We start from the raw sequence: 144,179 nt of genomic DNA, 5'->3' as shown, positions 1-144,179 counted from the left end.
ATATAGAGAGCAGCTCCTCCCACAATTGCCTGCAGCATGGATCTTGCCCCTCCTGGGGCTCTAGTGGGGACCAGAGATGCCTACAACACACTGAACTCAAGCCTTCAGCTGCCCTTGCCTCAGAAAATCCAAACTCCCCACCTGTCACATGCCCCATGATGTAGACAATCCTGCTCTTTGCCAACTAGAGCCTGACTATACTTCTGAAGGATTTGTTTGTTTTTTTAACCAGTCCTCTGGGACAAGGGCAACTTGAGGTTTCATGTCACGACGACAAGCTTGTCCTCTTCAGAGAAGGTACAGGAAAAAATAGCTTGTTTTTGAGGCTTAGGCCTATAGGAAAATAAGCTGGTTAATTTCTTAGTTATATATTTTTTAAATATTTTATTTATTTATTCATGAGAGACACAGAGAGAGAGAGAGAGGGAGAGACATAGGCAAAGGGAAAAGCAGGCTCCCTGCGAGGAGCCCCATGCAGGACTCAATCTCAGGATCATGACCTGAGCTGAAGGCAGACTCTCAACCACTGAGTCACCCAGGTGTGCGCTCTTAGTTATATTTTCTAATTTTCTTGCTAAGAAAGAAGGTTCAACTATTGAGGACTCAGAAGGAAAGCAAGTTTGAAGACAGTTGATCAGAAAGGGCTCTTGGAGGCCCAGTGTGTTCTGAGACAAAATTTCCTTGCCATCTCCCACTATCCTGAAGCAAGTCTAGAGCTTATGGCCAGGACAGTGAGCTGTGAGAATGTTTTCCATCTGCCAGGACTTCTGGACCTTGAAGCCATCTCTTGGAGAGCAGGAGAGTTGTCTAAAAGCCTGTCAGAGCTCCTGATCATATGTGACACGCTTCCTTCCTAAGTACCCCAAGCTGCAGAGGTTCAAAGATATCTGAATTGGATGTGGTTCTAGCCCAGCTGACTGGATACCCCTGCCCTGCACTCCCCAGGGTAGCCCCAGGCAGACCTCAGAGAGTGGCTGGAGTTTCTTCTCAGCCGTCACATCCTAGCCTCCTACTCTGATTTCTAGGCCTGCCCGTGGCCCCTAAGTGTCCAACAGCTACCCTTCCCAACATCTCTGCATAGCCTGCTCTCCAAGATGGTAACGCAGCTCTGGAAGTCCCCGAATACAACAACCCACCTACAGGTTTTCAGAAGTCTAGAGACCACCAATGTGCCAGTCACTGTGCTGAGGGTCAGAAGTAGACATTTCTGTACATACATCTGAGGCCTTCAAGGTGCTCACCCTCTGGAGCATTGAGCATTGGTTTTGACCCTTACGTGCATCACCCAGAGAATTTTAAGGATCCCTGATGCCCGAGTCCTATCCCCAAAGAGTAATTTAACTGACCTGAGTTGAGGCCAGGGCACTATAGGACCTTCAGAGAGATTGCAGGTAATTCTAAGCAGAAAAGTGAGTCCTCCTGACCTACCTCCTGACCTGCTCAGATGAATGGGCAGTTACAATAGAATGTGAGAGAGCACTATTCCAGGGGCATTGCAGAGGGCCTTCCCTCTGCCAGGGGGAAGGAGTAAATCAAAGGCAAGGGATGCTTCTTGGAGGAGGCAGCCTCTGGGCTGTTTTAAAGGATGAGTCAAGTAAGCCAGAGCAGAAATGGGCAGGGAAAGATGGGGGTGGAAATCACACTGAAATCAGAGTTGAGAGGTTTTGAGTGCTGAGCTAAGGAGGTGAGTGAAGGCAAAAGCCTGGAAGACAGTGTAGGATTTTAATATGGAGGCAACAGGGAGCACTCAAGAATTGTCAGGTGTGATGGAGCAGGTGAGATATGCATTCAGGAGACATCTCTCGGGAGGATGGATTCCCAGCGTGACTCAGAGACAGGGCAACGGAAGAGCGACTCTTGTATTTCTTAATAGATCCTTCAGGGGTCTCATCTCCTCCACCAACACCCAGAAAGGAGAACAGATACCAAGACCCTGCCTGGGACCCCTACAGAGCTAAGTGCTTTACATGCGCGGTCCTTAAAAAAAAAATCCTCACTTCATCCTGTGCGGTCATTGTCATCCCCATTTTACAGATGAACAACCCAAGTTAAATAACTCACCTGAGGGTCACACAGCTAGTGAAATGGCTGAGTCAAGACTCCAACTCAGCAGAAGCAGTGAAGTGTTTGCCTCTCCCCCTCGCGTAGCCGCTGACTGCATCCTGGGGGCCGCTAGCATCACTAATCACTCAGCTAATGTTTGCATTTTAATGGGGGCCTTCTGTTTCCTTAAAGGAAAGCAATCACTTTTCCTAATTGATCCAGATGTCTGATGCCCCAGTGGCACAGTCTAAGGGTATAAAGCCAACTTGCCCTCTGTAAATCATTCTGACTTGCACAGCAAATTCAAGGGCTTTTTTTTAAAAAGTTAACTTTGAAACTCAAAGCAGACCACCAGGAGAAGATGGAAGGCCTGGAGCTGGTTTCCTGCAACTCCTGGCCACAGGGGAGAGGGCTTATTAAAAATGCAAATCCCCCAGGCTCAGCCAGACCTCCTGAATCAGGCTCTTGAGGTGTGCCGTCTGGAATCCACAACTGTATAAGCCTCCTCTAACACCAGCCTGGAGCAGGCTGCTGGCCCAGGCCCTGTCTCGTCAGGAGGGGTTTTCCTGAAGTAATTGCTGCTTCCACTTCTTTCTGCACATCCCCTGAAAGCTGAAGGATCCTGTGTGCACAGGTTTGAAGTGTGAGGTCTCCTTTAACTGCCTGCAAGGCTGCAGCTCTTGGCATGGAGCCTTCCTGTCTCCCTTGTCTGCTACTGCTCAGCAGATCCAGTAACCTTAAGCCCAGGTAGAAGAAATGTGAATTGCAAAGCTATGGATGAAGAAGTCAGGGCAGGGGTGGGGGTAACAGCCACACTGGCTCTTAGCTGATGGGTGGTCCTTTCTCCCCCCACCAAAAATGTCCTCTGCAGCTTGAGTCCTGCCTGAGCTCCTTGTTTGAGTACCTACATGCAACACTCTGTACCAGTGTACCAGGTGGACCTTGGGTGGTAATTGTGCGGTGGGATAACTGTGTGGCCAGAGAGGGCTCTGAGGGTCAGTTAGGTTTTAACAGCCGAGTCCCTGAAGAGTTTGCTTTGAAAACTAGAGTAATACAAATCACCTGCCTCGGTGGAAAACGCATTCATGTGGAAGTGATCATGGAAAACAATGCCTGGAACAGACTCACCAAATACCCAGTCGGATGCCCCTGGTGACGGTCTTTAAGGAGCGAGGTACTTTGATCCTCAGCCAACTAACGCTGCTCTAAATCTCAATGGAGTTTTCCTGGCCAGCTCTTCATTTAGGATTATAATTTAGTACAGTGAGGCTGAAATCATATCTGGAAACTCACCGAGAGACTCTGAATTCCCAAGAATCAAGGCAGAGATGCAGCTGTGCCCCAGAGACAGGCGGTGGCCTGCTCGCAGTCCCAGCCACTTAGCTATAGATCCAAGCCTGGACATCCCATCCTGCCAACCTGTTGCCTTTCCAACTGGCAAGGTTCCACAACCTGCCTCTTTCTGGGAGAGGCCCAAGGAATGTGGTTAATGGACGTTTTTTTGATCTTAAACTCCAAAAAGCTAATCAAATGTTCAAAGACTAAAACATGTGTAATTACAAGTGTGATCTAAGGGGAGACTCAGAAAACGGGACAGACTCCCAAGGGTATGTATTAGGAGAGATTTCTTTTGAGTGAATGAGGGGAGGCAGCTCCCATGGGGGAGGGGGGTGCAATAAAGACTTGTCTTTTTGGTCCTGTGGGCAGCCATCCTGTCCTGGAGGAAAAATACATAGGTAGAATGTGGAGTTTGGTGTCCATCTGATTGTTGGGCCTATCGGTACAGCCACATGTAGGTGTACAAATCACTTCCTAAGTGTCCATGGCAACGTAGCCTCACTGGTGGGTTCCAACTAACCAGTCCAGAGTCCAGATGAGCTTTCCTGCCACCAGGTGGAGACTGACTCAAGTCTATAAGCTGGGATAGTTCCTTGCATATTCAAGAGGCAGATTATTTGAGTTGGAAAGACCCTCGGAGGTGGGCTATTTCAGTGATTCCCAAACCTCACAGACACCAAAGGGGCATTTAAAATATATAGATGCCTGTTAATCGAAGATGTTAAGGAATTATTGTTTTGCAGACCGTGATAGCATTGTTGGAGATGCGTGGTAATTTGCTCTAGAATATTCAGGTATAAATAGAGAGAGGAGTTGGTGTGTAGCAGGCAGGGCCCCCACAGGAAATAATGGCACCAGCAAAGTAGGTAACTGGGGAGCATTTACTGTTTATAAGGATGTAGCCAAGGTCCAGGGAAGGCAGTAAGCGATGGAGCAAGCAATGGCAAGGAAGCTCTCCGCACTGTGGCAAGGGGAGAGAGTGGATAAGGACCTAGAGATAGGGGTGTAGTGACAGAGAAGTCAGGCTGCCATAAATTGTGGCTAGAGTGGGGGGAACACAGTCACTGCCCATCTGCCAGGGAGATCCGTGGACCAGCCCTGCCTTCCCCCAACTTCCCGATCCCTGCTGGAACCTATTGGGAGCCAGAGGGCTTGGGAGACTGGTGAATGCAGGCATGGAGCCCATCCACCTGAGACTGAGAGGAGGCTGGAGTGCACCTGGAGGAGTAGTTGGAAAATACTTGCATGGAGAGATGAAGCAAATATGACAAAACATTGAAGGTTGTTGAAACTGGTGATGGTACTTGTGTCTATTTGGACATTTTCATTATTATGTTAAAAACAACACAGATTTGGAGGCCTGGCTTTAGACCTATCAAATCAGACTTCTTAGGAATAAAGCCCAGCAACCTGTGTTTCTGAAAAGGTTCCCAGGGTCTAACCTCTCATCTAATCCAAGTTTCTCTTTTTTACAGAGGAAATTAGAAACAAGTTGATTGACTTGTTCAAGATCACAAAGAACCAGTGGTAAAGATTGGACCAGAATCCAAGTCACCAGTCCCAGGTTGGTTCTTAAAAACAGCAATGAGTGGCAGCAGCAAGGACACCAGGACCACTACAACCTCACTCTGAGAGCTCAGTATATGCTAGGCATGGGTCTTTCCATGCGTTGTCTTATGGGGCTGTAGTGGAGATGCAGTGAGTTAACATGTATAATGGGTTTAATACACACCTGACACATAAAAAGCCTCAACAAATAGTAGCTAGTGCTGAGGGTGCTCAGTTCCTTTTAAGTATTATGACAATCTTCTGCAATAACAATTATTATTGCTATTTTCCTTTTTGGGTAGAGAGAAACTGAAGCAGTTTCAGGCTAAGCCCTGCCCCTGGTGATACCCAAGTAAGAGGGATCTGGACATAGGCCTGAATGACTTTGAAGCCCAAACTCTTAACCATCATCCATGTACCTGCAAACCACACTGTCTTCTAAGGTCTGGGTTGTGTGGGCCACTTGATTTTTAGTTTGCTTCTCTAAACCACTCTTTAGGCTTCTGGGTCTGTGGCCTTGACATACCACACATCACTCTTAATATACAACTGGGGCAGCACTGGGGCTTTTCTGAGTTACCTGAGGACAACAGCTAACCTGCATGGAGCTAGCCTCAACATCCTAAGTGTCTGGCACCCAGTTGGCAGTTAATTTATGTTTTTGATGACTAAATGGAGAGAGGAAAAGTCAGCTCTTAGAAATGGATGGTAATAGGGATCCCTGGGTGGCGCAGCGGTTTGGCGCCTGCCTTTGGCCCAGGGCGCGATCCTGGAGACCCAGGATCGAATCCCACGTCAGGCTCCCGGTGCATGGAGCCTGCTTCTCCCTCTGCCTGTGTCTCTGCCTCTCTCTCTCTCTCTCTCTCTGTGTGACTATCATAAATAAATAAAAAATTAAAAAAAAAAAAAAAAGAAATGGATGGTAATACACTACCTGCCATGCCTCTGCCTTCCACCTTGGTAGTCATGGCTGATGGATTACCAAAGTCCTTGTGAATTCTGGAAACAGCTTCAAAATCTGCAGCTGAACATGTCATTCAGCCACAGCCAATGAGCTAGAGTGGGCTCGTAAGATGAAATTTATTGTGCTGGCCCTTGGCAGCAGATACATGTTTTTAAAAGTTTGGCACTCTTTGGCCAAGAATGTTATTGCTTATTGAAAATAAGATCACAGATCTCAGAATCAGAAGAACTTAGTCTGGGCCTTGTGTTGCCTAAATGACCATGGATGAGCCAGCTGCCTCTTCTGAGTCAGGGTTCTTGGGTATAGCCTGGGAATTCCAACCTATCCGTCCATCATAGCTGTTACAGAATTCAAGGAGAAAGTAGTTCTAAAAGCACCTGATACATTCAAAAGCACTATATACACACAAATTATTACTATTAATAACAATAGTATCACTGTTCTTGTGAGAGCAGATGCTGGTTGTTCTCTATGACATTAACTTCATATAATTAACAGATGTGTCCTGGGTAGCTCCAAGTGCTCGTTAGCCCCTCAGCCACAAAGGCAGGAAAACTTATAACCTCTAGGATTCATGGAAACATGGGTTCCCTAGCATTACTGTCCACTGCATCCACAAGACTTTCCTTCCATCCCTTCCTTGCTTATGGGCAGAGATGACAATCTTTTACCTAAAAAGATATATTATGAAATTCAGAATTTTGGGGATATTGGAAATACATAATACCATCTATTATTTAATGCTAGCCACTGAGCTCGTTAATATTTCTGCAGGGCAAAACATAAATATTCACACTAAATGGGCTAAATAGACCATTAATAGCCTCATGCAAGATGAGGTCAAGGTTTTGCCACTCAGCACGCTTAGGTAGAGTTCAGGTCTGGCTGTTAAATGAGTTACCAAAAACAAAGTTCAGCTTTCAGAGACTTCTGAATTTCGAAATGGTAGTTACGGGATTGTAGACCTGAACTTTCGTATTGCACAGAGGAGGAGGAGGAGAGTAGGTACCTGCCAGCTGTGATAATGGGAGTCAGGATCCCAATAGGCAGAAGTTCAAGTGTATGAAAAGGAGCCTCCTCTTTTATCAACCATGTAATTCTATATTCCTGCTTGCTGCTGCCAGCACTGATGCTCTAAAACCTCAGCTGGCATCCGGTCACTCTCCGACCGCCCCTCCATGACTTCCTAATATTCAGCCCCTTATCCTGATACACAAGGCCTTCAGTGAACTTGCCCCTACCCCAACCGTAAGTCTCATCTCCTGGCTTGCCTCCCGGAAGAAGGCCTACTGGCAAAACATCCACACTAGACATTTTGAGCCTTTGTCCCAACTTTGCCTGGAATGCCTGTGGCCTTCCCTTTATCCTGCTGAAGCACTCAGCCCTCAGGAGTCATTTCTGCTGTTAACCCTTTCTGGACACCCACTTTCCTGCACACAGGGTCTGGACAAATGGGCCTGTGACTGCTAATCCAGAACTGCTAATCTGGGCTCCACCAGCAAGGAGATGCCACACCTCTAGATCACCAGTGTCTGGCACCAGGCATTTTGTAGGAGCTCAAAACCCACATATGTGATCAGGCCACCCCAAGCTCTGCTGACAACCCTCTAGTAGCTCAACAGGTCTTATAACAAAGCCCTGAATCCTAGCAAGGCCAGATGTCACTAGGCCTCCACCTTCCTTGCCTCCTAGCACTTGGTCCTCTCATCAGTGGTCCAGCCACACTGGGTTAGTTTAGGGGAGGTGGGTATGTGGCCCATGCTCCCTCCCCTTCACTAGTCAACCCCACCCAATCCTGCATCTCTTTGTTTTATCATAGCCTGTTGTGGCAAGGCAGCTGGCTGCCCAGCCAATATCCATCCTGCCCCTTTTCTTTGATTCAAGAATCTTTACTTTATTCTGGGGTGACAATGAACCCGACTAGATGTATTTCCCAGCCTTTCTTAAAACTAGTATGGACATGCAACTGGGTTCTTTTTTTTTTTTTTTTTTTGCAACTGGGTTCTGATGGAGGATATGTAAACACAGTTTGGTTGGTACTTCCAGGAAAGCTCTCTAAAGGGGTATGTTCTTCTGTGCTTCATCCTGGAATGTGAACCCAATGGCTAGGCTCCTGCAGCCATCTGGGACTATGAAATGATGGGCTAAGAGCTGTGGACCGGAAGGACAGAAGGGTCTCTGGTGACTGTACAGATATCACACCAGGTATCTCTGGATTTTATTTATGATAGAGAAAAATAGCCACTACTGTGTTTAAACCACTGTGTTTTTTTTTAAAGGGGAAAAATCCTGAATATCTAGTCTTACAGATATATTCTTATCTGAATTTATAGTTGAACATTTATTTGAGGGATTATTTGATTAATGTCGCTCTTCTATGCTAGGTTATCATAGCCTACAGGGAAGATGCAATGTGGATTTCCACTTACTGCCACATGACCAATGTGTAGTAGCTATTTGCTAACAACTGGAACAAATACATTCATCTGGTATCAGCTCTGGAAGCTTGCCACCTGGTCCTTCCTTTTACATCTCCAGGCTCATATATACTAGGTATTATACGTAGAAATAATTACACTCAGTTGCACTAAAGAAAGAAAAAGTCCTACAACTAACGATTCTTTGGAAGATCCCTCTTTTTTTCCCCTGTGTCCGCTGTTCAAGAAAAGTCTTAACTTGCATGGTCCCATTTCTCTGTCATCAACCGCCTCTCTTGACATTATTTTCTCATTCTTTATGCTCCAGCCAGGCTGAACTATTGTAATTTCATAAAGATACCCTGTTCGTTCTCATCTTCTGGTCTGTATGTAGCGTTCCTCTATTTGGAACTCATTTTACTCAGCTGAACCCCTGTTCATCCATGGAATCTCAACTCTGATATCATCTTCTCCAGGAAGCCTTTATCATTGCTTCAAGCCCCAGTCAGGCTCATCTCCATGGTGCTGCCAAGGTCTTCCCTTGTCTAATGTACATGTCACATCATCTGGAAGCCCATATTATTTCCTATAACCCATTTGTTATGGGTTGAATTGTGTCCCCCCTGCCTCAAAATCTATGCTGAAGTCCTAACCCCCTCTTCCTATAAATGTAACCTGACTTAGAAATAAGATCTTTGTAGATGTAATCAAATTAAGATGCGATCATACTACATTAAGGGGGGTCCTTAATCCAGTATGACAGGTGTTCCTAGAAGAGGAGAAGACGTAGAGACGGACACACACACACAGAGGAGAAGCCATGTGGACACACAGATGCAGAGGGAAGATGGCCAAGGAAGGCAGAGACCAGAGTCAGCAGCTGCAAGCCAAGGATTGCTCAACAAGCAGGCGTTAGTTCAGAGAGCCTGGCCTGCAGATATCATGACTTTGGACTCCTTGTCTTCAGCGCTGTGAGAGAATACATTTCTGTTCTTTTAAGTCACCCAGTACATGGAATGTTGTTCTGGAAGCCCTAGGAGAGGGCGGGGCCGTGTATACAAATGGGCAATGACCAGACTCCATACAAACATGGACCTACCAGTGGAAGCAAGCAGCCCAGGAAACCAAATAGTCACCTCTGGGACTGTCAGCCCTAAAAGGCCAGGACTTGATTACTCATACGTTCCCTCTGTTTTGCCTCTACTTCCAACTTAGAACCAACAGAGAAAGCCAAACATGTGCCCCCAACCAATTCCATAGAACGCTCCTGTCCTCGTTAGCCTTCCAGAAACCTATATTGCTTCTCTCTACCAAGAGCCTCTAATCGGGGCACGCCTGAAGGCTTCTCTATTTTTCCATTGCAAAGCCCTCCTTCTCTTTGAGTCTGTCAAATGCAAGTGACGGGGGCTGATTGCCTTGCTGTAGCAAGCTCTCATTTGAGCAGAAACTAATACACCCCTCATCTCTGAATAAAGGCTTATGCCAACAGTGCTCCGGTTCCTTCTTTTTCACATCCTTCTCTGACATCATTTCAGGTACTTTTAGAGAGGTGAGTCTATTTTTAACGTATTTTCTGACTAATTAAAACATCTCATTCACCATAATACGCCAACACCTAGCTCAAAGCCTGGCATGTCATAAGTGCTCAATTAGCAACATGCTTCATGGGAACGCTGGTTCTCTCTTACCTGCCAGGTTACACGTCATCTGGCCAGAATGTTGTACTTCACAGGGAAGAGCTGTCGTATGGAACGGCTTTGTGGTTATTTAGTACCCTAGTAAAGGAGCTCTCCCACTAGATAATGTGACGTGAGTGGACAGTTTAATCACAGCTGGTCAACAGTTACGAGGCCAGAGACCCAGCTGTGCTGTATGACTTTTTACAAGCTGATTCTGGAGCCCACAAGCCTCCTGGTGAGCTCCACCTGTTACCAGGTACCTGCAGGAGCAAAAGGCAAACAGGAAGGAACCAGTCCTCATCCCAGTCCTCCAAACCACCATTCAGGGGCCTCCTGCTGTCTTTTCCGAAGCTGGAATAATTTCCTCTTCAGTAAGAAGTTGGTTTAGCTTTCCTTCACTGCAAACCTGAGCACTCCCTCCACCAATCCGCCTCCCCATCCCCCAGGTCACAGTCAAAACAGAAAAATACATGGAGGGGGGGCACTGGATAACCTGAATCATCCTGGTTTTGCATCCTGGATGTGCATCTGAATCAACCTTGGTTTCTCTGCTCTTTAAAATGACAGGTAGGGCAGCCCCGGTGGCACAGTTTAGCGCCGCCTGCAGCCTAGGGCCTGATCCTGGAGACCCGGGATTGAGTCGCACGTCGGGCTTCCTGCATTGAGCCTGCTTCTTCCTCTGCCTTTGTCTCTGCACCCCCCTCTCTCTCTGAATAAATAAATAAATCTTTAAAAAAATTAAAATAAAATGACAGGTAGCAGAGCCTCACCCAGCGCTTGAGACAAAGCCTTGTGAGTGGGGCTGGGCCTTGGGGCTTTTACTATGCTCCCTGCTTGTCTGGGTTTTGTGGTGCCTGAAACCAATCTGCAGACTAGCCCTGAGAACCTCCCTTCCTAGGGGCAGTGGAATCAAAAGCAAAGCAGTGCGTGGGTATGGACATCCTCAGCACTGGCGGAGATGGCATCCAAGAGTGGGGGGAGGGGGCCTAGGTGGCTCAGTGGGTTGGGGATCTGCCTTGGGCTCAGGTTCTGATCCCCGGGTGAGGGTTGAGCCCTGTGTCCGTGTCTGGGGGCTCCCTGCTCAGCGGGGAGTCTGCTTCTCCCTCTGCCCCTCCCCCTGCTCATGCTCTATCTTAAATAAACAAAATCCTAAGAAAGAGGCAGCATGGAATGGTCAAAAAGCATGGGCTCTTGGGTCTGACATTCCTGGCTGTGTGGCTTCAGGCAAGTCACATGCTGTCTCTGAGCCTGTGTCCTTATCAGATGAAGATAACAAAGACAAAGGTTATTTGGAAGAGTTCAATCAGATAACAGAAGAAGAACCCACAGCAAGCACCTACCTGTTCCCGGCACTCTGACAAAAAACGGGGATAAAGTATTGAATAAGACTCAATCCTTACCCATTCAGAGCTTCTGGTTGAGTCAAAGGGGGCAGACCTTAAATCTACAAATGAGCGGGCCATTCTATCTGCAATAAACTCAGCAAGGGGAAAAAAGCAGAGAATCTGACTGGAGGGTGGCATTGAGCATGAGGACTTCACTGAGTATGTGACACAAGAAACCTGAAGATGAAGAAGGAAATCCCGCAAAGACCAAGGTCAAAGGACTTTCCAGGCCCAGGGGCAGAGTGTCCAAAAACCCTAAGGCAGAATGGAGCTGGGCACCATCAGGAAGTGAAATGAAGTTCTAGAAAACTCTTAGCAAATGGTGAAGTACTTCACACACTTTAAACAGAAAAGAAGCCAGGTGTAAATGGGAAAGCCCATGAATTTACTTATTGTTGCAGACAAGTCTTGGGATCCTGGCCAATCCGTTCACATTAGTCTCTGAGAATTGGCTTCCTTCAGCAGGGGGAAGGCCCCCCGCAGCTACCCTGAACCTCCCCAGGCCCGCCCCCTTCACAAGAGCTAACCAGATGGGGAGGGGCGGCGGGGAACACCGGCTGGCCTCTTGCCATTCAAATATTTGAATGAGGTGAACCGAGGTGAGAGAGTTGGAAGTTTATTTTAATGGCAAAACATAAGACTCTCTACACTTTTGTTCCTGAGAGGTGCCTGGTCCCCACCTCCTAAGTCTAGTGGTGGAGGATTTCCTTAAATTGCGCTGAGGGAGCCAGTGTGAGCAGGTCATTTACAACCACACAATTTCGAGATCCCTCTGCCTCCAGCCACGGAGCCCGAAGGGCCTGTGGACTATGAAATGCTTGGCATTCATCCTATTACAGACCCCCCAAATGCTCTGCTTTTCTCCCGATCATTTCCATTTCTGACTCCCTCGCAGAGTGAGTTCCTGAGGGTGGTTTCACTCTCGGTGGCTCCAGGTAATTCACATCAGATGGTGGCTGTCAGGTTTGACAAGGCGCCGGTGAGCGGCTCGCTGGGATCTCTGAAGCTCTGCTCACAGTGTCCTGACCTAACAGAACATGCCCCGGCAAACAACAGGGCCTGACATAACTTCTTTCCACACCTTGGCTGATGTGTAATGCAACATGCGAAGCCAAGCTCTAAATCAGCAGCCTGTCCGCTCTTCCCCTCCAGCAGCCTCCCCAAGGCAGAGACACTCTGCTGACCCGGGGGAGTGGGTGGGATGGGATTTCACATTCACTCAGCAGCCACTCTGCACCAGGCACCGTACTGAGTATCTGCGTTTCGTGACTCTTCCCGTCACCTGGTGAAAGAGATATTTTTACCCATTTTACCGTGAAGAAGCTGAAGCTCTGTGAGGTTTAAGAACATGTCCTTTTGCAAGCGATGTAGCTCGAACTGCAGCCCACGTATGTTCTGCTGCCTCTCAACAGCCCAGTGACTCAGCCTTTTAATCACAACTGCAGGAAGGTAAGGTAAGGTCTTGGCACACTGCAAGGACAGGCGCCATGTCCACAGGATAATGGACTTCTGGGGCCATGATGGGAATGAGGAGAGGAATGTTTTCACCCAGATCCTAGGGGAGGTTCAGAGCAGATTTATGTTGTGGTTTTCCAAAGGGTAATTAGGGAGAGAAAAAAAAAAAAAGGTAGGTACCTTTCTGGGCTCAGGAATCTTCATTTCCTACAGTTCAAGGGTGCACTAGTTTATCTGCATTACTCTGGAAGGGTTGTGGGCTGTGGTGCAAGATCAAGAGCCTCAGACTGTTTCAAGCTTGTGCTTTCCTAGCTGTGTGACCCTGAACAAATTCCTCAGCCTCTCTGATCCTTAACTTTCACCCTTGCAAAATTGTGGTAATAAAGACACCTACTTTATAAGGTTTTGTGTGAAGGTTATTGGTCTCATTTTTCAAATGAAGACGCTGGGGCTTGAAGACATTCATTCATTCTTCCCACAAACCTTTATCGAGAATGACATGACGGGAGGACAAGGAGGAAGTCCATGTAAAACAGACCTTGTAATGATTATTAATGGGCAGTATGCCTTTTAAAAGGGTTGAGAAACACTGTGCTGACGATTAAAGATAAAACGGAACAGAGAAAGGTAGAGTAATGAGTTTCAGCAAACTCAGTGCAAGGTTCTAAGAACGGAGACATACAGATCCTCTCTGGTTCCTGGACTTTCAGAAGTCTTGCGAGAATCTGGGCCAAGCCACCTCATCTCTGGACAACAGGTTGGGATGTATGAGAAAAATGAATGGGGTTATTTAGAGAGTCAAGGTTCTGGCAAGAAAAGAAAAAAAAAAGACACAAAAGGGATGGCTGGGGAGACTTTCTTAAAGGTTCAGTTTATAAATGACGTGTTAGGGAGGCCAGGAAGGAATAAGGAAGCACACCTCAGCTAACAGCAGAGGGTAGCTGCTTCCCCTCACCCATACCCAGGCCTGCTGGAGGAAGTGGAAGGAATGGCTGCAAGTAGCAGGAGAGAGAAGGCCAGTAGGAGCTGTGGCCCTGGAAAAGGCATGTAGCTACTGCTCTTGGCTACGGACCAGGCTTTGGGAGGAGGAAGCATCCCGATCTCTGCTTCCCAGCCTTTCCATTCCTTTACTGGTACTTCCCATTAGCTGAATCCAATTAGAAACTAGAAGGTAAGGAAGGAAGCCCATTGGTGCAATCCATGGAGGTCAGCCTCTCGTGAGGCACAGAGCAGAGTGGGAAAAGTTGAAGAATACCCAGCACAACTACCTACAAAGAAGAAAGGGACAGAAACCCATCTGGAGGGAAGAAAGATACCAAGAGGCCCTGGGTAGTTGAGAGGGAAATGGCTCGACTGACGGGGTCAATCTGGCATTCCCAGAGGACTATACATCAAGGGGAGGTTTTGATTTGGAGGCTCTCTGCAAATTCACCTGTTCAATATCGAAAGGTCAGTACCAAAAGGCAAGACATTAATCAACTCCCCCAATCGATAAAGGGCCAGTGATGGGATTGCCAATTGGTATTCTAAAAGGGGTCAAGACATGGAAGACTAATCTCCTTGAATCTCCTGGAATGTTATTGAGTGGACATGATTATGTGCCACCCATGTCCTCCCTCAGGAATGGAGAATTTATTCCCCCAACTGCTAGTAGTCCAATGCAGAGACTGCCTCTGATGAATACAGCCACCTAACCCAAGGCCATGTTGCTTTCCAGATGTAGCTGTATCCAGTGACTGATCAGTGTGTAGATGTAAACAAACACCTGCTTCCCCAACCCCAACTAAGGCCAAGTCTGAAAGGCCAGCCCAGCTCCACTGTGCCCCTTGGGGTTGGCTTAAATGATCACTGGGATGCATCATGGCCTGCCTTCTCCCTCTGCCCAGTCCTGTTGTCTTCTCTCTTCCTCAGCTGTTGGTACCAAGAGCATTTCCTGGTGCACACCTGGTACGCCCTGCCTCTCAGAGTCTACTTTTTGGTACTCAGCCTGCCACAGTTGTTTGTTAGAAGTTCCCTCTTTATCAATCCTTACAAACAAAACTACAATTGAGAGATTATAAGCAGTAATAACAAGAGACATCTGTGATGCTTTATACTTTACCCAACACACACAGGTTCACTTAATCTTCTCGGCAATCTGGAAAGGTTGGCAGATACTCAAAGAACAATGGCCTTATCTGCTTTATTATCTTGCAAACATAAGATGCCCAGCATGAACAGGTATCAGAAACATCCTCTTGTAGGCAATAATTATAAGATTTAGAATAAGGACTGCCAAGCTGTTTCATGGAACATGAGTGCTCCACCAGATGTTAATAGGTATTCTGTTTTGAAAAGTGGGAGTGATGTGCAGTCATATATTTTTTTAAAATGCTAGGTTAAAACTCTTGACTGCAGGACATATCTGAGCCTTTAATGTGCCAATGTGGATGGTTAATCTTCAAGATGATGTCATATGTGCAGTATTTCCCAAAGAAAATTGGCTATAAAACATCTATTACCATCTCTACAGGCACTGGGGGCCTGTGGAAATGCTAACTTCGATGACAGGTCCACGAGATAGATACCTCTTCCACTATTATTTTCCTTTCTACTTCCTTCTTTCCATTTTTGGGGAAAAGTATTCCTGAGTAGGCTTTAGAAGTAACATTAGGAGACAGGTGTTGGACGGGAAGGCTTCGGACCTGAGCCTCGCTGGCAAGGAGAGGTGCAGGCAGACTGGGGTGGTGTTTGTGAGATGTGAGAATGGTCCTGAGTTAGGGAGGTGAGGCTGGAGCTCAGTGCAGGGAAGCAGGTAGGCAGGAGGATGGGGAGCAGAGGGCTCTGGCGAGAGGAAGATGAAAAGCTTGGGGCTTTCTCCAGAGCCAGGTGGATTTTTTCAGAGCCTGTGGCTTCCTGGTCAACCCCCATGAGGCTGCCAAAGGCACTGATGCTTTCAAAAGAGCAAATGAGAAGGAAAAAAATGAGCCCGGGCAGTTCTGTTCCAGCTGACTGATATGGCAACCGCTCATCGCTGCTCTCCAGGGCTTTGGGCTGCTCCAGCTCACAACCCTCTAAGACAGGAGGATCCCTGGCTGAAACTCAGAGGAACCGGCTCTGCTCTCTGGGCTAATTCCTCCCTTTGGCCCTGAAAACATGAAGCCAAGAGCTCAAGTACAAGCCTGGCTGATGCTAAGGAGAAAAACACAAACATGAATTAAATAACATCCCCCCTGCCTCATATTTACTTAGTGAAATCTCAATGATGTACATGAATGGAGAAATAAAAGATGTGGCTAATCCCAAATGGCAGATAATTTCAAAGTCTTATTAGGTGTTGGGTCTATTTGCATTTGAAAATTGGAATCTCTGATGCTAAGGAGTTGGACTTGTATGAGCTCAGTGGTGTCATGGTTCAGAGAGCTGGCTTGGAAGTCAGTACTGCCACTGCCTAGCTGCCATTGGTTGGGTCCCTCCGCTAGCTAAATCTGAAATAAGTATTTTCTTGCAAGTAGTCAATTCAGGAGGTAATCCCAAGAGTGTTGTTGGAGAGTGGGGAGTAAAGCAGGGAAGGCAAGAGGACTGATAAAGGTGTGTTATTGATCAAATTCCCAGTATGGGCAACTGGGACTTCATCCCATTGAGGAATCTGGGAGACCATGTAAAACACAACTCTACCCAAAGTGATTCTACCCAAAAAGCAAGGAAGGTGGAGTATTCAGTCCTCTAAGTCTTATCCTTTACCAGTTGAGGGCTGCTCCAAGAAACATTAATGCCCGCCCCATGGGGGTGAAGAGAAAACTTTCAGATGGAGAGTTGCAGGTACTTGCAGGAGGACATGGCAAGGACTACAAGGGTGAGTACCAAGGGGACATGGATGGACTGCCAACCCACCTGGTATTTAGCTATGTAGACTTTCTCTGCCTCAGATTTCCTCCTTGTGAAATGACTGCTAACAGTGTCTATCTTGTAGAATAGTGTGATGATTAAATGAAATAATGCTAGAGTGCACAAATCGAACAGGCTAGAGGTCTATCACTATGAGGCAAACCATCCCTAAACTTAATGACTTAAAATGACAATAATCATTTATTGCATCTCATAGAGTACGTGGATAATCCAAATGGAGCACACTTGGGACAGCTTCTCTCTGCTCTGTGATGTGCAGGGCCTCAGTTGGAAGACGTAAGCCTAAGAGCTAGAATCTTTTGAGGGCTGGACCATGGCTGGAGCATCCATTTCTGAGATGGCTTACACACATGCCTTGTTGGTAGAACAAGGGGATTGGTAGAAACAATGTAGGGTTTCCCTGTACATGGGCCTTTCCAGAGAACTGTTTGAGTGTCCTCATGACATGGCTGCTAGCTGCACCCCCAGAGCTAGTTATCCAAGAGGCCAAGATAGAAGCTTCACTGTCTTTCATAGCCTAAACTCAGAAGTCACATACGGACCCTTCTGTTTGACTCTACTGGTCATACAGATCAGTGCTGGTTCATAATACGAAAGGACCACCCCAGGTCGTGGCTACCGAGAAGCAAGGACCTTTGGGAGCCACCTCAGAGCCTGGCCACCAAACAAAGTGACAGGCACATAGTAAGAGCTCAGTAATGTGAGCTACTATTTATATTTATATTCTCAAAATAAAAGAAAAACCCCTCAATTAAGACTTGACTCTGGAGAGGCAGAGGACCAAGAGCCAATTTTCCCACCTGGCGTGGGCCCCGCTCCCCCCCCCAGCCACTTCTCCCTGGGGGTAGACAGTTTATTCTCTGCTTGATGAAAGGTCTCATCTCTAACCTTCCCTGGAGCCAGGCAGGTGGCACTTGGCTTTCAGCAAGCATCTCAGCAGGCAAAATAAACAGAGGGTGTAGAGATATCCATAATGCTGTAATTAAGCAGAGAAAGGTGCTAACTGCAAATCCAGAGCCCCAAATGTCCTCCAAGGGGTAGTTAGGGCTGCGTGGAATCTGTTAACTGGCAATAACTTTGAAAGGAGGGTTTGCCAGAGAGAAGCCAGCATCGGCATAGATCACCTGCAGATAACCGTGGGCCGACTGTACATCCCAGCTCATTTGTTTTCAACTGAAAGCGCTGAGCCAAAGAGTCCAGCCTGAGTCTGAATTAATGATGAGCTTGAATGAGGTTTGGCATCGCTTCCCTCACAGAGAGGCAGGCATTTAATGAATTTTTCATGGCTTGCTCGTGGTGCCATTTTCTGTGCCAGATTCTGAGACCACAAGGCTTCAACAGCAAGGGTTCCTCACCATTGGCATATGTGCTGTGAGAGACGAGCCGGGGTGGAGTGGGACAAGGGCGTTACTCTCCACTTGCTTCGGTGCCACCCACAGTGGACACCTGCCAAGTGTCTGCCCCATTCACAACTGCCCTCAGACACCACCCTTTAGTTCAAAGCCATTTTGTAACACGTGATAACATGCGGCCCCTCCTGTGGCTAATGGTGATTGGTTTGCATGTGCTCTTGACTCACACTGGCCTGTGGGTCCCATCAAAGTCCCTCCCCTCGCACTGTTGAAGTGGAACCCTGGGAGGGAGTCTTTCTCTTGGGGTGCCTGATTTTTACATGCACTCCTGGTAGCTGTGAGTGGGGTATCTTTCACTGACAAGTAGAAGAGAATCTTCTGGCAAGAGAAGGAAAGGATGCAGCAGAAATGTAGGAACAGAGACGAGAGATGGGAAGATGATCCAGATTCTCTAAAGGCCAGTTCTAGTCCCTTCCTGGGGCCCATGTGCATTTTTCACCTCTTAGTTCTTAGAGACAGCCATGTATCCCTACAAGTCTCCATTTTCTGCTAAACTAATATGAGCTGGGTTTACTGTTACTTTCATAATAAACTAACCAGTTTGATAAGTCATTATGTCCTGATTTTGAAAATGTAATTAGACCGATAAAATAATCACACAGACACACAGACAAAACGAGCGGTTTGTCCTCCTTCTCTGAAGGACCGTCCAAGCTCTCAGGTCCTGGAGCACTGTGCTGGAAAGAATGGACAGGCCTTTGCTCTGAAGGCTAAGCTGCAGCTGGTGCACCGGGTGCCTACGAGCAGGCATGTCATGCTCCACAGGAGCAATCAGCCAGGGGTGAGGGCTCTTCTGAAGGGACACCCGGTGCCCAGCTCTGCATGATTTTTGGCATCAGGGTGGGAACACAGGGCTGGATTTTTCTGATTTTTCAGAAGAAGGAAGCTAGAATTTCTGCATAAGATGTACTGATTTGAAAATGTTACAGATAATTTGCAAATTGTTAAAAACACCCTGAGCACCAAACAGAACATATTTATGGGCACTGTCCTGCCAGTAGTTCTCTGGCCTGAGGCCTACGTTCTAGGTCACTAGAGATGATGGAGTTGGACAGTGTGACGTGTCAGGTGGAGGGACTCAGGCCAAGTGGGAGGTGTGGCCTGACCCAAGGAAACTGATGGGATGGAGTGGGGTGGCTTCCCTGAAAGCTGGGGTGGTCCTATGCAGCAACCTGAAAGGGGGGAGCTACTCTGAAGGGGGTGCCAGGAGGTGGGACCCTAAACATGATCGTCTTGAATGTTTTGTCATGGGTCCCCTGTGGCTGAGGCTTTTGTAGGAGGAGAGGACTATTGAGAGTGGGCATTTCTGTGGCTGACCCAGCAAAGCAATCTGATAAGTGATGGAGAACCTGAGCTTGACAGTATGGTCATGAAGCAGAAGGAGTGATGATAACAATAGGGGACTTGGTGGATCAAGGACCAGATTCCCATGTATTTTCTAAAGACAGAGTGAGCCTGAGATTCTTTTTTATTTTTAGCCTGAGATTCTTATACATAGAAAGGAAACAAATCCCAGGGATGTCTGATAAGGGACCTGTAGCCACGCAGGTGGAAGACTGAGCCGGTTTGAAGCCAATTAATTAGGGAAGTATAAAGAAACATGACACCCCTTAACCTGAGAATTGGGGTGCAAATCCTTATTGGTTATGCTTGCAATGAGAGAATCTGATGAAGATGCTGCACTAAAGCCTCCCCACTGGGGCTGAATCAATCAGGGTTCCACTCTACGAATTTTTTAAAAAAACTATTTTTACATATTTGAGAGAGAGAGGGAGCATGTGAGCGAGGATGAGCACAAGTTGGAGGAGAGGCAGGGGGAGAGAGAAACCAAAGCAGACTCCCCAATGAGTGGGGAGCCCAAAGCGGGGCTGGATCTCATGACCCTATGATCACCTGAGCCGAAAACCAAGAGTTGGATGTTTAACTGGCTGAGCCACGAACCCCTCTATTCTAGGTACTTAGAGGCAAGTTAGTAGGAGGACTTGATTCACAGGATGTGGAAGAGGACAAACAGGCAATCAGGGCTTAGTGAGGTAGCCCCATAGAAGACCAGATGCAGAAAGGCACCGCCGCTCTTATGCTAGAGGGACACACAAGGAGAGGTGCTAGTGGGGCCCAGGCACCAGGATCTCTTAGTAGAAGCTGGAATCATGGCAGGTGTGCTGGTGAGGCCTGCAGCCATGGGCAGAGTCAAGAGAGATAGAAGCTGTAGCCTGAGCAGGGTGAAGTAGCTTGCCTTCTCCCTTCCTTCTGCTTCTGCACAGTACCCCACCTGAGCCTTCATATAACTTTTAGGAGAAATAAACTGGAAGGGGGGCCTGGGAAACACAGTCCCTGCACATCAGCCTCGCTGAGATACAGAACAGAGTGCAGGAAGGAGTAGAACTGAGGCAGATAGGGCGAAGACGGGCAGAAGTACCCCAGAAGGTAGAGAACACAGCACATTCCAAAAGCACAGATGTGCAATGCCGGACTCCTGGCATTTCTGGAGCTCCCTCCTCATCCCTAACCGCTCCCCAGTCTTGCCCATCATGTATAGATATGTTCTTAGCCAGAAATGGTCAGATTGCTGTGCTAGTGAATGGAAAGTAAGAAAAGAACAAGCACTATGGTCACTCCAGAATTGTCACTTGTACAACAGCAACTATTTTGGGAGCCTCGCAATGTCTACCTCATTTATTATTATTATTTTTTAAATATTTAAAATTTATTTATTTGAGAGAGAGAGAGAGAGCACAAGCAAGGGGAGAGGCAAAAGTGAACTCCTCGCTGAGCAGGGAGTCTGACACGGGACTCGATCCCCAGACCCTGGGATTATGACCTGAGCTGAAGGCAGATGCCTAACTGACTGAGTCACCCAGGCACCTCTGTCTACCTCATTTAGAATAAGGCTTAGTTTTTCCCTTTTTCACAGACAGGCAAATTGAGGACAATAACGGGTTACATTCAGGCATGCCCTTTGGAGCACCAAACCACAGAAGTTACTCAATGGGAAGATGAGTTCCTTGGCTTTATTGGCAGTTTTCTCTCTTCAGGACCTAATCTGGTCTCCAAATGTATTTTATTTTGGCAGTTAGGGCCCCAATCAATTTATCTGATCTTATCCTGAATATTTATATCATGATAAATATGTACGACAAAGAACAAGTCTGTTAGTATCAAGGGTATAATGTATGGCCAGAGGCTGGTTAGAATTTGCAAAATGAGTCACACAAACAAACACACAGCATACATCCCCTCGCCACCCCCCATGCTCTCCCACAGAGCCTGAAATATTAGATGGATAGTGGTTGACAATTTTAATTACAGGATGTCTTTTATGGATATTGGTCTCTCCAAGTCAGAGCTGAAGAACACTGATGGTTGTTCATGTCATCAGTGTGGTTGGAATCCCTGGGGAACCGTGATATATTGGTTTTGTGGCCTTTGCTTCAAATTCCTCTCTGTAAACAGAGGTCTGGGTTAATTGCATATGGTGGAGCTGGATGTGGGATTGGGATTAATTTCAGCCAATCTTACTTCCAACCACTCCCCCGACACACATCTTCTCTCCTATTTGGGCCAGTCTTACAATTACTTCTAAACCCATCATGCTCGACTTTCTTTCTCACCTTTGTCCAGGCCATTCCTTCAATTTGGGATGCCCTTCCCATTTTTTGCTGAAGATTTCATTCTTCAAGCCTCAATTGGGATCCATATCCTCCATGGAACTTTCTCAAGTTAATCCCATGACACCACAGCACAAATTCTGCTAGCACTTATAGTATATAATCATCCTCATCATTAACAAAGTATCTTTATTGAATGACTAATACATAAAATGCCTAGTGCTAGGCACAGTGGTGTCAAAGTGATATAAACCATAGTCCCTACCTGTCATGTGTTTGCAATCTATTTGAGGAAACAGAACATTCATTCATTCATTCATTCATTCGGTAAGCACTGCGTATCTACTAAGTGTAAACACAGTTACCAGGCAGGCACTCAGAAGACATACCCATAAATATACACATCTAGACATTAAGCATTAAGCAACAACACAAAAACACGCAAATGTTAAGTGAGAAGTTGGTCATGATCCAGCAACACAGTATAGCTGTTGAGAGAAGAGAACTGGGTCTGGATCCCAGCCCTACTGCTCAGAGTTGTGTGACCTTGGGTGACATACCTAATGAGGACTGCCAAGCACATCTGGACAGGATTTGTTGCATCATTTGTGCCTGGCCTGGAAGGCGTGTGGGGGCTGAAATCAGCCCATGTGCTGCTCACCACACTCACTGAGCTGTTTGGCTCTCAGTCTCCATCTGCCTGGAAGAAGGAGCACCTTTTTGTAAGTCATGTGCTGAGTGGGTGCCATTTTGAAGTTTATCCTCCAAGAAGAGGCTCCCTTTCCTGGGATACCTGGGTGGCTCAGTGGTTGAGCATCTGCCTTTGGCTCAGGGTGTGATCCCGGAGTCTTGGGATCCAGTCCCATACTGGGCTCCCTGCAGGGAGCCTGCTTCTCCCTCTGCCTATGTCTCTGCCTCTCTCTGTCTCTCATGAATAAATAAAATCTAAAAAAAAAAAAAAAAAGAGGCTCCCTTTCCTGATTCACTCAAGGTATCCTAAGAGCTAACAGAGCTCTCTGCTCAAACTCCCTGAGCCTCGATTTCCTGATTTACACACCAGGGCTCATAACGCCTACTTTAAGGGAATGAAATGAGATAATGTAAGTGATTCATCATGATTCTGTAGTTGCCAGGGAAAGAAACTCAAACTGTAAAAGAGGTGAGAGAGAGAAAGATGAACTTTTGGTGTATGATGTGGGGAATGGCACAGGAGAAGTCTCAGAGGGGGAAGGAATTGCTGCAGAACCCAGTCTTGGGCTAGAAATGGGGTCTCTAAGTCAGGGTTTGGGGAAGCAGAACCACTCCTGGTATCCGGAGCAGCAAAGAATTGAATGCAGGCACCGAGTGCTTGTACTGGGAGTGGGAGGGCTGGAGGAACAAGGTCGGGGGCATAACTGGACACCAGAGTTCAAGGACGTTACCAAGGGTGTGTCCAGGGTTCAGGGAGCTTCAATAACTGCCACCCCCGCTGCCCCCACAATCCCCATTCATGCCCCATGAAGCTAGAGACTAGACTCAGAACATTCAATCCATAAGTACATACTACACACAACAGCACTGTGTGAGGGCTCTAATGAGGGAAGAGATTGTTAGCATTAGCCTCAGCTCCTGGGCAGATCCATATGAAGATTCCCTCCGGGGGTGGGGGTGGGGGTCTCTCCTCCTAAGGTGATGCCAGAGCAGCCTTCTACAGGCGTCTCAAGGGTAAGGCATTGAAATGGACATTGCACCTGCACACTTACCTGCAGGCCTCTCCAGGGAGTGGAAGAGTGTCATCTTGGCCTCCACTTAGCATGGCCAGTACCCCCTGCACCCCTCTACCATGGAGGTTACCCTAAGCCTGAAGCCACTGAAGCACTATGAGGCTAAAATGAGCCCACATCCCAGGCAAGCAGCAGGAAGCACACCATGTGCCAGCGTGCCTGCCACACAATAAGTTCTCTCTATGTGTTGGAGGTATTCTGAGGTCTCTTGTAGCCCAACTGGCCTACTCTAGAGTAGTGGTGAATGCCAGTACACCTAGACCATGACATGGCCCTCCAACAAGCGCCAGCTCACCGACAGTGATGGTCTGGCCAAGCCCAAACTGGAGGGTCTATCCGGTGAACTGCAGAGGCTAACGCTCCTATTATACCATGAGAGGCAGAGAGAGACAGACAGATGGAGAGGGAAGAAAGAGAGAAAGCCAGAGACAGACAAACAGAGTCAAAGAGAGGGAAAGATAGAGACAAAGTGCAAGAGAAAGACAGACAGACACACAGAAAAATGGACAGAGACAGAGACTGGGCGTGAAACCCAGGGCATCTCTCTCCTACTGGCAGTTACTAGCTAACCTCTTAGGAGCACCTCTCCGACCGTCCGGCTGCTAAATCACCACCACCACAGTAATTGAAACAGAGAATCATGCTCGACAGAACCACCTAGCAACACCACCATTAGCAGCTGTGGGTTTTCATTGCGAACTGGGGAGATACGACGCCTCTTTATGTGTGCACGGACGCAGTCAGATATATATCTTCGCCAATATTTCAGGAGGGACTGGGCCCTCCCCACTCTTCCTTTCACCAGGTGATATGTGGGGCTGCTCATTCAGGAAGCCCAAAAGGAAGAGTCAACTTTTCTCTATTACCGAAGGCTGCCCAGCTCCATGGCTGATGCAAAAGTTTCACCTCCATCTCTCCCCTAGCCCCATCTGCCACTGTTATCCTTGAGCTTGTGTGTACAAGGGAGACAGAAAAGAAACAAAGACTCACACCAATCCGTTAAATCCGTTACTAAAAGCGGCATGAAGTGCTCAAATTGATTAAACTGTGCATGTAGGGAAATCTGATGTCTTTGGAGGGAAAAAAAGAAGGTTGATTCAAAGCAATGTCAAGAATGAGGTGAAGAAGAGCAAGGGAAAGAGAGGAAGAGAACGATGTTCTAGAAAACAGAGTAGCAGGTGCAAAGGCCCTGAGTTGAGCCGCAAGGGAGCTTAGTGTGTAAGCACAGACCTGGAGGAGGCTGGTGTGAGCAGAGCACAGAGCATCGGGGTGGAGGAGCTAGGCTGGAGCTATGGCCCAGGGTGATTCTTACGTCTCCTAAGCAGCTGGGAAATTGTCCTGCACACTGCTGTTAGAATCATCATCATGATGCCCAAGTCTGATTTTGCTGCCTCCTGGCCACCCCGCCCCCGTTGTCTGTTGCTCTCATGATCCACCAGGTGGTTCTCTAGGTGAGGAGATGATGGAAATGCAGAGGATGTGTTTAATGGTCCCAACAACAGAGAAGTGCCCCTGGCATTTGGTGGAGCAGGGGGTGGGCAACAGAGTATCAGACATCCTGTAATGTGTAGATTGTTCCAGTTAATGGATTTTGTGCCACATCCCACACAATTTCTGATTGGGGGCTCACGTAGGTGAAAAACCAGTGTTATCTGAGTCATAGTGGTTGTACTAGATGTCTGAATATTTGTTGTCACGCCTCCCTTCAAAGCATGGAGCCTAATGCCTCTCCCCGAGAATATGGATCAGGCTTGGTGACTCTATGCTGAGGAGAATATGGCAGCAGTGATGCTAATGTGAATTCTGAGGCTGGGTTACGGAACGGATGGCTTCTCTGTCCCTGTGTCTCTTGGATCACTCACTCCGGGCAAAGCTGGCTGCCGTGTTGTGGGGACACTCAGACAGCCCTTCAGGGAACTTTGCACAGCAAGCAACTGAGGCCTCCCTCCAACGGCCGCCACCAACCCACCAGCCATGTGAGTGATCCACCCAGGAAGTGCATGCCCCAGCCACAGATGATTCTAGCCTTCACCCTTCAGTGTTACAGCTGAAGCCCCAGACGTCATGGAGTCGAGCCAAACTGTCCCTTCTGTGCCTTGTCTGAATCTGGCCTCAGAAACTGTGAAAGAGAATATATGCTTATTTGCATTGTCAGCCACTAAGTTTGGGCGTTAATGCCATGTAACAGTAGATGACTAATATATGAGCAAATAATTTAATTCCACCTACATACCAGCACAGATTTTTTTTTTGCATGGTTTTATTTTTTTATTTTTTTGTAAATTTTTTTTATTGGAGTTCGGTTTTAATATATATGGAGGTTTCTAGAAACCCAAACTACCTTGTAAATCTAGGGGTAGTTGCATTTTGTTTTGTTTGAACCTTTATCAAAAGTTGTTTTCCATGGAAAAATGTCACCCATGGCAAGACCTCTCAAGGTATCTGCATCAGCAGAGCAAACGCCCGTTAAGAGTCTACATTTGCAGATGCTGCATCCACAGTGATTCTTTGTGAATTTGAATATTCAGCTGACTATTGTCTTACATTTCTTATATCCCAACTTTTCTATAAGCCACAAGCTTCTGACTACTTCATTATTTCTCTTAATGAATCCATGTCTGAGCGTTTTTTAAATTAATTAATTATTTATTTATTTATTTATTTTAAATTTATGATAGGCACACAGTGAGAGAGAGAGGCAGAGACACAGGCAGAGGGAGAAGCAGGCTCCATGCACCGGGAGCCCGACGTGGGATTTGATCCCAGGTTCTCCAGGATCGCGCCCTGGGCCAAAGGCAGGCGCTAAACCACTGCGCCACCCAGGGATCCTCATGTCTGAGCGTTTACATATTGAAATGCATATGATATTCTAAATAGCATTTCTTGTATTCCTTTGTATTAGAGCTGGGCCATCATACTTTTTTACAATGATGTAATAAGCAGGTTTTATTTTTAGAAAGAATTTGACTTCAGGGTGGTATGAAGGGGCATTACAGAATATTTTTTAAGGAAAATGATGAAGCTTTTGGACAACGGCTGGAGAACATGTCACTGACTTTACGAAGTGAAGGTCACCTGTTCTCCTGACCCTTGACTACCGGGCAAGCTTCTAGCACTGTTTCCTGCTTGCCTTGTGTCATGAGCGCTCTTCTGTAGTCAAAATGAGTCTTCTTACGAAGTGTTCTCCAAACACACTGCCTTATGCTGCATCCCTCCCCTGAATTCCCTCTCCTCTCCCTCCTGCATTTCAAAATGCTACTCATCCCTGACTTACACATTCATTCAACACACAGAGACGGAGCGCCTCTATGGGCCGATCCTTGCTCCTTGCGTGTGCACGGGGCTCCGGTGACGCATGACCATGGTGTCGGGAGGCTTCCCCTGAGTCTCCGAGGCAGCTGAACGTGGGCATCCACAGGAAAGGGAAGACGGGCGAGGTGGACTGCCCACGTGCACTTGGCACCACGGGGACTTGATGTGGGTGAAAAGCTTGTTTTGAGTTCTCCGAGCTGAAGCAGTTTTAAAATATATTCCAGAGAGCAGAGTGCCCCTCACCTAGTGCTGGAAGGAGCGACTGGCAGGTGGCGATGCCCTGCTGTGCCCAAAGCCTTCCCTCCTCCCAGCCTGATGCGCTCCTTAGTTCTGGATGTCTGTTCGGGTTGCACAGGCCTGCTCCTCACAGACTGGATGGACTGGATGGATGGATGGATGGATGGGCTTCACCCCCGGGCATGCCCCTTGTCCCCCCATCCTCCAAAGCGTCCCTCCTGGAGAGGCATTCTGACCAACTGAGGCAAGCCTAGAAAACTCTCGAACTCAGATGCCTCTTTCTCATGGCTGCTGAGTGCTAAAACTGGTGAGTCAGAGAGAACACAGGGTCTGTGGGATGGGACAGCACCTACCTGAGGGCCTGTGAGTAAGAGCTGCAGGCCAGCCCTCTGCCGCAGCCCGCCTGGTCCTGGGTTTGACAGGGCCTGGCTGCCCTCTGCCTGCACCCGGGCTGACTTACACACACCCCGGTCAACCCAGTGTGGCCTGCAGCCTCTTCTCTCAGGACCTACCTCATTTGCACTCCTGCCCTACCTGACCAGACTTCCAGAATGCCCACGCCCATGGCCACACGCACCCCACAGGGTAAACCTTGCACGGGTGCATTCAAAACCAAGCTCCAGGACAAAGCAGCCTGGAGAAGACGCTGCTAAATTTTCAAAACAACGCTGTGAAGAAGTAGATTTTCCAGAAAACATAGCAAAGAGAAGGTCCCGGGCCCCTCTCCATCCTGGCCACCCACCCACCCCCAGTTCTTTCCAGGGTGGCCTAGAATTTGAAGGGGAGCCAGAGGTAATTGTGCTTTCTTGCCACTTGAGGGCACTCTGGAATCCCAGACGAGGTTGGAGCTGATTTGTTGGGCCTTTTTACCGGAAACGCAAGCCAGTTAGCCATGAGCAGACAATCTGGAAATCCATCCTCCGAAAGGAGCAGTGACAAATGGGTTTTATAATGAGGGCTTGGGGCAAGGCGGGGCAGGGGGCAGAAGGGGACCAAAGGGCTTTAAGTTTTACTGCAGGTGGAAAATGGTGGGCCTGACTTTTGCTGGCCATGGCTCAGATGAAAAACGGGTTGAATTAACCCAGTGGTTCTCAGTGGGGGCGATTTTTGTATCCCTTCCCCCGCGAGTGGAGGGTGGGGGCATTGGGCAAGGTCTGGAGACATATTTGATCGTCACACGGTGGGGCAAGGGTGGCATCGCTTGCAACTAGTGAGGAGAGGCCAGGATGGTGCTAAACATCCTACAATGCACAGAATGTACCTTGCCTCTAGCAAAGGATTATCGAGTCTGAAATTCCCAGGTTGAGAAGCTCTGAGTTAACCCAAGAGGAATTTTAAGGCCTGCCTGTTCAGTGGGCAGGAACACCACGTTCTGCCTTTTTCCATAGCTTCTATTCTATGCAGAATTGAATTGTTCCCCAGGAAGTGGTCTGGTTTTCCAGATGCCATCACAGTCAACAGAGGAAGAAAAATCAGCCCAGGATCTTCACCGCAACCTGTCTTCCCTGTCTTAGGTCAGGTTCCCCCCATAGCAGACCCTAAGACAAGGATCGAAGCACAAGTAGTTGATTTGGAAAGAAGCCCCAGGACACTTTTTTTTTTCAGAGGATTGAGGGAAGACAGGGAAGGGAAGGATGCCCTCAAGTAAGTTACCACGGTGGGAGGAGTGGGAGCATGATCCTGCTGAGGGGTCCAGGAGCCCGTGTAGAGCATGTGCTTCAGAGTCACCCTGTGGAAGGGAGGGAATAGGGGTACATGTGCTCCCAGTCTCATCAGTCACTGGCAGAAAGCTGCCCAGGTGGTTGGGATTCTGGGACATTCCTTCTCTGCTACTGCAGGCTGTCTTGCTGGCAGAGAGCTCTAGCTAGAGATGGATAATGGTGGCCAGTGTGCTACACAGACAGTCAGCTTCTGCCACCATCCCACCCACCCCCTGGTAACCCCAAGTGTCAGAAATCTGATGCAGGGCTGCTCATCATCTATTTGAGGGCCCTAGCTCCCTTGTTTAATGGTGCTGGTATGCATCATGGTGCCTTCATGAAGGACAAGTGGATGCCATCAGTGTCTCAGTAAGAACTCGAGTATCCCGATCCCTTAGACTGGCAAGGGAGCGCTAGCCAGCAGCAAGCATGACCACAGAGCTGGGGGGGAGCAGAGGAGGATCCACCCAGCAGCTAATGGAATGTTCCAGGGCTCCCATGCATGCATGGGCTGTGTGAGGGACTGTCAGTTGATGGGGCACTCTAGGGTTCTGAGTCCCAGCCAAGCCACATGAACCAAACCCCAGGTCCTTGTGAAAAGGCAGATATTGATTGAGTGGGCCTAAGGTGAGGCTTGATGTTCTATGTTCCTTTCTTTTTTGCCTTTTTTTTTAAATTTAATTTTTTAAATAGTAATCTCTGTACCCAACATGGGCTCAAACTCACAAACTCAAGGTCAAGAGTCGTATGCTCTCCACCCACAGAGGCAGCCAGGCGCCCCTGGTTCTGTGTTTCTAGTAGGCTCCCAGGTGATGCCCCTGCTGCTGGTCCACTGAAGCTGAAGCAGAGCAGTGGCCAGGTTGCAACCAGGAAGCCCTCTGTGTAAGTCCTTTGATATAAGCATTCCTAGGGAATTGTCCAACGAGATCTCAGAAGGACATGTTCCTCTCCAAGGCTCTAGCAATGCCACATCATTCTTTTTCATTTATATAAACTTTCCTATCTAGTTTTCTTCAAGTTCCCTCCCCCCAGCCTCCCCTACCAATTTATAAGCCTCAGGTTTGACAAAACTTAGATCTTTCCTGAGAGCATTTCAGAGGTCTAGACTCTTGCTTTGAGAACCTGGGCCTCATACAGCTTGATTTGTACAACAAGAGTTCTGGAACTTTCTGTTTCTATGTCCTGCTCCATGATCTCAGGCAGCTTTCAAAGTCAGAGCCAGAGTGAAACAGAGGAAGAAGGGAGAAACTGAGGAAAGGGCCTACCTTGGTTACATAAGCAGTTTGAAGCCAGGCACTCAAGCCGAAACAAATATGAAAGAATCTGAGTGTTCAGACTATTTCCATTCATTCATTCATTTGGCAGACCTTCAACGAGCATCTATTATACGGCAGGCTCGGGGTTTCTAGGTGCTGGGGGGGCGGGTATGGTTATTGATTGCACAAAAGAAACAAAAATCACTACTTTCAAGGAAGTGATATTCGAGAAAAGGGAGATAGACAATGTAGGGGAGGAAAACTTTTACTCTACCATTGTAGGTGATTTCACTGGGGCCTGCAAATTTAAGTGACAAAAGGCATATGGATGTTTATAATATTACATGCCTGGGGGCTTCACAGAAAAGAAGTGAAAAAACTCAAAGAGGCAGTTATACCTGCGCCCTTATATGTCATTTTAACAAAGGTTGGGACAGTATTGTGGAAATATGACAAACAAAAGACAAGGGGGTTTGGGCTTGGAGAGGGAGGTAAATGTGGGCATATGACTAGGAAGTGCTTGGAGGAAACAATGGTAGATGAGGGCTGTTTATGCACCTTATCCAGGTCCCATCTCTATCGAGAAGAGTGATCTTCCTCTTCCTGGTATGGGGTTGGGGCGGGGAGGGGGGGAGTATCTTTGCAAATGGAAATTTCCTTTACAAAAGGGAAATTTCTGCCCTACTTTCAGGCAGATAGCAGGAGCATGAACTCTTCCTGTGTCTCCTTTCTTAATTGCCTTCAGCTCAAAACAATCCTTATGCCAAAGTGGTATAGCTTGAGGTGACATGTTCTGAGTCCCTTCAAAAATAAGTAAGTCCGAAGTTAGTAGATGACAAAAACTAGAGCTGAGAAGGGTACAAGGTGAATGGGAGTGATGGGTCACCATCTAACAGGAGTCAGGGAAGATCTTACTGAGAAGGCGACAGTGATTCAAGACTTGGAGAAGATGAACGCCTTAGTATGGAGTTTCAATTTCAATTCAACCAATTAATTTAATTTTTAATTTCGTCTGGAAATTTAAATTTTTTGGTTGTTGTTTCTTTTCTTTTTCTTTGTAGCTCTGAAACATGGGATGCAAAGAATTTCACTCTCCATGGAAAGTTTGAAGATGAAGCTGCTCTGGAGAAAAGAAGGAGTTTCTCAGTTACTAATGAATTAGACATCACAGTTTATTGTTACAAGATAAGAGGGGGTGAAGAAGCCAGAGAAAGGAAAGAGGGTGGTATTTTCCCTGGAAATGAAGGACAAGGAGAAGAGTCTGGGAGCAGTCCTAGAGGCAGTGCAATGCCCCTCTGCTAGCTTCTTGCTTCCCCCGTGGGGCACCCACCCCCAAATCTGGATAAGCACAGGGACAATTGGCTGGTAGACTCGCAGAGGAGTGCAATCATAACTGTCAAGAGTGGCTGGGAAAGTCTTTGATACAGGTTAAAAAGAAGGGGGAAAAAAGATCGTTTGATGTTCCTTCAATGGAATACAAGATGCACTTTACCGGGTGGGTTATCGGATTCAGTAGGGGTCTGTCCCTTCCATTGTCTTTAATGAGCTATTTCAAAATCTGTACGACATAGGAAATCAACTATATGGTTAGAATGCAAATAAATTTTGTCCAGTGGAGATGCAATTGATGCCCCCCCAACCTCGCCCTTTCCCCCACATGGAAAAGGATGGTGTTACGTCTATTAGCAAAAACCCATGTCAACATTTCTGACTACCTATATATTGGCCTGCTTTTTTTCACTCTCCTTTGAACTGATTGAAATACTTAACTGTTTTTTTTTTCATTAATTAAGGAGTTAAATAAAGTCTTTGACCTGTACTCATTATTGATGTGCATAAGGGTCGTGATTTTTACTTTTAAAAAGTATGTCCCTTTCACATGGTCCATCTGGGCATACTCTCGCCCCACGTGTCCCATCCTTTCATTGACCACTCTCCACCATTGGGAGTCCTGGGAATTTGGGGAGGGGTAACTGCTTCCACTTTTCCTCTTAGGAGCTGATGCTAGATCTCTAGGAGTACTGGGTCTTCTGCTACGTCCTGAAGACTAAGACTCCCTGCTTCCCTGTATCGAAGAGGCAGTATGACTCAGGGGCAGGCGCACAGGCTTTAGAGCACAAATACCTGGTCTGGGTCCAGTTCTACCACTTTCGAGCCCTGTGACACTGTAGCTTATTCAAGCTCTCTGAGCCCTGTTTTCATCATCTGTGATCTGGGCCATATTAATAGGAACTGTCCTGATAACGTCATAAGGATTAAATCAGCACTAGATTTGGAATTTAATGAGTATCTGTTTGGCCACTATCACTGATATTATATTTTATTGTCACTATGCTGGATATTTTCTATTTTCTGCCCTCAATCCACTGTCCACCAAGTACTTTCCCCTGCTCTGTGCCCCAGGAGGCTTACTTCCTGTCCTCCAACTTCTGGTTGGGTGTCGCTAATTCATCCCCTCTTCCCCTCTCTGGAGTTGTCTTTGGCAGGATTCCCTTAAAGGTCCTTGCTCACACCTGGAAGCCCTTGCCACCTCCAGGTCAGTCAGTGTGACCTCACCTGCTCTCACTGTCCTGGGAGGGTCATAGCTCCCTGTTATTGCTCCAGGAAGGTGTATTATCGATGGTGGAGTCCCTAAACCTGCCCACCACTTTATAAATAGTCCCTTGCCTAACCACTCCTCAAATGATCCACACTGAGAGTGCCATCTGTGTCCGTGTCACAATCCTGACTGACACAGTTATTAGCACCGTTAGAACTCATTCTTCCTTGTTCATCTCTTTTCCTAAGTGGGGGATGCTCCTTTGAGCCGCCCAGAAACCCAGAGCTGGCATCTGTGCTTCTGTTTTGTGTTCGACGTAAGTGCTTGGCAGTGCCAGCAGTGCAGAAAGGGTACACCACCCGAGTCCCTCACCCGAAGGCAACACTCCCGCTCATGGCCCATTGGAAGCATGCACAAAGTCCAGGGGATGGTGCACAATGTGTTGCCCTTCCCTTCTGCCCACCCAGCATGCAGCCTCAGGCATCTGGGAATCCTTCCTCTGTCTGCACTGTCTGGTCCCCCTCAGCTTCTCTCCCTCCCCAGCCCACTGTCCTTGCTCTGGTGTCTAAGCTCAGGTCCCCAGTGTCCCTGCCCCATCTCAGTAGAGGCGGTGGGCTCCCAGTGGCTTGTTTGGGAAAGCTGTAAGTCCTGCACTTTCTTCAGAAAGGAGCACCATCCAGTCTTACAAACCCATCTCTGGCTGCCTGACGCCCATGTGTTACCAGGCAAATGTTACCAGTTTACCGAACGAACAGTCTGGCTTCGATATGGAGACAGACAACTGCGGTCTTTCCTCTAGCTGCCGCCTTCACCTGTGCTGTGTCTGATCTCCCTTCATGAGAGTTCAACACATTGCATCCATTTCTAGGCATTTTCAGGTTTTAAAAGCCCAGTCCAGGCTAGCTTCAAGTTCCCGTTTCATATCCAAGTTAACTCTCACTTCCCAGCCCCTATGGCACCCTTGGCTTTGACCTGGGGATCCTGCGAGGGCCGGGGGGCATGGTTTCTCCTTTGGCTCGTTCCCCTCATCTCTTAGCCTCCCTCCTCTGGTGCGTCAGGGGTTGAGAGGCAGATGGGGGAAGAAGGGACAAACGTCCCCAAACTGGTACTCTCGTTTCTCTTTAAGGCTCTCCCAGCTTCTCTGGCAATGCCTTCTGCTGGGCTGGCAGCCAATACAGGCTTTCTCCTGGGGCAGATAACTAAGTTATACAGTAGGTCCTGGGAGAGCAGCCTCCCCACCCGCATCTCCCTGACCTGAGACATACCTTCTGGCTAGACATCTGCCAAGCGCCTCCAGGGTACATAAGGATGGCTGCAGAATCTTTGCTACAACTTCCGTGGAGAGGAGGGATCTCTTTCCACTCCCCTTAAGCCTGGGCTGATAGAACACAATAGAAAGGACAGGCTGGGACTTCTCAGGCTCAGTCATAAGAAACTTTGCAGCTGCCACTGGGGTCTCTAAGAACATTCTCTGGGAGCCCTGAGCTGCCATGTGAAAAGTGTATTCTGAGATGCCTTGCTGGCCAGGTGCTCAGAGCAACAGTCTGAGTCCAGCCATCTATCTACCTGTGCCACCAAGTCATGAGACCAGCCCATTCACCTACCGCATACCACCAAGGGACCACAGTCAGTGTCACAGGGAGCAGATGACTTCTCAGCAGAGTCCTGCCTGAATTCCTGACCCACAAAATCATGACATAGAATGAAGTGTTTGTCATGTTAAGCCCTAAGTCTTGGGATGGCTTGCTACAGAGCAATAGGTACCAGACCACCATCAGCCCCTTTCCCCCGACTCCTGTCCGTGGTGCTGGAGTAATTCCTTGGGTGGGTTAGAAGCAAAATGGCTCAGATGGAGCTACAATTTCTGACATCTACATGACCCACTACTACAGTGTGGACTTTCTTCTCTTCCCATCTCTCTCTGATTCTTTACCACCTGTCCAATTCTGCGGTGGTCCTTTTGTAACTCCTCTCACTTGGCTTCAGGGAGGAAGCACCACCCTTCCGTCCTCCAGGGGGAGGGGTGGGAGATGCAGCAATGCTAACTTCTAGGTACCCACCAGTAAGGGACACCCCTAAAGGCTTCAGGCTGGTGCGGGAGGCAGGGGTAGGCACAGGAAGGGGACTGCTGCATGGTGGCAGACCAGGTCACCTGCTTCTTAATAAGCCCCAGAGACATGTCTGCTTGGTACCTCTTTGACGCTCTTTTGTCTTCAACTTTGAGCACCAGTTGCTAATTTTGAGATTAAATAAATACAGCCTTTTCTTTTCCACTTTAGGTTGGAAACTGAGTGATGACAAGCATATAAGGCAAGTCAAGATTAAAATACCAGTTTCATTTCTGATAAAGCCAGATCAGAGATGTATTTAGATTTGGTCAAAAGACTCACCAATACTGCATCCTAGAATTTGATGTGTCTACCTAGCCAGTCTCAGGCAACACTGGAAAATCATAGGCCTTTCTCCTTTTCCTCAGAGGCAGGGATTTATTGCTAAGATAACCACCTGGCTGACAGCAGACCTGAATACATACTTTCTGTAGGCAGGCAGGTCCCCAAGGGAGAGAGATAGGGAAGGGGCTGGGCTACCAAGCCTGCTCTGTTGCTGGCTTGCCAGTCAATTAATCCTTCCTCTTCTAATGAATAAATGAAGCTGGGGGAGGAAGCCAGTAACAACAATAACAAACAAAAAGCCAACCAACGAATAAAAACACGAATAGGAGAGTAAGAATTTTCCCCAGCAGTAAGCTCTGAGGAAAGGAGTTAGTTCCATTCTGTATCCTGTTACACACTTCTGGTGTGTCATTCTGTTCTGTTGGGTCTCTTTGTTTGCCACTCCAGATCCAGCTCCATCCCAGAGCTGCATGCCTGGGGAAGGGGGCACCCCTGAGAATGGGGCTCCTCTGCCCTTTGGATTTGGGGTGTGTTTGGCTGATGGCAGCACTGGTAGGAAGGCTCAAAATGGGAAGAGAATGAGGTTGGGCTTTGTCTCTTACCCCGTTTGCCAGGTCACAGGGGCTTGGCCCTGTCCCTCCAGTGAAGGACATGGCTCCTATTGGACAACCATCTCCATGTACCACCTTCTCTGGAGATCTGAAACCATGGTCCTGTTTCCTTTCATATCACAGGAGGTAATAGCTCTGACTTTTGCCGGACTTGAAATTTTCTCTCATCCCTTCCTGATCCACTTAAACCCTATCCTAGCTTTGTAGAGTCCCTTTATTCAACAGCCCACAAACTACCCTATTTGAGTGAGTCATCTGCTTCCTGTCAGAGCTCTGACTGTTGCATCTCTCTTCCTGGAGACGGTTCCTGCTGGGGGAAAGAAAGCACCGTTCCACCTCACCAGCTGTTATGGACTGCATATCTGTGTCTCCTCTGCCCAGTTCGTATGTTGAAATGCCAACTCCCAATGTGTTCGTACTGGGAAGTGAGGCCAGTGGGAGGTGATTAGGTCATGAAGGTGGAACCCTCATGAATGGACTAGTGCCCTTGTAAAAGAAATGCCAGAGGGCTCCCTCACCCCTTCCACCATGTGAGGACACAGTAAGAAGACAGCCACCAATCAGGAAGCAGGCTCTTGCCAGACTCTGCAGGTTCCTTGATCTTGGACTCTCCAGCCTCCGGAATGGTGAGAAATAAATGTTTGTTTTTTATACCATCCAGCCTATGTATTATTGTTTTAGCAGCCTCGAGTCTTTTCCCAAAGACCTCCATCTGTCCTCACCCTTTAACCTGAACCCTATTCCACACTCCCAAGATAGTGGTGGGAAGAACCTTTGGGCAAAATGAGAATTAATTCTTTCCTAGGGGGGCATCTGGGTGGCTCAGATCATGATCCTGGGGTCCCTGGGATGAGTCCCACATCAGGTTCCTTGCAGGGAGCCTGCTTCTCCCTCTGCCTATGTCTCTGCCTCTCTCTCTCTCTGTACCTCTCATGAATAAATAAAATGTTTAATGACAACAACAACTTCTTTGAGGAGGGTATACTTTTATAATAAGAACAGACATAAGTCACCTACAAATTTTGAAGAGTGAATGAGGGAAGGATGGTGTTGTGATGAAAATCTTGAGCTCTGAAGTCATCTTGAGGGCAGCCTTGGCTCAGTGGTTTAGCGCCGCCTTCAGCCCAGTGTGTGATCCTGGAGTCCCAGGATCGAGTCCTATGTCAGGCTTCCTGCATGGAGCCTGTCTCTCCCCCTGCCTGTGTCTGTGCCTCTCTCTCTGTGTGGCTCTCATGAATAAATAAATAAAATCTTAAAAAAAAAGTTTGAAGTCATCTTGAGCTTGATTTCCAACTCCTGTGTAACCTTGGACAAGGCACCTTCCCTGTCTTAATCTCCACTTCCTCTTCCATACAGGTAATGACAGTTGTACAGGTGGTGGAGTGAGGTGATGCTTGGGTGCATCAGATGGTAGAGTGAGGTGGTGCTTCGGTGCTCATTCAACATTAGCAAGGACCAGCATGAGCAATGCTGACACCAGAGTGCCTTGCCAAGGGGATGAATGGAGGTGAAACTGTTGTCCAACCCTACTCACCAAGCCAAGGCCTTCCATACACACCGTACCTAATGTCTGGAAGGAAACTCTCAGAAAATGATGACTGCATGAGATCAAAATTCCTTTTTGAAATGTGACTTTATTTCAAGTTGATACAAGAAGACTTAGAGAGAAAGGGTATTCCTTCTATCACCCACAGCTCTCAGTGTTCTCACCTAAGCTCAACTGTGGCCGAAGATAAGATAGAAGAAAGGCAGTGACAGACAGTGCTACAAGTGATCTTCAGTACCTCTTGCATGGGTGTGTTTGCATGGGAAGAGCCATTTTGATCATTAACGTTCCAATTTAGTGGTCTGTGAGAATGGGGCACCCCAGAAGCCCTGCTGCAAGCATGGGATCAGTTCTGAGACCAAGACTGATGGGCGAGCAACTTTAATTACCCAAGAACTGTGTTAATGGCCCTTGGGGCATCTTATTGCTATTCTGACACTTGGGAACATGGCATTTCCCCATTAAAATGCCAATTATCCTTGAGCACTTGTGCAACTCCATCAGCTGGAGGCTGTGGGATTGTTGAGTGATACAATTTGATGGTTTGAAGCAAAATCAGATCAAGGGCATTTTATCTGGTAGTCCATGACTGCTTAGAGTGCTGTACCACCCCTGACTGCCCCACTTCAAAGACATGCACACACACTCACACACACACACACACACACACACACACACACACAGAATCCACTAAGCGAAATATCAGAATCTTTAGTTCCAAGTAGCTTTGGAAGAGGAAGTGTCCAGGAGCTGAGAATGAGCAAGAAAATCAAGATCTGGTAAAGAGCCAAAAAAATGGAATTTTTCTTCATTTGGATAATTGAAAGCACAAGCTCAATAGAAAACATATCTCATTGGGGAAATCAGTTGATTTACCTCATCCGACTACCAGGAGACAGGGTCTGCTTGCAAAATACCCACCTCCCACATCACTGCTCTGTTGCAGATTAGTTACAGCTGAAAGGTTTGCTAATGCTGGAATTTGGAGCTTCAAGAGCTTTGCTCTTCCAAAACACCCCTACCCCTGCCTTACTCCATGCAGCCTTGGGTTTGACTGATCTAAGTTCTTTCTTCTGGAAGAAGGGCTAATGTCATGGTCATGCTTCAGTGCATGGAGTTTCTTGGGAAGGTAGTCATGTGCCTGTTTGATCCTTGATGTCTTGGAATTATGTTTAAACTCAATTATAAATCTAAATTATTATGTAGCGGAAGCTCAAGTTTGTTTTGCTTTGTTTTGTTCTCACTGGATTCTGTGATAGTACAGCAGTATGATAATGTGGCTAAGAGCATAGGTTAGGGATCCAGATGCTGAACATCCAATTTTAGCTCCACCACTCATCAGTCATGTGAACTTGGATAAGCTATTTAGCCTCTTTGGACCTCAGTTTCCCCATCTGTAAATGAGAATAATAGTGGCAATGACTTTCCATGGTTGGGAGGATTAAATCTGTTAATATCTAAAAAGTTGTTGAAACGGTATACAACCCATTCTAAATGCTTTACTAGGGAGGGTATTATTATTTGAGTGTCTGAATAGAATTTTAAAATGTTCTTTCATTTCAAAAGCTGTTCTATTTTTATAATGGAAGAAGAGTTTGTTGTAGCATGTCATGTAAGGGGAGATGTAGTCTGCAAAGGGCTGGTGGCCATGTCTTTGTGGCAGGTGCTGTTGGTGCTGCTCCCAGGTCCCCATTGGCAGACTGGACCAGCCCTGAAGCCTGGCCCATGGCTGACTGGAGATGCAGATCCAGAGATACCTGAGAGATCAAACACTTTCCACAAGTTCTTGGCCATTCTTCCTATCCAAAGGCAGTCTCCAAATTCCTCTCTCATCTGAAGATGGGCCAGCCTTAATGACTTACTTCTAAGAAGTAGGATGAGGTGGAAGTGATGCTGCATGCCTTCTAGGTTTACTTGTATTCCCTAAAATATATGTCTAAGTCCCAACCCCAGTAGCCCTCAATATGACCTTACTGGGAATTAGGGTCTTTGCAGATGTAATCAAGTTAAGATGAGGTCACACTTGATTAGAGTGAACCTTAAGTCCAATGACTCTTGTCCTTATAAGGAGAGATGTAGAGACTTACACACACACACACACAGGGAGAGTGCCATGAATGATAGAGGTAGAGACTGGTGTGGTGTGTCTACAAATCAAAGAACACTATAGATAGTGGGCAACACCAGAAGCTAGGAAGAGGCTAGAAGGGGTTCTTTCCTAGCACCTTCCCAAGGACTGTGGCCCAAAACCTTGATTCTGGACTTCTAGACTCTAGAATTGCGACAGAACCAATTTCTCATTTTCAGTGACCCAGTTTGTGGTACTTCATTTTGGTATCCCTAGGACATGCACCTTCAACGTTGGATTATAAGAAAAGATGTAGCTTAGGTCTTGCTCTCTGTTTCTGTCTCTGTCTCTGAACATGTGCCACTGTGGTCTTGAAGCATCATGGAAGAGGTCCAGCAACCCTGAAGACACCACACTGGAGAGTCTGTGCCGAGGGACCACAGCCAAGGAGCCTTGGCCCCTCAAGTATTCTCTGGCTAAGAACCAGGCACATGAGGAAAGAAGCTTTGACATTCCCACACCTGTGATCTAGAGACACAGTACCATTAATAAAGGTTCCCTCTTGTTTCAAAACTTACTTTAGTTTTAGTCATGGTAAAGAACACATAAAATTTACCACTTTAACCATTTTTAGGTATACAGTTCAGTAGAATTAAGTGTATCTACTTTGTTATGCAGTAAATCTTCAGGGCTTGTTCACCTTGCAAAACGTAAGACTCCAAACCCATGAAACAATTTCCCATCCTCTCTCCCCCAGCTGTGGCAACCACCATTCTCCTTTCTATCCCTACGAATTCCACTACTCTAGGCAGAACCATGCAGTACTCGTTTTTTGTGTCTGACTTATTCTCCTTAGCATAACATCTTCAAAATTCATCCATGTTGTGATGAACTTCCTTTTTAAGACTGTAAAATATTCCACTGTACATGCAGACCACATTTTGTTTATCCGTTCACCCATCGATGGACACTTGGGTGGCTTCCACCTTCTGGCTGGGGTGAATAATGCTGCTGTAAACATGGGTGTGCATGTAAACATGTAAACATGGGTTACTGTTGATTGAAAACACTATGTCTTGGGTGACTTGTTACACAAGAGGCAAGGATGCCGTATGCCAACCAGGCCTGCGTACCTCCGGGCAGGACAAGTAGGTACGGTTCATGCTCCTGACCTCCCCATGGGATCAGGCATAGGCCAGGCCTCTGAGTACGGCCTGCTCTTTCTCCTGCTTTGTCATCTTCTCTCACATCCCCATGCGATGTCTTTTGAGAGTAACCCCCTTTTTATGCCATTTGCACCAAACTCCCCTCTTAGGCTCTGCTTCTAGGACACTGAACAAAGACAGCTGATGCCACATGGCCGGGGGTGCAAGTCCTCATGGATGGTTGCAGGGATGCCACCATGACCTGGAGGCACTGTACACAATGTGATGGACTTTGGTTACTTAAATACTGTGTGGGGTGAATTAGGTGAGGTTCTCCAGGGAAACAGAATTGGCTCACATCACCACAGAGGCTGAGAAATCCCATGATCTGCCATCTGCATGCTAGGGACACAGGAAAGCCGGTGGTTCTGTTCCAGTGGGAGTCTGATGGTGTTAGTTCCAGTCTGAGGACAGGAAATGATTGATGTCACAACTCAGCAGTCAGGCAGAGAGAGAATTCTCCCCTTTTGTTCTGTTCAGACACTCCACAGATTGATCGAGGGCCACCCACATTGGGGAAGGCCAACTGCCTTACTCAGTTTATCACTTCAGATGCTGATCTTACCCAGAAACACCTCCACAGACACACTGGAGCAATGTTTAACCAGGTTATCTGGGTGCTCGTGATCCAGCCAAACTGACACATAAAATTAACCATTGTAGTAAGTATTAACTCTGTTAAAACATTGAGTAGCAATTGTACAACTAGATTTAGTGAAGCTAAAATATTCTTCTCGTGACCGTTGTACCTTCTGGCGTTGAAATCCCTGAACTCTGGAAGTGGTGGTAACCCGGAGCGAGTCAGCCAAAAGATCCCCAATGGCAGTGCACTTGGCAGTTATGAAACGTCTCCACGTGCATCTCTCCCTGTGTCCTGCTGACATGCTGGGAAGAGTGCAGGAAATTGTCACTTCGTTTTACAGATGAGGAAAGTGAGGTCCAGAGAGCTTATTAAGTGAACCAATCAAATCAGTGGCAGAGCCAGGACAAGAACAGACCTGGGGTTTCAGGGCTCCTGGGGGCTCCTGCTTCTGTGCAAACCCCTCCTCACAGAGTAGACCCCGCAGCACTTCAGAAAAGTCAATCAGACACTTTTCTTCAGACCTCACCATGACTTCTAGTCATTGCACTTAGTATAAAATACAAACTCTGCCTCATGATTGAGAAAGCCCGGCCACAGGTTAGACAGCTCTTCCCTGGGGCTTTCCCTTGAAGCTTTGGCCGCAGTGACCTTCAGGAAGGATCCTGCTCACGTCAAGCTCTTCAGGGCTTCTGGCTGTCACCTCTGCCCAAAACACTCTGTGCTGGTTGAGCTGCTGCCTTTTAAAATATGTCCACAAAGTCTTTGATGCTGCTTTCTGCAAGAGGTGAAGCCTCATTATCCCTCCTTTGAGTGTGTTCTGGTCTCAGTGACCCACTTATGAACGGCAGAAGTGACACAGGACTTCCAAGGCCAGGCCACAGAAGATGCTGCAGGTTTCTCCTCACTCTCTCTCTGGATCACTTGCTCTGGGAGCAGCCAGCTGCCATGACACGAGGATACTCAAGCATCCCTAATGAGAGGCCTCACAGAGAGGGACTGATGCCTCCTGTCAAGACCCCCTCTGACAGTCACAGGAGAGAGTAGGATGGTGTGACAGCTTTGCAATGTGTTAACCTGGCTAAGATGAACTAATGAATTCCCTTTTTTGTATATTTCCAGGTAGGGATTCTTAGAGACTTTGTGTGTGTGGGTGGGTGCCTAGAGGGTGGGCAGCAGCATATATACTTTATTCCTGGTCTTCTGGTTCATCTTGTTGGTGTGAAGCAGGAGGTGGGCCAGCTGTGTGTGTTCCGATCTGTCCTGAAGGGCCCTGGCTACTGTAGGACGCCCTCATCATCAGGAATGAACACAGGTTTCAGCCTGTCCTGTGGGGTCTAGCTTGTGCTCATGAGATTTTATCCTGCTTGTGATCTTCCAATCTGGCTGCTGCTCTTTGGATTTCAAGTCCTAGCATCAGACATCAGGAGAGCCTTGTAGCCAGCTACTGCAAGTCCCTGACATTTCTCTTGGGCCCATCTGATGGACCTGTGTCTGACAGCAGATCCGTCAGCCCCAGTCAAGCCTTTGGATGATCACAGCCCCAGGTGATATCTTAACTAAAACCTCTTGAGAAACTCTGAGCTAGAACCACCCCACTAAGCCATTCCCAAATTCCTGACCCAAGGAAAATATGGGATAATAAATGTTTATTACTTTAAACATTACATTTTGGGATAATTTTTTTATACAGTAATAGATAATGAACTAATATACTCCATCACAGATGGCCTCCTGGGTCACACTCCCATGCCACTGCTTTGTTTTCAATCATGGCACTCTGTTTATTCCTTTTAGAACATTTATTACAACCTGCAAATATTTTATGGATTTATATACTTATTTATTTCTTTTCTGGCTTTCCCACTAGAATGTCAACCTCATGAGGGCAGGTGGCTTCTCTGTTTTGTACACCTGTATCCCTAGCATCTAGCCAGTCTAACTCTACTTCCTACTAGCTATGGGGCCATGGGAAAATTGTTCTTTGTGCCTCAGCTTCTTCAGCTAGCAAATGGGATGATGATAATAGCACCTACCTTATTGGGTTGTTGTAGATCTGAATGAATTAATACTTATAAGGTGTTTCAAACATTTCCCTGGCATGTGGTAAATATTCAGGAAATACAAGCTGCTAGTATTCTTAATATTATGTTATAAACTCAATAAATATCTACTGGGGAACTAAACGAAAGAATGCATTGATCTCTCTGTCCCATAATCCTAAGTATCCAAGACACAAATAAAAAGTCCCAAAGGCCTCTAGACAGCTAAAATGGATGTCCCAAAGACTAGTAGCAAAGTCCATCTAATTAACTTATAGGCAAGCTCTTAGGCCATTACTCAGGACCTAATTACTTAATAGTCTTTGCAGATATTTATTAGTTACCTAACATATGCAAAGCATTGTGCTAGGTACTGGGGGAAGGGGACAGAAAGACACAAAGGTGAATTAAGCTCATTACCTTCCCTCGAAACAGCATGCTGTTTAGAGTGGGGACAATACAAGAGCCACCAATCACACAATTACCAGAGACTGAGCAAGGCAAGTAGGTGAGGAACAGAGCGATGCTGACTATCAAGGTGGCCAGACTCAATTAGTCACAATTATAACATATGTAACAAGCTTAATTATCTGGTTTCCTAGTCCATAATTGATTATAAACAGCATATTAGAAGAGAGAAGGGAAGGTGATTATTGCTAGAGGCAGGTATGTTGGCAATGGCAAAAAAGTGACAGATAACAGGAATTAGGAATATAATTTTTAAAATACTGAAACCAGAAGTTAGATAACTGAAGCCCTTTAGTTTAAGGTCATTTAGCATAGGGGCAGTTGCTACATAAGACGTGAGAGGCGAGATGCCTGGGTGGCTCAGTGGTTGAGCATCTGCCTTCAGCTCAGGGCATGATCCTGGAGTTCCAGGATCGAGTCCCACATCCAGCTCCTTGCAGGGAGCCTGTTTCTCCCTCTGCCTGTGTCTCTGCCTCTCTCTCTCTCTCTGTGTCTCTCATGAATAAATAAATAAAGTCTTAAAAAAAAAAAAAAGACATGAGAGGCAGTATAGCACTGCAGTTAAGATAGGATTCTGGAGCCAGAGTGTTTGGGTTTGAATCGCAGCACTGTCACTTATTGCCACCTGCATACATTGCTCAACCTGCAACTCACTTTTCTCATCTATACAATGAGGATAGTGATGACAGCTACTTCATGCGGTTATTGTAAACATTAAATGAGTTACTGTTGGTAAAGTACTTAAAAAGAATTCTGGCACAAAGCAATTCTGAGAGCCTATATCAGTCAGGGTTGGCTGTGTTTGCTGCAGTAACAAACAGTCCCCCAAATCTTAATGACTTGAAATAATGAAAGTTTATTTTTTACCCATACTCCTGTCTATAATCAATACTCTGAATCAGGACTATCTCACTCTGGGACCCATGGCTCATGAAGCAGCCACCATCTATTATAATATCTGTTGGCACAGCAAAGGGAAAAGAGCACCTTCATGGATAACTCACTGACAACTAACAGTTCATTTTGGAAGTGACATGCTTTTTGGCTTACAGCTCATTGGCCAGCACTGGTCACATGCTTCCAACCTTCAGTGTGCTCAGAAATGGGGATGAGCAGAATGGGTGTCCAACAGCACAAATCACTACCAGAGGGCCTCTCTGTACTAATATGTTGAACTGTCATGGTTAGGTCACAGAATTAAAAAACTGTAATGGACCCAAGGGCTAAACCCATTCATTTTGAGGAAACTAAATCAATATTCACAGGAGTTCCCTGTTTCTCAGGACACGACTGGCATTTGGGGGCTTGAGGGAGGGAGTGGTGTGAAGTGAGACCAGTTCTTCACTTGTGGGGCTGTGTGTACGCTGGAGGTAAACAAGCACCCCTGACTCTTGCTCACTAAATATCAGTAGCGTCTCTTCCCCAAGTCACTGTGACAATGAATACTACTCTATTTTCTAATACTTCTTTGGGGTAGAGGCAAGTGATGCCCTTCTTTGGCTAAGAACTACAAACAAATGTTTAATGTGACAGTATTGTTTGGAGCCAGAGCTGGTACTCAAACCCAGTTCTTCACCTCCTTGATCAGGACACGTCCCTACAGTTTGTTAATTGAGAAACAGCGATCAGTAGTTAAATGGTCCCCAAGAGTATGAGTTGGACCAATGATGGGAGTGTTAATTTACCCGCCTCTTAGGAAACTTTGGACTTTTATTTATTTTTTTTTTTTGCCCTGGATTCCATGAGATGCCCCTGTATCTGTTCCAGAAACCTTCCGCTCTGCTTAAGCCAGCCTGAGTAGGTTTTGGTGACTTACTACCAAATAATTTCTGACTAGGACACGTACGTCCTAGAAACATTTCTTTCAAATATGATTAAAACTTTTAAATGTGTTATTTGCAAGGATAAGCTCCATTTAGTTGAACAATTTACTTTTGGGGAACTCTTCCTTTTTCTACTCAGTCGATCAATGAACTATTGATGTGTGGCTATGCAAAATCACCTACCAAAGCCAGAGAAGAGTGATGTGTATGCTGATAAGGAATACTGTGGAAATAGCCTCAGGAGGGTCTCAAAAGGAGTGGGGCTGAGGGTCAGCTCTGGGATTAGTATTTCCGTGTCCCACACCCAAATGAGCACATAAAACAAACCTGGGGTGAGCATCTCCCAGTGGTGTGACAGGATGAGTCATTTAATGACTTTCCCTTCTGTTAATGGATACCGTTTCTTTCAAGCTCCAGAGAAAAACTGACATGATTCATAAAACAGAAAAATAAGATGGTATTAAACCTAATACAAGCGTTCAAACTAAATTTATAAGACATTTTTAAAGGCAGAGATTTTGCTTAAGTATTATAATAATCTAGTATGAGGATGAGGTCTCCTGCAAAGGTTTATTTTATCCTCATGAATGATTAGCAATTATCTAAACAGCTCTCTCTGTCTCTGTGGTGTGTCAGCTCACTCAATTTGGATTTCACAGAAAGTAGCTGGGGTCACTGCATGCTCAATCACTAATCATTCCAGTACACTGTATTATATGCATGCGTTGTACACTTTGGGGAGGTAAAGGTGGCCAAAATTAAAACTTGAAAGAAGCTAATTGTGTTTCTTTGTGCTAAAAAGTGTACTGTGTTCAGTAAGCACCATTTTAGGTGAAAACACTTCAAAGTTATTTGGTAATAATAATAATAACAACAACAGCAACAACATAATAATAACAACAGAAAATTGAGTGTGTGTCTATGTGGAGCCAGGCATGGAGAGGTATACTTTCAGTGACTTCTTTCAAAATATTTATTCCCATAAAATCCCAGTGAATGCCCACTTGCGTGATACAGATGAACAAACCAAGGCCACAGAGGTGCCCTAGATCACAAGGTTGATAAGGGATGGAGCCCATGTACACTTCTGTATGCTATAATGTTCTTTTGTGTCTGTTAAATGCAACAAGTAAGATAGCAGGGTGTGGAACTAGTCTGCCTGGGTTCAGAGTCAGACTCTGGTAGCTACTAGCTGAGTAGTCTAGACTTAGTTAGTTGGAACTTTTGGTGTTCAGACATCCCTTCTGAAAGATCTTTAACAGATCTTAGTTTTAAATTATTTACCCAGAGTCCATTCTTGCCTGTAGAAATGGATCCTAAGCTAGTGTATCAGGCACCTTGCATGGACTTTGAACTCACCAGGGCGACCACTTCTATATGGTCTGACTACTGCTAAAGAAAAACCTATCCCATTGCTTGTTGAAGGTGCTAAGAAAGACCTGATCCAAGGGTACTGCTACAATGAGGCTTTGCAGTAGGGGAGAGATTAGGCCACCTCCAAATATATCAAGAAAAAGTGGGGATTTAGAGCCAAGGAGCAGAGTATGGCTGGCTATCAGTGAATGGAAGATTACTAAGAGGGCAAGGTAATTCTTTGATAAACTGACCTAATGTGATTCTTGCTGAAAGCAGACCATGGTGATCAGATATCACCTGGAGTGGGGAATGAATGATGGATTCTGGCAAAATTGACTTAGCAGGATTCTTGCTAAAGTTGGACATTTGAGGACAGGCCCAAAGACAGAGCCTGGTCAAAACAATATTCAGAGAATAAGAATCTGGTCAAGAAGAGTCTTCACCACCACTACAGCATGACCTAAGTAAGCTCCTGCCTCAGGCCTACATGGCCTTCTTCTGCCCTCCTGCCCAAGGGCATCCCTACTGCTGCTGAGATGCAAGATGCCTCTGCACCCCCACATGTGCAACCCTTGGAAGTGTGTGTGTCTCCATGGAGCAATCTTTTGACCAGTGGGATACGGGAGGTAAAGGGTAATTCCTCCCTGTCCTTCCCCGAGAGCACATTGACCTGAGATGTTCACATGGCCCTTCAGAGGATGGTGCCTGGAGACACAGCAATTGGTTTCTTGTCTTGCCAGCTAGGTACACACCTTCTCCTATCTGCTGGCATTTGTTCCTTGCCTCATTCCCCTTCTCCCTCACTCTAGCTGTGCTGGGATTGCACATCCCCATAAAAGATTAGCATATAATCATGTGCCTTGGGCTCTGTTTTCTAAAGAGTCTGGGCTAAGACAGCTAGCATCCTGACTCCCAAAGGAGACTGAGATTCCAAGAATAATACGTTTGAAGACCTTCATGCCCAGCAGAAATCTTATGTGATGCAGGATTAATTTAGGATTAGAACCTATATCATGCTTCAGGCTAGCTCTGTTTAGGAAGGCTTTCACACATAGCCCTTCTCTTTGGCTCTTCATATTTACAAAGGTGGGAAGGCACTGTCCCCTTCTTGAACAGTCTGACTTCTAGCAGTGCAAATACACCCAGAGCCGCCACAGGACAATTTAGGCTCTGCCTCCTTGGTAACTGCCAGTCCACTTAGACGGGCAGTCTCAGACGGCCACAGAAGGGTCTCCCCTGTGGGTCCTCTTTCATCTCCTTGGCCTTTTAAATCCTCCGAATAGCTGAATACCTCCTTGCTTTATCTTAACTTGTTGTAGACCCAGACCCAGAAAGGGAAGGGGCTATGCACCACACTCCCTGTGATATCCTGATACATAAAATATATATTATATATATAATATATAATATATATAATAAATATATTATATTTAATTATATATATATTTTGGTATTCATCATTGGCTTCTGGTCATAGCTCCTCAAAAGTTTCTAATTTCCTAGATGATAAAGGTGCTAGGAGCATGCTCTGTCCTAATATTTGGCCTTCAGCTCCAGTTCTGGCCACAGAGCTCTTAAATCCCTTGGAATTTCATAGGTGATAGGAGTGTCTTTTATTCGAATGAGGCAACTCTTGGTAGGTTCTTAGATTAGGAGCTGGTCACCAGAAAGTCCAAGCCATGATTAGAAATGTAGAACTTATAGCTTTATCCCCCATCCTCTAGGGAGAGGAGAGGGGCTAGAGACTGAGTTAATAATTGTTCATGCTTTCATGATGAAGCCTCCAAAAATTTCTGAAGTGGGGAGTTTGGAGAGCTTCCAGGTTGATGAACACATCCACATGCTGGAAGGGTGGTATACCCTCACTCCTTGGGGACAGACGCTCCTGCATTCAGGACCCTTCCGGACCTTGCGCTCTATAACTTTTCATGTAGCTCTTCATCTGTATCCTTACCATATCCTTTATTTATAACAAACTGATAAACGTAGGTAAGCGGTCCCCCGAGTTCTGTGAGCCATTATGGCAAATTATTGAATCTGAGGAGGGGATTACGGAACCTCCAATTCATAGCCCAGCTAGTCAGAAATCTGGGTACCCTGGGGACCCACTACTTGCAATTGGCATCTGAAGTGGGTGACTGTCTTGTGGGACTGACCCCTTAACCTGTGGGGTTTGATGCTAACTATAGGTAGATAATGTCCAGACTGAACTGCAGAACTCCATGCTGGCACTCACCCCCAATCTTAGACCCAAGAATGTAGTGATTCCAGGACTCATTTAAATGACGTACCAACATGTGTGCACAACAGACTGTCTTCTGCCAGGGTTTTCTGGAATTTCCGGGTCCATTCAAACGAGAGCCATAATGTTAATTCTGCGTTAATCTTATGATGGTACAAAGTAGTTCCTGCTCACAGGGGCTTCCCTTGCATCAGACATAGACCAAACATTTCACACAAGGGTTTCATTTTGAATCAACACTTGTGAGGTAGGTATTATTATCCTCAATTCACAAAGGAGGAAAATGAGGTTCAGAGTGATAAGGAACTTCCCAGAATCTCACGGTTAGCTAAACCAGGATTTAGATCCAGGACTTTCTAACTGCAAAGCCCACAGTCATGACTTTGGTGGTGCCTCACCCACATCCTGCTGCCCTTATGACCCCTCTATGTTGTGGTGTCTTCTGCAAGCACCTGTCATCTGCCAGAGGACTTTCCTCCTCAGCACTCATGTGGGGCTCTAAGTGCTGGGAAACAGATCCAGGCAAGAGCAGCCCTCAGCCAATGATGAATGAGAGTAGGAGGATAAATTCCCAGCTTCCTCACCCCCTGGATACAACTTCTGACATCTCTCAGATATCCTACCCAGTTCTCTAAGAGTCCCAGCAGGATTGAGACCCAGTTGTCCATTATGATAGGATGTTCAGCGACACACATAATTGGCTTCCTTCTCCTCCTTGTCTCATTTCTTCAAGAGTATCTCCTGAAGGCAAAACTGTGTTGCACTGTATATGAAAGTGACAGGGAAGAAAAACTTTTACTCTACCTGCATAGGTTAGTGACTGGGAGCTCGCAAATTAAAAATGAAAAACAGATTGGTAAGAGAAAAGAATTAATCATGCATATATGGAAGTTCATAGAAAAATGTGACTCAAAGGTGTGGTTAGAATTCGAGGTTTCAGGGCACCTGTTGAAAAACAAATGACTTTTTGAAATGGTAAGTGGGCTGTTAGAACAGATGGGAGCTATAGTTTTGTGAAAACATCTCTTTGGTGTGATATGGAGACTTCTAATCCCTGGGGAGGAGTCAGTGTTCTCTGGTAACTCCAGAGATTTACAACAATGGAGAAACAGAGAGTTCAAGTGACTTTCCTAAGCACACTTGGCAAGCAAATGGCAGAGGGGATTTACAACAATTGAGTTCTTTTGAGTTCTTTTGGGAGGTTCTTCTTTTAGACAATAAGAAATTTCAGGTACTCAAATGGCTTCTCCTCAAAATAATATTTGTATCACAGTGGTATATTCTGGATTCCTTCAAGAGGTAAGATGTGCCTTGATGGTACAAAGGTAAGGTAGTCACATCTCACTATTCCTGAGTTTTTACTGAAAGATCTCAGATCCTCTCTCTTCTGCCACCACCTGAGAGGGTACAAACAGAATGAAATTGGGGTCTTTAGACTTTTCCTCCCCATGTCTCAGGTTCTTCCAGGGGAATCCTTTTTTTTCCCAAAACACAGGCAGGGCTGACTGCACAAAAGTGAAGTTTTCTGCAGCACGAGAGAGCCTGTGGTCACTGATGTCTTACCGTGGAGTTTATCTTTGAAGTTCCAGCCTTAAGCTTTTCAGTCATTTTAGCAAAGGTTGAAAAGCTCTCAATCACCCAACTACTTATCCAGATAACAGCTTGGGTCTTAAGGCAGGAAACAATATGTTTTGGGAATGATCTGTCATTCCTGTGTGTTCACTCCTTTCTTAAATGAGCTCCAAAAACACCCTTCTGGACTCTCATCAAAACTATATTGATGGCACAGGTTCATGTGATGGAGTCAGGTTTTGCAACCCTCTCCCTTCCCAATTCCACCCCACAATGGGATTATCAACACATAAAAAAAGGGTCTACTGCTTTGGTTATCTAGCAAGCAGTCAACCCCTTCTCCAATTTTTGAGAAAAAAGCAAAAAGAATCATGTAGTAGGTTGAATGGTGGCTTCCTAGAAATATGTCTATCCAGAACATATGAATGGGACCTTGGAGTGTTTTTGGAGAAAGGGCATTTGCAGATGTAATTAGGTTGGGATCTCAAAGTGAGATCATCCTATATTATCTAGGTGAACCCCCAATTGAAAAACAACCCCCCCTCATTATAGATGAAAGAAGACAGAGGAGGAGAAGATTCAGATGAAAAAAACAAACAAATGAACAAACAAACAAAAAACAGACATTGGTGTGATGTGGCCACAACCCAAGGAATGCCAGGATCTACCAGAGGCTGGGAGAGGCAAGGGACAGAATTGCTCAGAGGGAGTGCGGCCCTGCTGACACCTTGATTTCAAGTGTATCACCTCAATTTCTAAATAAATTTCTGTTGTTTTAAGCCACCCAGTCTGTGGCAATTGGTCATGTCACAGGAAACTAATACAAGTTGCTAAATGACTTTCAGCCCTAAAAATGTGGCCCTAGAAATGAGAGCTCTAACCATTTCATTTTATAAGGATACTTGAAGCTAAGGATTAACTTTGTCCCATTTCCTAAGCAAGAAAACTGAGAAACAGAGAGTTCAAGTGACTTTCCTAAGCACACTTGGCAAGCAAATGGCAGATGTTGGCTGCAAATCCAGGCCATCTGATCCTAGAGTCTGCTTCTTTAACAGACTGTTCTGTTAACTGTGTTTTCCAACACAATCTCTGCCTCTCCACGTGGAATTACAAGAAGCAACTCCCTCTCTCCACCCATGGAGCATTAGCTGAAATAGGTTGCTTCCCTTGCTTCCCTCTGCAAGCAGGATGTGTACCCGTGGGACTGGGCTGAGCTCCTTGGATTATCCCTCTGTGGGGAGCAAGGCAAAGCCCCAAGGTGACTGATTCATTCCTGGTGGTGGCACTGGAGGCATCCAGGCAGATGCTTCCTATTACAACCCACTGTGGGTCTTTCTGTGGGTTGATCTGTGGGCACTGCCTTGGTTCCTGCCTGTTTTCTAACATGCAGATCCCAGGATCTTCCAGATTCCTTTTCCAGTGAAGTCATTAAGAGTTAATTTCTATTGTTTAAAATCAAGAATCCAATAGCTTCCAGAGGGGGAGGGGGCAGGCACCTCAGCTTGCTGTGTGGTCACTCTGAGGCCAAACTCCGCGCTTTCACCAATGCCCCTGACCCAAATAAATCCACTTTGAAACATACTGGAGATAACGTAGATGTTGCTAATGACCTTGAAGAAAACAAGAAAGAACATTTATAGCACAGAACAGAGAGAACTTCATGAAACTCCTGGAAAAGCCTCTTTGTCATTCTCTGGGTTTGTCTTAGGGAAATGGCTGCCTCCTCCTCCCAGGATCCCTCCACCCCCACAGACTCCCACCACTCTCTACAATTCCACTCTGGCCCTCAGCTCACAGGTTCCCTACTCAACAGAAAAAACAGCCCTGAATGCAAATCTTTAAAAAACAAAAAACAACAGTTCAATAAACACATGTTAACATCCTTAGTACTTGAAAGGTGTGAGCTCCAGTTTACGGTCCTTCCTCTGTTCACTCAGCTCCACAGTTCTAAGCTTCAATCTTTAGGCAACCCAAGCTAAAACATGTCCCAGGCAAACAGATAGCTTTTGAATGGCTGGACATGAGCTGTACTAGAGAAGATAAAATGTTCCTCTCATGATTCTATCAGTGAAGGACTCACATCCATATGCCAGGCTCTCTTCTTTCAACCCCTGTGGTGGCCCAGTCTCCCCTGGAGGGAAGGCAAAACTTTCTCATGGCTTATGTCACACCTGCTCTGAGGGCCAGGACTGGCCTGCTCCATTGCTTTTCCATTACTTCCAGGTGAAGGAGAAGCAGCCCAGCATGCCTGGGTGGCTCAGCAGGTTAAGTGGGTGTCTTCAGCTCAAGTCATGATCTTGGGGTCCTGAGCTAGAGCCCTGTGGGTGGGGCTTCCTGCTCAGCGGGGAGTCCACTAGTTCCTCTGTCCCTCCCCCTGCTCATGCTCTCTTTTTCTCTCAGATAAATAAATAAAATCTTTAAAAAAAACTTTTTTCTTAAAAAAGGAAAAGCAGCACACTTTCGGCCATGGAATCTGACTTCCTTAGCAGCTGCTTCTGTGGGGGTAACACCACCAATCAGTGCCCCATGGGGCTGACACTGACCAGTCAGAGACTGGGGAGTGAAGGAACCAGCTATTAAATTCCTTGTACCTTGTTCTCCTGCTGGACTCTTCTACATCACCCCTCTGCAGACATACACTCTGCATCATCGACTAGCTGTGCTTCATTTTGCAGCTGTGGCTCACTCAACGATGCAGAGCTGCACTTGCTTTCCTTCCTTCTCTGCTTTGTTTCTTTTCTCTCTCACTCTTGTGACCTGGGATTGCATCCTCCAACAAAGCATTGCCAAATGAACACTGTCTCAGGATCTATTTCCTATGGAACATGGACTAAAATATCCCCCAAGAAAAATAGGCCTTTTTTTTAGCAGGATAGATTTTGCTCTGAATAAAATAATAAGTTTACCACATTACTATACCAGGGAGTGGGCCCAGATCCATATGCCTGAAACCTTGATTGAAGAACTTCTACAAAATGCAATTAATATATGAGAGATGATTCAAGGACTGGCTTGACCTGAGTGCAAAGAAACAATGAACTTGGAAAGAAAGACAAAAAGTTTGCATGAATGAAGTATAACCATGACTACTGACATCATCATTATCATCCTCACCATCCTCACCACAATCACCACCACCACTACTAGCAGCAGCCCCATGGCTAGCACTTTCTCAGAGCTTACCATGTGCTAGGCACTCTCTAAACACCGTGTGTCCAGGCTCATTTAATCTTAATGACATACCTAGGAGGTCAGTACCCTCAGTATGCCCTCTTGACAGATGAAGAAACTGAGATTTGGAGCAATTAAGCAAATGACTCAAAATCATACAAGTCAGGAGTGGCAGTACTGGGACTTGACCCCAGGCAATCTAGCATCAGAGCCCAGCCTGCAAACACTACTACCTTTATCTCACATTCTCTTTTCCCTTCATCTGAGTACCAGTAATTCAGACATGGATAAACAAAGTCTCTGAAAGAAACCATCCTGGGTTCCAATAATTCACAAAGAGAGATTACTCTGTATAAGAAAATAAACAAACAGAGATTACTATTTGTGGCAATGAAAAGAGGACTGATTTGAAGCAATAAGCTAATGTTTTCTTATGAAAGATAAAAAAGTAAACACTAGGTGATTTATCATTAGTGTTTTCAACATGACTCAAAGGGACATTGGATCTGTGAAATGAGAGCAGATAGTCATGAAGAAAAAACATAATCCAATATCTGATAAACACTTGCTGGAGATGAAAGTGATGGATATCACATTCATTCATTCATTCATTCATTCATTCATTCATTTAAAAGATTTTATTTATTTATTTGAGAGAAAGAGTGAGACTACGAGCAGGGGAAGAGTTATAGGAACAAGCTGACTCCCCACTGAGTGAGGATCCCAATGTGGGACTCGATCCCAGACCCTGAGATCATGACCTGAGCCAAAGTCAGATGCTTAACTGGCTGAGCCACCAAGGCAACCCAAAGATGGATGTCACATTTAAAACACACAAGAGATTTTATACATCAAAGATATTTCAACAAAGCTGTTAAACACACACACAGACTAGAAGTGATATCTTTTCTGCAATACTACTGAAAACCAAGATCAGAATTAATATCTGATAGCTTACAAACTAATCATTTTGCAAAAAAGATTAAGGAAGAGAACTAAAAATGGTAAGTCCATAAGATCCAATACACATATAATAGAACCCCTTGATGGAAAGAACAGATCAGACTATCTGGAAGTCAATTTGGGGGCCTGACTTATGCTCTTACCTCTGCACCATGACACCTTTGTAAAAGAATGGACCCTGTCGGCAAGTGCCTTGTGAAGAATTATTCCCTAGGTTGATTCTCTTAAATTGGTCTCTAATCTACCAAAGGGTATCATTGAAGTCAATCCAGCGGTGGGAGTTTGTAAACCTCTCTTGTAAACAATGGATCAATGTATTCCATTGTAGATCAATATACTGATCCTCTGTGAGGTCATCAAGGAAAACGAATACCCTGTTCCTGCTCTCAAAGAGGTCCCAATCTACTGAGGAAGGCAGAAAACTCCTAAGATATCTGAGAACCTGTATAAGAAAAATGGTCATCTCAGACACAGAGGCTCCCCTTTGGATTGCTACCTTGCTTGTCTTCCTGAAAAGTGAATGCTGAAAAGACTCATTTCCCCACATCCAGGGCTCCTTCAATGACATTAGTGCTAAATCACTGTCATATTGCTCTGAACTAGCCAGCTTCCTTTAAATATGGTGATTAAAAAATTATTCGTTTATACTTCATTTATAATTATACCTAGATTTGTAAAGAATGGCCTTGGGATCAGTCAGACCTGGGCTTGAGTCCTGGCTCTGTGTGACTTTTCTTAAGTGACTCAACCTCTCTGAGGGTTGGGTTTCTTTAACTGTATAATGAACATAGTAGTGTAGTAGCAGAGTGGTTCTCAAACCTTTCTTGTGCACAGACTATGATTTAGTACTGGGATGGATCCCAAGAGCCTGCCTTTCTGACAAACGCTGGGTCCTGCCACTGCTGCCCTGGAGAGAGGAGTTGGCAGTCTATGGCTTGCAGCCCAATTTTACTCAGCCCCACAAGCTAAGGATGTTTTTCACATTTTAAAAGCATTGTAAAACAAACAACAAACAAAACAAAGAACATGCAACAGAGCCCACATGTGGCATGCAAAGCCAGCTAGTAAAATATTTACAAGTTGGTCCTTTCCAGAAGTGTCTTGGTTCCTTCTGTGGCACATGCTTTTGCCATTGCTGCCCCATCCCCTGTACTCTTGCCCACCTGAGTTCAGCTGCATCTGTAGGCAAAGGCTCTTTCCAGCCTGCCGACAACTTCTCACCTCACTGACCTGTGTTCTCCCTTCTCTGTCTAAAGTCTTGAGCTTGGGATGCCTGAGTGGCTCAATGGTTGAGTGTCTGTCTTTGGCTCAGGTCATTATCTCAAAGTCCTGGGATTGAGTCCCACATCAGGGTCCCTGCATGGAGCCTGCTTCTCCCTCTGCCTGTGTCTCTGCCTCACTCTGTGTCTCTCATGAATAAATAAACAAAATATTTATTTTAAAAAAATAAAATAGATAATGGCTTGAAGGCTCAACTGGAGATGAAGAGGGTTAAGAATTCAGGGGCAACCACAACAGTAGAGGAGAGAGTCTGATGAACGTCCAGAGTCCCTGTGGATGGATTCCAAGGTGTGCTTCACACTGTTTCACAGAACACAACATTGCAACCTGTGCCCTTGGCCCACAGCAAGAACCTGCTCTCGTATGGCCTCCTTCACTGGATTTCTCCCTTTATCTCACTTTTGATTTGATGGAGCTCCCTTGTATTGGTTTGTGAGAACTGAGGGTACATGTCTCTCCAACTCTGTGTTGAGTGATATTATGATGGCATGTTTATATCATGGAGGTCACTAAGTGCTATACATTGGGTTGTTGTTCTTGGAAAGCCAGTTGATACACATTTACAGCACAGAACTTCCTCACTTATCCCTCCTGGCACCTCTGCTGGAACACATACCTACACCTATGTCCTTGTCTCAGGGCGGCTTTAGGTGGAAGCCAAACTAAGAGAAGTACCTACCTACCTCACAGATTTTGGTGTAAGAGAAAAACACATCAGGTCATAGTTTAGAATTATTATAAGACTTGGGATGAGATAGTCCCTTAAAAATATCTGTTCCTTCCCCTTTCCTCCCTTTTCCTTAGTAAAGGGAAGACTCTCCAGCATTTTCCAGGACACCTGCACTACAGGCTTTCTGCATCAAAGTCAGCTCCAGCTCACTGGGCCATTTGGTCACTTTCCTAGAGGTTCTAGAATGACTTCCTTGGCATGTGTCCACATACAGACCATCCCACACAATGGGCAATAGGAGATGGGCTGAAACTTTAATCAGTGTCAGGAAGGAAGCATATCCATTGCAACCTCATGAAACTGAAACCATGTGGGCAAGGCAAGCACGACAGCACAGTGCGTTCTGTTAGCTCCGGCTCATGCAATGCAGACAATGGCCCTTTGTGTGGAACTGTGGACATAGACCAGGCCTTGGAGGTTGGTGGCTCTTCCAGGTGCTGTGAAATGAGGTTGGAACTCAGGGCCAGACAGGAAAAGATGAGGCCCAGAGAGATACAAAGGAGAGGAAGAAAGAAAATATAGGGAGAGAAAAGGGGTTGGCTTGAAAGAAACTCCTAGGTGCCACCCAATATCCATCTTCCCTTCCTACTTAGTAATAGACCCAATGTTTAATTCAGTGCTCAGCAGAGGACCACATTACCCAACTTCCCTTGCAGTTGGGTGTAGCCCTCACTCTAGTCAGTGAGCTAAAGAGTATAAGTTTAGTGTGGGACTTTCAGGAAGGCCCCTTAAAGGATGCTGACTCATCTGACTCATCATGCTATTTTGTCCTCTCCTGCTTTCTCCTTACACCAGCCTGGAATTTGGTTGTGACAGCGGGAGCTCCAGCAGCCATCTTGGATGATGAGTTGACTTAGAGGATGAAGCCGGTGCTGAGGAGGATGAACACACAGAAAGAAGGGGGTTCCTGATGACGATGTTGCTAGCCTTTGATTGTTACCTCAAGATCTCTCCCACTAAAAGAGAGACAGACTTCTTTCTTGTGTCAGCTACTGATAACTTGTGTTTTCCTGTTACATGCGGCTAACCTAAACCTAACCGATACAGGAGGTAAAAATGAACAAGAGGATGACAGAGATGGAAAAGCAGAAAAAAAGAGGAAGACAAGACCTATGAAGTGAGTGTGTCTCAGACTGCAAACTCAGGTTGTAAGACACATAATCTTCTTTTTACCTGATGAACAACTTAAACATTACGCTAAGCCCCCATCCCACATAGTGGCAGAAACTTAATTTCTGTCACTTCTGAACCCTGTCTCTTCTTGGTACAGAATCTCCTCTAAGTTCCCCAGGTGAGATCTATGGGCAGAATGCAATGCAGTCCTCTCTCCAGCTCCACCCTGGAGTCTGCTGACATGCCTGTTCCATCTGGTTTTTGTTCCGTGTCTAACCACAGAACCTTCTGGAAATGCCAGCCCTCTGTGCTCCAGCTGGGTCCCTTCCCTGAATTAATCATGCCTGGGACACTTGTTGGGTCCTTGGCACATCCCTGTATTCTCCTCAGAATAGGGGTGCAAGCCTGTGTTTTCAGATTACCTATATCAGTGTGGGGGGCCTGCTGTCGCTTCTCCACTAGGACTCAGCTCTCTTGTGGGGTCAGGATGCCCAGAATCTTCTCTTGCCCTCTGGTTCCCCTACTTCCTCACACTTTAGCCCAGGCTTCAGGAACTTTATAAAGGGCAGGGGGGTACAAGGAACAAGATAACCTCTCTCTCTTTCATTTTATATTATTTTAAATTTTTTAAAAAAGGTAAAGTTTGAAACACAAAATCCTCAGAATTATCTGCCTCGTCCTTGATGCAATCTTTCCCTGAGACAGTAAGAGCAGGTGACCCAGCTGTTCAGAGTGAGGGAAGGGCTGGCCATTGTAGAAAATACTGCAGAGCAATAGCATCTGCTTATATCTCAAATTGTCCCACCACCTTGAGAAGGGAAGAGAGACCAGGGGAAGAGCCAAAGAGCATTAATGTCACAGGCATCGGGGCAGTCCAGGTGGCTCAGCAGTTTAGTGCTGCCTTCAGCCCAGGGTGTGATCCTGGAGACCGGGGATCGAGTCCCACGTCAGGCTCCCTGCATGGAGCCTGCTTCTCCCTCTGCCTGCGTCTCTGCCTCTCTGTGTGTGTGTGTCTCTCATGAGTAAATAAATAAAACTTAAAAAAAAAAAAAAACCTTAAAAAGTCACAGGCATCGAAAGTCTGTGTTGGGAATGACAGAGGGGTGTAGGTAAGAGCACAGTGGGAATCACAGTGTTAGTAAAGAACCCCAAGCACAGGGCGTCCTCTAGTTGTGCCCTATTCACCTATCAGTGCCTAAGCCCACAGCAGAGGCCTCACCACTCTGCAAGAGAGGAGGCTGGTCTCAAGCCCCCCTTTCAGGGGTGGGGCACTTCTGAGGATGCCTAGGGACCAGAAGGGGCCTGGGACCCTTGAACAATGGGGTCACAGCTAGGCTCTCTAGACCCTCTAGTCAGGCAGAGGGGCTCGTCTGGAGAACAGGACCTGCTCAGAAGGGTAGCACTCACTTCTTGAAACTTCCTGTTGACAAGATTCAAGGAAGTCAGCATGGGATCCTCATTGAAGTAACTGATGTTTGCTCAGAAACATCAAAAGGAGCTGAGGCTAATGGGTCAAAGTTTGATGAGGAACAGCTATGCACACGGTCTCAGAGACTCTTCCCACTGTATGGATGTTACTCATAAAGAGGGAAAAAGTCACTTGACAGCTGAGAAGCCTGGGAGATTCTCCCTCAGTCAATGTTAGCAAGCTTAGTGTCACCTGTTATGGGGCCAGCAGACCCTGGGTGCCCCCTGATATCACACATTGAGGAAAACACAGCACTTTCTGTGACATCATTGCCAAAAATGTGCAACCTGAATCGAATTATAAGGAAGCATCAGACAAAGCCAAACTGAGTGATGCTCTCCAACATCACTGGCCCATTCTCCTGAAAAATGTCAGCGTCATGAAGGCTATGAGGAACGAATGAGGAGCTGTTCCCAACTGGAAGGAGCTGAGTAGCCTCCATGACCAAAAGCAATGTTTGGCCTTGGGTTTGTTTGAGCCTAGACCGGAGAGGACAGGATATTTATAGAGGACAATATTGAGGCAAGCAGCCCCATTTGAAAAGAGGCCTGGGTTGGATGGTGGTATTTGTCTCAATGTCGATCTTCTGATTTTGGTAACTATTATTTGTATATAAAAAAGACTTGCGGGGGGTTGGGGTGACTGGGTGATGGGCACTGAAGGGGGCACTTGATGGGATGAGCACTGGGTGTTATCCTATATGTTGGCAAATTGAACTCCAATAAAAAGAAATAAAAAAAAAAAAAGACTTGCTCCTAGGAAATAAGCACTAAAATATTTAGTGAGAAAGGAGCATATCCTGTCTCTTTCTCTTTCTCTGTCTCTCTCTCTCTCCCTCCTCTCTTCCCATCCTTCCTCCTACTTCCCTTCCTTCCTCCTGTAAAGCAGAGGTAGTAAAATGTTCATCAATGGGGAATCTGGATGAAGTGCATAGGGGAGTTATGATGGCATTATTCTTCTGAGTTTTCTATAAACCTGAATGTATTTTTTTAAATTTGAATATATGTCAAAATAAAAAGTTACCATCCCAGCCCCTACTCCACAATGATTTGAGAAATGTGCAGACTAGGTAAAGGTAAAGGAGGAGTCCTGAGCGCCTCCGACAGGTCAATGGCTAGACCTGAGGGAGCCTTAATGAGCTTGATGTCTGACCCTCTCCTTTTACTTTCTAGGTCTTAAGACCCTAGAGACGTGCAGCCACTTAGGTCTGCTGGACCCCGAGCCAGTGGCTTAGGCCCCCCTGATGCCCTGCCTCAGAATCCAAGCCTGAATTTACAATGGAGGAAACAGACTGGTGTGACTGTTAGACTGCACCCAGCTTTTGAGAGAAAACACAAGGCAAAGTACTTTTTTTAGGTAAAGGAAAGATATCTCCCATAATAGGAATACTAGATGTAAGATGTGTCCCTGGAGGCTGGGGGAGCAGGGAGGTTCATCAGATGGCTTGATGAGGACACCAAGGATTCAGATTCTTTCCTGCTGGTTGCTCTGCCAGCTTCTGCTCTGCCTTGGGCTGGATCCACTCAGCATTCCCAGGTCACTTGCAGTTTTAGCATCACATCAAACAAAAACAAGACAGAAGGGGCACCTGGGTGGCTCAGTGGTTGAGCGTCTGCCTTCGGCTCAGGTCATGATCCTGGGTTCCTGAGATCCAGTCCCACATCGGGCTCCCTGCTGGGAGCCTGCTTCTCCCTCTGCCTGTGTCTCTGCCTCTCTCTGTGTGTCTTTCATGAATAAATAAATAAAATATTTTAAAAAACCACAAAGACAGAAAAGGATAAGGGAGCTTCTTTTTGCCTCATCTTTAAAGTAAGAAAAAATTCCTAGACTCTCATTAGATGTCCCATTATATCTCCTTGTTCAGAATAAATTCACATGCCCAAGGCTGAATCAAGCATAGAAACACAGAATTAGCATGTATATAATAAGTAGGAGTTACATTTGCTTAAAAGAAATGAAAACTTCATGCCACAGATGAAAGACAGGAGTTGACTTTCCTATCTGGAAGTCTGGTTAGGCTGCCCAGGAGTCTCTCTTCCTCATCTCCTCTAGAGTTCTGTCCCACCCTGCTTCACAACCCAACATGGCTGCTCCAGCTCCAGTGTCTAGTCCTCATTCCAGCATAGAGGAAAGGAAAAAAGGCAGCAAAAAGACAACATCCCTTCCTATGAACAATGCTTCCAGAAAGTATATGCACCATATCTACTTACTCCCACTGGCCATAACATAGTCACCCAGCCTTACTTAGCTGCAACAGAGGCTGAGAAATGTCTTTACTCTTCACAGCTATGGGCCCAGCTAAAATCTGGGATTTCTATTACTACAGAAAATGATGGGGTGGTGAGAAGCATGGATATTGGCCACACCATGACTCCGTCATAGGACTGAGGAGGACCTAGCCTCTCTGAAGCTATGGCTGCCTCATACCTGTATAAAACCAGGGAGCTGCTAACATGGCACGATGGGGAATGGGTGTTGGATAGGAAACAACAGGTTCCTAACACTAGTAAACTCCTATCACTCCTTACTAGGTTACCCATCAATAGAGATGAGCTCAGCTCAGGTTTAAAAAGGAAGGTATTCCTTTTGGCCTTTTCACTGTACAACTTCCTCCCACATTCTCTGCTTGCTCCTCTAGAATAAAGTCTATAAAGCATACAGCAGGCGATTGCCTTACTCATGAGTCAGTCACATGACTTGTGTTCAGTGAGAGCCTGAATCACTCGTAAGACTAGGAGCACAGAACATTGCACCTCTATCAAATCTACTTGGGGGAGGAGGTGCCATTATCCTGAAAGTCATTTGTATTGTACTAATCCACCCTCGTTTGCCAAAATGATTCATTTTTAGTTCTCACAATCCTTCTTCCAAGAATAGCACTGCATATGTGTATGGGGGGAGGGGGGCGGACATCTTTATCTCCCAAAAGCTCAACAATTGTGGATCTGTTGACATTATTTCTAGAGCTTGGAAAGAACAGAATTACTGGGATAATAGAGGCTGTGATTCCATGATGATAAGACCCCTAGAAGGAAAGGCACAATTGACTCGGCTGGGCAGATGTTTTACCTACATATTTAAGTATGGTGTATCATGGGGTTTCATGAAGAATGCTCCAGATTTAAATATCTGGCTATTCCATTTTTCCAGAAGGCATTTATTATTTTTCTCTGGCTAACATCGAATTCCTCCAATTTTTGTGACAGAATTTCCCTTGGCAAACCAGCCCTTGCAGAGGCTCGGTCCACACTGGGCCTAGCGTTGCCTTTGTCTTTAGGGTAGACATGATACTCAGACCGGCAAGTGGATCATTGTACTCTCTTGTCCATCACAGCTGGTTCATAATTGGTGGAACCTGAGTCATCCAGTGTGACCCATTACGTGGTTTGTCTCAGAATGGCAGTAAAGATAGAGGCTCTGTTTTCTGAAGAGACTTGACTTGGGGTTGAGAGGATGCAAGTCTACTGGGTGCCATGATATGAAGAAAGGCTACCTCAAAGCAGGAGGGTTTCCTAGTTTCAGTAACCTGTTGGTTTCAGGTGTAACAACCATCCCCACTGTCATTTTAGCAGAGTAGAGCTAAGCAGTACAGTGTCCTCATGTCATATGTTGAGACAGTAGGTCCACCATTTCTGAAGAGATCCTGTTGAAATGTTTTATTTGATAAGTTAACATTTTTTGCTGAAGCCAGTTATACTTGAGCGCTGTTACTTGCGACCAAAAAAAATACTGATCAATATAGCCATCTCAGCCCTGACATCCTGGTATATTTGACATCGGGATACAGGCTGCCTTTCCTGAATGCTACCTTCTCCTAACCCTGAGTATCCTATGCTGAACCTAACTACCAGCATTCTCCAAGGCTTGGGCTTTGGTCTTCTCATTTAATTTTTCTCCAGTCACCTTTGAATAATTCATCTATTTCTATTACTTCAAATTTCATTTCTAAGCTGATGAGTACCAAATGGTACTTGGTCTAATTTTTTTCAAGTTGTGAGTAGATATCCATTCAACATGACCAATGGATGACAGAAACAATGGATGCCTCAATGTGTGCAATTCAGTGTTGCAATCAAATGAAACTTATGACACGATTAATTTGACATGGATCTGATGAAAGATAAATCACAGCCTTGGATGTGTGCAAGAAAAAATTATTCTGACACTTGTTAAAATGGCAGGAAGACTTCAGACAATTGTGATCGGTGTCAAGACTATTGCAATAAGACATAGAGATTGGCCTTAACTTCACTCTAAATACAGTAATGGTGGCTGGGGATTTATAGCTAAGGGGTGGAGGGGGAGGGGGGCAGTTGGCAGATAGAATATTACTAACAGAAGACATCAAATGTATGTGAATTATTGCTAATCTGATTTAATATGGGTCTTGCTAAAGGCAGGCATCTCCGATCAGGACCCGCCCCACAATGATATGATTCCGGAGCACCAAGTAATGCTCAAGCAGAGCACCTGTCCCAGGTGCCATGTGCATGATTGACATAGTTGGATGATGTGTGGCTCCCTTGGTACACTGTACGCTCTAGAAGGGAAGAGATTGTGCCTGCACCCATATCTGGCCCCACATTAGTCACTTCACATGTGTTTACACAATAAGCTAGAACTTGGGAGGCAGAATGTGCTGCTCTCTATACCCCAACGCTGGCCAGCTTTGAACCCCTCCATTCAGAGAAGGGGGTTGAAGACAGAACTCATGTAACTGAGCTGCTCTAGAAGGGCTTCATGAGGGCTGAGCCCAAATAGAGTGGCCCAGACCCCTGTGACCAAGTGTGGCCCCTGCTGACACAGCCCAGTGATGGTCCAGGCCAGCCACCAGGGGACCTGGAATTGGAACTGGTCTTCGGGCAGCACCGGACCAAGATACTCCCACATGCGGCGGTCATTGGCTGTGGGCTGCACCAAGAAAAGGTATGACCTTGGCATACCTGCCAGCCATCTACTGCCAGCAGATGGGCAGCGAGCCTGTCACCGAATGGGATCTGGAAGGTGGGCATCACAGTGGCCTCCCTTCTGCCTCCAGGTCCCCGAATCTGCCTCCCCGCTTCAGCCTAGTAGTGGTGATGACTGTTTAGCTACCAGCTCAAACTTTCCTTTCTCCTTGCTACCCCTGTGCTGTTCTGTGTGTTGTGGCGTCCCTCCCATCCCTTCTTTTGGACCAGTCCCCTTAGTAAACTCTCCTGCACCTGCTCCTTTGAGCACGCCCTCTGCTTCCTACCTGCAGCCTTGACTGCTGTAACCTTCAGCTCACCTGCAGACAGTGGGGAATACCGTACACGCAGTGTGAGATGGACCCATCTTGATTCAGGACTATTGTGATACATGTCAAGGCCAGTGCAGTAGGGGAGAGAGGTAAGTCTCAGCTCTGCTCCAAATACAGTTAAGACAGCTGGGGCTTTACAGACAAGGAGCAGACTCAATGAGACATTTATGCTGGGGAGGTCCACTTACAAGGGACACCGGCAATGCACATTACCCCGATTTTCCTTGTGCCTGGAAATTTCAGAATCTTGGCATGATGTCCCCCTCGGCTTTACCCAGCAGATGCGCACCCCTCTATAATCCATCCAGGTCCTGCCTTTGGAGACAACTCTGATCATGAATCTCAGTCTAAATGGCTAAACTTACCTTCCTATGAACTCCCATAGGATTTACTGCCTAAACTTCTGGAAACCATTTATCTTATCTTGCTTTGTATTGTAACTTTATTATTTGGCTTTTATTCTTTTTCTGGTTTTTAATGGGTGCACATATCACAGCACCAGTTAGAGTGGTTGTGACAGCACTTCGGTGCATTTACCCTCTCTACCTTTCCCAGCACACAGCACATGGGCATGTTTTGATGAAAAAAATTAATGAATGAAAGAATATACAATTTGGAAGCTAACACATCTATCTAGATAACTGACTGAATTTTCTACCTCTCTATCTTTGGGTTTTATGTTTTTTTAAACTTAGTTATACTTGGAAGCTAGAAACAAATTAGCATTCAGCATTAGTACGTGCCTTGCTCTATCCATGAATTTGTCCTCTGTACAGGAAATGATACATGGTACTTCTCTCCCTCGTTCTAACTCAGGGGGCCTGTAACATGAGCTGGAAATATGAGGCAATTAACCATGTAATTCAGACAAAATCGCCTGGAAATGTACTTCGTGAGTAGGTACACAGGGCAGTAATGGAAGACTTGAAAAATTCATTCATGATAGATATGGAATCATTTATTAGCGGAAGCGTGGGATGTGCCGGCAACATTTCTAATCTGTTAAAGTCAGCATCTTGCAGGGAAGCAGGCTTGATGACACAATCCCCCATGTTGCCACCACGAGAGACAGCATCTGGGACTGAGACGAGGGGACGCTGGTTTCTGCAGGGATGGTTGTGCTTTGTATTTTCTCTGCTTGTTAGGGTTCTGGGGCGGCAAATGACAGAGATTGAAATGCAAAATCAGGCCAAATTAGGGAAAAATAAAGGATTGATGGAAAGCTAAGGCATAGCTAATGAAAAGCTGGAAATGAGGCTTTTGGAAAAAAATAAAACCAAGGAATCTCTCTGGGTAGAGGAACTAACACTTGGGTTATTTTCACATGGAGTCCCAGTGGTACTGCCATCCCCAGCACCCCTACCTCTCCATTTTAGTGGGGCCAATGTCAGGATAAATCTGCTGCAGATGTTTTCTCCCTATGTCACTTACCCTCTGCCAGGTGCCTTAAAGTGAATTACCATTATATACAGACTTGTGTGGCACTTTGGTGAGTCTTTTCAGTACTCATTCATTCATTTAACAAATATTTCTTAAAATTGATATGAACCTTGTTAACAGGTATTATGGAAGACTCAAAAGTACATTCATTATAGATTCTACTCCTAAGGGAGATACAGGGAGTTACGTGTTCAAGTACTTGTAAGATGAGATGAAACACTGCATATCCATCAGGATCTTTTCATTACATAGAACAGAAACCAGTCTCAAACCATCTTCAGAAGGAGAGGAGAAATTGATTCAGATAAAGGAAAGTCCAGGGGTGCAGTGCTAGCTGACACATGCTGGAGGCAGGTGCCAGATGGTGGGGTCAGGACTCTGTCCTCTGCTTGATCTGGGCTGGCTTTGTTCTCAGGGAAGGTCTTTGCAGCAGATCCCATGGGTCCCTGTACACAGTGCTTCCACACTTAGCATTCCCATGTGCACACACATGGCACCCATGTGTAGCTCCTGTGCTTCTCAGCCTGGGGGCTTTCTCTGACAAGGGAGCAGGTTCAGGCTGTGGCAGGCAAGCAAAAGTGCCAGGGAACCAACTGTCCTGGGAGCAGTCCTCAGCCAAAGAAGGGCAGAATTAGTAGATTCAAACATTATTTTGATTTGATTTGATTATTTTGAGATGGGACAACTCTGAGCCATGGTCTATACTTTTCTCTAGATGTCTCTAACAGGATGAAGCCCCACTTCCCTCAGTAGTATCTAGCTCACTAATGCACTTTGCTTGGGCTTATTCCCCTTTTCCTGTCTCACTTCCTTACTCTCCTGCGCATGCCATTTAGGAACATCTGCAAAATAAACCTTTTGCACATAAACCTTTGCCTGAGTCTTCTTCCTGGAGTGCCCAGCCTATGACACTCTTAGCTATAGAGTGACAAAATGCCGCAAACAGCCATAGGTTTGCACACTGCCAGTTTCTGATTAAATACAGAGACAATTTTCTTGCAAACACTTCCATTTAAAATCCTGAGTCAGATTCTCATTGTTTAGAGCTGGCCGCACTTCCATCCCTAGGTTGAAATATACCCCTTTACTGAGTCTTGCCACCTGCTCACCAGGAGTCAAGAAAGCTGGAGCTACTTCTATTCAATTGCCATGGTCTGGGGGAGGAGGAAGGATGGATTCCTTATGAATAATCAGGATGCCTTCACCAGGTCTTTGCTGCAAAAATCATTAGCAGGTCAAATCACCAGGTGTTCACTGTATGTGGGCCCCCAAAAAGGGATAATCACAGTTCAGAGGAACGTGATAGGGGTTCAGCATGGTGGAGAAGAGTCACAGGAGTTGGATGCTGAAATTCCACTTTCTGAGTTTCCCAGACTGGCCCCCCCTTTTAAATCAGCAAGAAGCTCGATCATTTTCTTCCTCATGATAACCCATTGTTTTGTGTTTTGAAATATTGTGTCATTCAAATGAAACAGCATGTAGTTAGAAGTAATTAATTCTTTCTCACACTTTAAAAATTAGTAAGTGGCATTGTTGAGTTCATGTTCATAATAATAGAGAAATATGCCTTTTCCAAAGGTTCTCAGAAATACAAAAAAGAGCTTCCAGTCTCTTCTGTTCTTTTTTTTTTTTTTTTTTTTTTTTTTTGCTTTTAAGATTTTTATTTTTAAGTAACCTCCTCACCCAACATGGGGCTCAAACTTAGAACCCTGAGATCAAGAGTCGTGTGCTCCACCTATTGACAGCCAGGTGCCCCTATTCTTTTTAATCTGTAGGAGCTGGGGGACCCCCTCATTTGGTGGTTGAGGTCCTCCTGTATATATGAAATTTCAAAAGGAGACTGGCTAGCAAATTGGACCATGTCATTTATATTAATAGACTTCATGGCTTGGTAAATTATCCTGCAGGTCACATTTTGTAAGCAAACTCCCAGCTTCATCATCATAGCATTTATATACTAGAAAGGATTCCTCAGAGATTATGTATTTCAACTCCTAGCTAAAAACATCTGACATGAAGCAATGGATCCAGGTCCTCATATCCATCCACAAGCCTAGAATTTTGAGCACCTATCATGTGCAAACCTATACTCCAGGATCTCAAGGAAACAAAGTGAGTAAAATGGAGAAGATCTCTGTGAAGTGGAGAAACAGACAAAACACAATAATAAAAAAAAAAAATCATGGGGTTTCTGGTCCACCATGTAAAGAACAAAAGCTGTCATTTTTACCCTTACTAGAAGAAAAAGGTTAAACAAAATGAAAGTAAGCAAATCTAAGACACCTGGGAGAACTGAGAGCACAGGGAAAAACCACTGCCCCCAAGACCAGAGTGACAGGCAGATGGACAGAGTATCATAGTTTACCAAGAGCAGAAAAGGCCCAGGACTACAGCCAATGGGTAGGAGGACATTTACTTCTAGTTGATGAATTGCTGGGGGCTCCGTGTGGACCAGCTAGAGAATTAGAAATTCCAAAGTGGTCCCATTCTCTTGTGAGTTTTACCTCCAGGGGCCCCACCAGGGTCTCACAGTGAAGGTAGGGGAAAAAAATACCCTCACACTTCTGGCATGGCAAAGAGGGAAAGGAAATCATTTTGAAAAGCTTACAGTGTTAAGCACTATGGAGGTGATAGAGTGACTGTAGAAGAGCCATGAACGAGGATCCTGGTGGAGCAGGCATAGAGTCCCTGGGTGAGGAAGAACTCAGTTTGTCCTGGGGACCGAGAGAGTCCCTATGGCTAAGTGCAGATGAGGGAAGGAGGATGGGATAGAAGTGACTATAGAGGAAGCAGGGTTGGAGGGCTCAAGGCCATGGAAGTAGTCTGGTCCCTGTGCCTTCTCTAAAAACTGTATTCTTTATACACAAGCTTGAATGCAGATGAGCTGGGACATGAGGCCAGGCTGCTCTGCTCCAAGCTCTTGCCTGCTTCCTACAGCCCTGACACATAGATGACTAATTCTGGAATATACGGTCTGGAAAAAAATAGATTCAGAAGCAGGCAAGCTTCTCAGAAGCCTCAAACCACGGAGCCTCCTACAGGTGTAGAGAAGGAGTGAAACAACCATGTACAGCTGTGCAGTCTGAGTACAGACTAACTACAGTCAAATTCTGGCTCTGCCACTGACGGGAGTTGTGGTCTGGAACAAGTCACTTTACTTTTCTGAGTTCCTATTTCCTCTTCTAGGAAGAGGAGATGGTATAAGCACCTCTAGATAGACCTGTTGAGACAATTAAATTAAATGGGATGAAGACTGATTTTCCCTGGAACTGCTCATTCTCAGGTTTTCTGGCTCCACAAAGTGGTGCTATACCTCCCATCCAATGTAGTGGCTCAAGACAAAATGCTTAGTCATCCCTGATTTTTTTCTTTTCCCCACATCCCAAATCTATCAATAAGGTCAGATGATTTTGTTTCTGCAATACATCCCGAGCGTGTGCACTGTGGTACTTCTCCACTGCCCAGATCCTAGACTTAAGACACTACTGTATCTCCCCTGGTCTACTGCAATGGTGTCCTACCTGGTCCCCCGTCTTCCTCTTGCTTCCTACAATCTGCTCCTCACAAAGCAGCCATTTGTAATTGCTCAGCGTAATTATGTGCAGCTCCTTAGCTTATATCCATCCAATGGTTTTGCAGAGCATTCAGAATGAAATCCACAGTCCACCTCTCTATTCTTGCCCCAGCCTGCCTCTCCAGTCCCAACGCCTCTCTGCCATGCCCAGTGAGATAGAGATGGATCTTGCATTCCATTCTTAACGTTCCATGAGAACCCTGCCATGTCTATACATGATAGAGTAGACTTTGTGATCCCTGAACTTGGACATGAGGCTTGGACATGAGATTTGCTTTGGCCAGTAAATGTTAGTGGTTATGGTGTGGGAAGAGCCCTGCAATTAGTGTGTGCCGTTTGGCACAGCCTCTCGTGCTTCTGTGATCTGCCGGGAGAAGAATGTGCCCCAGGTAGCTATTGTCTGAAGGAAGGTGTACAGCAGATTTGAGCCTACCCTGTAGTCTGGAGCAAAGCCTAGATAAGTAGTGCCTGAAGCAGAACCATCCCAAAAGACCCCAGAGCAACAGAAAGAAATGATATGCTTGTAGTTATAAGTCATTGAGTTTTGCGGTAGCATTGTAGCATTATTGCAATGAGAGCTGACGAGTAGACTCACATCCTAGGTTTTCTTTTTGATTCCCGCAACTTCCTTGCTGTTCTCTCTATTTGAAGCTATTCTCTTTATCTAGAACCAAATTTCTCAATCTGACACTACGGACATTTGGGGCTGGATATTGGTTGTGGGGACTGTGCTTTGCACTGTAGGAGGTTAAGCATCATCCTTGGCCTCTACCCACTAGAGACCAGTAACCCTTCCCTGCCCCCAGTTGTGGCAACCAAAAATGTCTCCAGACATGGCAATATGTGCCCTGGGGAGCAGAATCATACCTGATCTGGAACGTGCATTCCCTAGATCTTCCTGGACACAGCTCCTTTTTATCATTTATGTCCCACCTCTGAGATCCATTATCTTGCTTATTTATTTCTTTACTTGTTTTTCTGCCTCTCCTTGTCACTACCACAAAGGAACCTGGCACATGAGACAGGCACCCTATAAACCGATTCTAACAAATGAAGGTTGGAAAGCATCCTGTCAACTGTGTTGACTGTAAAGCATTATGCGAATTAATTATAAAAGTAATAAAAGAAAAGTCATCGGAAACAGATCCACACAGAATCTAGCAGCTGGGAAGTTTCTGATGCTATAATTTCCCCTTCTGCAGCTGCTGTCCTCTGAATGTTGGACAGAACCACCATCAGAATGACTGTTCTGGAGCCTGAGCTGGGTTTGATTGACTAAGAAAGAAAGAACCCTCATTGGTCTTCGGATATCTTTAGAATGGATTTAAACAGCAAAACAGTTCAGTGGACGTGATTTAATTTGTTTCCCCCAAACAGCTGTGCCCCCCACTGATATCTCTGGCTCTGTTTGCATGTGAAACCTTCAAATAGCCACAAGTTAATAGATGGGAGAAGACGTGTCAGAGTAGATGAATAGGGGTGCCAACCTGTTTCTTAATAACTAATTACGCATGGAATTTATCATCACTCTCCACACATCCTCTTCCTTAATAACAGTTTCTTAATGCCAGTTTTCCCACTGGCGTCAGCCCATCGCAGTGACGTTTCTCTTTCTTTCTTTCTTTCTCTATCCACCCCCGCCCCCCAAATGAAGACATCACCTAAATACAGAATCAGCAACATCAAGAGTGTGCTCAGGCTTTTGGTGGTTCAAAGGATGGGAAGGGAAAAAAAGGGGGGTGGTGCTGGCTCTCACAGCCCAAATCACACTTTGATCTGCAAGTTGATGAGATAAGAAATGGCCTATGCTGTTCGGGGCCATGGCAGTGAATGGGATTTGGGGCAGCAGAGAGTGAGTAGAGACAAAGACAGATAAGGTCTTCCTGGAGACCAGCCAGGACAGCCCAGTTTGGATTCCATCTGAGAGAACCTAAGACCCCATGGTAGATTCTCAGAGCCATAAAACTCCTTTACAACTTTCCCCAAAAGCCCAATTTAAATTCCCTGAGTTCCAGTTTAAACCTGTTTCACCTCGATTTTGCTTTTCTGGAAGCTGTGGAAAGTTGCTTCCAACTGATGATACAACTCTCATTGACTCCAGGAAGAGATGCTCCAGCAGGTTTTACCCTGACCCCCTCCCCAGTGGGGGATTTTACAGTTTCCGCTGAGCCCCTGCTCTTTAGGTACCACCCTGTCTGTCACTCTGCCCACCCAGTAGCCATAGTTTGGCTGAGTTATCCTTCCCAGGGACATCTGGCACCGGCTCAGCCAACCCGAAACTATCCCCACAGAACGGAGCCCTACAGAAGGCAGCTGGGTCACATCCCAGCAATGTGCTGAAGAAGGAACGATGAGCAGGGTAGATCCAGCTGGCAGATATTTTATTTGGCCAGCAGTTTTTTTTTAAATTGGAAACGTCACAAAAACCCCCAGATTTTCAGTTTTTCTTAGAAAACTGGGCGATCTGGCTACACTGGGCCTGTGCTCCTATCTCATAGGACGTTTAGTAAGCGCTTCCTTCAGATGAGGCATCTGCTGTCCCACTGCCCACAGTCTCTGCTGCATCATTTTGTTATTGGCCTCCTCATTTATCCTCCCTCCTCGTGCTAGGAAGTGTTTTGGTGGGAGATACCTGCTCTAGAACCAAAGATCTCCAATAGCAGGTGGAGCAGCCTCGTATCTGCTCTGCTGCAATGTCCACAAAAGATCTCGTATTTGTTAAGGGGTGAATCGTGCCTTCCCTGCCCCACCACATTCATATGTTGAAGCCCTGACTCCCAGGACCTCAGGAACAGACTGTATTTAGAGATAGGGTCTTTAAGAGGTAATTAAGGTTGTATCAAGTAATTACAGTAGGCCCTAACCCAATAGGACTGTGTCCTTATAAGAGTAGGAGATAGCAAGGATGCCCGTGTGCAGAGAAAAGGCCATGAGGACACAGTAAGGTGGCCATCCTCCTGCTAAGTAGGGAGACTTCAGAAGAAATCAGCCTTACCGATATCTTAACTTCAGACATCTAGTCTCCAGACCTGTGAGACAGTTAATTTCTGCTGTTCAAGCCACCCGTCTGCCTGCCTCAGTTTTGGTAGCCTGAGCAGACGGATGCTGGCTCCCATCAGCGAAATCCCCTACCCCTGCCAAAAGTAACTCGTCCAGGTACTTGCGAGTCAAAAGTCTCAACTAATGAACTGTGTGTTTCCCCTACAGCATGATTAGGTCGCCTTCATTTTGCCCAGGCCCCTTTCTTGAACTTTTAATTTTATTTTACTACAAGCTCCATATTTGAAGCCTCATAAACTAAGGTGAATGAGTTAAAGTCTTGGGGGAAAAGAAAAAAGAGAAAGAAAGAAGGAAAGAAAGAAAAAGAAAGAAGAAAGAAAGAAAGAAAGAAGAAAGAAAGAAGAAAGAAAGAAAGAAAGAAAGAAAGAAAGAAAGAAAGAAAGAGAAAGAAAGAAAAGGCAAGTCAGAAATGGAGGCAAATATTCATTCTCTCCTCAGGGCTGGGCTGACACATCTGAATACTGTGGCTAGACAAATACTAATATCCACATCCTCGGAAAATATGAAGAATCTGTTTGAAAAAGCTCAAGGTGGCATCTAGATCATGCCTTCCCAACAGGGACCGGATGACAGCCAAGAAGGAGAAAATGGAATCTCTGATGGAAAAACATCTTCCGCTTTCTATGTATAAATCACAGATATACATATAGCACACAGACAAACCTACACCAGTCGTTTTAAAATTTCATGGGAGCTCACCATAAAAAAAAAAAAAAAAAAAAAAAAGCCTCCAAAACCTATTTGGAGAGGATCATAACAAAAAGTGGCTGAGAAACACCAATGTATATGTTTGGCATAGTGTTAATACTCCTTTCCTGGAGGGCATTATGCTCTGGAGACTTTGTTTTTGGGTCCTTTGCATAGTGATGCTAATGTGGACAATTCTAGGGATTCCCAAGTAGAAAGAGGATCTTTCTACTCTCTGTGTAAATCAAAACACAGACAAAACCATTTAGTCTTGCGGACTGAAAGGTAAGGCTAAAAAGGGTAAGGCTAAAAAAGAACTGGTGAGGTTATGACAGACACAGGTGGATGCCTGCCTCACAGTATCCTGTCCACATTTGTTCTGGCAAAGTGGCCTCCCAAGATGGAGGCTGAAAACTGGATACTTGTTTTCTCAGCCTCCTTTGCAAGTGAGCTCAAGCATGTGACCCAGGCCCTAGGGATGGGGGCTTCTGGAAAGAAGCTCCTAACCAATAAAAAGAGTCTCAAGAAAGGAATAGCCCTGTCTCTCCTTCAGCTGATTGCTGTCATGTTCCATGCTTTGCCTGGCACTGCAGCAGCTGTCTTATGGCCATGAGGCTGTGAGGCTCAGGAATCAATAAGCTAAGGACAGTGAAGTGAGAAGAAGCAAGAGCCAGAGTCATTAATGAAATGAATTAGGAAGGTAAAAATGACAAGAGAAAAGAATTATGAGTAAAATCAACATTTCATAGCTAAAATTTACAAACTAAATTTGGAGGAGAAGTGATCAAGTACAATAGACCAAGGAGGTATACTAGAAGAAAAAATCTCCGGGTCTTAGTCTTGATTCTAGGACTAGGCAGATGGGTGACTTTGGGCAAATTGTTTAGCTTCTCTAAACTTTGGAGGGGAATGCTCATCCATCTTTCTTTTTCTTTTTTTTTTTTAAGATTTTATTTATTTATTCATGAGAGACACGGAGAGAGACAGAAATACAGGTAGAGAGAGAAGCAGGCTCCATGCAGGGAGCCTGAGTGGGACTCGATCCTTGGACTCCAGGATCACACCCTGGGCCGATGACAGACGCCCAACCGCTGAGCCACCCAGGCGTCCCTCATCCATCTTTCTTTAGAGGGTTTGCTGGTTTGCACTGTCGGTTTGGCTAAGCTGGAATGACATTTCCTAGAATCCTCTTCCTTGTGTGTGTTTGGGTTGCTGTTCTAGGCTAATTAATTAATTAATTAGTTAATTTTTTAAAAGCATGAATTTGGAAGGGAAAAGTGAAGCAGCAGCCATTACTCTTGGGTCATTGTGCTTGATGCATTAAGACGTAGATGAAGAGGTATCAGTTCCAGCTTGGCTTCACTTTCTCCTGCCCGGCTTCCATCTCTTCTTGGAAGAGAGAGAGAGAGCAAACATGAGCAGGGGAGGGGCGGAGGCAGAAGGAGAAGCATGCTTCCCACTGAGCAGGGAACCCGAGGCAGTGCTCAGTCCCAGGACCCCTGGGTTATGACCTGAGCGGAAAGCAGATGCTTAACCAACTGAGTCAGGAGGTGCCTCCCACCCCTTCTTCCTGACTGCCAGTCCTACGTAACTGGCCCCAGGCCTTCTGCCAGAGTCTGTGATAACAGCCTTCTGTAGACTTCACACCTGGTTCCCCTTTGCTGCACCCATGGTGGCAGTGGGACATGCATTACCTCCTGTATTCCCTAGCAGACTCCTTATTTTCCACCTGTAGCAGCTCTGCAGGGGGACCAGTTAGAGAACTGGCTCCTGTTGACTTTATTCTGATCCTCCAGATTTTATTTATTTTGAAATAAATAAATATTTATTATTTATTTATTTATTCTGAAATATTCACAGATTCCAAAATATTCATGGTGGTTCCTCTTTCTGGATTAAACCCCAAGTGATAACAAAAATCAAATGAAACATTGAATCCAAAGCAATTAACACAGAACCAGGCACATGGCAAGAACTTAGTAAGTTATTATTATAATTATTTCAACAATGTCACTCCTGTTAGTGCCAAAGGACCTGGAGGTCCTGCTTTCTAAATGCCTCATCACGTGGAGGACTAAAGAATGATCCTGCCAGATTAAATGACTTGCCCAGGGTCCTACAGTTCAGCTGTGACCCAGCCAACACCAGAACTCAAGGCTTCTGATTCCTAGTCCTACCACTTTTCACAGATTCAGGCCTGCTGCCCAAATGAGCCTACTGTGCTGGTTATCACACAAAATGATGCCATGGGCTACATATAACAGAATATATGGCCTAAACATAATGGAGGAGTTATTGGCTCATGTCACCAAAAAGTTGAGATAGAGAGTAGACCTCAGACATATTATCATGATGACAACAGGGCTATACTCCAATTTTGCTCTCATCTCTCTCTGCTAGGTTCCTACTGTGACTCCCTGCTTGGAAGTAGCAATAGCTATAGCAATGCCAGGCCTCATACTCCCAAACTACGGTTGTGTTGAGGAAAAGTCTTAGTAAGCCAAAGTATTGGGATTCAATATGATTGGAGGTCATACATCCACCTTCACCAGATCTCTGTGGGGGGTGAGGGGGGCAGGGTTAGCATGCAGTGATCGGCTCATTCTAGGTCATATGCTACAAACCTAGGACTGGCAGGATCAGAGGTGGGTGGGGAGAGTCCATTTCCCCCAAAACCACATGAACCTTTAATAACAGCCAGCGGTGGGAGTAAGAAAACAGGAAATGGCTGCTGGGGGAAACAACACGTCCAGATTATTACATTTCTTGCCTTTGTATCTTTTCCCAGTGATCCTTACTGGATATCTGGATGAAGCCAGATGAGCACCATTTCCAAAAGAAATGCACAGTCATAAGTGATGTCTTTAAAAGTAGTGGTCACATGATTAAGTATTTATGGTCTCTTAGCTGAATGTTAAATACACGTCAACCTGATGCTCACGAGTTATATGGATGGTGGGGGCATTAGGGCTGCATCTGACTCCTAATTAGTCGGTTTAAGAGACAGAGTGCTCTCATCTTCTTGGTGACATCCTACAGAGTGGAAATGTGGAATGAGAAATCTGCCAGGATGTAATAATGCTGTCCTTCTTTTTTTTTTTTTTAAGATTTTATTTATTTATTCATGAGAAACAGATCGAGAGAGAGAAAGAGAGAGAGAGAGGCAGAGTCACAGGCAAAGGGAGAAGCAGGCTCCATGCAGGGAGCCTGATGGGAGACTTGATCCCCAGACTCCAGGATCACGCCCTGGGCCGAAGGCAGGCGCCAAACCGCTGAGCCACCCAGGGATCCCCTAATGCTGTCCTTCTTGAGAGTACAGACCAAAGAGAGAAGGAAGGAATTTGTTCTCAACCTTAAAAAGGGATTCTCTGTTTTTTATTTTTACGGCTTAATATGACCTATAAATAATGTACAAGAAGGTGCATAAATCTTAGGTTTCCAGTGTAATGTTTTGATAATTATATACCCCTGGATAACCACTATCCAAAATAAGATATGGGACATTTTCGTCACACTAGAATGTTTCCTCAATTCCCCTTGCAAGTCAGTCCCTGACCTCCACTCCAAACCACTATCTGATGTCTATCACCGTGCATTAGGCTTTTGTCTCTTCTTGGAGTCTACACAAATGGAACGAGATTGTAGGTGTCTGGCCCTTTTACTTATAACCCTTTCTGACATCCATTCATATTGTTGTGTGTAGCAGTAGTGTGTTCCTCTATGTGGCTCAGAAGTATACCATCTTATGATCACTTGATAATTTTGTTCATCCATTCTCCTACAGACGTATCTTTACATGGTTTCCAATTTGGGGCTATAAATAATGCAACAAACATTCTCATATAATTTGCTTTGTGCAATATTTTCATTGCTCTTGAGCAAATACCTAAGAGTGGACTTGCTGGGTCATTAGGGTGGATGTGTGTCGCATTTATCAGAAACTTGTAAAAGTTCTCTAAAAGTGGTTGTGCCATTTTATACTCCATATGAACAGCATATGAGTCCTGATTTCTGACAGAGGCTTGGTGACATCTTTGTTTCAAAAGGTCCATTTCTTCCCAGATAAGAAGGGGAATGATGCACATGGGAACCCAGCAATGGCAGCTTTGGGGTGACAGAAGTGTGCAGCCCTGGGTCTCTTGCCACCCCCGTCCTCTCCCCATCCATTCTTGCCCACCTCTGCTGTGCTCTGTAATCACAGGAGGCTCCCTGCCTCAACTTGGTTCCTGGTTGGGTGAGGCCACTAGAAGGTACTGGGTTGGATGTGACCACTGGGAAGTCCTGGCTTGGTTGTGGCCACTGGGAGGTGCTGGGTTAGGTGCGGTTACTGAGAGGTGCTGGGTTGGGTATGACCACTGGGAGGAAGCTGTTGTGAGTTTGGAAGGTGGGAGGAAGGGATAAGAAAGAATCTTTTTCCTTCTCATTCTCTGTGTCTCTTGCAGTGACCGTATGTCTTTCTTGGCATCAGCCTCCACCGCACAGACCTGCCCAGCTCCAGCCTCTGCCGGGTGGCTCCAGCCCCTGGACCCAGGTAACACCACCTGCTCCCTTGCCCTCTCCAGCCTGGTAGTAGTAGCGTCTTCCTGCCCGTGCAGATCTCTGGGTGGTCTCTCAGTTCTCTGTCCCTTGCTTCTCAGTCGCTTCCTTCATCTGAGTAAACAGTCTCTTGTATTACATTCCTTTTGTTCAAATACTTAGAGCAGGCTCTGTTTTCCTAGTTGGACCTTGACAGATACACACAGCATCAAGGATTAACAGAGACCATTTTGAGGCCAAATCACATCTGAGGCCTGCCAGGCAGATTTATTGTCAAATCCTAGAGCTGCAAAAATAGGACAACCTTCTTCAGAAACACCATCTGGTCCCGCAATATTCCCCTAATGTCTGGTCTAAGTTCCTGCTGTGACAAAGTTTGCATCTGATAACCAGACAGAACCAAGTCACTTGGCCCCACAAGTGAATGTGAGCGTTGGTGTTCGAGAATTCATGGGCCATGTCTTAGAACGGAGTTACCAACAAACCATAGCTATGTTGGTGGGAGAAGAAAGGGAGAGGCTGAGAGGAGAAGAGGCATTTCTAAGAAGCCACTATAATTGGATGGTTTGACCCAAATTCTAGGTTGTCAGGCCACATACTTGGCTTTCAAGGGAGGCCGTCATTTCTGCCGCTCCTCTGCTTCTTTCTGCAGGACTTCAAACAATGCCTGAGAAGTAGGAGATACTCAGTAAATATTTGCAGAATTGCATTTGCTCATTCATTCATTTGTTGAATACTAAGTACTTGAATGACTTAGGAGTCTTGATTGCAAATGACATAAAGCCAAATCAAATTGATTCAAGCAGAAAAGGCATCACCATAGCCTACTTTTTCGAGTGAAAAGTCTGAGGATATTTTAGCTTCAGGTATGGCCAGATCCAGGTGCTCGAATGATGCATCATTTTGTTGCAGATAAACTCTTTCAAGGGAAGTTAGTGAAAAGGCTTCCCACAGCTCTCAAATGACATCCTATCAGAAGAATAATCATAGGGAAAGGAGAGAACTTGTCTTTTAAAATACTTTTTGTGAAAATCTAGGGCTCATCACTCACCACCTCTGATCGTTCTGGCCTGGGTCTCCTGCCTCTCCTTAGCCAGAGAAGGAGCCAGGGCACTTTGATTCATACTCTCCCCAAGACTGTCTGCAATTGGGGAGGGGTGGTTCCCCAAAGGAAAAATGAGCTGCTATCAGAAGAAGGACAAATGGATGCTAGACAAGCAGAAACAACAAATGGCCACTATGGGGATGTCTGTGTGATGGGTCTGTGAACCAGGGATAACAGTAGGGAACATACCACAGTCTCTCTGTCTTCAAGCTGCTTACACTCTAGCAGGAAGCCTGGTGGGGAGCAAGCACTGAGAATCAAAGACATAAATCTTATCACAGTGGAAGTACAGGTTGCAACCGGAGCAATCTCCCCAAATGTATTTCATGGGTTACCATTCCAGTATCTGGATATCCTCCGATTTGACCAGCCTGGAAGCCAGAAAACTAGTTCTGTGTCAACACTGGACACTAAGAGTTCCAGTGATGTCTTCCAGAAAGCTTTGCTGGAGCTATAGTCTATAACAGACCATGCAGCTTACATGGAATGCCAAGAGTCTCTGGGAGAATGGACTGTAAACAATTTGGTCCCACTGCAGTGGCGGGGGGGGGGGGGGGTGTGAGGGGGCACAGAATGGAATCTGCTGGGCTGAAATGCACTCTGGGAAATCCTCCAACTTTCAACCAGGTTGGAAGACAAAAAAAAAATTCGATTTTTTCCACTTAAACTTTTTTTTTTAATTTTTGGATAATTAGTTTCACATGAAATCGTAGGCAGTGATACAGAGAGATCCCATGTACACAGCTCCCCGGTCTCTCCCAACGGTAACATTTTACAAAACTAGCAGAACACCACAACCAGGTTTTCGACATGGATACCGTCCACATACTTTATTCTGATTGCCCCAGTTTTACCAGGATTCGTTTGAATGTGCATCTGTGTATTGAGTTCTGCGCAATTTTATCACATGTGTAGGTTAGCACATCCACCACCACAGTGGAGATACAGAACAATTCCACTCCCACAGGATTCATCCAGTGGCTTAATTATAATCCCACCCACCTCCCTCCGAGGAACTCATTTTCCTTCTTCCCTAACCCCTGGCAACCACTCATTTGTTCTCCATTTCTGTAATTTTGTTATTTCAAGAATGTTATGCCCCTTTTGCAGTTGGCTTTTTTTTCACTCAGTGTAATTCCCTGGGGATTCATCTAGTTGTTACCTGTATGGGTGGGTTGTTTCCTCTTATGAGTGAGTAGTAGCAAGGGTATTGCTGCACCACCCAGGGAAGGAAGTCAGGCTTCTTTCCAACAAAGCTGTTACGAGCATTTGTGTATAGGTTGTGTGAACGTAAGTCTTCCCTTCTCCAGAATAGATGCCCTGAGGCTGTGGCTCACTTTGTACTGTAGCTCATCCATATCCGTACCTTCATTGGTACAACCCCTTCCCTGTGGAGACCTCATGGATGCTGACCATCTCAGGTGTTCGGAAAGTATTTTTAACCATTCAGAGCAAGGTGACATGGATCACTCATTATATATTTCACAACATTCTCACTGAAGGGTATTGCTTTGTGTTTTCAAGTCTTCTCTTTTTTTCCCTGTAGTCCCACATCACCCTTCTGCTTCCTTTATCTGACTTAAGCATTATCTTCCTTCGGAGCAGGTCTTGCCTCCCTGTCTGAGTGCTGGTCCCTGCCAAGTCTCACCGTATCTTCTCTGCCTTCTGCAGTGCCGTGCACTGGGTTCCAGGATGGCAATTTCCTGATGCCTTTCTGCATGCACTCAACACATGCTTAATTAGCAGCTACTCTGTGCCAAGAGCTTGTGCCAAGAGCGAGGGAGACAGTGGTAATCCAAAGAGATACAAAGGCACAGTCCTGCCTTCCTGGAGCATATAGTCAATGAAGAAAAAGATCAGAGAGCAAAAAAAAAAAAAAAAAACAAACAAATGAAGCGATTATATAAATAAGAGAGATGCATATTATAGTGAAGGCTGTGATGGCAATCACATGGGGGTGTGTTACTCGGTGACATGAGGGAGGTGCGTGGTGCCACGTTAGGGGGTCGGGGAAGGCTACTCTGAGGATGCAGCATCTCATCTAAGACAGCTCTAGATTCAGAACTGATGTGTCACCATCTCCCTTCCAATGCTTGTGACAGATACCCTTAATCCATCTGCATCCAGCTTCAGAATCCTTCTCAACCCTCTCTTCCCTGTGGCCACTTCCTAAAGAACTGCATATAACCCATGAAATGAAACTGTCTTGCCAACTTGACGTAGTATTCCTTCAGTGAACATGGGGGAAGAATGAACACACCGTCCTCTGGGAAGAAAGGACAGATATTATGGGACTCATTGGATCAATAAAGAAATAGATCCAAAGGAAGCCTTGTGCTTGCCTAAAGTCTGAGAGACAGCTAAGACAGAATAATGAACAGAGTGTGGCCACCCTGGGCGCAAGCTTAACTGGCACCATTTTCAAACCTAGGCAGCAACAGAGTTGCATAGCCTGCTGGATGAAATGCAGATTCCTGGGCCTTGCCCCAGAGATTCCGTTTTGCTAGGTCTCGGGTGGGACTTACCTGGTTGTATACGTATATGTGTTTCTGGTGATTCTGATGCACGTGATCCATGGACCAATGTGCTTACGGGCTACCAAGACTGCCTTGTTTCCTTAACTAACAAATGACCCCTTGCCACCCCTGCATCTACTTTACCCACTTATGTCTATCTACAGGCCCAGGGCGCCAAATGACCAGCATCACTGGAAACCCTAGGCAGGGGGAGTGAGATTCTGACCTGGTACTCTCTCCTGCCCCTTCTCTATCCTCAGCAGGTACCATTTGCTCTAGCTTCCTGGCCTCTTTTCAGTCTCTGGGAGGCAACTGGTCCAATGAATGCCTGTGGTTTTCCGTACCTGGGACACCTTTCCTTCTCTCTCCTCACCCAGCGAGTTTCTACCCACTGTCCAGTTCCCTAGACAATGTCACTCACTTGGAGAAGACTCTCCTTCCTTCCCTGGCAAATTTTCACTAGGCCGCAGAATTAATTTTGTGCAATTTAAGATATGGTGACCCTTTCTCAAGACATTTTAGATATCATCTTCCAGAAAACCATCAAAATAAATATTTAAATCAGTGATGAATAGTTCTCCCTAGAGTCGGGCAGTGCACAGCCTACCAGCTTATACACAAGAGTCTTGATATTTGTCTTGGTCAAATTCCCATGTCACTACTCCTCAGAGCTGATTAATACCTCTTTATCAGGGTGTAAATAAGGAATCTGTCTGGTTTTGCTCACATTTGAGTCCCCAGGACCTATGATTGTGCTTGGCTCATGATAGTCATTTAGTGAATGACCGAGCAGCTTTCACTCCTACAAAGCTCTCAAGTCCTCCTAAAAGAGCTCTTTTTGGGTGCCTTTTCTGCCCTACTGTGAATCCCCATAGCACCCGGATATCCCAGTTATCACATGTATCACAAAGTATTGCCATTGCCTGGTTTCTTGTCTGTTTCAACCCACCCATTCCCTGACACAAAGGCCAACTCTAAGCTCCTTCGGAGCAGGAGCCGCGCCTGTTTTGTTCATCCTTTGTTTCCCTGTGACTTGGCTGGTGTCACAGAGTATGTGCTGAGCACTCGACCAGTCTGCCCTGGGACTGGGAGGTGGGGAGGGTGATGACCCCTGAGAGGCACCTCTCCAAGAGACTCTCACTGTGAGAAGGCTGGCCCCTCGCTCACTCCACAGGGCAGAGGCTCCTGTTGTACCAGCGATTACTATAATTCGAGCCACTTCTCACTGAAATCCCATTGGCTGATAAGAGAATGAATTTAGAGTATTGTCTTTCAAAGAATATCTTTATTCAGTCCCAGCCAATTTCCTATTCAGTCCCTGCCAATTTCCCACAATGCATCCCCCTAATAAGCCTTGAGACCCAGAAGCTGGAGGCAAACAGGTGCTCCAGAATGGGTCAACCTTGCAGTCCCAGGCAGCCCTTGAACCCACTCTCTCAGCCTTCACAGTCAGATCTCTGCAGAATAATAAGACCCACAAATCTTTTGTCTGGAAAATTATCTTCCTGTAACACTGGAAGCTGTTACCATGGAAATAAAACAGTCTATTAGCCCAAATCTACCAAAACACGGGAGAGGCCTGGCTGCATTTCCGAGGCCCTTCATTAATAAGGAGAAAAGCAGATTAACCTTTAAGAGAATTGACAAGAATGGCCATGACTTGCTGGATTATGATTTCCATGTTGAGTTTATCTGAGCTAATATCTCAGCCTGAAGCAGCCATGCTGCATGGGGAAGAAATAAAGACACACGACTCCGTCTGAAGATTCAAACGCCTGCCTGGTCTGGCCTGTCGGTCGCGGCCACCCGGGGCTGCTTCTGGCCCATGGATTCCTGGGGAAGGCTCCTCCCTAGACCAGTCCACTGGAAGGAGAGTGATTTTCCTGTCTCCTGTTGAGCAGCTGCTGAGAAAGGCTGGGCACTGCAGAGGGCTCCTAGCAGCACAGCCAAGATGCCAAACAGAAGCCGGAGACAGATGGGACTGAACCCAGCTTGGCCTGGGCTGCCTCCTGCTCCCTGAGACTCCCTGGTGCCAAATTCCAGACATGCAGGCTGCCTGGAGAGGCAGCAAGGACTCTGCTTCTTCTGTGGCTGGGCACAGAGCTTGCAGGTGCCAAGCAGGGGATTTTGCAGCCCGCAGCAGCCTCGGGCATCCCAGGGCCAGGCAGCCGGCAGAGATTTAATCCCTGCGGTGGCCTCCCATCTAACCACAGGCAGGTGGGAAGTGTCAGAGCCTTGACAGGTGTCAAGAGGTACTCTCTCCTTGGGAAACTGACAACAAGCGACAGAAGCTTGGGCTGTGCTTGACAGCAGCTCACAGATTTCTGGGGATTTTTTTTTCATCCTGTTGTTGGTTCCAGATTAAAGGAAGAAAGGTAGGAGAGTGTCCCTGTGAGCACTGGTCATCATTATTAAAGGGTCTGCCACCTGAGACACATTGTGATATCCTCCTCGGGTGTCTTTCCATGTGCCTCTGGTGACTGACACCAGGAAATGAATACGAAGGCACCTGTTCGTGTCAGCAGTGGCCTCGTGGTCAGAGACCCGAGGTGTGAAAAGGGCAAGGTCATCTGTACATCTTCTCACTCCCTTTCCATAGGAGTGGCACAAGTTGTGCAGGAATGTTCCCCCAAATAACTACTGTCAGGCAGCCTCAGCTACTGCTGTAGCAAATGAGTCTCAGATCCTGGAGGTTTCACACAACAGCAGGTGGACATCCCACTCCTGTTTGGCTCCAATCAGGGGGTTGGGCAGCCTTCAGAGGCCTGGGTCTTCTCCATCTGGTGGATCCACATTTCCTGAGGCTCTGAGACACCTCACTGGACCCTTGCATCTGGCTGAGAGTTGATGGAGGAGGGTTGGGAATGGGGGACAATATAGAAGACCTGAGTCCAGGAGCAGTTTCCGGAGGCCAGGTCTCCTGCTCTCATCCCATTGGCCAAGACTAGGCACAGACTCCGCCCTTAGAGGTAAGAGGGGTAAGAAAAGCTTGCTAACAATGTGCCAGGGCAGGAGAGGGGACATCAGGTATCAGAAATAACAAGAGGCTCTGACACAAGCACTAGGTCCCAGCCAATGATAATAGACCCTCACCCCTCTATATTCACTGTTGAGCTTGACACGTAAGAGTAAGGGGGTTCATAACTTTTGTGCTATCCAATATTGCCCAAGGTGTATGTCATGGAATTCAGATCCTTTAACGTGCTTCTCAAAAAAAGGTTTCCTTGAACAGATATTTGGGAAACAAGGATAAAGACATATTCCTGCTGGGCATTCAACCATACAGTGGTATATGAAAGGCTCTGATTAAGTCCTGCATTTCAAGGGAACCTGAGTGGCTCATTTGGTTAAACGTCTGCCTTCAGCTCAGGTTGTGATCCTAGGGTCCTGGAACTGAGCCGCACATTGGGTTCCCTGCTCTCCCTGCTTCTCCCTCTCCCTCTCCCTGCCACTCCCCCTGCTTGTGCTCATTCTCTCTCTCTCTCTCTCTCTCTCTCTCTCTCTCTCTGTCAAATAAATAAGTAAATCCTGCATTTCTAAATCTTTCTTTAGTTAAAACATTTTCTCAACGAGCGGACTCTCAGCTTTTTTGGATGAAAATCGTGTAACATTTCCTAGAGTCAATGTTCTAAGGGGTATATACTTTAAGAAGACTGACCTAATCCAATCTTGTTTTGGTTTTTTGGCACGCAAATGCACCGAGGCTCAGAATGAAGACCTGACTTACTGCAGATCAAACAGCTTCTGAGGGAGCTACAGTCCCTCACCAGATCCCTAGTGTGTTCCTTTCTCTAAACCTCGCAAACAGGTGAGGTTTTGACTCCTGGGAACACGAGACCAGAAAGCATATAACTAAGCTGCAGCATGACCACAGCATTTTTAGGGAAGGGGAACCTCAGTTTTGTTCATTCTCCAAATAAATGAATAAACTATGCCTCAGTTTTCTCTCCTGTAAAATGGGATAGTAAGATTGTGCATTTAAAACAGCCGGAGCAAGGCACTAGGCTGCAACTGGACAAGCATGGCCCCTATCCTCATGGAAATGTCCCTACCACAGAGGTGACAGACAGATAACTGAAAAAATCATGAATTGTGCAAGTGCTAAGCCGAAATCACCCAAGAGGCTGAGAATAAGCAGGTGGTGAATGAGCTGGGGTTGAGGTATAATGTAATTAAGATTGTGACAATTTTGATTTATGGGTTTCTTCCAACACCACCGAGCACTTCTCTGCAATACCAGCTGGCTGACCTACACAGCTCTGACACTATCTACCTGCTAATAGCATCAGATCCCACAGGTTAAAGGCCCAGTCCTACAAGACGGCCCTCCTGCCCCCTTTTAGAAGCTAGTCGAAAGTCCAGATTGTCACCTGTGCTTCTAAACAACAGGCTATAGATTGGAGGTTCCAATGGTCCCCTCCTGGGGTTTGATTAATTTGCTCACGCGGCTCACAGAACTCAGAGAAACACGTCACTAGCTAGATTGCTGGTTGATTATAAAAGGAGCTTCCACATCCTCTCCAGGCACGCCACTCTCCCCAAATCTCCATATGTTCACCAATCTGGAAGCCCTCCAAATCCCCTCCTTTTGGGTTTTTCTGGAGGCTTCATTCACAGGCATAACTGGCCACTGATGACTGAACTCCATCTCCAGCCCCTCTTCCCTCCCAGGAGGTCAGGGGGTGGGATTGAGAGCTCCAGCCCTCATCACACGGTTTGTTCTCCTGGCAGCCAGCCCCCATCCCTAGGTGTGGTCCCAGAGCCCCCTCATTAACATGACTCAAGACATCTTTATCACCCTCATTCCAGGAAATTCCAAGAGTCTTCGGAGCTCTGTGCCAGAAAGGGGACAAAGACCAATATATTTTTCTTATGATATATTGTAATATTTGGCAATTTTCAGATAACATGTTTCCAAGAAATGTCACTTTTGTACCCTCGTGTACTTGGGGTGTACCTTTTCTCTGTCCACTGCTCTCTGCGGACAGGGCTCATTCAGGAAGAAGGTTCACGATGTCTTCCCGCAGGCCATCTCAACCTGCGCACTACAGACGTTTGCTCGATAATCTGTCCTGTGCATAGGAGGATGTTTGGCAGCATCTCTGGCTGCTGCCCACTAGACGCCAGAACCATTCCACCCACCTCCTCCCTGCTACGTGTGACAACCAGCAGTGTCCCCTGGGGGACAAAATTACCTTCAAGTGAGAGCCACTGCCTTGTGTCTTGGCATTTCATGATAAAGATGGGAAGCATGGACCATGATATCACCAGACCTTCCCTTTCCTCGCTCCGCACCTGTGTCCTCCGGAATGAGTGATGGGCCAGCTTTCCAATCAGAGCAGGTCTGGATAAACTGTTTCTAACCTTCTCTCTCCTCCTTCCCATGCCCCAGAAAAGTCCAAGTTAATTTCCAGCCATTCCTCTACAACCTCTCAAGAGAAGAAAGGACAATTCCTTGGTTTTGCATTCCAGCAGCACAGCAACCGGAGGCCTTTGTGATTTTGACATCCTGCTTCTGGTTTCTGTGCGGGGCTTACAGAGGGGAAATAAACACTCCTTGAAAGCCCCGTGCATTCCAGAGGACAATCAGTCAGCAGGCTCTGAAGAAGAGAGCGGGATCCCAGGACTCATGGGTAGGATGTACCCGGCCCGTCACTGGGGTGTGCAAAGGGAAAGAGTGACAGGATGAGCTGTGTGCAAGTTCACAAGACATGGCTCCTCATTTATTGGGTGTCTCTGCCAAGTCACTTGAGCCGAGACTGTTTCCTCACTTGTAAAAGGAGAGTGATGCTGTCATCACTAGTGGCTGCTGTTTATGGACTGTGCTAAGGACCACATCCTAATGATTCCCACCCTATACGGTTCAAAGAATCACGGCGAACGTTACATTATATGATGGGAATTTAAGGGCTTTGTCAACTGCAAGGTGCTGTAAAAACCCAGAGTCTAATTAGAATTACCACCTGCGGGATCCCTGGGAGGCACAGCGGTTTGGCGCCTGCCTTTGGCCCAGGGCGCGATCCTGGAGACCCGGGATCAAATCCCACGTCGGGCTCCCGGTGCATGGAGCCTGCTTCTCCCTCTGCCTATAACTCTGCCTCTCTCTCTCACTGTGTGCCTATCATAAATAAAAAAAAAAAAAAAAAAGAATTACCACCTGCTTCAGACATTTATACCTATAACCAAATAAACTTCCAGGAGGTAAAATAGCGAAGTGGTTAAGAACGCAAGTTGCAGAGGCAACCAGCCCTACTGTCAAATCCTAGATGGGCCATGTTGGCTATGTGACATCGGGCCTATTATTCAACCTGTCTGTGCTTTCTGATGTGCTCACTTGGGAAGTAGAACGAAACGTTTTTAGCAGAATATAATCTGTTCATTTAAATCACTTCACACAGGACGCGTGGGTGGCTCAGTGGTTGAGCATCTGCCTGTGGCTCAGGGCATGATCCTGTCCTGGGATCGAGTCCCACATCAGGCTCCTGCAGGGAGCCTGCTTCTCCCTCTACCTATGTCTTGGCCTCTCTCTGTGTCTCTCATGAATAATTTTAAAAAAAAATAAAGTAAATAAAGCACTTCACACAGGGTCCCCCACTTAGTGCCTCTTAACTGATACACTTTCGGTGTGTTGCTCCATCCCAGAGGGATTTTAACTAGAAGAGGACAAAGCCAGGGTTGAGAGAGAGTGGGGTTGGAGGGAGAGGGGACCCTGAATGTGTCAGTGGAGGGGAAAAGGGCCCAGCTTACAGGAATGATTCTGGGACATTCTGACTCAGAGGAAAGGAATAATAAATAGACTTTGCACGTGCGTGCCAAGCGTGATCAAAGGGAAGAATCTTGCCAGTAGCTCTTCTCAAACTCTACATCTGTCTCTGCTGCCAGGATGGGCTCCTTGCCCGTGTTACTCCATTTGTGCCATACCTAGGAGGCCGAGGCTAATCCTTGAAGTCTTTCCTGTGTCAGGTCAGCCTCTACCCCTGCGCGCGCGCACACACACACACACACACACACACACACACACACACACCAGCCATGGGTATCTCAACCTCAGCCAAGCCCTGCTTCCTGGCAGTCTTGCCCGTCCACTAGAAGACACCAAGGAAGACAAAGACAGATGGCAGGTGCGTCTCTGAGAACCATGCCCTCCAGCCTATGACAGTATGAGAGTAGAGACATTTGCGCTAACAGGCGACACTTCTCTAGGTTTCCAGTTGTTGGTCTTTAATTTAGATTTCCAGGTGGCCCTCTCTGGGGTGGAACTCTCTCCGGTGTCTTAGGCGAAGATGTGAGCAAAATAGTTTATTTGGGAAGAAGCATGAGTGAGGGAGTGGGAAAGTGAGCCAGAGAAGAGAAAGAAGCCAGTAGAGGGCATTATTATCATCATCATCATTATTATTATTATTACTATTATTATTTTAATTCATGAGAGATAGAGAGGCAGAGACACAGGCAGAGGGAGAAGCAGGCTCCCTGTGGGGAGTGTGATGTGGGACTTGATCCCAGGACCCCAGGATCACACCCTGAGCCACAGGTAAGATGCTCAACCACTGAGCCACCCAGATGCCCCAGTAGAGGTGATTATTAAGCAAGGTCTTGTTGGCGGCAGCTGGGGTTCATTCTTTCTGGGGAACTCTGGGAGACCGTGTGGACGATGCCTCAGAATTATTCCACTTGAAAGTGCAGGGCTGGGTTTTGTCCGTCCATCATATTGGCTGAGGGTGTGTCTTAATCCATTTGGCAGTCATAGCAACGATACCATAGAATGGGAAGCTTAAAAAAAAAAAAAAAGAATGGGAAGCTTATAAAAGGCAAAACGTTATTTCTCATGGTTCTGGAGGCTGGAAAGTTCAGGATCAAGGTATTAGGGGACTCGGTGTCTGGTGAGACCCTGTTTCCTGGCTCATGTGGTGGAAGGGGCAAAGGAGCTCGCCGGGTCTCCTTTATAAGGGCAGTATACCCATTCATAGGATCTGTACTTCCCAGAGGCTTCACCTTCCAATACCATGACCTTAAGGGTTGGGATTTCAACATTACAAATTTGAAGAACACAGATATTCAGTCTCTAACAGAGCATTCATTCTTGGCCCTGCCTGGAGCATCTGTCCTATGAGGACAATGCCCATAAGCAGAGTCGCAGCAGCAGGCAGTAGCTGCCTTCACAGGTAGAGATGAGCGTCAAGGACATACAGTGGGTCCCCAGTACCGTCTGCTCCCACTTCCTACAAGTTCCCAAAACTCAGGGCCCTAGACACGAGCCCAGCATTTGGCCATGGTTGGGGGGAAAGGAGATGTCAGGTACCCCTCCCTCCACCCCAGCCTCCCAGTGGGGAACCCTGTTGAAACTGTTGAAATATTGATGGAACTCTAAAAAATACGTGGAATCCGCTAAGGAACTTGAAAAACATCAGTCACAGTTCTGTTTATTCGATGCCTCTCTAACCATGGCAAATTTTTCATCAGGAGAGAAAATTAAAACAAAGTAAAACCATGAGCACTCTCTCCTGGGAGAAGCCCAAAACTCATTTCTCTGCCTGTTTCCAGCCAGCCCCCTCAATGCTAATATCAAAATTTGTTTTAAAAAGCTCCCCTCTCCTTGCTTTTTCTTTTTTTCCCCCAGTGGGGCAGATCTCCATCCCTCTCTCATGAGACTGGCAGGCTGGGCTGGGGAAGGGGACGAACAGCATTTGGCAGCATTCTCTGCAGATGATCTCCCCCAGATGACAGAAACTGAGCTTCCCAAACCATCTTGGGAGGGTCCTGACCCTCTCCCCCTGGGCACCGCAGCTTGCAGCCTGCATAACCTTGCAGAAGCCGAAATCCCTGAAACTCCCTGGTCATAACAGGACCCACCTCTAGGGGGTCTTGTGAGAATTCAGTGAGCTAATAGAGGCACACACTGAGCACATGCATGTTAAGAGTCCCATCCTGGGGGTAGAGTTGGTGATTTCAGCCCCTCACCCTTTCCCTTCTTAGAGTTTTGGTCCAATGAGTCTCAGTGTTGGTGATCAATTCTCTCTCTCAACAGGCTATGAAATCTTTATGCAAAAAACCCCCCTGGTGGCCTGCCTGTGATTCCTTTGCATGCTAGAGCCCCAAGGGGGGACCTTGCTGGGAGCCTGGCACATTTTCCCAGGAATCCAGAACGGGGAGATAATGCTCAGTCAAGCGCAACAGCCCCTTGGGATCTGCTTTTATCCCAAGATGACCCCAGCATTCAGGAGTCAGTATAAAGTGGAGCATGGGGAGAAGGAGAAATTCATTTCAACCAAAGGGGTCATGCTTAGACCACATCTGCATTATTCTATTTCTTCCTGGATGTCACACTCTGAGGGACACTAGCATATGGACATATTTTTGAGATGCACAGATCAACTGCTAGGCTGTGCGGGATGCGACATGTAGGTGGAACATGTGCAGAGAAGGGTGGAGGGGGCGGGGGGTGGAACTACTTACATTTCTAAAGCATCGAATGCAAGGGGCTCAGTAAATACTAATGAAATTGAACTAATGAGAATATTAAAACATAAGGCTGTGCATATTGGATCAGATCATTTGGCTGTGCATAATCATATTTTAGCAGCAGGTAACAGCTCAAGCTCTCAGGAATATAAAGCCCGAAATGGAGGGAGAAAGTCCCTTCTCTAGAAGGTTAACAGCTCAAGCTCTAAGAAATATTAGGCCTAAAACCGAGGGAGACATTCCCTTCTTTCAGGAGGCTACTGATAAACCACGGGACTCACAAAAATTGGCAGGCAGGAAATTACCACGTCTCTTCCTGCCTTCCCAGTGCCAGCCAGCATCTGCTGTCCTGCTCCTGGGACTTCCAGTTGTCCTGCCTATAGCAGCTGTCTCACGGGGACCAGGAATGTAGCCGGCTCCTGTTCATTGGTAATTCTATTTGCTTTGGCCAAAACATCAGAACAGAGGTGTTAGACGTGGTCCCTGTTTGAATGTAGCTCACATGGGAGACTGATTAGGGAATCTGAGCAGTTCGTGGTCATGAATATTCAGGGAGAGAGAAAAACAAACAGGGTTTGTGGGGCATGTAACTGAAGACAAATAAATACTCAAGCAGAGTAACGGGCATGGAGCCCGGGGATCATGGCAGCCACTTCACCAAGTGGACCCCCACAGGTGCCCTAGTGACATGGCACCTGGAAGGCCAAGGCCAGGGGCAGTCAGTCTTGTTTGCTGCTGTATTCTCAGCACCTAGCATGGTGCCGACACCCAGTGGGTCCTCGATAAAGATTTGTTGAATAAACAAAATAAAAGACCAAATGTCAGAAGCCCCCAGCCCCTTTCCTGAAGATGTTTTGTTTGTCATAAACAAGATTTTAATACCTATTAAAGTTAAGTGCTATGGTAAGCAGAATTCTACATGTGGTCCCCCAAGACCCCCCCTCCCCTGTTATTCAATCAAACAGGAATCTGGGCCCTGCTGTGAAGTGATTTTGCAAATGGAATTAAAGTCCCAAGTCAATCAACCTAATTGAGATTATCTGGGTGGGTCTGACCCAATCAGGCAATCCCTTAAAAGCAGAGTTTTCACCCCATCCCCATGCTGCCCCCACCCCTGGTAGCAGAAAGGAAGTAGAGAGATTGACAACACACAAAGGATCTGACGTGGTGTAGCTGCTTTTGGGATGGAGTGGATGGCGATGAAGGACCCAAGAACAGCCTCTAGAGGCTGACATCACCCTGGGCCCCCAGCCAGCAGGGAAATGGGCACCCAGTCACACGCCCACAAGGAACTGAATTCTGGCAACACCACGAATGCGCTTGGAAGCTGATTTTTCCTCAGGGCTTCCACAGGGCCCAGCCCAGCTAACACCTTAATTTTGGCCTTGTAAGATCCTAAGCCCAGATCCCAATTGAACCTATTCTGACTTACCTATAGAATCGTGAGCTAAGAAACAGGTGCTGTTTTAAGCTGCAGAGTTTGTGGTAATTCGTTACCTGGCAATAAAAAACTAATACAAGTGTGAACATAAGAATCTAGATGTTTCTTTCCTGGCTTATAGTAGAGCATGGTGATTAGGGGCTTGGAGCCACACTTCCTAGATTCACATTCCATTTCTGCCACTTTCCAAGCTGGAAGACCTTGGGCAAGTTATTTAATCTCCCTGGGCCTCGATTTCTTCATCTGCAAAATGATGCTAATAATAGTACCTTCCTCATAAAGTTAAAATGACAACCAAATAAGATAAAATAGCTGAAGTGCTAAAAGCAGTGCCTGGCATGTTGTACCTGCTTTATAAATTGTTTTGTTATTATTTGAAAAAAAATGCTAGAATCTCCCCCACCCAGCCCAGGACCTGGGGAGAGCTGGGCCCATACACCCATATGGCAGCCATCATCTGAAGCGGCCCTCTTTACCCACCAGTCCTGATTTTCTCCTGTCCAGCCATGTGTATTTCCAGCCTGGCCCAAGTAGGCATTTGGGCTTGCAATCCCAAATCCTAGATTGATGAGCTGGAGAGTCAGGCAAAACCTCAATTCTGACCTTCACCTATGAAGGCAGGCCAAGATCCTCATTCATTAGCTGAGTGGGCAAGTTTTCTCCTAAGCCTCTACTCAGGTTTTTCTTTGGAAAGATTTAGATGGCTGGCTGGAGTTTGGCTTGAAAGAAAATGTGCAAGGACTCTTGTGGGTCTTTGAACTGAAGATCCCAATGGATGGAGGAGAAGTGGCCCATAAGGGCTCTTGAACATCTAATCCATTTGGGGCTGTCATTGCCTCCCTGCTTTATAAAATAAAGGACAACATGAAGCCTATGGAAGTTGCCATCCATCCCTCCGGTGGTCTCAGAGCCCAAGCCCACTAGACGCTCAGAACTGTGAGGGCGGCCGCTCAAGGGCCCTCATGCCCCTCTCTTCTCTGGTCCTAAATGATCCCATGGCCCTGGAGCTTTGCCAAGAAGCAGGGGGAAAGTGCCACTTCAAGCTCGAAGCCATCTTTCTGTCTCAGCTCCAATTAGTCCAGAGCATTTGTGGAAGCTGTGTGTGTGAGAGACCAGCAGCAGGGCAAGAAAAGTGCCTTGCAGCCGGCGGGCAGATGGACGGGAAGAGGGCCAGCATTTGTTTTCAATCCAAAGGAGGGCCTAGGGTGGTGAACACAGGCAACTCCCATTCTATCTTGGAAGGGTAGTCTCTGGAGGCCAGGAAGAAATCCTTCCCTACTATATAATACCTCAGTTTCCCCTCTTGGATTCTATGACCCTTTCCAGCCTGTGAACATGGACTGGTGACAAGCAATTCTTCACTATCTGGTTTTCAGACTCAATTTGGAGCAAAAACAGGAGAGTAGACCAGTTGGCTGCAATCATCTCTCTCAATCTCTCTTTCTCTCTCTCCCTCCTTCCCTACCCCCTGCCCTTCTCTGTCCCTCTCGTTCTCATTCTCAGTTTTGTTCCTAGAACTCCAGTTTCTGTGTGGTACAAGAATGTTTTGAAATATTAGATGATGTGCCTGTTCTCTGCTCTTTCATCCTAGAACTTTTCTTTTGTCCATAGAGCCTGGCTACTCCAAGTGAGCTTGTTGGGCCATCAGCATTGGCATCACCTGAGAGTTTGTTGGAACGGTACAGTCTGCTCCAGACCTACAGAATCAGAAACTGCAGCTCAACAAGATGCCCTGGGAATTGATGTGCACATTACTGTTTGAGAAGCAATCCCTAGCCTAGGGGTCTTTCTCCTTAGCCCAAACAGCTAGAATGAGTCACCCACTGTGTTGTGGGAAGGCAGTCACCGTAGGACATAGATTAAAAAAAAAAAAAAAAAAGGCAGGAAGTGGGGGGATGCAATTTGCTTATTGAGTTAAAAAAAAAACACAACACTATTTTAAAGCAAGGCAGAAATGTTTATATTCATACTTACAGAACACATATTCCCCCCACTGCCAGATAAATTAAACGATTCTACCCCTGGGAGGGAGAAGGAGAAGAGGGACCATGGAGACAGGAGCTAAGTGAGATCAAGAGACTCTAGGTCTCTGGGAGTGATCCCATCCATTCTAGTGCCAGGGAGCCACATGGCAACCCAGTCAGTGCTCAGTTGCCCTTCTCAGGCCATCTGCTGGGGAACACGTATGGACATGTTGCCAGCCAATCATAGGGGAGGGCTGCAGCTCTTCTGTGCCCAGAGAATTTGCTTCAATCCCCATCTGACTGCCTACCACTCTTGTGAGCCCAGCCCCCCGGGGGAATGCAGTAGGAGCCCTAGGTACCTAAAGAGACATTGTGACCTGGATAAAAAGCTCCACTAGAACCAAGATGGCACTAGTGTATCTGGGTCTCAAGCCCTCGCCAAGTCAGGGATACCCCACCAACCCACCCTACGCTTTTGATTTGGCTTCCCCCTTTCATGGGCCCCTCATGTGAAGAGAAGTTTCTGAAGCTTTCAATTTCACCCCTCAAGGAAGAAGTTGAGACAATGCAGTTAGACTTAAAGCATAATTAATTAAAGATTGTTAGAGCTGGGAATTACCTCAAGAGGTCATAAAATATAACTTCTTCTATCTGTCCATTTATCCTTCCTTCTTTCCTTCCTTCTGTCCATCCGTCCATCCATCCATCCATTCTTCCATCTAGTATTCCTTTACTTTGTAAAACGTTTATTGAGTATCTTCCACAAGTGAGAGTTCATGTTAAGTACCAGCATTCTCATTCCTAGGCAAAACCAAATATAGGCCATGTCCTCAGGTAGCTTCCCTTCTAGTAAAAAGACTGTCACTAAAACACCTGAGAGGCGCTACTAGGTGTGGTTCACTTAAGGTCATGCAGGTAATGACAGAGTAAGAGTTCTCATAGGGGGTTGAGAGCAGGACTTAGGAAAATGGGGAATGAAATCAGCTTTTAAGAAGGAATAGATAAAGTTAAATAGAAGCCATAGGATTGCCTCTCAGCTATTCTTTTACAAATGGGACCAGGTTGAACCTGTGATAAGAGCAGCACTTGCTAGCAAATAAGCCCGGATGTGACTAAGTATGTCCACTTTCTTATTTATGTTAATAGAACCCTGCCTATTGGTTTGTTTCCTTCAGCTACTCATCAGGTACCACAAAAAAGGGAACCATAGGATCCCTGAGCTTTGGAAAAGAGTGAAGGGTTGCTTCTCCAGGAGATAAACTGGGAGGATGGGTCCCTATAGAATTGCTTTGTTAGCAATTGCTAATGGTTGTTTACAATTTTGCTTTACATCAAGCAGTAAGCTAAACCCTACTTGCATGATCTCCTTTAACTCTTGCAACAACTTTAGAGTCCATTTCTATCATTTCTGCCATGTTTATAGATGCAGACACTGGGGCTTGGGAAGATTAAACAATTGGCCAAAAGTCACAGAACTAGTGAGTGGCAGAGCTGGGATCTGGATCCGAGGCTTTACCTGGGAAGGGAAAAAAGGGATAAGGAGGTAACACAACAGTCATCTCCATCCAGGGCCTGGTTACTCGGAGTCTAAGCAGCGCAGTCAGCCAGGGATCAGGCTCAGAGGGGCCCTGCACTTGGGGCGCTCAGGCTCTATAGGTGCCATCTTGAATTCCCAATAATTATATGCTTGATTTGGGGTTTCACAGGTCAGTTCTGATGGGACAGTAGAGCATGTGCTACAGTGGATCATGTGCTATCCTGACTCCTACTGCATCTCTACCTCTGTCTCTCCAGGATGAGTTCCCTGCTGTCTGCTTTTACACCCTCTGATACCCCAGAAACCTGCTTGGCCTCCACCTGCCTGCCACTGCCCAGTGCTGGCAACCATCTCCACCAGGGGCCCCTAAGTTCTGCCCAAAAATGTATTTTACTCTCTCTCCTGACTGACCTAGGGGCCAGCACCCAAATAGGCAGGATCAGGTCACATCTTGGGGCAGAGCAAGACACAACAGTGCCATGGCATGTTTGATAGGCAGCCGGGCAGGAGTGAGTGTTTTATGCATCCTGACCCAGACCAGATGTGTCCCAGCCAGAGGTGGCCTGTCCTCTGTGGGTTGGGGGTTGACTTCTCCAGCTCTGGTTGGGACATGGGGGCTTCAGTCTGGTGGTTTCTGGAAGGGGGCAACCTGCTGGTGGGGAGGGATGGGGTGGTACATGCTTGCATGTTGATGAGTTGCAGGGTCCCAGGTGCCTGTGATGCTCTGCGTTGGCCAGGTGAGAATCCTCCTGCCTGAGGGATGGCACATCAAACTACAAATAGACACACAAGGGGAGAGAGCCAGAGCCAGAGATGGACAGAATGGAAAAAGTTTTCCATTTTGGTGCCTTCAATGGCAACTTCTTCTTGATTTTTGACCGAGAGGCCCTGCATTTTCATCTTGTGCCAAATGTCACAAATGATTTAATGTGCACTTTTCTAATGACGGGGTAGAGAGGGGTCCTGTACTCACTGTGTCTCCAAGAGAACCTTTTCTCATTCCCTTGGTGGAGGGAGAGACCACACCTTTAAAAGGAGCTCCTGCCCACTTAAATCTCTGTGCTCTAACCTGGAACATTCTCTCGGGTTAGGTCTACATGCATTCCATCTATCAAGCCTCTTCCAGTTCATTCCCTGTTACTTAACTTAGTTTCAAAGGCATACATTTGAGTGTTTGCAAGGACTGTTTCACTTAATTCCCCACAACAGCTCCACAATGTACATGGTACTACTATGCCCATTTTAACGTATGAGACTGAGGCCTGAGAATCCAAATCGTCAGCCTGTGACTGAGGATCTATCTGCTGCCTCTGTGCAGGCCCGGCTTTGCCTAGAGATCTCTACGTGATGAAACAGCCTTACTCCTCGTTCCCTTCTAGCCTCACAGAACCTAAGGTTCATGGATTTTTTTTTTTTTTTTTTTTTCAAATGTCATTCGGAATGCACTTCTAGAGGGCCTGGGATCTGCCCTGGACAAGCGTTTCTGGAGTTGGAAGGAGCGGCCACCGGGCCTGGGAAACGCTTTCCTAAAAGAGGGAGATACTGGGAACTCATAAAATAAACTGTCCGAGGAATCTGTGGCTGGGCTGAGACGTTTCAAATACGGCCAGCAGGCAGCGACGTATGCCCGACTGGCCAGCTATTTACCAAGGGAAGTCTGCGGCAGGTATGCACACTGGAGACTTTCTTCCGCGGGTCTTTCATTGCCAAGAGACACCCTGAGAACGCAGAGGTTACAAGCCCTGGCACCCGAGAGCCACGCTGCAGAGCGCGAGCTGAACAGAGCGCTCTTTGCAAGGCCACGCCAGGATTACAGTAATTGCAGGCCGGCGGCCGGCTCTCTGGCGGCAGTGCCCAGTGGAGGCTGCCAGCTGGCCCTGCTAATTACCTGTCGCCCAGGATGGGGAGGGAACTTGAGAGAGAACTGAAGAAGCCCAGACAGAAGGCACTGGAGCGTGGCAGGTTGGCATCTCCGGGATCCAGGCCGCCCAGCCGGCCCCATGGCAATAGCTCTGCTGTTGCGGAGAATGACTTGGCATATTTCTCTCTTGTTCCTCCCAAACAGCTCCCTTGCTCGGGCCTGCCTGTCTCCCCTTCAGAGGGATGAACCTCTCCAGTCTCCCACGTTCCCCAAGGTACCGAGAGAATTGGCGACGATGGGTTTTTAGGCAGGCGCTCAGAGGGGGCGGGAGACAGAGGCTCTTTCTAGACCAGTGCTGTCCAATAGTAATTTAGTGTAAGCCGCAAATGTAATTTAAAAATGTCTAGCAGCCACCTCTTAGGGAAAAAAAAAAAAAAAAAAAAGTAAAAAGAAACAGGTGAAATTAATTTTAATAATATATTTTATTTAATATGGTCTCCAAAACAGCATTTCAACATAAATGATAATCAACATAAAAAGAGTACTGAGATCTTTTCTTTGCGCCCAGTGTTCAAAATCTAGTGTGTTTGTTACATATCCAGCGCATCTCCATCAGGGTTAAGTGTCAAGAGCCACATGGGGCTAGTGACTACCAGGCACAGCTCCAGATGAGTGACAGAAATACAACTCCAAGATTATCATTGGCTTTCCTTGACCACATTTGAGTTTTGTACTCCAGCTTCCAGGCCTTCTTTTCTTCTGGGCTTCACATTAGATCCTGTAACTCTGTGTGTGGGCTGAGGGCCAACAGCGCTGATGTCACCAGGGAGCTCTTTAGAAATATAGAATCTTAGGCTCTAGCCCTGACCTTCCGGATCTGAACCCGCATCTCAACAAGTTCTGCCAAGTGATTTGTGTGCATAGTGAAGTTTTAGATGTGCTATCCTAGACTCATCTCTCTCTCCCTCAGGATTGTATTTGATGTTCACTTGATTCTCGGGCTACTTCGTTGTTTGGATCCCCTTGGCCAATGACTGAACCTTTGACTACTGCCAAGAGTAGATGACACCTACGTTATCTGCTACTGTCTCCAGGCTGCAGAACGTCAGGTGACTGGAGATTGAACAAATGAAAACCGTCAACTTGGCTACCATTCATTGAGTGCTTACTATGAGCCAGGCTCCATGCTCAGCACTTCTCTTGCATCGTCTCACTGAATATTCATTGACTTTAGGAGCCAGATGTGTCATTACATCCATCCTACAGATGAGGGTGAGAGAGGACTGTCCACTTCTGGTGGGGTGAGCATGAAATCCTGGGTCTATCTGATTGAAAAGCTCATATTCTGGCCATGTTCAAAATCAAACTGTTTTAGCATACATGTAGTGGCTGGAAGGAGCATTTACTCTTTATTTTTTTTAACATTTATTTATTTCAGAGAGAGAGAGAACAGGAGTGGGAAGGGCAGAGGGAGAGAGAGAACCTCAAGCAGATTCCATGCTGAGTGCAGAGCCCAATGTGGGCTGGATCTCATGACCATGAGATCATGACCTGAGCCGAAACCAGAGTCAGGCACTTAACTGTGCCACCCAGGTCCCCCTAGAAGTGCTATTCTTGCTTGAAAATCTTGTTACTCTGATTTGTTCATTCTCCATGTTCTTCCTCACAATGGCTGCTATACACTTTACTGTCCTCGAACCCCAGCTTCACCAACCACACCTTCTGAAAACATCTCCTCCTTCCTCCCCTTTCTAAGGAAAGTTCAAAACCATCACACATGAATGACTTCATTCTTCAAATCTCTGTGCATCTTTGCTAGGCCTTGACTTTAGCTCTGTTTCATGGTTCCCCCTAAACAATCCCATGACTTCTGGATTGCGAGTTGACTTCAGCTGGGAACCTTCTTGTGGAGGAGGAGAAACACTGCTGAGCCTACAGTAGTAATCCTGAGTCTGCTTGGCAATTGGCAAAAATTCACTTAGTCTTAGTTCACAACTTAGCATTCTGATCTATACCGACTCTTGGAGACTTGGTTAATGTGAGTCATTCTTCAAGCTGGGTCAGCTCAGGATGCACATCCCCCAAAGAGATCTGGATATACAAAGATGAAGATCCAGGTGAAACACAAAGTCATTCCTTGCCACAAGGGCCTAGCTGAGTTGACTGGACTTGTTCTCTTTCCTTCTCTCTCTCTGTAACAAAGGGGCTGTCTGATAGGGTTCCTAACATTTATCATTGGCTTAAAACCTTGCCACTCTAGTTTTAAAGTCCTTAGGATATGGGTATCTTGTACTCTAGTTACTAGCATAGAGCTTGTGTCTTTGAGCTACCCTGCCCCAGGGGTGAGGGAGCTGGGATTTTATTTTTAACTTATATAGCAACTTCTACTGGTAATTAGTTAAGAGCTGCTCAAAGGGGCAGCCCCAGTGGCTCAGAGGTTTAGTGCTGCCTTCAACCTGGGGTGTGATCCTGGAGACTCCGGATGGAGTCCCACACCAGGCTCCCTGCATGAAGCCTGCTTTTCCCTCTGCCTATGTTTCTGCCTCTCTCTCTCTCTCTCTCTGTGTCTGTCATGAATAAATAAATAATAAAATCTTTAAAAAAATGCTGCTCAAAGGAGATTCCAGCAGCAAGAGAAAGCTCCCAGGAAAAGAAATAGAGGTGCTGGCAGTTGGAAATCCAGTCAGTATCACTGAATTGGTAAGGAAGAAGGTTAAAGGTGAGGCCCGGCAGTATATGACATGGTACACATTGGATCCATGACCCCTTCACCATTACTTAGTGAAGAGGAAACGAACAACATCTTACCCTTTAATGCCTAGTTCTTGAATTCGTCTAAAGACAACTCTGGTGCTCATTTTTAACCAGGTATCACTCATACTTAAAAAACTGGAATGAGCTGAGTCATGGGAAGTTGACCCATATAGTGTGACTTGTTCCAGACCCTGACCCATAGATGCCTTTGGATAGATCACTGGAAAAGGCATGGCCCCACATCCCTCTCTGATGGTTTCATGGGTTTCATGATGGTTTCTGATGGTGGCTAGGAGGCTCAGCTGTAAAGTCAGGCTCTGTGGGAACGTTGGGATCCTATCCATCTCCTACCCCATGTTGTCCAGCTTGACAGGCCAAGCCTGGCTGGGCATAGACACACTGCAGCTCAAAACACCTGTTTCAAATACTTCAGTCACTTGCTTGCTATCTCTGTTCTGGGGGCAGATATGACTTTAGGGGAAAATAATCTATCCCAGGAGAAAGGATATACAATTATTTATCTAGAAATATAGTTATAGCTTTGGAAGGGACATTGTGAGGCAAGGTCAAGGACAGGAGATGCAAAAACCTAGCAGGAGAGGGAATGATAGTTTGGAAGGTTGGGACCTCATTTTGCTGAAATCAGTGTTAGTTGGGTCCATGTTTGGATCAGTTTTCTCTCTAGAATATTTATATTAACATTACTCTGTGGAAACACTCCATGCCTCTGACCTTTCAATCTTTCAGAGTGCTATTATGCATTCTGAGGAAATGAGAGGCAGCCATGTGGGGAAGAGAAAAGGGGAGGGGGAGGGAAAGATAAGAGGAAAAACAAGGTAAAACTGAACTGAAGATTGAAGAGCAAATTTGGTGCATCCTTTTAAAAACAAAACAAGGCAGGGCTTCAACTTATAACTTTTAGGGGGACAGAGTTCAGACAATAGCTTCCTTTTAAAAAAAATTATTTAAGTAATCTCTATATCCAATGTGGGGCTCGAACTCATGACCCCAAGATCAAGAGTCATGTGCTCTCTGGACTGAGCCAGCCAGGCTCTCCTAGCCCACAACAATTTCTAAGAGGATCCCGGATTCCCAGGTGGATCCATGCAGATGCTGGGAGACCAGGTAGGAGGCTGCAAGCCTTATCTCACATGACAGATGAAGATGGCCTGGAGTAGGATAATGTCAGGGCTGATGGGAAGCAAGGGATGGAATCTAGATACAAAGGTTTGTGCAGAACTGGCATATCTGCTGTGGATTGGGAGTAGTAAGTAAATGAAAAGAGGATCAAGGATGACTCAGAGATTTGTAGGTTGAGCACCTAAACAATAAGGATTCATACAGCTGGGGCATCCTATCTCCTATGTTGTATCTAGCTGCACTTGACCCTTGGGCTCTTCCAACAGTACCCAGGAAGCCCCAGGTCCAGAAGCCAATCCCAGAGATCCTGAGACAGGATCTCTACTGGATATATCTTCTTGCTCCCAACAACTGACACCAGCTCTGACTGCACAGGATATTGTGAGTTTAATTGTAACGTCTTCCTCAATACCTAACCCTCAGCACCTCAGATTGTGACCTTATTTAGGAACAGGTACTTTACAGTTGTACTAAAATGAGATTACTAGGGTGGGCACTAATCAAATATGACTGGTGCCTTTATAAAAAGGGGAAACAAGGACACAGAGTCAACTAGCTATACACAGAGGGAAGACGATGTGAGGGCACACAAGGAGAATGCCACAGGAAGACGGGATAAAGTGACACATGTACAAGCCAAGGAACAACAGAGGCTGCCAGAAGCTTAGAAAGGAGCATGGAACAGATCCCTTCCTAGCATAATCAAGGAAAGCATGGCTCTGCTAACACTGTGATTTTGCTCTTCTGGTCTCCAGAACTGTGAGATAACAGATTTGTGTTATGGTGAACCACTCAGTTTGTGTGTCTTTGCTATGCAGGCTAGTACCCTCATACAGAAAGGATAGGGAATCAATCAGAAATAGCTCTCAACCCAAGTCTGATGGGAGCTGGTGGACGAACACCCTAACCTAGGTCTCTTGCTTCCCTTAGGTGGAGAAACTCTGAGATGTGGGCTCTACACCATTTCCAGGGTTCTTCAGTGGGATTTAGCTCCAGTCACCCAGAGAGTAAATAGCGCCATAGCAATAACCCATGTCTTTTTCCTATGTTCCCTTCTTGCTTCACATCTCCGCTTCACCAGTGTTTCTGAGATCTCCCAAATAAACAACTTGTACACCTATGCTTGTCTCAAGTCTACTTCTAGGGGAACCCAACCTGAGTTGGGAGTCACTCACGGGCAGCTAATTCCTGGTGTCCCAGCTATACGGCTTGCTGCTTCTTGAGAAGGCCATCCTCCACCAAGCCTGGCTCTTGAACATTTCTGCACAATCTATCATGGGATGCAACAGTACATAAAATGGCTCATCTATATAACAAACAGATATATGGTGGCTTGATCACCTATGACTTTCAAGACTAGATCCTCAAAGACATTGCGGCTTCCTTTCTCTCGAGGGTCACTCATTGTGGGGGAACCCAGCTGCCACGTCATGGAAACACATCCAACAGTCTGTGGAGAGGCCCACATGTTGAGGAGCTGAAGCCTGCCACCAACAGCCATGTGATCTTCCAGCCCCCAGACAAGCCTTCAGATGACCACAGCCTCAGTGACATCTTGACTACAAGTACAAGAGACCCTGAGCCGGAAGCCAGCTAAGCCACTCCCAAATTCTTGATGCACAGAAGTTGTGAGACTGTACTGTCTATTGTTTTAAGCCACTGAATTTCAGGGGTAATGTGTCAACCTAGCAGTGAGATAACCAAAACACCTATGCACATTTTGATCATTAGTGGGGGTGGGAGAAAGAACAAGAAGAATTCATCAGTATTTCAGGGAGTGAACGCAACAGAAATCAATATTTCTTGCCTTATTCTCTATCAAATCAAGGTGCCATACTGGGGATAATTTACAATATAGAGAATTCTCATGGAAGCAGAATTTTCAGGCTGAGCAAAAATTCAGAGAGCAGAAAAATCTTCATTATAAAATAATAGATAGACCTAGGTCGAGAGAAAGCAAGTGATTTTCCTAAAGATATCATATACATTTTAGAGGGATCCGCATCTGACTTTGAGGCAACAGGCAAATTCTGAGAAGTTGTGGATTCTAAGAAACTCCAGAAGTCTACATAGTGATTTTTCCTGCACCAGCACTGAGGACTCACAGATATATTTACAATTTCCAAGAGATAAAACTGCCCGTGGAATTCCAATAGAGGATCAATAGGTAAAACTGATTTGTTTTCTCTTTAAGGAAAATTATTAGACTCTTTCCTTAAACAAACCATAAGTCCTGCCACACAGACAGAAAGTAAGTGTTGACTCATATCCAGCTACTTCTGCAAACAATTGGCTTGCCATCTGACTATTCTAGCCTTCAAAAAGAAGATTGGTTGAGGATAAACCTATGAGCTGGAGATGCCCTACAGTGGCTGCCTACCTATTGGGCTTTTTCTCCAGCTCTTGAAAAGATTTCTTTTCAGAAGCAATAATAAGGGTTGGTCTTACTTTGTGGAGTCCCAGATAATGTCAGTCGGGTGAAGTCCAATGCCTATACGACCCATAGGAATTTTTTAAAGCCAACCAGACAGCTTTAGTACCAGCCAGATACCCAGAAATACTTCAGAAAGAAACCTTTTTCAAAGGCATGCTCTCTTTTCTCTCCCCTGCAACATCTTTTTATAAATAGTAATAGTCCTGGAGTTTTATAAATGTGACTTTCATACACAATTCTATGTGACCTAGACTGCCTTCCTCTTCCACCCAACCAGGTACCACTCTTTCCTTGATCACTCCTTCCCAATTATATTGACTTGTTTCGTAGTTTCTAAAATGAAATGGATTCTTTCCTACCTCAGGGCCTTTGCACTGTTATTCTTGTCATCTGGAATGTTCTGATCTCCTGACTCTTAGATGCAGTTCAACGTTCAATGTCTCAAAGTTTAAGTCTCAATTCAAATGTCCCTACCTCAGAGGAGCCTTCCCTGCTGACTGTGGGCACCCTTCCCCCTTTCTATCTGCAACGGCCAACTTAGGTAAAATCCCTAGTGAGTCAATGAAAACTAGTCTCACTGTTGCTGGGAAGGTATTTTGTAGAAATGATTAGGTCTGTGGTCAGTTTCCTTTAAGCAATAAAGGTTGCCTTCTGGGGGATCTCTGGGTGGCTCAGCGGTTTATCATCAGCCTTTAGCCCAGGGCCTGATCCTGAAGATCTGGGATCGAGTCCCATGTCGGGCTCCTTGCAGGGAGCCTGCTTCTCCCTCTGCCTGTGTCTCTGCCTCTCTCTCTCTCTCTCTCTCTCTCTCTTTCTCTCTCTCTCTGTCTCTCATGAATAAATAAATAAAATCTTTAAAAAATTTTAAAAAAAAAGGTTGTCTTCCATAATCTGTCCTGAGCCAATCAGTTGAGAGGTATTAAGAGCAGCTCTGAGTTTTCCCTGAAGAAGAAATTCTGCCAATGGAAAGCAGGTTCAGCTTGTGCCTGAGCCCCAGCCTACCCTCCCGATGGACTTGCCTGTCCAGCTCCTATAATTGCTTATGTCAATTCCCTGCAATAAATCTCCAAATACAGATATCCTGTATAGGCCTCCCGGTGGAGCCCTGAATGATACACCATCCCAGTTACTCCACTTACTTCCTCAGTACCGCCTGACTGAGGAAATAAAAACGCAGGATGCAATTTTGGTAAATACACCTGAAAAAGTGGTTTTTAAAAATCTGATATTTAAATTTAACTGGACAGCCTGTATTTGATCTGGCAACCCGGGAGAAGAGCAGGTGAACAAACAGGAGGACACCAGACTCACCCCATCCCACGTTTACAAGTAGATATCATTTACCTCCAGGTAAATAACCTGGAGAGTGATCTGAAGACTAGCAGAACAAACTCCACAACTAAAATGTAGAGAAGCAAAAAAATAAAATAAAATAAAATAAATAAAATAAAATAAAATAAAATAAAATAAAATAAAATAAAATAAAATGTAGAGAAGCAGCATCTGAGAGGTTAGGAAGGGCTGGAGGGAGGGATTACAGGGTTGGGGGTGGTGGTGGAGGGGAAGCAGAGAGGGGAAAGCAGCAGGGACTCCCTGGGAGAAGATGTATCTCCAGGACTTCTGGGTTGCAAACCAGATGGCCTGGATTCCCTGACTTTGTATAACCAGCCGCCCGCCCGTGGAGCCTGGAACTTTAAGTGCCCTGACTCAGCGCTGGGCAAGCCAGGAGGGCAAGTGACCTGACAACCCTACTTGTCACAATTTGAGCTTACCTCCTTTACGGATTTGCTTGTGTGCTTATTACAGGTCTCCCCCATCTAGTCGGGAAGCTCCGGCAGGGGACTTGCCTGGAGAGTTTGTGGCTGTTATCTTTAGTTCCTGAAATAGTGCCTGGCACAGAGTGGAGTGGGTATTTAATAAATATGTATAGAGGAATGAATAAATGAATGAATTTATACTATCTGCACATTCATGCTTTCTGCTTTGAGAGCTCCAAATCATCCTTCACTCCCAGAAATCAGGTTTCAGTTCATGAGCAGCTGAATGGGTGGAATCAAAGTGTGTGGTCTTCCTTTCCACCTTGCTACTGTGATTGCCCAGGAGAGTATTAGTTAGTGTGATTATTTGACTGTTTTAAGAGCGCTTGGATCTTATTATTTGGGAAAAATGAGCAGAATATGGGGAAACAAAAGTGCTGATAGCAATGATAAGAGGCTTGTCTCATAAACTTAGTATAATCATGATGACGATGGAAATCGCAAGGCATGCCAAATACAGCAAATCTTCAGGCCCTATCAGAAGCTTACAGAACTCAGACTGCTTGGCTGTTCAATTATGAATGGAGAAAAAAGAGCAATAATCAGAACGTGCACGGAGTCCCACAGCTCGTCACTGAGGACTGGCTGAAAGTCAAATGAGGAAGTTTTTCTTTTAGCATCTGGAGGCAGAAACCACTTTCAGGAAGTGAATCTATTGTTTGATGTGGGGCACTGGCCTTCTGTTCTGCCTGCAATTTAAGCCTCTGTTCAAGTGGCACCTCTTCCCTGTAGACTTTCCAGATGTCCATCAACCCACCCCCAAGGGCCTTTCTCTCTTTCTCTTCCCTGTGGAAACGTAGGTTTTGCAACCATGTGAAACACATGTTCTCACTTTCACTTATATTTTAGTTACCTGCTTATGACTCCACTTCTTCTTTTAGATAGCAGATGCCTTAAAAGTAGGGAATATTTTACAAAACCTCTTCCCCCCCCCCCCGCCCCAATACACACAGAGCCTTGTGTACAAAGTTCCATGGTGGAAATCACTCTGCACTTAAAGCTGAAAGGCCTGGGTTCAAATTCCAGCTCTGCCCTTTGAAAGCTGTGTGCCCCCTCTGACAAGTCACTGCAAGCCTCTTGGGGGCGCAGTTTCCTCTTCTGTCAAACAGGGAGGCGAGTACAGTACTTAGAGGTCCTATTGATGTAGATTTCCGCAGAAACAGGAATTGGAAATGTTGGCTGAATGAGTATCTATGTGGGCCCAAAAATCTTCACAAGAGTTGGAAGAGAATATAAAACTCAGGTTTGTAAAAAGGCAGGGATGTCTCTGGATTCTGGTGGAATATGCCTATCAGCCCTATTCCTACCCATCTACCAAGGGAGACTGAAAGTATCTCTTCCTGAAAGAATTCTATTCTGCCTGCTCTAGTGCCTGAAACCTCCACCACTCCCCAGGACACCTGGTTTGCAAATGTCTATGGGCTGAAGCATCTGATATCTATGGACTCTAGGCTGGAATCAGTGTATGTCCAGCCCAGCTAAACGGAGGTAAAGTGGTAGGTAAAGTGGAGGTGAAGAGAAAGCCGTGCATTGGAGGCCGGGAGACAAGTGCTTCTGCTCCAGCTCTGCGATCTACCACCTATTCGGTCTTCTGCAGCCTTCTCTAATTCAACGTCTCTTACCTTGTTTCCTCACTTATGAAGCATGCCTGATAACCACACCCACCCTCACAGGACTGATAGGACACGGCTTCTCAACCTTAGCACTATTTACATTTTTGTCTGATCATTCTTGCAGGGGCTATCCTGTGTTTAGCAACATCTCTGGCCTCTACCTACTAGAGGGAGCCAGTAGCCTCCTCAGTTGTGACAACCAAAAACACTTCCAAATATCACCTTCGGGACAGCATCAACCATTGCTAAGAATCACTGGAGTAAGATTCTGATGCTTCTGTGCCCCTCTCTCAAGGACCCCTGTAATTATATTGGGCCCAACAGGATAATCTCCTTATCTCAAGATCCTTAACTTAATCACTTCTACAAAGTCCCTTTTACCATGAAGGGTAACATACTCATAGGTTCTGGGGATTAGGATGTGGATATCTTTGGAGTGGGGCATCATTCAACCTACAGCAATCTACTAACTGTCCCCTAGTATCTGCCTCACAGGCATTTACCCCATTCCTAGTTCCCCAAAACAGCATAACTCAAGTCCAGAAACTCATCTAAGTTTCGTTAGCTCAAAAGTCTCAGATCTCATCCCCTAAATCATCTAAATGAAGTGTGGGTGTGACTCTTCATATGATCCATCTAGGGGCATAATTCCTCTCCATTTATGGGTCTGTAAAATTGGCAAACAAGTTATCTATCCCTTGTGGTTTAGAACCCCCTCGGGATACCTTACACACATTCTTATTCAAAAAGGGAGAAAAGGGAAAGGAAAAAAGGACCCCCTGGTCCCAAGCAATTTCTAACTCCAATTGCGCAAAATCCATCAGGGAGCCAAGAGCCTGGCTCCCAATTCTGCCCTGAAGCCCATGGCTCTGATCTCTCCTTCTTTTTTCTTTTTTAACTTTTTTTTTCTTTTAAAGACTTCACTTGCTTATTTGAGAGATAGAGCATGAGAGGTGAGAGAGGGGCAGGAGGAGAAGCAGGGAGCCTGATGGCAGGCTCGATCCCAGGACCCTCAGATCATGACCTGAGCTGAAGATGCTTAACTGACCCCTACCCTCTCCTTCCTTTTGCATGACAGGTAGCATTTGTTTGCAGCTGACTAGTTTTATCAGCCTGTTTCCTGCTAATAAAATTTAGAGGGTCTGATAGTCTTCTTTCACTTTATTCTCCTCATCCTTTCAATCAGAGCTGCCAGTATTTCTGCTGATGGAATACTCTACAAAGTCTGGTAGATCTCCTATGTATGTCACAGGGATTCACTACATTTGGCTCTCAGGCCAAATCTGGCCCATTGTCTCTATCTATAAATAAAGTTTTATTGAAACAAAGGCACACCTGTTTCCTTATGCATTGTTGATGGCCAGGCTACTATTACAATCCAATAACAGAGTGGAGTAGTTACAACAGATACCATATGACCTACAAAGCTGGAATGCTTTACTGGAGCCCTTAACAGAAAGTTTGTGGATCCTGGGACACAGTAGAAACTTAAAAAAAAAAAAAAAAAAAAAAGACAGGTTTGGGTGGGTTACAAAACCAGTGCCACATGGAGGGGGTTAGTGTTTCAGAGGTGGTTGTGGGAGGTGGGAGGAAGAAAGTGAGAGGAGGTGAGGACTGAACAAAGAGGACAGCACAAAGTTGAAAAGTAAACTTGATCTTGGTTATGCGGCCTTGGAAGCCCGGAGCCAGAGTCCTGAGCAGTAAAAACACAATGAGGCAAAGTAGTCGACCAAAAGAACGTAAGGCAAGAAACCCAAAGTGGGCTCAACTGAAACAGAAAAATCACAACCAGAGCGGAGCATCCAGTCCCTTAATTTGCAGGAACCACGTGGCTTCCTTGTCCTCCTCCCTCCGACGAGTATTCTGCTGTGCTTACACATTGGGCAGCACTAGCTTAATTCTCCGGGCCAGCTTCAGGCTCCTAATAAGCCTCTCGCCTTTGCTTTTACTCAGTGGAAATGAGAGCACGCTGAGGGTGAGGTCTGTGTGTGGTTTTGGGGGCTTGCACAAAAAGACAGCTTGATTAGCCTTATTTAAAATATGATTGCTCCTTGAATCCCTGTGCATAAATCAACTCGAGGTGATTGTGACTGTCACAGGCCCCCGCTCGCCTGGTTACCCGTTCAGAGTGTGCTTGCGCTGAAACAAAGCAGGACAAATTAGAGGCAAAGACCCACTCGGGGTCCTAGACGTTAATAGAAACTGATTTTCCCTTAAAAAACAGCTCACTCTGGGAGTTGTAAATAGGAAGAAATAAACTACTCAAAAGAAGCTTTGAGAGCACGGCCTGGAGCAGGCTTGGCTATTGGAATGGAACCGGTTTGGGGTTTGGGGTTTGGGTGGAGATGGCATGTCAAATTTTGCGGTTACTCCCTAAACACACACAAACTGTTTCAATATCAGATTTGAATATGCTGCAACTCCCCCACTCCCACTGCCACGGCTCCTCCCCAAACAGCTAAGCCAAGAGCCCAGGACAGTTTGCTCTCTATGCTGATAGACTTTCTGGGGTTAGCAGGCAATGTATTCTATTTCAGGAAATCAGACCAAATAAAAATCATTCCAATTAAAAAGCGCCACTGGGCAAATAGAACAGCAAGTGCCCACCTCACACAAAACAGATCAACCACAGAGTTCAGCCTTTCATATGTGTTGTTGATGGCAGAGTGGCTGCCTAGAGTTTATTCAACGGGATAAAAGTTGCCTGGTAATTTGCACTGAGAGGACTTTTCTCCTACACAGCCATCACAAAGTATTTTGATGTGCTTATCACTTACAACAGCCCAGAGGAGGAAAGGAATCTAAAAGTGATTTTGATTTCGAATACTATAGAACCTGGTAATTATATGGCTTATTAATGCTGAGCCTCAGATAATACCTGATACATTTTGAGAAGCACACACACACACACACACACACACACACACACACACTTGCAGAGTCACCACTTAAGCCCCTGAATATGCTTCAATAAAAACTTGAAATATGGGGCGTCCTGTAGGGGTAACTCATCTTATTGAGGGAGTCAGGTTCTCAATTTTCACAAAAATAAAAATTAGCTACAGTTAGGTTTTGGAAAATCCCCTCCAATGCCCACAAGTCCAGCAAGATGCTCAACTGTGAGAGGCTGGAACTCACCCTCCAAAGTGTCCATCGTCCACTGGGTGGGATGAGAGCAAGGGTTGGCTGCACTGCTGAATTATCATTCCCTTTGCTTGCTCCCTTTGTTGAGGACATAGGGGTGAATTCACTTTGGTCAGATATGTAGGTTATTTAGCATTAGCTTGATGAACAATCCCAGGAGTGTTAACCCCCACTACCAACATGAAAAGTACGAGGGTGCTTCTTGTAGGAAAAGTTCCTGATCACCAGCGTTCCCACTACCTAATGATGAAAACCTTCCATTTTTTCATCAAGAACACTACCAGCATCTTCCATCACTTTTTGTTTCTTTTTCCCTCCTAAACAGACTGACTTGGCCATGTGAAGATTAATAAACCTTTGCTCTCTTTTTCCCTCTCTCTCGTTAGCATTTCCAAACGTAATGCTCAAAGCTTCCCATGGAGACAGTGCCCTGAAATTTCAGACACCTCCCAAAGACTCCTTCCTACGCCAATGTCAGCATTTGAGTATGGAATACGCAATTTCTCCGGCACAACCTGATTTCTGCAAGTTAGAAGGTGATGGGTGGATATATGAACTTTGTTTTTCACTCTTTTAATTAAAAGTGCCAGGAACCAACTCAAAGCTTAAGAAAAAGAGGCAAAAAATTTTGACTCATGCAAATGAAAATCTACCTGTAGTATCAGTCTTGGGATTCTAGTGACAGAGATGATAAGGATCTCTTCAAGGGTTGGGTTGTTGTTTCTCTATGGGTTGGCCTCATTCCCTCCTGTGACAAGAGGATTCCTCACGGTTTAGGGGTTTGGTGAACAGCATGCTTTACTCAACACCAACACTCAACACCAGCTTGGCTTAGTGCCCCGAGGGAGAGAGGGTCTCTCTTCTGATGTCCACAGATGAGTCCCACAGAAGGATTCTGAAGGCTATGCTGGGTCACGTGCCTCCTCAGCCCACTTGGGTGGGGGGGTGCAGATTCGGCTCTGTGATTGGCCAGACTTTGATCTGGTGCCCACCCTGGGGCCAGAAGGACGGACCAAAGAGTTTGGCAGCTTCACAAGCACCATATGGAGTTCATGGTGACAAAACAATTTCCCTAAGAAAGCTAAGGGGAGAGGGCAGGTATAATATAAAGGAATGCTGAGGAAGAAACAGCCACCATTCACCTCAAGGTCATACAAAAAAAATAAATAATAACACAAAAGTCTGTCTCATACCTACAATCCCACATGCAACTGAACATCTTAATGACCCTGGTGTTCAGCTAACTTCACCGGCATTATTTATGACGTCACCCTGCAACTAGTCTGTGTCATTTTAGCAGGTGGCCTAAGCGGTCAGCCCTGACCCAAAATCTGTAACTTGGAGAAGGCAGGAACGTGGTGTTTCTCCCCATTCCAGGATCTACACTTCATAAGTCAGGGTTTTGCAAGTTTTATAATTATAGTGGTTTACCCTTAAAACAGAAACAGAAACCCAATGCCATAATTGCTTGCTGTACTTGTAGCAATTTCTCCCGGCAGCTCCACGTACCACCTACATTATCCATCATCTACCACAGGGTGGATTGAACATTTGCAGAGCAAGCATTCTGCTGCCATTCCCAGCAGCAAGTCACCAGCCAGAGGTCACAAGAGTCTCTATTCCTTTCTCTTCCTCCCTCCCTGGAAGTGGCATCCTTGGGCTAGGAGCGTCTGCATCACCTAGGAACTTATCTGAAATGCAAATACTTGGATTCTGTCCCAGACCCACTAAATCTGAAAAGGAGAGTGGGGCAGCATGGACTTGTTTTAACAAGCCCTGGACTTGATTCTGATGCTAAAGTTTGCCCAATCCTGCCTTATATAATGCTCTATTGTCAGAGTGACCTCAGACCCTGCACACATATGCTTTGTCTTTTAGTTTCCTGCTCGAAAACTTCCAGTCATCTACAGAATAAATTATATTCCCAGTTTAGCCATTCAAAGACCTTAGCAATCTCATCCTCCAAATTTACTGCTCATTAGTGTGTTTATTGTTATGCATCTTATTTAGTGAGCACTTACAATGAGCCAAGCCCCCTAAAAGGTCCCTAACATATGCCGTGTATTAGTCTGCTTGGGCTGCCATAAGAAAATACCATAGACTGGGTGGTTTAAACAACAGACATTTATATTCTCATAGTTGTAGAGGTTGGAAGTCCAAGAGCAAGGTGCAAGCTGATTGGCTTTCTGGCGAGACTTCTCTTACTGGCTTGCACTCCTCTGCCTTGTTGCTGTGTCCTCACATGGCAGACAGAGCAGGATCTTGGTCTCTTCCTCTTCTTATAAAGCCACCCTCATGAACCCATCTAACCCTAATCACCTCCCACAGACCCCTCTCCCAAATGCCGTCACATTGGGGGGTGGGGGTAGAGCTTCAATATATGAATGGGGGGGGCACACAATACAGTCTACAGCATGCTGGTTCATGTAAACCTCCCACCAAGCCTCTATTCTTGAGTCCAAGGACTGCTGAGAAAACTAAGGCTTAGAGAAGCTAGGGAAGCTGTCCAAGACCACAGTTAGTAGGTAGTGGTGCCAGAGTTCGGTCTTGCTGTGGTCCTCCATCCCACACAGGGCGTCCAGTAGACCATTCTATCCATGGCTGCCCACTTTTCTAGACACATCTCATGCCCTCTTTCCCTGATACCTTGTTCATGGCACTCCCCCACCTGAGTCGCCTCCCCACACATTCCCCTCCATTTGTTTAAATGCATAGAGTCCTAGAAGACAAATCCATCTTCACCTACTGTCCCAACCAGAATGCTTTCCTTTTTATGTTTTTTCCTTTTTCTTGCAGTGACTTTCTTCATTCTTTTCCTCTTCTAACTCTGAATCCTTTTGCTCTTCACATGGCTATTTGCATATCCTGAGCAGTGTACAAGTCCCCAAAATTCCTTACTAATTTCACTTCCAAAAGCTCAGTGGATACCCTCATGGACCATTACTAATAAAGATTATTAGCATTTCTAAACATTTTGGAACTAACTGCCACATTCTAGCTATTATAGACTAGCTATTATAGACCAACATACTGTCTGGAAGGAGGTAATGACTTCAAGCAAGCAAACTGAAACAATGGGCAAAAAGTTCATCTGGCCAATAGTTTTCAAATATTTTCTTTTCTTAAAAAATCGTTTAATTTTAGGGATGGTGGAATCAAAGCAGTAACAGGACAGGGTACATTAGAAGGAATAATGTGTGAGACCACTGCCAATGGTGAGTTCTGATGTGAGAATGACATATATTAATATAAAGCAAGGATCGGCAAATTCCATCCTAAATCATGATCAGTGGGAGGGCTTGTTTAAACACAGGTTACTGCTGCCCCCAATCCTCCCTTCTGATCCAGGAAGGCAGGATGGGGCCTGAGAATTGGCTTTTCAAATCAGTTTCCAGGTGATGCCTATGCTGCTGGTCTAGGAACCACACTTGTAGAACCACTGATCAGAACAGAAAGTCCTCCTTGTTGTTGGAGATATTGAGGTGGATGGGCATATATCATTCAAATGCTTTGTCAACAAGTAACAGAAAACTTATCTAAACGTAGTTTGGATGATAGGCATTACAAGAAGTAGATCAGCAAATGATGATGTGATATATTTCTGTCCTACCATTGCCATCACATCCACTCAGCTCTTGGGCTTGCCACCTTGTTATTTTTTTTTAATATTTTATTTATTTATTCATGAGAGACACACAGAGAGAGGCAGAGATACAGGCAGAGGGAGAAACAGGCTTTCTGCGGGGAGCCCGATAAGGGACTCGATCCCAGGACCTCAGCCAAAGGCAGACGCTCAACCACCGAGCCACCAAGTTGCCCCGCCACCTTGTTATTACAAGGCGGTTGCCACAGTCTCAGGTATCACATGGGAACCCAGTAACATCTGCCTGAAGAAGAGAAGGGTTTTATTCCATGTGTCTCTTTTTATTCAGAGCATTGTCTCTCCAAGAGCGTCACGGCTGATAACCCACTGGCTATGAGAGCCACCTGACCTTCCTTGTTGGCAAGGGTCATGAAACTACCACAATCAATGAGAAAAAGCAACATCCCCTCGTAACATGGAACAGTGAACTCTTGAATTTAAGCAGGTGCTGTGGACTATGAGGAAGGTGGAGTAAGGTTCTTAAGGGAGGTAACTGACAGCGTCAGCCACAATCCCCCATTCACCTCCTCTCTGGGTGCCACTAGGGGAAACACCTAATGCAAGGAAGCAGGAGAGGGCCAAAGTCTGGCAGGGCTTCCTAGAATGCTGCATTGGAGAATGTCTGTAGCATACATCTGTGCTTCTCCTATCCAGCATCCAACTCCACTCTTCTCCAGAAGCATCCCAGTTTCTGCTGGGAACCACTTCATCCCCCTTTTAGACAGTCTCAGTGGATTGGCCAAGCAAGGTGTGCTGACCCCACCTGGCCTTCCCCGTCATCCAAGCCTGACCAATCTGAGTGTCTCTTCTAAGGATCTTAACCTTGCATAAAGTGATATAAGAATAGAACATAGTTAGAGTCGGGAGGTGTCCTCCCTTTCCAGAAAGACAGAGTAAGTCTTTAGCCCTTATCATTCTCCTTCTCCTCACATCTTTTAGCTACAGATGCCAGCGTTCCATTGGCACTGTACGTGCACACCCTCATCTAATCTTGGTGATAACCCTATGGGGGTGAGTACCACTACTGCAGTTTTACAGATGAAACAACTGAAGGTTATGATAGGTTCAGAGCTAGTAATTGGTAGAGCTTGGTATTGAATTCACACCTATCAAATTACAAAGCCCTGTCTTTCCTACAATTTTACATTATCAAGAGACACAGGGTTCTCCCCCAATAGCACAGTAAAATGGCTGAAGGTATTTTGTCCCTTTTCTCTCTGTCCACATACCCAAGTGTTTTAGTATCCACACCACACTGTTGTCTAATCTAGGCTTGTTAGGACTGGGTAGTATTTCACAATCCCCCAAACATCTGTTATTTTTGTGATCTTTCCCCCTGCTTCTGATATCAACAGAGCTTTTCCGCAGTTCAGGAGTTAATTCAGCGCCACCCCTCCCTTCTCCCTCAAGGGATGGATGGTGTGACATTGTGATTTATAATAAGATATGTGTATTGGGTCAGCTTCCCTTTTCTGGCACCGAGCTCCTAAAACCCTTGGAATTTCCTAAGTGATGAGAGTGATAAAGGTGTCTTTTGTTATTTTAATGAGGTGACATTTGGAAGACACCTAAGGATTGGGGGGTGGGGTGGGGCTGGCTGCCAGGAGAAAAAACCACGTGATTAGAGGGTTGGAACTTTGAGCCCCCACCTCACCTCTCCCCTTCTGGGGAGGGAAAAGGAACTGGAGAGGGAGTGTGATCACCAGCAGCCAGTGATTTCACCAGTCGTGCCTCTGTGGTGAAGCCTCCATAAAAACCCAAAAGGAGGAATCTGGAGAGCTTCCAGGTTAGTGCGCTTGTGGAGTTGCGGGGAAAGTGTCACATTTGCTCAGAGAGGGCAAGGAAGCTCTGCATCCTCCCGTCATATCTTCCATATGCATCTCTTACATCGGCTGTTTCTGAATTATATCCTTTCATAATAAACTGGTAATCTAGCAAGCAAAAGGTCTTTTTGAGTCCTGTGATCCTCTCTAGCAAATTAATTGAACCCAAAGAGAGGGTCGCTGGAACCTTCAGTCTAGAGCAGGTAGGCCAGAAGCATAGGTGACAACCTGGACTTGTTGTTTTTTTTTTTTTTTTTTTTTTATTTTATTTTTTTTTTTGGAGTTCAATTTGCCAACATATAGCATAACACCCAGTGCTCATTCCACCAAGTGCCCCCCTCAGTGTCCGTTACCTAGTCACCCCAACCTCCTGCCCACCTCCCCTTCCACTACACCTTGTTCACTTCCCAGAGCTAGGTGTCTCATGTTTTGTCCCTCACTGATATTTTCAATGATTTTCTCTCCTTTCCCCTTTATTCCCTTTCACTAATTTTTATATTCCCCAAATGAATTAGACCATATAATGTTTGTCCTTCTCCAATTGACTTATTTCACTCAGCATAATACCCGACAACTTGGACTTGTAACAGTCATCTGAGGAGTGCTGCCCCAGCGGCTGACTGAATGTGACCATCACTGACAGCACCTGTCATGGGCACAGCATCGCGCCATGCACCTGACGTGCAGTCTCTCATGATCTTCTGGACAGCTCTTTGAGATCAGTACTGTTACTCTTCTCGTTGGACAGATGGGGAATGGAGGCTCAAAAAAGTAAGTAATTTCCACTAGGGTCTCTCAGTTAAATAAGTGATGGAGTCAAAAGCCAGATCCAAGGGTCAAACCTCAGAGCCTGAGCTCTGAACTAACACAGGTCACTATTTTTTTGAATAAAGACCTGTGTCTCTCAAAGGTCCCTTATTGAAATGAACCTCAGCCATGCAGAAGTCACTGAAAAAAAGTGACTTTTTTTCAGTCCCTAAAGAATGGTGGGGATGAGTCTTACTGAAGCTCCCCAAGGCATGGGCTTTCACCCTGGGTGGCAATTATCTAGCGCTTGGAGCTGTCTAATTAGACAAGTGCAGGCACACTGATCTCCTTGATTCAGGTTTTTCTCATCTCTGCCTTCTGGCTTCCTTTCTTTGAACACTTCGTGCTCTGTCTAGGGGACCTCACCCACTCCCAGGTGTTCATATCCCCTACATATGGATGAATCCCAAGCTCACATCTTTAACCCAGACCCCGCTCCAAATCTCCATTGCCTTAGTTCCTCCTGCCGCCAGGATCTTGGCACCTGGATTCTCCCCTGTGTAGCAGAGGCTGGGGTGTCCCACCAGATCCTGCGGGGTCCTTCTGTTTCCCATTCCCCAGCTGCTGCCTGCAACCCTCTCCAGAGGGTTGCCCTAGGGCAAAGGCAAAGCTGCTGCACCTAGAGGTTCCTGCCTCTGGGCAGACCCCATACACTCACCTTCACCTGACCTCAGGTGTGGGCACGGTAAAGGGTAGGTGAGGGCTATGAGCCGGCACTTCACGACTGTTCCAAGAATCCAGTACAGATTCTCAGACTAGCAATCAATACCTCTCTAACCTGGCTACAAATCTTCCCTCCTACTCAGCGTCAGAGCCATTGCTTAGCCCTCAGCAGTTCCTCTGTTTTCTGGCCTTTCTGTCTCTGCTCACTCCAGTTCTGCGGCCTGAAATGTCATTTCTCTTCCAAATGCTGAATTTCTACTCATCCTTTGAAGGCCAGTGACATTGTCCCTTGGCCCATGAGGCATTCCCAAATTATGCTTGCTAGCTTACCATATGGGTTACTCTTAGAGACACACAGGTCTCTAATTGCCATGGTGGAGAAAGGAGCTTATCCATCTTAGTGCTATGGTTGAACTGTGTCCCACTAAAAGCTGTTGCAGTCCTAACCCTAAGTACCTGTGGCTTTGACCGTATTTGGATGTGGGGTCTTTGCAGATACAATCAAGGTCAGCTGAGGTCATTAGGGTGGGCCCTAATCTGACTGGCGTCCTTATAGGGAGTAGAGACACAGAGGCACACATGCATAGAATGAAGACAACATGAAGACCAAAGGGCAGAACATGTGAGCACAGAGGAAGAGACTGGAATGATGCATCTATAAGCCAAGGAATATCAAGGGTTGCTGGCAACCCCAGAAGCTAGAAGACAAACCTGGAACAGATTCTTTCTAGGACCCTCAGAGGGCCCAGAGTCCTGCCAACACCTTGATTTCAGACTTTAAGCCTCTAGAACTGTGAGAGAATAAAGTTTCTCTTACTTTAGGGGTACCTGGGTGGATCTGTCTGTAAAGCATCTGCCTTTGGCTCAGGTCATGTTCCCAGGGTCCTGAGATGGAGCCTGCTTCTCCCTCTCCCACTCCCTCTGCTTGTGCTCTCTCTCTGTCAAATAAATAAATAAAATATATATATTTTTAAAGTTTCTATTACTTTAAGCACCCCAGTTTGTGGTACTTGGTCAGAACAACCCAATGTAGTACACCAGTCTCTCATACAGTGCCCTCCATAGAGTAGGCAACTGACAATGGTTTGTTGAATTCACATGGTGGTGACTTATTTCTCTCACTAGTTCTTTTAGAAACAACCTAATGCTTATTGCATGGCAATGTACTTTGCCATATGTTGGTAGAAACTCAAATTTTCTAGACCTTTGGTTGTTTCATTCCACATCTGTAAGCTATCCTCTCCTCACCAACTGCCTTTACTGATAAATCCTGTATGTATCATATTCGTGAGGGAGAAGAGAGCTTACAGTAATGTATTAGTTACCTAATATTGCCCTTAATAAGTGCTCTAGAAGTGATTGTCATGTTGGTCAGGTACTGTGGCCAAAGGGGGTGGTATCTGTGGTCAAATGAGACCGGAGGTCTCTTATGTCACCTCTACGATGCTAAAGGGCAGGAACTCTGGAGCCACAGTAAGTTCAAGTCCTGGCTGTGCCACCTACTGACTCTTATGAGTTTATACAACAAGGTGTGTCAGGGTGGTGCAATTGGTTTAACGTCTGACTTGGTTTTGTCTCAGACCCTGAGATCAAGCCCTGTGTCAGGCTCCACACTATGTGCGGAGTCTGCTAAAGTTTCTCTCCCTATTCCTCTGTACCCCCTCTCCACCTCATGTGCATTCTCTATCCCTAAAATAAATAAATAACTTTTAAAACAATAGGAGTTTGTACCTCCGTTTCCTCTTCTGTAAAATGGGGCTGTAGATTATACCTATCTCATTTCTGCAAGGTTCTGATGTGGATTTAAAAAATTCATGCATGTAATAGGCTTAGAATGGTGAAATTAGTGAACGTGTGAGAAATGACTATCAAAACATTGATTAGTCCTTCCTCTCCTCCTAATCTGACCTAACAAGGCCCAACCTCACAATGTGTACAGTTCCATCCAGTAAGTCAGGCTTCCCAAATGCAGCAGTCACTGGAGATACCGTGCTGAGCCAATTGGCATAGGCGTGGAGAAGAAAAGAACTCTGTTATTTGCTGAATGGCTCTGGCTCCAATCTCTATGTGCAGGAGCCCATCGTTATGACTGCCTTTTGACAAACTCTGCAGGGCTCTCAGTTGGGAGTCAAGCCTTGATTTATCGTATTTTAGAATAACCTCCATAAGCTCATGTTAATCCAGTCTCTGGGCAATAGCCTGTCCAAAGAAACAGAGAGAGGCAGCCTAAGGTAACCTCTCAGATGAGACTGAAGAGGCTTCCACCCACAGCCTGCTGCAGCTTCTGTGCCCCTCTCCCCACAGCTGACAGCTGCTCTGGAACCTCTGCCCTCTGACTGTCTCTCAATTTTTCATTTTCACCTTTCTGCTCCCACTTCCATGGACACCCAGGCTTCAGTGTCTTTGAGGTCCCACTGCCCTTCCATCCAACTTTCCAGAGCCATATCTCGCCACCATCCCCGCAAGCTACAGCGCCAAACCTTGGAACAGCCTGCAGATCTGATTCTCAGGAGAGGACCTGGAGAAAGGAGGAACTGAGAGGCTAGCCCCTCAGTTACAGGTATGTGGGGTGAAAGGCAGAGGGAGGGAGCCAGGTGTCCTGTCCTGCATCACACTCTGTCTCACAGCCTTCCTGCAGGCAGCCCCTGGAGGCCAGCAGATTCCCACCCTACATCCTTCAGTCCCCTCGGTCTGCAGTGCCCCCCAGCCTCCACCCCTCCCCTACCTAGGCCCCTTCCCTACCTAATCTTTTTTATTTAATTTAAATCTAAATAACCACATTAGGCTATTTAGCCACTAGGCTAGTTACCACCCATCCCTCAAGCCTCAACGCAAATGTCTCCCCTTCAGAGAAGACTTTGCAAATCCACTTACCCATCTTGCCTACCTCTGTCCTAGTGCTTCTACCCTTGGCCATTGGGTTGTTTTGTGGTTTTTTGAGTTTTTTTCATTCATGGCATTCACCATAATTTGCAATCATTTGCTAATTTGCTCCTCTTCCCCCGCACCCGCCTTTTTTCCCCCTCTCACAGCCTCTTTAGAAACCCAGCTCCATGAAATAAAGAAACTAAGGTCGATGGAAATAGAAACTCTACAGAAACATCCCAGGAGTCAGGCACTTGATAGGATTCTCAAGAAATAGTTACTAGTAAATAAACGATTGCTTTGTGTTTTCCACTCATTAGGAGCTGTGTGACCTTAGAAGAATCACTTGACCACCCTGGGCTGTCACCTGAAAGGGGATGATGAAACTTGCTGCGACTTCCTCCTGAGGTAGTCACAAGGACCAACCTTATAAAGCTTATAAAGCTATCACAAAACAACTCCAAAATGCAAAGCTTTACTGTTTAACAATATGAACGGAGTGGTAAGATTGACATTTCGTTAAGATTTACACAGCACCCCATGGCACAAGTTGCTACCCAGAGGGACACATTTTGCTCAACCATTCTCTTATTCTGCTTTTTCACCCTTTCACCCTTTGAACCATCTCCCCATCGCCCCACAGTACTTTGCAGGGCGAGCACTCACAGGACCCTGTGCGTAAATGAAGGCGCTGCTTGCTGAGCGCGGCCCCTCTCCTGCTGTCAGCTGGCAAAGTGGCCCTCTAAATAGAGAACAGCTTTCTCTCAGGAAAATGCACGTCGCTTTCCACTGCTGGTGTGGGCTGTCATCATCATACTGTTCAGCTCCCGCTGCATTATGCAGCCTGCTGTCAGCAACCAAAGGTCTCCAGGAGAAACAGTGCCTGGCCTTTTTCAAAAAAATAAAAAAATAAAAAGAGGAAGGGTTTTGCTGAAGGGACTGAACTCCTTCCCACAAAAAACAACAACTCTACCCTGCAAAGAAAAACGACCTAAGCCCCCAGCCTCATCACACTGGAGCCTGGCTATTATTATTCAGCTGACAAAATGCCCGCTTTTCATATTTGCACCTGGAGTCACCAATGAGTCACATCTGGTCGCCGAGTGCTTTCCTGCATTGTGATTATTAGGGAGTGTGTTCCTGCTGCCTTGGACTGGGACTGACAGGGAGGGTGGGGGCCAGGGTAACAGTCTCGCCTTCTGTCCTAGCCCTTGAAAGTGATCTTGCCTCTCTCTCTCCCCCACCCATCTGTGCCCCCAGCCCCATGTCACACACCAACTGCACTTATGCAGGGCTTAGGAAGATATGGCCATGCTCTTGATTTAAAATGAATGGAAAATAAAAAAAATAAAAAATAAAATAAAATAAAATAAAATGAATGGAAAATAATCTAGATATGTGCCAAGTTGACTGCATCTCAGTTTTGTCCCACCCAAGTGAGTGTCATTGCCTGCTATCTGTATGCCTGGTAGCAGCCAAAGGAAACAGATGGTGGCTAATTACTACCCCTTTCCAGAATGTTCTAGAGCAACGTTCTCCAGTAGAACTTTCTGCAATCATCAAAATAGTCTGTATCTACCCTGTCCAATGTGGTAGCCACTAGCTGCAGGTGGCGACTGAGCATGCAACATGTGGCCAGTGTGACTGAGGAGCTGAATCTTTTTTATTTAATTTAAATCTAAATAACCACACGTGACTACAGTACTGGACAGTGTGGTTAGAGAGAGCTGCCTTTTCAACTTCAGCGTGGACAGGAATCACCTTACTAAAATGCAGACTTTGAAAATAACAAAAACAAAAAAATAAAAACAAAATGCAGATTTTGAATTAGTAAGTCTGGAGTGGAGCAAGATGGGTTTTTTTTTGTGATTTTATTTTTTTAAGTAATCTCTACACCTCACATGGAACTCAAACTTACAACTGTGAGATCAAGAGTCATATGTTCTACCAACTGAGCCAGCCAGGCATCCCCTCTGTGTTTCTAACAAGCTCCCAGGGATGCTGATGGTACTGGCCACCCATCCACCCTTTGAGGAGCTGGGAGCTGTGATTCTCAGACTTGATTGCACACCAGGCTTCCCTGGAGAGCTTTAAAAATATTGCTGCCTGGGTCCTATCCCTAGCGATTCTGATATAAATGGCCAGGGTGTGGCTGAGACACAGACATGCTTAAAAAGCTCCCCAGGTGACTTTAGTGGACAGCCAAGGCTGAGAACCACCCACACTGCACTGCGAATGACCTAGTTAATGCTTTTTAAAATAACTCATCATCCCAGAGAACAGAGCACTGGCTTTATAACAATCTCTGAAGGGATCTTATTGGTACACAGCCAAACCGTTAGGGAGTTTAGGCTGCTTTTGCCCATCCAGACTAGAAATGGGTAATAAGTTTTTTGTTTTTGTTTTTGTTTTTTTTTTGGAACAAGTTTTTGACAGTCAATCCAATTAGAGCAGATGTGGCTCAGGAGAGCCTGGGGGAGCAGAGGTGAGGTGTGCAGAGCTGGGAGGGCTGAGCCCTGGGGTGTGGGGGGACACTCCCCTTGCAACTGCCTGCAACTCTGCAGTCCCTACCCTGGATCCAGTGTCTCTCCACAGCACCACAGGTGCTGGCTGAGTCTATTCCTATAGAGACCTATGGCCAGAGGGGACAAGACCCCAGGCTCTGGAGTCAGAGTACCTGGATTTGAACTCCAACTCTGCTGCCCATCAGGTCTGTGATTCATACAGGTCACTGAAACTCCCCGTGCCTTGATTTTCTCACCTCTAAAATGGGATAAGTACAGCTCCTTGCTCACCACTGCGGGAGCGAGCAGTTACAATTCCATTCCATTTTGACCTCACTGAATTCCTTTTAGTTCCTGAAGCCCCTCAGCTCCCATTTGTCCCCGGCCTCCGCCCAAGCTTGGGCTTCCTGCCTGTAATCAGTCCCTTCCCCTTGAGGCCTGGTTACTGCTCCGGATCTTCTTAGATTAGCCCCATCGGCATCTCCACCCAGGAGCCTTCCTTTTCCAGTCCTTGTGAGCCCCACACTTATTAGTACTTGGTACAGTTCACTCATTCAGTAAGCATTGTCTGAGCACCTACCATGTGCCGTGTACTCTTCTCAGCTCTGAGATTACTAAAGAGAACAAAAAAAAAAAAAAAAAAAAAAAAAGACTTTAAAAGAAAGAGAGAGAGAAATCTCTACTCTCACGGGGCTTATTTTCTGTCAGAGACTGACCATCAACAAGGAAACAAAAGAGAAAAGAGAGCAAGAATGCTGGGTGGCCGGAGGTCCTCCGGGAAGAGTGAGGACTGCAGAAAACCCCTGGAGATGTGGAGCAAGCCACGTGCGTACCCAAGGGGAAAGCATTCCAGGCAGACGGAAGAGCAAGTGCAAAGAGAAAACTGCAACGTGACATTGTGTGAATCACTGGATTCATCTCTAACACGCAGCCTAGATATAGACTCCATGGCAGGGGCAAGGAATCGCATGCCTCGTTCTCAGGACCTGGCTGCTTGGCATGCAGTAGGCACTCAGCATGTGCTGAATGAATGCGCTCACAGGGTGTTCCAGCGTTCCTGGAGAATGCGTGTGTTGGGGACCCAGGGTGGAGGAGTGGTTATATATTCACTGAAAAAATCTGCTGCCAGTCTCACTGCCTCTCACCTGTGGAAAATAACTACTGGGAGAAAAATCTCTTGAAATGGAGTACTCCTCTTCCTTTCTCACATTTCCTTTAAATGATCCTCCTTCTACCCAGCCAGAGGGATCCATCACGGAGAGGATTAGGATTGCGTGGCAGGAATGCACAGAGGGAAAAAGAGCTGATGTTCAGATTTTAACTCCTGAAATAGGCACTTGAAGCCCATTTCCGAGAATTCAATAGTCATGAAAGGCAACGCGCTTCTGATGTACAAAACTGGTGTCTGTGAAAGGAAAACATTTAATAGCTTTATAGAAATGGGTTTTTTTTCCTCCTCCGAATCAAAAGGCAAAGCCGTGAAGGAGGAGGACATAAATTTATCTACAAGAAAGAGATTCAAAAGTGAGCAGACGCTGTGGGGAGACCCACACTGGCAGGGAGGGAGGGAGGAGAGACGAGGAGCTGCGGCTGGGGGCTCACGGGGCCCGGAGGGTCACTCAGAGACAAGGCTGTGTCGTCCTCGAGAGGTGGCCTGGTCCATCCTGTCAATCAGGGTCCCCAGAGCATCCAGCCGGAGACCCTTTCCTGAGGAGACCATGGACAGAGGTGAGGGCAGGGCGAAAGGAAGCAGTAAGGCGGGGGGGGCAGACACCCCGAGACCAGCAATCCAGGGAGGCCCTTGTTCCTCAGCCAGAAGGGGTGAGGGGGGCTGGGGTTTCTGATCCATCCCAGGACGAGCTGGCACCCCGGGGCTGTGGGACGAGCTGGCACCCCGGGGCTGCGGGAAGCAGAGTTTCTGCCTGAGTGCTGCTGTGGAGGCAGCAAGGAACAGGGGAGAAATCACGGGCCCCTCCTCACTCTGAACTCCTGCTGGGGCTTCCACTGGGCCCTGGAAGCCACGCCTAACATGTTTGGGGTGTCCCATGCCATGCCCCCCCACCCCACACCCTCTGCTGACTTCAGCCCCAGCTGCAGTGAGATGCGTCATAAAGCTCAGACTCATGCTGACAGCATCCCATTTCCAGTGCACCCACTCTCCGCTCGGGGTCCTCCCAGAAGGTGGGGAGCCCTCTCAGCCAGTCCACGGTGACACCCAGGAATGTGGGGCCGTGGGCAGCTCGTGGACAAATGCCAGGAGGTCTTGGCCCATTCTCGGGGTCCTAGCAGCACCTTTGGCTTTGACAACACACCCTTACATTGCCTTTCCTGCCTTCCCTGCTGCCTTTTCTCCTGAGTCCGGAGACCAACCTACCACGACCTGCATTCTCTAGAGGCAGACTCTTGGGCCGCATTTTTGGGCAAGATCTTTATTAGGAAACCTAGAGAAGGAAGGAGCCCTGGATAGAGGGAAAAGGTGAGGTGCGGTGCAGGACCAACAAAGCTTCGGGGAATTTGGGGCGAGCCCCCCTGGGGCTGCATGGCCAGGCCTCACCATGTCCACCCCTTCAGGCTGTGGGAGCAGAGGGGATGCTAGCAGCCCCCAGAAGGGAGGGCCTGACCTCAGGCACTAGAGCTGCTCTCTCTGCAGCTGGGGCAGATTCTGAAGGAGCTGACTGCCCTGCCCAGGCCACCAGTCCTTCCTTGAAGGGGGATCTGAATGGCAGCTCCCCGTTCACTTGACCTCTTGAGAAACCAGCAGTCCTCAAGTCCTCATCTAAGGCTCTGCTTTGGCGGAAGCCCAAACAAAGACAAAGAGCAAGGCGCTGCTGGGGTCAGCATCCCAGGGCCCTGAGCAGGGGGAGAGGGGAGAGAACAAGCTTGGATGGGGGCTGTTCCTGCCCGGTGCTGGGGAGTCCTGGAGCAGCACAGTGAGCTGAGGGCAGCTTCCTCTTCCACGGAGCTCTCCCATTCAAAACTGCCTACCTGAGCCTCATGGAAAGCCTGTGTGGCTGCTTGGGACACTCCGAGAACCCCGCACGGGGAAAGCCTTCCCTCCATTCCTCAGGAGGAACAAAAGGGAACCTGCCAGTGACGTCCCTGTGCAACTGACTGTGCCACCTGAGCTAGGGGTCATGAACTCTACCTTTATTTAGGGATCATCCAATTTATAGCTTTTATATTACATTGAAGAGAGCATCACCTGGCGAGTGCCTACAATGACTTCCAGCACCACCTTTTGCATTTAGGATGTTTACTTCATCCAAGAGATGAGGAAAATGTGACTCAGAGAGGTTATGTAACTTATCCAAAGTCACACAGCCCAAAGCAACAGAAGCGGGATTAAGAGACTCCTGAGTGACTTCACATTCCATGTAGTTGGCACCATCAGGCACTGTCTTGGGAAGTTCTCCAGCCACGTATTCGCCCCCAGCTCTACCCCCCCACCCCACCCCCAGCCCCGGGCCTTCTGGGGCAAAGCAGTAGCCTGGATGGTGGCTTTCCCAGTTAGTGCAGGATGGCCAAAATCAGGCCAGAAGCCCAAGTTGGATTTCCAGCAGCTTCACAGGCACCGTCTTGCTGTCTTCAATCACGCCGTAACAACCCTGCCTTGTTCATCACTGCTTTTCCTTGCCTCCCCTAATTTCTCTCCATATCCTTTATGATGAGCCATTGCATAGCGAGTGATTTACAGTCTCTACTCTCATCTGCCTAGGGGTGGGGGTGGGGGTGGGGGGAAGCAGAAGTAAATTGGCTGGAGCGCTCCAGGAACCTGTCTCTGACTTCAGCCCCTCTCGTTTACCCAGTGATGCATCACGCTGTGTTCTAATGGCTTCGTAATGGGCAACTTAATCTGCCATTAAACTGACTCCAGAAGCACCTCTCGCAGGATGCCTTGGCTGTTGGTCTGCTTGCTGAACCACAACTGCACGGTAGTGCCTGTCCTGAGATGGGTCGGTGTCCTAGGAGGACACCTTCTCTTCCTTCTGGGGTCACAGGCTCCGATGTGGAGGGGGCCGCAGAGCTAATGCTGCTGAGTGAAACTGGTGGTGGGGATCCCGGCCATCTGCAGAAAGGGGCAGACCCAGCTCTGCAGCCCAGACTGTTACCTTGGGGGATCTGAGCCCAGATCTTCCAGTTTCTCAATACGGCCAGGAATGCAGGATTTCATGTATAATCTCCCCCGTTTTAAAATGTCAGCATCTATTTAAAAACATTTTTTAAATGCTGGGCAGGCCAAAGAAAACATGTCAGCTGGCAGCTTTGGTCCTAACTGTGAACTCCATCTCCAAGAGACCCAGAGACTCCCCACCGTGTCCTTCCTCGCCCCAGAGATTTCCTATAGCTCTGCTCAGCATGGATAAGAAAATAATAAATCGGTCACTTCGCTATCCAATTAGCAGCCCGGGGCACATTCTTTCCTCTCCCTGCTGGAGGAAAAACAAACAAACAAACAAACAAACAAACAGGAAAACCCTGCCCTGTTTGGATTTGGATCAAGCCAGTGATGTTACCACCTATTTGAGGCTCTCTGGGGCTTGAGTTCTGGAGACAAACACATGCCTCTGCCCCAGGGAGCTCCTCTTACACATGGGTCCCAAGTGCCAAACCGCAGCCACCCACCGCAAGCCATGGATACTTCCCCGCAGGCCCCGAGGGGAAAGGGGACTCTGTGCAGGGGCAAAGCCAGGGCTGGGAACCAGTGAGAGTGAGCCTGGGGGTGTGGCTGGCCTGAGCCGAGCGTTGTCAGGGTAACTGCAACTTCCAGAGCCCTCTGATCCCTTGGAGACCTCTTCTATGGGGCTCTGGGGTTTTCTTTCACAGGCTGTACTCCATTGTCAACATCCCGGCAACACATTCCCTTAAAGTTCTGAAGAGGTGTCATTCTTGAGATGTAGTGCACAGTGTGAACCCTGCGGCCAAACCGCCCGGATTTGTATGCCAGCCTTCCACGTAGCATCTGAGTGAGCTTGGGCAAGACACTAGACTCTTCTGTGCCTCAGTTTCCTTATCTGTACAATGAACTGACCTTGAAGGTAAGGATTGAGTTAACATGTATAGCACATCTACAGTAGTTCCTGGCACATGGTAAGTACTATGTAAGTGAAAGGTACTATTACTATTATTATTATTATCATGAGAATCTGCTGTCCCCTCAGCTAAGAGGACTCATCCATCAACTGGTGCTTCTGTAAACGGACGAGCTCTCTTCAGAATGCCAGACTCCTCCTTTTACCACATTCTCTCTCCTCCTTCTCCTCTGTTGAAATTCTACCCAACTTTCAAAATCTACCTCCAATACCACTTCCTCCTCCACCAGATAGAGTGATCCTCACTTTCCTCTCGACTCACTTTCTGCTTTATTGGCAGGTAGACTAGAGCACATATCACAATTTATCTTAGACCGGAACTATGTGTGGATATGTCTTATCTCCTTGGAGACAGTGACCTCATCTTACTCTTTATATCCACCGTAGCACTGTGTCTTCAACATAATAGGTGTTAAGTCAACATTTGCTAAAGATATGTTAAATGAATACATGAATTAGATGCCCTGTAATAACCAGGGAGACTCAGCCAGAGTAAGTCGGAGGTTTGAGGGCTTAGAGCGCTCAGAATGGATTTAGACTTGGCCAAGGGAATCTCAGGAGCTATCAATTATAATACGAATAATTACAATAATAAAAAACAACAGTGGTAGCATTGACTGAGCGCCTGCCATATGCCAGATGCTGTTCTAAACCATTTACACAGGATATTTTCTGGAATCCTGACAACCGTCTTGTGAGATGTGTTCTCTGTTCGCCATCTCCCTATTCTAGGTGAGGATGCTGCAGTAATTTGCCCAAAGACGAAGAACTGGTCAGTGGCAGAGAAGGGATCTGAACCAGGGATCTTGGTTCCATAAAAGCAGACCCTGAAATCAGTATCTGAGAGCAAAGAGTTCATCTGCAAGGTGGTCCCAGGGAACACGGGAAAGGAATGAAGAGATGAAACAGAGAAGAAAGCCAAGGGAATGCATTAGTGCCTAGGGTATCTCTGTGGGCGATTAGGGCTCAGGCCAGCCGGAGACCACAGGAAGACTATGGAGCACATGCTTCCGGGACGAGGACACGGGTGTTTATCCACCAACCCCCATTCCTCTTTGGTCGGGGCTGCTGTCAGGGGCATCATCCCTAGGCATACCCAGCCATGCCTGTCTATAAGCTGAGCATACTCCAGTGGCCAGAGAAAGCTCCAGATAGGGGACACATGGCAATGGTGAGTGCCAAGGGGATGGCGGGGTGAGGGATGGTGCTGCCATCGTCTTTGACACCAGGACAGGCTGATTCCAAAGCTCTTTCTATCAGGCCACAGGCCAGTTCTACTCCTGAAAAGGCTCAGAAAGCCCACACTTCCTGATGCTCTTTTCTGGACAGCAGATGCATCCTCTATGGATATTTTTGCCAGTTTTGAGCATTCTCATGATGAGTTCCATCATCTTAGGGTCCTACTTTATATTTCTTAAAACATACACACACCCAAATCACAGACATAAATTGGCAGGAGGGATGATTTCCATTTTGGAAGAAGTAAACTAAGGGGCACCTGGTGGCTCAGTGATTAAGTTTCTGCCTTTGACTCAGACACTTGGTCCTGGGGTCCTGGGATTGAGTCTCGCATCAGGATCCCCACATGGAAACTGCTTCTCCTCCCTCTGTCTATGTCTCTGCCTCTCTCTGTGTGTCTCTCATGAATAAATAAAATCTTTTTTTTTTTTTTTTAAGGAAGTAAATTAATGCGGAAAGGTTAAAGGAACTGGCTCAGGGTCACATGGATGGCTCATGATGGAGCCATAGGCAGATACAGGCCTTGGTTTTTACAGAGTCAGAAATGAGCTTTTTCAAATTCATTCGTTCATTCAGGTGAAAATATTGGCCTTTTGATCTGCTTGATAAAATCTTAGAAGTAAGCTCTCATGGCTGAGGTGAAATTCAAGACCCATGAGCTGGCCAAAATCCTTTAGAAATGAGTCACCCAGATGTGCAAGAATGGCCACTTCCCTAATATTACTGTAGCACACAGTGACAGGGGATCAGAAGGACCAGCTGAACAGCACGAGGCCCACTTCATTTTCCCTCCTGCCGCCCCAGACAACCCTCTGGCAGGCAGCAGGCTTGGGAAACAAACAAGCAGGGATCCACATCCCACTTTGGTCTGTTGTGAGGACCTCGGATGGGGGTAGTGCATCGCTCTGAGCTCTGGTTTTCTCACTAATCAAGTGGATATAAACAATAGCGCCTACCTCCTCGTGTTGCCATGGGTATTAAATGAAGTACACGCAGACGGTGGCTGGCCTAATGCCCAGGTGCCAGTGGACCAGAGAGAATGTGGTCGAGGGACAGCCCCCATGCTCTTTCACGGATTTACAGGGAGCAGCTGCTGAGGAAGCTGGAGGTGACCAGGGCGAGCGATGGCACATAGGACTCTTTTCTGTGTTTTAAAGAGATGGACTCTGCCACACAGAAGAAAAGTTATCAACGATTATTTTATTAACAAGCAAGCATGAAACAGTTCACAAGACCTCTTTTGTCACAACCACCCCCTCGGCATGAACATTTACAGAGGCATTTAGTGATTGTGCCTCGTGATTATCTTGGGGCCAACTTTACAGACCTCCCTGAATTCTTATACCCTGTTCATGAAAACACGTGCATGCCTCTAAGGGACCTGAGCCGATCCATGTATCGGCTTTAGTTTCACCAAAGACAGCACACTTCTAATATTCATGAGGCCGGTCAAAGGTTGATATTTACACACACACACAACCTCATCTCCACCATTACGGATGCTACTGAGCAGAGCTTTGGTTGTTACACACAAGATGTGGGAAACAAAAGGCCTTGTAGCTGCTCTCTCCAGAACAAGCCTCTCTGGCCTTTCCCAGGCCAGGCGCTCCTGACTGGGCTGCTCTTAGCACCACTGGGTGCAGAGTCAGCGCTCACAGCACCACACTAGATCTGTGAAAGGACCTTAAAGAAAATGAGAGTCATCCTCAGCCTGAATATAGTTAGTATTCAGTAACTGATAGCAACTAAGGGCTCTTAGTGTCAGTATTGGGACAAGATCATCCCATATCACTCCCTCTGCTTGAACTCTCAGCCAGCTTTGACTCCCAGTGTGACTTTTTTTTTTTTTGAAGATTTTATTTATTTATTCGTGAGAGATATAGATAGAGAGGTAGAGACATAGGCAGAGGGAGAAACAGGCTCCCCATAGGGAGCCTGATGTGTGACTAGATCCCAGGACCCTGGGATTACGACCTGAGCCAAAGGCAGACACTCAGCTGCTGAGCCACCCAGGTGCCTACGACCTATTTTCAAGAGGAAAAGAACAAATTGGTGAAAAACTAGAGACTCTAGAGCCTCCACCCAATTAGCACTTGCAAAGACTAAGATTAGGAGGTCTGCATTTCCAAGGCGCACCAATTGGAAAAAGGAGTGGTGGACATGGCACGGAGCTATCCAAATACCCCTTAAGGAAGGAGGCAGCCAGTCAGAGCTGTCTCCTCTCCAAAGCCTGTCCCCTTCCATGGGGGCTGCTTCTAACGACTGACAGACAAGGGGGCGTCAGAGCCCAACACCCCCCCCACTCCAGCTCCAACTCAGATGACTCTGAGGGGAACTCCCAGGGGAAGATACCCTGCAGAGGTGGCTGAGGACTTCTTCGTGACAGTATTGCAGCTCCACTTCTCCCTTTGCCTGGTTCTCCTCCCTCCTCCTCTCCCCTTTTCTTCCCACCCCTCCTTTCCCCTTCTCTTCCACAGACGTTGCCTCCTGCTCACCGATGGCAGCTCGGAGTTGGCTTCCTGGGGGATCCAATGGGCAAAAGGGAGACAGGAATGAATTGAGCTGCACCATAATTTATGGTAGTCAGAATTCAGCTCTGGGGCTCATGGAAAGTCAGGGATCCTCATGGTCTTCGTGGAAATGCCAGGAAAACCTTTGAAGCCAGGCCACTGAGGCTCAGCATGTAGAGGGAGGACTTTCCACTTTCCCACACTTCTTCCAGTAAATAGCTGGGTGAGACCAGATTCAAACCTTAATCCCACCTGCCTCTGGAATCTCTCCCTTCTCAGCTTTCAAGTGTTTATCAAGAGACCATGTGCTCAGGAACAAGGCTTCAAGTGCAAATGGATCCTGTGATGCTCAGAGGCCAGCAGGGCATCTTAGAGCCTCATAGGTCACTGGTCCAAGCCTGTTACTATCAGCTGAGGAAACCAAGACCTAGAACAGGGGATAGACAAGTCCAAAGTCTAAGTGACAGTGGTGGAGTTGGGGCAGAACCTGAAATAGTCCAGAATTTTCTTATTTACTTAACACCACTGTAAGGAAGGCAGATATGGCGGGGGGGGGGGGGGGGAGCGGGTGGAAGGAATGGGGAGAGGGGTAGAGCAAAGACTTTTCCTTCACAATCCCATGGCCTGGAGCAAAGGCTACCCCAGTGATAACACAAGTGGCCATCTTTTATGGAGCACATACTATATTAAACACTTTGGCTCTTTTAAACCATGGTCTCATTGAATTTTCACAATAACCCAATAAAGGTGGGTAGTTATTATACTCCTATTATCTGAGAACAATCAGACTCAGGTGAAATCATTTGCTCAGGGATGCCCAGCTGACAACGATGGGACAATTTCACTTTAGTGTCCTCTCTCTTCTAATCAAGTCTTCTCTAGAGTATTTTGCTGTTCCTTGCTCACTTTTTCTAGCCCTCTGAAGATGTCATTTCTTTCCTTGGCTTGTTACTCTTCCCCTCTCTTTCAGAACTACCAGAAGAGGAACATTATCTGTCCTGTAAATGAGTGTGTAGGACTCTGGCAGCCTCAAACAGTAGGAGGAACTCGAGATCAGAAGATTCTGGATTCAAATCCTGACTGTCACTAACTAACTAGCTCTGTCCCTTGTCTTAGCCTCTAGCTCCCTATTGGTAAAACATTAAGTAGTAGACTTGTGATTAGACTTTTATATCCTATGAGAGCAAAGCTTTTCAGACCCTCCTCTTCCAATCTGTCCTCACCTAGAGAGTTATGAGTAAAGATGGCCTCAGGGCTGACAATTACTGTAGCAAGAAGAATTGTAAGGAGGGGATATGCAGTTGATATTCAACACAGTCAACCAACCAATGGCGACTGGCCTTGGCCCTCAGTTTTCCCATCTGTACAAGGGGAACGAAGATAACAGAACCTGCTTCCCGGGGTTGTGTTGAGATTTGAATGAAATAATGTGTGGGAAGTGCCAAACCTGGTATCTCACAAATGATCAGTGAATAGTACTGTTATTATCATTACTCCAGGGACAATGGATGCTAAGTCCTGAGAATCACCCCTGGACACAAGCTTGAACCTAGAGAAAAATCTGGACAAGTGGTTCTGAAACTTTAGCATGCATCAGAATCACTTGGAAGCAGTGCTGACTTCATGGGTGCTTAGAGGACTCCATGTTTTATTCAATGCTTTGCTGACACCTCCTTGAAATTCTTAATTTCTGAACAAGGGACCCTGTGTTTTCCTTCGGCATTGGGCCCCACAAATTATGTAGCCAGTCTTGTCTGGATAACTTATTAAAAAACACATAAAACTGGGCTCACCTCCAGAGTTTCTGAATCAGTAGGTCTGGGAGGTAGCCCCCCAAATTTGCATTTCTAACAAGTTCCCAGGTCATGTTTTTCCAACTGGTCTATGGACCACATTTTTGAGAACCAATGATTGAGACAGTGGCTATGAACACTGGTTTTACATCAGAATCACTTTCTTTCATCAGGGAAAGTACCTGGGCTCCACCTCCACCCAATGGAGTGGAATTGCTCTCAGTACATTCCTGGCTTCAGTATTTTTGAAAAGCTTGCCAAGTAATCCTAATGGACAGTTGGGACTGAGAACCACAGGGTTACAGCAGAGAACCCTGACTTCTGTTCAGGGAAAGGAACCCCTGAAAGCATTATCCACATAGCCCAAGGACCCATCTAGACCCATTGCTGTGGGGAAGCTCCAGACAGGGGCCAAGGAGGCTATGTGTTCAGCAAATACCTCAGATGATTCTTACTCTGGGATAATTTAGGAAGAAACATTTGGAGAGGCATTCTTCAAGCTTTACTGTGCATTAAACACCCCCAGAAAACACCTGAGGTCTTGTTAGGGAACAGATTCTGATTCAGCCCATCTGGGGTAGGGCCCATGAATTTACATTTCTTCCTTGCTCTGGGGAGTGCTGATGTTGCTGGCTCAGGGACCACACTCTGAGTAGCTCAGATCTAGGCTGGAGAAACAAGAAAGTGATGGGGTGGCTAAATTTTGGTGAAGCAATCCCCAATTGTCCAATCCAAGAAGCTGGAAAAAAGGTAATGCACCCAAGCTCTGCTGGAGCATAACGTCTTCACTTCATTGGATGAAGCTACATGTCACACATCATTCTCAAAATGGAGTCTAAGGAGTCCCCCCCCGCCCCAACGGTGCATTCTTATCTGCATTCATATTGCAAATAAGTACTTTAGTGCATTTGTAGGGTTTTAGGCCAATACTAACCCCCAAAGGAGTTCCTGTGTTCGACTCATCGAGCCTGGGCCAGAGACATGGCTTCTATTCCTAGCTCTGTCATTTGCTGACTTTGGGACCTGGAAAGAGGTCAGCGCTCCTATCTGAGCTTCGATCTCCTCAGTAGCAAGAGTGGCGTAATACGCATTATTATTATAACAGCTTATTTGATCACTGCTTCTGGACATCAGAACATGAAAGATGTTTTGATAACAAAATTCCACACCAAACGTCATTCCTGTTATTTGTGCATAGTAACTGGTTCTTACGTAACCTCTTCTCAACTTTCCCACACCTTCTAGGTGAAACTGACCAAGATGTGACATGCTTCACGGCCCTGGAATGCTTTCCCTTCCCTTAGACCACATACCTTTATTGAGCTCCCTAGGAACCTACCAGCTGGGTCAACTAAAAATACAAGAAGAGGCAGTGGGGATGAATGGCAAGTGAGACCAGGTTCTCTAAAAGAACTCTCCAAAATGTGGAAACCGGGATCCCTGGGTGGCGCAGCGGTTTAGCGCCTGCCTTTGGCCCAGGGCGCGATCCTGGAGACCCGGGATCGAATCCCACATCGGGCTCCCGGTGCATGGAGCCTGCTTCTCCCTCTGCCTGTGTCTCTGCCTCTCTCTCTCTCTCTCTGTGTGACTATCATAAATAAATAAAAAATTAAAAAAAAATGTGGAAACCAGAAGAGTTTCCCCAAGAGCGAGTGGAGAGGTGTGTCCAGGTAGGAACACCATGAACAGATGAACTGTATTTAAGGATCAGTAAGGATCCCGGCTGCTAGGATGTGATGTTGGAACAGGTCCCCTTAGGGTCTCCTACAGCTGCAATGCCCCTAAACCAGCTCAGTCCTGTAGGGAAACGGAGGCTCCAAAGGAGGGACTGTATCAATGAAGCAGCTTTCAGTTACAGGTTAACAAACAGTCTCACAGAAGCCTGAAGCACTGCCTAAGTCAGAGATGATTTTTTTTGGCAACCGAAACGACAAGTGCCCGGCCCACCTGTAGGCCGAACAGTCACCAGCAGATCTCCCTCGCCAGAGCGCTGTCATAAATTAATCTTTAATTTCCACCACCGGGTCTGTGGCACAGCTAATCACGACCACTAATTGCTACGACAAGCTTCTCCCTTCTCTTTTTATGTTTCCATATTAGCCTGTTTAGTATGCTTTGTGTCTGTTTATTTTATAGCCGGAAATACTTTTAATAGCCTAGTAAATTGAAAATGGACTTTACTACCATCTGACTTTACCAGAGTTTTACAACCATTCAATTAATGGTATCAGTAATCTTCCTTCATAATTAGGCGGTTAGTAGCTTTGTCAGGCACTGCTGTTAACTAAATTAGTACTCAGCATCCACCTAATCGTATTTTGGGGGGCTCCAAATAGGAAGCCCTCAAGCCGGGGGCTGCCAGGATGGAGTGCCACGATTAGCTGGCTGTAAATACCGCCTGCAAATATATGGTTTATTATAGTGATAACGGGCATTTGTAGCTTACATAAATCTGAGCATTCCTGCTGACAGAGGAGAAATGGTTTTCCCCGGTTGCTAGGAAATAGAGTTAGTTCCTGGGTCTCACATGCTTCATTGCCTTCTCCAGGCAGCTGATGGATTCTCTACATGAGGGGATGGCAGCCGTTAGCCACCCCAGAGCGAAGGTAGAGAGCATCAAACCCGATGCCCCCAGTGTGCACACCCGAGGGGGTCTCCTCCGTGCCCGAGGATGCCGGTGAGCTACAGCTGTGTGCAAGAGGCAAGCGGAGGACGGGGCTAGAGATGTGGGAACAATGATCTGAAGGCTGATTTTTAATGTCGGGAAACAATCACAGTCTCATATGCTGGAGAATTTCTGCCAACTGTCATACTTTGAAAGGAGACAGATTGTGGAAGCGCGTGCGAGATTGGCAACTGGTAACATATAACCCAAGTGGTCCCATTTCCATATCTGCAGCAAGTAAGGCCCCCTCAATGTATTTCAGTATTTAACAAAAAAATTAAACTCCTTTGAATAAAGAAAGAAATGCTCCCTCTTAGATATAGCTCAACCCCAAATATTTCCCATGATTGAAAAAGCAAAAGGACTGGAATTTCATAATGCAGGCACATGTGAACGAAACTTCAGTAAATTATTCAGCTACGTTTCCGACACTCTCCTGAATGTTCAGATAGTGGATTCCAAACACTGACTACTTACTACCAGAATTCCATTAAAAAAAAAAAATCTGGGTAGCTGCCAGCCTTTCAAAACTTCTGAATTCTGACAACATTTGAAACTGGACTGAGTTCTAGGTTCTTGGGATATCAGGAAGCCCTCACTAGAGGTTTGGAAAACAGGGTCTTGTAGGAACAGGGAAAAGCAAATGGATCTATCTAAGCTGAAACACAACGATGGCCTGACTTTAATCAGCAAGTCAGTACCGTAGAAGGAATGGAAAGCCTGAGTTATGATGCAACCACTGCCCAAGACGAGCTGTGTGGCCTGAGGTAACCTGCTCACCCTTTCTGGGTCTGTTTTCTTCTTCACAAAATGGGGATAAAAAATATGTGCTCAGAGAATTGTTTGGAGGATTATCAACAGATGCCGTGTATTGTAAAGCACTCACTGCGGGTTAGGGTTGCTACCAATGTTAGCTAGCACGTCCTCCTCCTTATCCTCTGAAATGTCCTAACCAGACTTTACCCCTTTCCATTCAGTTCAACAAATGTCAAATTCTGCAGAAGATGCAAAACTAAGGCCCTACTCTCAAGGCTGTTTGGCTAACCTTCCCCCCCCCCCCCCCACAAAAAACCCAAAAGCCCTGTGTTTGGGGGGAATGGAGTCTTTTCTCAAATGTGGAAAGAGCATCTGAAATTTCTGTCATGTGGGCCTCCCTAAAACAGCCTCTGAAAGCCATACACCTGATGGCACTGAAGGAAACACAAACGTGGGAACCGACTCCATGGTAGACGAGACTTCTAAGAAGGTGATTTACACTATGAGCGGTTTGCTGGGATCCCTCCAGCAAAGCCTATTGGTGGACACAGGCTCGTCGTCCATCACTGGAAGACTATTCCCTCATAGTGAAGGAAAAGTGATCACCCAACTTGGCGACAACAAAATATCCTGTTCACTCATAAGAAACTAAGGAAGGTCAGGAAGATGCAGGGAGGCACTGGAGGGAGGTTGGTGGGAGCCCACAGAGATGGGCGAGAACCCCAGGGTAAAGAGAGTAATAAATCCCTTGAATGGAGTGGGTTTTGATTTGGGAGCAATGGAAAAGCCTGAAGGAGCATGAGAGGGATGAATCACAAGGATCAGAGGAGGTCAGGCTGTGAGAGAACAGGACATAAGGACTAAGCTGAGCAGAGTTCAGACAGAAGGCTGGACTGAGTTCTAGGTTCTTGGGATATCAGGAAGCCCTCACTAGAGGTGAGGGTGGAAATGCGCCAGTTTTTGGCCATCAAGGTGCCTGGTGTGTGCTTGGGGGGCAATGCAAGGGGGGCCAGCTGGAGGCCGTCTGACGGGGTTGATGGCTTAGGCCTGGGAATACATAGCCTGTGAAAACCTTATGGGTACTCAGCTGTGTCAGGCTAAACTGAGGAATGAGGGTGTATACATACAATTTATGTACCTGTTTGAACCCAAAGCTTGCAAATAAATTTAGCTCCTGGCCAACAGCCTGAGCACGTGTGTTGGGCTGGAGGACTGCCACGGAGGACAACCAGAGTGGAAATTGAGAACAGATGACATCCTGTGCGATCACTCTTTGGAGGAAAGCCACCACCCACCCACCACCACCATCCACTCTGCCACTCAGCACCCACCCACCCAGGCCCCGGGGAGCTGTTAGCAGGCCAGGGTTCTCAGGACAGAGCTTTGCTTCCCTCCCAGGCTGCTCTGTCTTTTTCTGAGGTCACATTTACCGACTGTGTGAACGTGGGCAAATCAATTTCTCTGCAGCTTCAGTTTCCTCCCTGAAAAAATGGAAATGATAAAACTGTCTACCTCATAAGGATTAAATAACTCAATATCTATGTAAAACACTTGGAGCTCAGCGTGACAGTATGTACTCAGTGGAGGTGGGCTGCCATTATCGGTACCATCACAATGGCCAAAGAAAGCCTTTGGACACACTGCTCACTCCACAGTCGATTGGTGCCCACCTTCCATGCGTTCATGCGAAGGATACAAAGATAACACACAACTCTGTGCTCCAGGAGTTTCCCAATATTCGCATTTTAAACTGGAGTTTTAAATAATTTAACCCCAAAATGGCAGAGAACTTTGAGAGTATCTTGCACCTTGGTGAAGCCACAGAATGTTCTGTGCAAGAAGACTTTTGGGCAACTGTTGCTTCTTCATCCCTCAAATGCCAGGAATTTCACTTTACCCTCCCGACAACCTGAGATAGGAGCTATTACTGCTACCCCTGTTTTATAGACAGGAGGAAAAAAGTATATTGCTGTTAGTTATACAACTAACAGTTTCACGATTAATAAGGACGGAGATAGGACTCGAACCTATAATCTAACTCCAGAGATCAATCTGTAGACCCCGTGTGTTCTAATGTCTCTGAGCGTAATACGATACGGATGCCCAGGCAAGGAGAAGGTGGTATAAGTTGCAGCAAGACTAATTAAGGAAGGTATTTCTGAGAGCACAGACTCAGAAGACAAATGAGAGAGGGCCAGCTAGGGAAAAAGGTGACACTCCTCATAAGTTTAATGTTTCTGTCTGGAAGCGAGAAATCAATGAAATAATTTGTCAAGGTACAATACTGACTGCATACCCATTGGACACATGCCATTTTGCCTCTCCAGGGCCTGGATTTCAGATGTTACTACCTCTGATTAGCCCTGGAAATCTTACAGCACCAGGACACCTTCTCATCAAATACGGAAGGAATGACATGCTCTCCCCTTACAACTCCCTGGGCAGCCCTGACCACGGGGTAAGCTTTAACACGCCAAATATTAGAATGGTAATAAAGCAAGGACTAAACGCTCAGAACGTGGCGGTTCTAGTTGGTTGCAATTAGGCGCAGGACTACCTTCCCGTTGGTGAGTTTGGAAATGTGTGGAGGTACTTCTGTTCGTCCCCATGGCTGGGAGGCCCCACTGGCATTTAGTGGACAAGGGCCAGGCTTGCTAAACATCCTGTAATGCATGTAGCAGCCCCTCTCGAAGAACTGTCCCACCCCAAATATCCTTACCAATCCTGTCGAGAAACCACGGTAGACATCTCCAGGTCCCACACCCTCCGCAGCCACCAACTGTGGCCATGTGGCTGTGCTGAGCAGCACTACCTCTGACTGTAGACCTGGAGATGGTGACAAAAAGCCACCTACTCCTGGGCTCATTTTCCACTTACAGTGAGATCCACTTCCCCCTCTGTCTCAGTCTGCTCAGGCTGCCATGACAAAATACTATAGAATCAGTGGCTTCAACAAAAGAAATTTGTTTTCTCATAGTTCTGGAATCTGGAAAGTCCAAGATCAAGGTCTTGTCCATTTTGGTTCCTGGCCTGTGGACTGCCGTCATCTCTCGATGTGCTCCTTTGACCTCTTCTTTCTGCATACATGTGCAGAGAGAGAACAAGCAAGCTGTGTGTCTTCTTATAAGGACACGAATCCTATCATGAGGGTTCCACTCTCATGACCTCTTCTCCATCTAACTGCCACCCAGAGGACCCATCTCCAGATACCATCTCATTGAGGGTTAGGGGTTTAACATGGGAATGGGGCTGGTAACATTCCTCACTGGGAGGTCTTATACAGTGACTATTTGAACCTTGCAAAGGGCAAATTATCTGTACTCTTTATGCAAAGTTCAGAACTCTGGCTAAAAAAGCATATAACTACAGGCCTCAGCCACAGAAGTAATTTTAGGAGATGGGTACTGATAGTAAAAAAGTCAAGCTCAGAGAATTCTTCAATAATAAATGGAATGAAATATTGGTGAAAATAGTTTTCCAATAGCACACTCCTGTGGCATGGCTACCTGGAAATCTAGCCCTGACGTGCTCATTTACTTTATGATTATTGAAAAGCTTCAAACGACAAACGTAAGAGCTTCCATTATGTCACTCCATGAAGTTTTCTTTTGAGAAGAATAGGACCTGGGAAGGGGTCCTTCTAAAATCTGTGGCCTGTGATGTCTGCTAAAAGCTCCTGCTATGCCTCACTTCAGGGCCATTTCTATCTTCCATTTCTTCTTTCTATCTTCTATCTAGATCATATCTTGTGGGCAAGTCTTCTCATGAAACTAAGATTCTACGCTAAGAAATAGTTCTTTCCTCTTTCTCAAGTCCGCATTCATACCCTTGGGAGAGGGATACCTGGGTGGCTCAGGGATTGAGGGTCTGCCTTTAGCTCAGGCAGTGATCCTGGGGTCCTGGGATTGAGTCCCACATCAGGCTCACTGCAGGGAGCCTGCTTCTCCCTCTGCCTCTGTCTCTGCCTCTTTCTCTGTGTCTCTCATGAATGAATGAATAAATAAAATATTTTAAAAATAATACCCTTGGGGGAGAGGAGTCTACTCATATCAGAATCTTGTTGTTTTTAAATGATGGAGCCCCTACCCAAATTTGCTTTGGCAAGAACAGAATTATTTTTTTTTTTTTTTTTTTTTCAAGAACAGAATTAATCAGTCTGAGATCAGAAAGCCCAGAAATGCTTTGGCTTCAGGCACAGCTGGATCTAGACATTTCAGTAATGTCACCAATAAGCATCAGCCCCTCTCTGCCTGTTTCCATTCCCTCACTTTACTTTCTTCTATGCTGGCTTCATTCATTCTCAGGGCAGTTGCTCCACTGTCAGGGCAAGACGGCTGCCAGCTACCGTTTGGTGGCGTATAGTCCTCTTGACCTCAAAAGCAAATATCTCCTTCCCTGATAGTGCTAGTGAAAGTTCCAGGGAGGACTGTGATTGGTCCAGCTTGAGTTGGGGACCCAAACTCATCACCGTGGCTGGAAGGTGACAGTGTTTAGGTCATGGGAGCACGCCTTGGGTCAGAACCTCATAACCTAAAAATGAAGGTTGGGGCAAACACTGGCAGGCTCCATCCATGAGTCCTGGCACTCACTGTTCCTACACCCATGGCCTCCTAGTAGAAGCACCTGTGACTCCCTGAGAGCTTCCACTAGAGAGGAGAGCATGCTCTGCCCATGCTCAGAGAAGACTGAAGTGTTGGGGAATTAATACCCCCAGGATCTGCCCCCAACCAATGGCACATAGGAATGGATGGAAAAACCATCCAACCCAGCTTCCTTGCCCACCCCTCCCTCAGTGGTACAACTCGGAGGTCTCCTAGGGACCCCCCCACAGGACTCAGCTTTAGTCGTCCATGACAGTGACTTTAACACAGCCTCTACTGGCTTCTGGGTCCTTCCTGTCTCACTTGCACACTCTCCTGCTGCTGATCCCCACAGTTGTCTTCCGTACTAACTACTATAGTCAAGTCCCAGTCTTTGCAGTCTCCTGGGGAGACCCGAACTAAGGCAGGGATGCTGGGGACTCAAAATGCTCTCTCTGTAAGAGGTGGCTGCTATCACAGAAAGGGCCTTCTTACTCTAGTGCTGGGGGTTCATGTATTTTTTAAAGTATATATTGTGCCAGTCCAGGTCCTCTGAGGGACAGATACCAAGATGGGATTAGACAGACAAGGTTTTTATTATGGAAAACACTCATGAGAGAAAGGGAAGGGAGAGACTTCAGACAACTATGTCCATCTGATCCTGCCCCAAGGAGAGAATGGAAGTGTAGAGAAAAGCATCCTAGGATTTGTGTAGACTAAGGAAAATTCAAGAAGGTTTAGAGCCAAAGTCAGCATCCAAAGAGTCTGTAAATCCCAGGAATAAGTGGGCCCCAGTATCCACTCAGTCACTGGCGGGGAGCAATCTGTGGGAAGCATGGCTTTGGTGTAAACGCAGGGGTGGAGCTCAGAGCCCAGGAGCTGGAGTTACGGTGGCTCACACCCAATGCTGCCACATATATTATTAAAGAAACCCCGCACATTTGGAGAATTTTTTTTTTTTTTTTTTGCCTTATTGTTTTGAGTCCGAGCCTCAGAAGGCCTATTTGGCGCTCATTTTTTTTTTTTTTTTTTTTAAATGCACCGGAGCCAGTAGAATCAGACCCCAGGGACCATGGACATTGGTGGCATTAATGGTCCTGCAACAGAGTTGTGGGAGAAAAGCAGGCAGTGAGCAAAGCCCCATTGGGATGCAATGGTCCCTCTGTCCTCCGGAAGCCATAAAGCAGAGCACATTCTCGGTGTGGCAGACATCCCAATGCCCAACGGTTTTGTTTTGTTGTTTGTTTTTACAAGTACCTCTTTGAAAGTAAATCTGATCAGTTTAATCTCAGAACCATTAAAAGTGATTAAAATCTCATCTTCTAGAAGCTGTTTCAGAAATCCCTAAGGCCTTTTTGTGCATTTCCTTAGAAACAGAGTTCCCATCATGTTCGTGAGGGATGTTTGAGAAAGCAGCACTTTAGAATCCTTCCCCCCATCGGGAAGTCGGCTTCCTTGCCAGCAGAGCACTTTTCATTCCCAAACTTGCCAGGGCAGTCCCCAAAACCACTCAGTTTAGACCAGGGGTTATCAAACTACAGCCCATGGACCCAATCAGATGTTGCTTGGTTTTATGAATAAAGTTTTATTGGAACATAGCCACATCTACCTGTGAATCCTGTCTGTTGACTGCTTTTCTTCTACAGAAACTAGTGGAATAGTTGCAACAGAAACTGTAGGGCCCCCAAAGTCTAAGATGTTCCTGATCTGGAAAAAGAAAAGAAACAGTTGCTGATCCTGGCCTAGGTTATATCCAAAAGGGAAATGGAGTGGAAAAAAAAGAGAATATAGGCGAAAAATATGAGAATTATAGGAGAGAATAGAGGGGGGAAGCATATATATATTTAATTTTTTAAGTATTTTCTTTATTTTAGGGAGAGAGCAAGTGAACAAGTGTGGGATGGGGTAGAAACAGAGGGACGAGGACAAGCAGACTCTGAGCTAAGCATGGAGCCCACACGGCTCGATCTTACGATCCTGAGATCACGACCTGAGCCAAAACCAAGGGTCAGATGCTTAATCAACTGTGCCAACTAGGCATCCCGAAAAAAGCATTTATTTAAAAGACTGCATCTTCTAGCAATCCAATGAGGCTGGCATGAAATACAAGGAAACGGAGGCACAGAAGGCTTAAATGCCTGGAACAAGGTCATAGGGCCAGTAAAGAATGGACATAAAATGGGCACTCAGGTCTCTCTGACTCCAAAGTACATACTTTTCAAAAACAAAACAAAGCAAAACAAAACACAAAACAAAGTCCATGCTTTTCAACTTGACCCCACACGTAGAAGCCACTGTGTCATCAAGGGTTGACCCTAATATGATTTGTCATAACAAATAAACATATCCCCTCCTATGGAAGTTCTCTGAATAGTACGTAAAATTTACAGGAAGGCGCCTTAAATTCTAAGAAAAGCTGTGCGCTTGCTGCCTCAACAAGGCTCAAAGACAAGTCCACCAGGGCTGGGCGCTCATGAAAAGCCGCAGTTCTGAGATGAGTGTAGAAACACTGGAATTGCGACTCATGACAATAGCATCCCCTGGAACTAGGGAGCTCTCTGAAAACACATCATAAAGTGAATCAAGTCTGCCTTACAAGTCCTCGTCTTTCCTTTGGACGGTTCCCACAAATAGATGTGACATTCCTGGGACCCCCTGCTGCCTCATCTTTAAAATGGGAATAATAAAACAATAAAACTAAATAC

The 144,179-nt window shown here is 46.3% G+C and overlaps 2 long non-coding RNA genes across 3 annotated transcripts; one reads left to right on the top strand and one right to left on the bottom strand.

Moving 5' to 3' along the window:
- Nucleotides 1-65,432: 65,432 nt before the first annotated feature.
- On the bottom strand, nucleotides 65,433-123,148 carry LOC119877303. Its single transcript, XR_005374423.1, has 3 exons — nucleotides 123,015-123,148; nucleotides 121,004-121,225; nucleotides 65,433-65,603 (listed from the first exon to the last, which is right to left on the bottom strand). It is a non-coding gene; the product is annotated as an uncharacterized LOC119877303 (long non-coding RNA).
- Nucleotides 123,149-124,421: 1,273 nt separating this feature from the next.
- LOC111091277 lies at nucleotides 124,422-140,754 on the top strand. 2 transcript variants are annotated; one of them, XR_005374761.1, is made up of 4 exons: nucleotides 124,422-124,569; nucleotides 127,666-127,877; nucleotides 139,222-139,352; nucleotides 139,872-140,754. It is a non-coding gene; the product is annotated as an uncharacterized LOC111091277 (long non-coding RNA). The 2 variants fall into 2 exon arrangements; XR_005374760.1 differs by having other exon boundaries at nucleotides 136,022-139,352.
- The last annotated feature ends 3,425 nt before the right edge of the window (nucleotides 140,755-144,179 follow it).

The sequence above is a fragment of the Canis lupus genome, chromosome 20 (assembly GCF_011100685.1).
Source record: "Canis lupus familiaris isolate Mischka breed German Shepherd chromosome 20, alternate assembly UU_Cfam_GSD_1.0, whole genome shotgun sequence".
In the NCBI taxonomy this organism is placed as follows: Eukaryota; Metazoa; Chordata; class Mammalia; order Carnivora; family Canidae; genus Canis; species Canis lupus.
The sequence above is the reverse complement of the archived record's forward strand: the minus strand, read 5'-3'. Positions and strand labels throughout refer to the sequence as shown.